General features: G+C 46.8%; 1 pseudogene across 1 annotated transcript; it reads right to left on the reverse strand.

Annotated features, from left to right (window-relative positions):
• Window positions 1-39,288: 39,288 nt before the first annotated feature.
• LOC310823977 (amyloid protein-binding protein 2-like) lies at window positions 39,289-101,229 on the reverse strand (annotated as a pseudogene). Its single transcript has 9 exons — window positions 101,178-101,229; window positions 91,403-91,526; window positions 44,291-44,459; window positions 42,449-42,538; window positions 41,082-41,149; window positions 40,848-40,953; window positions 40,473-40,597; window positions 39,855-39,940; window positions 39,289-39,575 (listed from the first exon to the last, which is right to left on the reverse strand). The product of its transcript is annotated as an amyloid protein-binding protein 2-like (transcript).
• Window positions 101,230-137,909: the final 36,680 nt, after the last annotated feature.

Below are 137,909 nucleotides of genomic sequence, written 5' to 3' on the forward strand. Positions count from 1 at the left end.
CTGACTGACAGATTGACTGAATGAATGGGTGGCTGACTGGGTGACTGGGTGACTGACTGACTGACAGATTGACTGGGTGACTGACTAGGTGACTGACTGGGTGACTGACTGACTGACTGGTTGACTGAGTGACTGCCTTACTGACTGACTGACTGGGTGACTGACTGACTTGCTGACTGGGTGACTGACTGACTGACTGACTGGCTGACTGGGTGACTGACTGACTGACTGACTGACTGACTGGCTGACTGGGTGACTGACTGACTGACTGGGTGACTGGCTGACTGGGTGACTGACTGACTGACTGACTGACAGATTGACTGGGTGACAGACTGACTGGGTGACTGACTAGGTTTCTGACTGACTGGGTTACAGACTGACTGACTGGTTGACTGAGTGACTGACTCACTGACTGACTGGGTGACTGACTGACTGGGTGACTGACTGACTGGCTGACTGGGTGACTGACTGACTGACTGGGTGACTGACTGACTGACTGACTGACTAGGTCACTGACTGACTGACTGACTGGCTTACAGACTGACTGACTGGGTTACAGACTGATTGACTGGGTTACTGGGTGACTGACTCACTGACTGCCTGGGTGACTGACTAGGTCACTGACTGACTGACTGGGTGACTGACTGACTGGGTGACTGACTGACTGGGTGATTGGTTGACTGACTGACTGGATGACTGAATGACTGGGTGACTGGGTGACTGACTGACCGGGTGACTGACTGGGTGACTGACTGACTGGGTAACTGACTGGGTGACTGACTGACTGACTGACTGGGTGATTGGGTGACTGACTGATTGACTGACTGGGTGACTGGGTGACGGGGTGACTGACTGACTGGGTGATTGGTTGACTGACTGACTGGTTGACTGACTGGGTGATGGGTGACTGACTGACTGACTGGGTGATTGGTTGACTGACTGACTGGGTGACTGACTGGGTGATGGGTGATTGACTAACTGACTCACTGGTTGACTGACTGACTTAATGGGTGACTGACTGACTGACTGACTGACTGGGGAACTGACTGACTGACTGACTGACTGGGTGACTGACTGACTGGGTGATTGGTTGACTGACTGACTGGGTGACTGACTGGGTGATTGACTGACTGGGTGACTGACTGACTGACTGACTGACTGGGTGACTGGGTGACTGACTGACTGACTCACTGGGTGACTGACTGACTGACTGGGTGACTGAATGACTGGGTGACTGACTGACTGACTTAATGGGTGACTGACTGACTGACTGACTGACTGGGGAACTGACTGACTGACTGACTGACTGACTGGGTTACAGACTGACTGACTGGTTGACTGAGTGACTGACTCACTGACTGACTGGGTGACTGACTAGGTCACTGACAGACTGACTGGGTGAATTACTGACTGACTGACTGACTGACTGGGTGACTGACTAACTGACTGGTTGACTGACTGGGTGATGGGTGACTGACTAACTGACTGACTGACTGGGTGATTGGGTGACTGACTGACTGACTGGTTGACTGACTGGGTGATGGGTGACTGACTAACTGACTGACTGACTGACTGATTGGGTGACTGACTGACTGCCTTCCTGACTGACTGGGTGACTGACTGACTGGCTGACTGGGTGACTGACTGACTGACTGGGTGATTGGTTGACTGAGTGACTGACTGACTGGGTGATTGGTTGACTGACTGACTGGGTGACTTTGTGACTTTGTGACTGACTGACTGACTGACTGGGTGACTGACTGACTGGGTGACTGACTGACTGTGTGACTGACTGACTGACTGGGTAACGGACTGGGTGACTGACTGGGTGAGTGACTGACTGGGTGATTGGTTGACTGACTGACTGACTGACTGGGTGATTGGTTGACTGACTGACTGGGTGACTGACTGACTGACTGGGTGATTGACTGACTGAATGACTGGGTGACTGACTGACTGACTGACTGTGTGACCGACTGACTGAATGACTGGGTGACTGACTGACTGGCTGACTGGGTGACTGACTGACTGACTGACTGACTGACTGGGTGACTGGCTGACTGGGTGACTGACTGACTGACTGACTGACTGGTTGACTGACTGACTGGATGACTGACTGACTGACTGGGCGACTGACTGACTGACTGACTGACTGACTGACTGACTGACTGACTGAATGAATGGGTGACTGACTGGCTGACTGGGTGACTGGGTGACTGACTGACTGACTGGATGACTGGATGACTGGGTGACTGACTGACTGACTGACTGACTGACAGATTGACTGGGTGACTGACTAGGTGACTGACTGGGTGACTGACTGACTGACTGGGTTACAGACTGACTGACTGGTTGACTGAGTGACTGACTCACTGACTGACTGGATGACTGACTAGGTCACTGACTGACTGACTGGGTGAATTACTGACTGACTGACTGACTGACTAAGTGACTGAGTGGATGACTTACTGGGTGACTGACTAACTGACTGACTGACTGGGTGACTGACTGACTGGGTGATTGGTTGACTGACTGACTGGGTGACTGACTGGGTGATTGACTGACTGGGTGACTGACTGACTGACTGACTGACTGGGTGACTGGGTGACTGACTGACTGACTCACTGGGTGACTGACTGACTGACTGGGTGACTGAATGACTGGGTGACTGACTGACTGACTGGCTGACTGGGTGACTGACTGACTGACTGACTGGGTGACTGGTTGACTGGGTGACTGACTTACTGACTGACTGACTGACAGATTGACTGGGTGACAGACTGACTGGGTGACTGACTAGGTTACTGACTGACTGACTGGTTGACTGAGTGACTGACTCACTGACTGACTGGGTGACTGACTGACTGGGTGACTGACTGACTGACTGACTGACTGACTGACTGGGTGACTGACTGACTGGGTGACTGACTGACTGCCTTACTGACTGACTGACTGGGTGACTGACTGACTGACTGGGTGACTGACTGACTGACTGACTGACTGGGTGACTGACTCACTGACTGACTGGGTGACTGACTGACTGACTGGCTGACTGGGTGACTGACTGACTGACTGGCTGACTGGGTGACTGACTGGGTGACTGACTGACTGACTGGCTGATTGACTGACTGGGTGACTGACTGACTGACTGACTGACTGACTGGGTGACTGGGTGACTGGGTGACTGACTGACTGACTCACTGGGTGACTGACTGACTGACTGGGTGACTGACTGACTCGGTGACTGACTGGGTGACTGACTGGGTGACTGACTGACTGACTCACTGGGTGACTGACTGACTGACTGGGTGATTGGTTGACTGACTGACTGGGTGACTGACTGACTGGGTGATTGGTTGACTGACTGACTGGGTGACTGACTGGGTGATGGGTGACTGACTGACAGATTGACTGGGTGACAGACTGACTGGGTGACTGACTAGGTTTCTGACTGACTGACTGGGTTACAGACTGACTGACTGGTTGACTGAGTGACTGACTCACTGACTGACTGGGTGACTGACTGACTGGGTGACTGACTGACTGGCTGACTGGGTGACTGACTGACTGACTGACTGACTTGGTCACTGACTGACTGACTGACTGGCTTACAGACTGACTGATTGGCTTAAAGACTGACTGACTGGGTTACAGACTGACTGACTGGGTTACTGGGTGACTGACTCACTGACTGCCTGGGTGACTGACTAGGTCACTGACTGACTGACTGGGTGACTGACTGACTGGGTGACTGACTGACTGGGTGATTGGTTGACTGACTGACTGGATGACTGAATGACTGGGTGACTGGGTGACTGACTGACCGGGTGACTGACTGGGTGACTGACTGACTGGGTAACTGACTGGGTGATTGGGTGACTGACTGATTGACTGACTGGGTGACTGGGTGACGGGGTGACGGGGTGACTGACTGACTGGGTGATTGGTTGACTGACTGACTGGTTGACTGACTGGGTGATGGGTGACTGACTGACTGACTGGGTGATTGGTTGACTGACTGACTGGGTGACTGACTGGGTGATGGGTGATTGACTAACTGACTGACTGGTTGACTGACTGACTTAATGGGTGACTGACTGACTGACTGACTGACTGGGGAACTGACTGACTGACTGACTGACTGGGTGATTGGTTGACTGACTGACTGACTGGTTGACTGACTGGGTGATGGGTGACTGACTAACTGACTGACTGGTTCACTGACTGACTGATTGGGTGACTGACTGACTGCCTTCCTGACTGACTGGGTGACTGACTGACTGGCTGACTGGGTGACTGACTGACTGACTGGGTGATTGGTTGACTGAGTGACTGACTGACTGACTGACTGGGTGACTGACTGACTGGGTGACTGACTGACTGTGTGACTGACTGACTGGGTAACGGACTGGGTGACTGACTGGGTGAGTGACTGACTGGGTGATTGGTTGACTGACTGACTGACTGACTGGGTGATTGGTTGACTGACTGACTGGGTGACTGACTGACTGACTGGGTGATTGACTGACTGAATGACTGGGTGACTGACTGACTGACTGACTGTGTGACCGACTGACTGAATGACTGGGTGACTGACTGACTGGCTGACTGGGTGACTGACTGACTGACTGACTGACTGACTGGGTGACTGGCTGACTGGGTGACTGACTGACTGACTGACTGACTGGGTGACTGACTGACTGGATGACTAGGTGACTGACTCATTGACTGACTGGGTGACTTACTGACTGAATGACTGGGTGACTTACTGACTGACTGACTGGGTGATTGGTTGACTGACTGACTGGATGACTGACTGGGCGACTGACTGACTGCCTGACTGACTGACTGACTGAATGAATGGGTGACTGACTGACTGACTGGGTTACAGACTGACTGACTGGTTGACTGAGTGACTGACTCACTGACTGACTGGGTGACTGACTAGGTCACTGACTGACTGACTGGGTGAATTACTGACTGACTGACTGACTGACTGGGTGACTGACTAACTGACTGACTGACTGGGTGATGGGTGACTGACTAACTGACTGACTGGTTCACTGACTGACTGACTGGATGACTGACTGACTGATTGGGTGACTGACTGACTGCCTTCCTGACTGACTGGGTGACTGACTGACTGGCTGACTGGGTGACTGACTGACTGACTGGGTGATTGGTTGACTGAGTGACTGACTGACTGGGTGATTGGTTGACTGACTGACTGGGTGACTTTGTGACTTTGTGACTGACTGACTGACTGACTGGGTGACTGACTGACTGGGTGACTGACTGACTGTGTGACTGACTGACTGGGTAACGGACTGGGTGACTGACTGGGTGAGTGACTGACTGGGTGATTGGTTGACTGACTGACTGACTGACTGGGTGATTGGTTGACTGACTGACTGGGTGACTGACTGACTGACTGGGTGATTGACTGACTGAATGACTGGGTGACTGACTGACTGACTGACTGTGTGACCGACTGACTGAATGACTGGGTGACTGACTGACTGGCTGACTGGGTGACTGACTGACTGACTGACTGGGTGACTGGCTGACTGACTGACTGACTGGGTGACTGACTGACTGGATGACTAGGTGACTGACTCATTGACTGACTGGGTGACTTACTGACTGAATGACTGGGTGACTTACTGACTGAGTGACTAAGTGACTGAGTGGATGACTGATTGGGTGACTGACTGACTGACTGATTGGGTGATTGACTGACTGGGTGACTGACTGACTGACTGACTGTGTGACCGACTGACTGAATGACTGGCTGGCTGACTGGGTGACTGACTGACTGACTGACTGACTGTCTGGGTGACTTACTGACTGACTGACTAAGTGACTGAGTGGATGACTGACTGGGTGACTGACTGACTGGGTGATTGGTTGACTGACTGACTGACTGTGTGACCGACTGACTGAATGACTGGGTGACTGACTGACTGGCTGACTGGGTGACTGACTGACTGACTGACTGACTGGGTGACTGGCTGACTGTGTGACTGACTGACTGACTGACTGACAGATTGACTGGGTGACTGACTGACTGGGTGACTGGGTGACTGACTAGGTGACTGATTGGGTGACTGACTGACTGACTGACAGATTGACTGGGTGACTGACTGACTGGGTGACTGACAAGGTGACTGATTGAGTGACTGACTGACTGACTGGGTTACAGACTGACTGACTGGTTGACTGAGTGACTGACTCACTGACTGACTGGGTGACTGACTAGGTCACTGACTGACTGACTGGGTGACTTACTGACTGACTGATTAAGTGACAGAGTGGATGACTGATTGGGTGACTGACTGACTGACTGACTTACTGGGTGACTGACTAACTGACCGACTGACTGGGTGATTGGGTGACTGACTAACTGATTGGATGACTGACTGACTGACTGGGTGATTGGGTGACTGACTGACTGACTGACTGGCTCACTAGGTGACTGACTGACTGACTGGGTGACAGACTGACTGGGTGATTGGTTGACTGACTGACTGGATGACTGACTGACTGGGTGACTGGGTGACTGACTGACTGGGTGATTGGTTGACTGACTGACTGGGTGATTGGTTGACTGACTGACTGGGTGACTGACTGTGTGACTGACTGACTGACTGTGTGACTGACAGACTGACTGACTGACTGACTGACTGACTGTGTGACTAACTGACTGCGTGACTGACTGGGTGACTGAATAATTGACAGACTGGGTTACTGACTGGGTGACTGACTGGGTAACTGACTGACTGACTGGGTGATTGGGTGACTGACTGACTGACTGGGTGACTGACTGACTGACTGACTGATTGACTGACTGGGCGACTGACTCACTGACTGACTGACTGGCTGACTGACTCACTGACTGGGTCACTGACTGACTGGGTGACTGACTGACTGGGTAACTGACTGACTGACCTGGTGATTGGGTGACTGACTGACTGGGTAACTGACTGACTGACTGCCTGACTGGGTCACTGACTGGGTCACTGACTGGGTCACTGACTGACTGAATGACTGGGTGACTGGGTTACAGACTGACTGACTGGGTGACTGACTCACTGACTGACTGGGTGACTGACTGACTGACTGACTGACTGGGTTACAGACTGACTGACTGGGTGACTGACTCACTGACTGACTGGGTGACTGATTAGGTGACTGACTGACTGGGTGACTGGGTGACTGACTGACTGGGTGATTGGTTGACTGACTGACTGGGTGACTGACTGACTGACTGTCTGACTGGGTAACTGACTATGTGACTGACTGACTGGGTGACTGACTGCGTGACTGACTGACTGACTGATTGACTGTGTGACTGACTGACTGGGTGACTGACTGACTGTCTGACTGGATGACTGTCTGACTGACTGGGTGACTGACTGACTGGGTGACTGACTGACTGACTGACTGACTGACTGGGTGACTAGGTGACTGGGTGACTGACTGGGTGACTGAATAATTGACAGACTGGGTGACTGACTGGGTGACTGACTGACTGACTGGGTGACTGGGTGACTGACTGACTGACTGGGTGATTGGGTGATTGGGTGACTGACTGACTGACTGGGTGATTGGGTGACTGACTGACTGACTGGGTGACTGACTGGATGAATGACTGACTGACTGACTGGGTGACTGACTGACTGACTGACTGACTGATTGACTGACTGGGCGACTGACTCACTGACTGACTGACTGGGTGACTGACTCACTGACTGGGTCACTGACTGACTGGGTGACTGACTGACTGGGTAACTGACTGACTGACCTGGTGATTGGGTGACTGACTGACTGGGTAACTGACGGGGTCACTGACTCACTGACTGACTGGGTGACTGACTGACTGACTGGGTTACAGACTGACTGACTGGATGACTGGGTGACTGACTCACTGACTGACTGGGTGACTGATTAGGTGACTGACTTACTGACTGACTGACTAAGTGACTGAGTGGATGACTGACTGACTGGGTGACTGACTGACTGGGTGATTGGTTGACTGACTGACTGGATGACTGAATGACTGGGTGACTGGGTGACTGACTGACTGGGTGACTGGGTGACTGACTGGGTGATTGACTGACTGACTGACTGACTGGGTGATTGACTGACTGAATGACTGGGTGACTGACTGGGTGACTGGCTGACTGGCTGACTGGGTGACTGACTAGGTGACTGATTGAGTGACTGACTGACTGACTGGGTTACAGACTGACTGACTGGTTGACTGGGTGACTGACTGACTGGGTGACTGACTAGGTGACTGATTGAGTGACTGACTGACTGACTGGGTTCCAGACTGACTGACTGGTTGACTGAGTGAATGACTCACTGACTGACTGGGTGACTGACTAGGTCACTGACTGATTGACTGGGTGACTTACTGACTGACTGACTAAGTGACTGAGTGGATGACTTACTGGGTGGCTGACTAACTGACTGACTGACTGGGTGATTGGGTGACTGACTGGGTGACTGACTGGGTGACTGACTAACTGACTGACTGACTGGGTGACTGACTGACTCACTGACTGCGTGACTGACTGACTGGGTGACTGACTGACTTTGTGACTGGGTGACTGACTGACTGACTCGGTGACTGACTGACTGACAGGGTGACTGGGTGACTGTCTGGGTGACTGACTCACTGCCTGGGTGACTGACTCACTGCCTGGGTGACTGACTGACTGACTGACTGACTGACTGGGTGACTGGGTGACTGACTAACTGACTGACTGTGTGACTGATTAACTGACTTTTTGACTGACTGACTGTGTAACTTACTGACTGTTTGACTGACTGTGTGGCCTGACTGACTGACTTGTAGACTGACTGACTGTGTGACTGATTAGGTGACTGACTGACTGACTGACTGACTGACTGACTGGGTGACTTACTGACTGACTGACTAACTGACTGACTGATTGTGTGACTGACTGACTGGCTGGCTGGCTGGCTGGCTGGCTGGGTTACAGACTGTGTGACTGACTGTGTGACTGTGTGACTGACTGACTGACTGTATGACTGACTGACTAACTGACTGACTGACTGAATGAATGATTGACTGCCTGACTAACCGACTGATTGTCTGACTGACTGTGTGACTGACTGACTGACTTGTTGACTGGCTGATTGACTGACTGTGTAACTTACTGACTGTTTGACTGACTGTGTGGCCTGACTGACTGACTTGTTGACTGACTGACTGACTGCCTGTGTGACTGACTGACTGTGTGACTGATTAGGTGACTGACTGACTGACTGACTGGGTGACTGACTGACTGACTCTGTGACTGACTGACTGACAGGATGACTGACTGACAGGGTGACTGGGTAACTGTCTGGGTGACTGACTCACTGCCTGGGTGACTGACTGACTGACTGGGTGACTGACTGACTGACTGACTGGGTGACTGACTAACTGACTGACTGTGTGACTAATTTCCTGACTGATTGACTGACTGACTGACTGACTGTGTGATTGACTGAATGACTGTGTTGTTGACTCTGTGACTGACTGTGTGGCCTGACTGACTGACTGTGTGGCCTGACTGACTGACTGGGTGACTGACTAGGTGACTGATTGGGTGACTGACTGACTGACTGGGTTACAGACTGACTGACAGGTTGACTGAGTGACTGACTCACTGACTGACTGGGTGACTGACTAGGTCACTGACTGACTGACTGTGTGACTTACTGACTGACTGACTAAGTGACTGAGTGGATGACTTACTGGGTGACTGACTAACTGACTGACTGACTGGGTGATTGGGTGACTGACTGACTGACTGACTGACTGGGTGACTGGGTGACTGACTAACTGACTGACTGGGTGACTGATTTACTGACTGATTGACTGACTGACTGACTGTGTGATTGACTGAATGACTGCGTTGTTGACTCTGTGACTGACTGTGTGGCCTGACTGACTGACTTGTTGACTGACTGACTGACTGACTGACTGACTGCCTGTGTGACTGACTGACTGTGTGACTGATTAGGTGACTGACTGACTGACTGACTGACTGACTGGCTTGCTGGCTGGCTGGGTTACAGACTGTGTGACTGACTCTGTGACTGTGTGACTGACTGACTGACTGTGTGACTGACTGACTGACTTGTTGACTGGCTGATTGACTGACTATGTAACTTACTGACTGTTTGACTGACTGTGTGGCCTGACTGACTGACTTGTTGACTGACTGACTGACTGCCTGTGTGACTGACAGACTGACTGATTGTCTCACTGACTGTGTTACTGACTGACTAACTGACTGACTGACTGACTTGTTGACTGGCTGATTGACTGACTGTGTAACTTACTGACTGTTTGACTGACTGGGTGATTGGTTGACTGACTGACTGGGTGACTGACTGACTGCCTGTGTGACTGACAGACTGACTGATTGTCTCACTGACTGTGTTACTGACTGACTAACTGACTGACTGACTGAATGATTGACTGCCTGGCTTACCGATTGATTGTCTGACTGACTGTGTGACTGACTGACTGTTTCACTGACTGTGTGGCCTGACTGACTGACTTGTTGACTGACTGACTGACTGACTGCCTGTGTGACTGACTGACTGGGTGACTGATTAGGTGACTGACTGACTGACTGACTGGGTGACTTACTGACTGACTGACTAACTGACTGACTGGGTGACTTACTGACTGACTGAGTGGATGACTGACTGGGTGACTGACTGACTGACTGACTTACTGGGTGATTGACTAACTGACTGACTGACTGGGTGATTGGGTGACTGACTGACTGACTGACTGACTGACTGACTGTGTGACTGACTGACTGGGTGACCGACTGACTGACTGACTGGGTGACTAGGTGACTGGGTGACTGAATAATTGACTGACTGGGTGACTGACTGGGTGACTGACTGACTGACTGACTGACTGACTGTGTGACTGACTGACTGAGTGATTGGTTGACTGACTGACTGACTGGATGACTGACTGACTGACTGGGTGACTGACTGACTGACTGGGTGACTGACTGACTGACTGACTGGGTGACTTGGTGACTGGGTGACTGACTGACTGACTGGGTGACTGGGTGACTGACTGGGTGACTCACTGGGTAACTGACTGACTGACTGGGTGATTGGGTGACTGACTGACTGAATGACTGGGTGATTGGGTGACTGACTGGATGACTGGGTGACTGACTGACTGACTGACTGACTGGGCGACTGACTCACTGACTGACTGACTGGGTGACTGACTGGGTGACTGACTCACTGACTGGGTCACTGACTGACTGGGTGACTGACTGACTGGGTAACTGACTGACTGACTGGGTGATTGGGTGACTGACTTAATGCCTGACTGGGTGACTGACTGACTGAATGACTGGGTGACTTACTGGGTGACTGAATAATTGACTGGGTGACTGACTGGGTGATTGGGTGACTGACTGACTGACTGACTGACTGGGTTACAGACTGACTGACTGGGTGACTGACTGACTGGATGACTGGGTGACTGGGTGACTGACTGACTGGGTGACTGACTGGGTGACTGACTGGGTGTCTGACTGGGTGACTGACTGACTGACTCGGTGACTGACTAACTGACTGGATGACTGACTGACAGGGTGACTGTCTGGGTGACTGACTCACTGCCTGTGTGACTGACTCACTGCCTGGGTGACTGACTGACTGACTGGGTGACTGACTAACTGACTGACTCACTGACTGGGTGACTGACTGACTGGGTGACTGGGTGACTGACTGACTGACTGACTGACTGGGTGACTGGGTGACTGACTAACCGACTCACTGGGTGACTGACTGGGTGACTGGTTGACTGACTGACTGACTGACTCGGTGACTGACCGACTGACTGGATGACTGACTGACAGGGTGACTGGGTGACTGTCTGGGTGACTGACTGACTGACTGGGTGACTGACTGACTGGGTGACTGATTGACTGACTGACTGACTGATTGACTGACTGTGTGATTGACTGAATGACTGTGTTGTAGACTCTGTGACTGACTGTGTGGCCTGACTGACTGACTGGGTGACTGACTGACTGGGTGACTGGGTGACTGACTGACTGGGTGACTGACTGGGTGACTGACTGGGTGTCTGACTGGGTGACTGACTGACTGACTGGATGACTGACTGACAGGGTGAGTGGGTGACTGACTGACTGGGTGACTGACTGATTGTGTAATTGGTTGACTGACTGACTGGATGACTGACTGACTGGGTGACTGACTGGGTGACTGACTGACTGGGTAACTGACTGGGTGACTGACTGACTGACTGACTGGGTGATTGACTGACTGAATGACTGTGTGACTGACTGACTGAATGACTGGGTGACTGACTGACTGACTGGCTGACTGGGTGACTGACTGACTGACTGACTGACTGACTGGCTGGGTGACTGGCTGACTGGGTGACTGACTGACTGACTGACTGACAGATTGACTGGGTGACTGACTGACTAGGTGACTGATTGGGTGACTGACTGACTGACTGGGTTACAGACTGACTGACTGGTTGACTGAGTGACTGACTCACTGACTGACTGGGTGACTGACTAGGTCACTGACTGACTGACTGGGTGACTGAGTGGATGACTTACTGGGTGACTGACTAACTGACTGACTGACTGGGTGAGTAGGGTGACTGACTGACTGGGTGACTGGTTGACTGACTGACTGACTGACTGACTGGGTGACTGACTGACTCACTGACTGGGTGACTGACTGGGTGTCTGACTGGGTGACTGACTGACTGACTGGATGACTGACTGACAGGGTGACTGGGTGACTGTCTGGGTGACTGACTCACTGCCTGGGTGACTGACTGACTGACTGGGTGACTGGCTGACTTGGTGACTGACTGACTGACTGACTGACAGATTGACTGGGTGACTGACTGACTGACTGACTGGGTGACTGACTAACTGACTGACTGGGTGACTAATTTACTGACTGATTGACTGACTGACTGACTGGGTTACAGACTGACTGACTGGTTGACTGAGTGACTGACTAGGTCACTGACTGACTGACTGGGTGACTGACTGACTGACTGACTAACTGACTGACTGACTGGGTGACCGACTGGGTGACTGACTGACTGGGTGACTGACTAACTGACTGACTGACTGACTGGGTGACTGACTGACTGGGTGACTGACTGACTTTGTGACTGGGTGACTGACTAACCGACTGACTGGGTGACTGACTGACTGACTGACTGACTGACTGGGTGACTGGGTGACTGGGTGACTGACTGACTGACTCGGTGACTGACTGACTGACAGGATGACTGACTGACAGGGTGACTGGGTGACTGTCTGGGTGACTGACTCACTGCCTGTGTGACTGACTCACTGCCTGGGTGACTGACTGACTGACTGACTGGGTGACTGACTGACTGACTGACTGGGTGACTGGGTGACTGACTAACTGACTGACTGTGTGACTGATTTACTGACTGACTGATTGACTGACTGACTGACTGTGTGATTGACTGAATGACTGTGTTGTTGACTCTGTGACTGACTGTGTGGCCTGACTGACTGACTTTTTGACTGGCTGACTGACTGACTGTGTAACTTACTGACTGTTTGACTGACTGTGTGACTGACTGACTGTGTGACTGATTAGGTGACTGACTGACTGACTGACTGGGTGACTGACTGACTGAATGACTGGGTGACTGACTGACTGACTGGCTGACTGGGTGACTGACTGACTGACTGGCTGGGTGACTGGCTGACTGGGTGACTGACTGACTGACTGACTGGGTGACTTACTGACTGACTGACTGACTAAGTGACTGAGTGGATGACTGACTGGGTGACTGACTGACTGACTGACTTACTGGGTTACAGACTGACTGACTGGTTGACTGAGTGACTGACTCACTGACTGACTGACTGGGTGAGTAGGGTGACTGACTGATTGACTGACTGGGTGACTGACTGTGTGACTGACTGACTCACTGGCTGGGTGACTGGTTGACTGACTGACTGTGTGACTGACTGACTGACTGACTGATTGTGTGTTTGACTGACTGACTGTGTGACTGACTGACTGTGACTGACTAATTGACTGACTGGGTGACTGACTGGGTGACTCACTGGGTAACTGACTGACTGACTGGGTGATTGGGTGACTGACTGACTGACTGACTGGGTGATTGGGGGACTGACTGACTGACTGACTGGGTGACTGACTGGATGACTGGATGAATGACTGACTGACTGACTGGATGACTGACTGACTGGGTAACTGACTGACTGACCTGGTGATTGGGTGACTGACTGACTGGGTAACTGACTGACTGACTGCCTGACTGGGTGACTGACTGGGTGACTGACTGACTGAATGACTGGGTGACTGACTGAGTGACTGAATAATTGACTGGGTGACTGACTGGGTGATTGGGTGACTGACTGACTGACTCACTGGGTTACAGACTGACTTACTGGGTGACTGACTAACTGACTGACTGACTGGGTGACTGACTGACTGGGTGACTGACTGATTGTGTAATTGGTTGACTGACTGACTGGATGGGTGACTGGGTGACTGACTGGGTGACTGACTGACTGGGTAATTGATTGGGTGACTGACTGACTGGGTGATTGACTGACTGAATGACTGGGTGACTGACTGACTGACAGATTGACTGGGTGACTGACTGACTTGGTGACTGATTGGGTGACTGACTGACTGACTGGGTTACAGACTGAATGACTGGTTGACTGAGTGACTGACTCACTGACTGACTGGGTGACTGACTAGGTCACTGACTGACTGACTGGGTGACTTACTGACTGACTGACTAAGTGACTGAGTGGATGACTTACTGGGTGACTGACTAAGTGACTGACTGACTGGGTGTGTAGGGTGACTGACTGGGTGACTGACTAACTGACTGACTGGGTGACTGGTTGACTGACTGACTGACTGACTGACTGACTGGGTGACTGACTGACTCACTGACTGGGTGACTGACTGGGTGTCTGACTGGGTGACTGACTGACTGACTCGGTGACTGACTGACTGACTGGATGACTGACTGACAGGGTGACTGGGTGACTGTCTGGGTGACTGACTGACTGACTGGGTGACTGACTGACTGGGTGACTGACTGACTGTGTAATTGGTTGACTGACTGACTGGATGACTGACTGACTGGGTGACTGGGTGACTGACTGGGTGACTGACTGACTGGGTAACTGACTGGGTGACTGACTGACTGGGTAACTGACTGGGTGACTGGGTGACTGACTGACTGACTGACTGACAGATTGACTGACTGACTGACTGACAGATTGACTGGGTGACTGACGGACTAGGTGACTGATTGGGTGACTGACTGACTGACTGGGTTACAGACTGACTCACTGACTGACTGGGTGACTGACTAGGTCACTGACTGACTGACTGGGTGACTTAATGACTGACTGACTAAGTGACTGAGTGGATGACTTACTGGGTGACTGGTTGACTGACTGACTGGGTGACTGACTGGGTGACTGACTGACTGACTGACTGGGTGACTGACTGGTTGACTGACTGACTGGGTGACTGACTGGGTGACTGACTGACTGACTGACTGGGTGACTGACTGGTTGACTGACTGACTGGGTGACTGACTGGGTGACTGACTGACTGACTCGGTGACTGACTGAATGACTGGATGACTGACTGGGTGACTGACTGACTGACTGACTCGGTGACTGACTGACTGACTGGATGACTGACTGACAGGGTGACTGGGTGACTGTCTGGGTGACTGACTCACTGCCTGGGTGACTGACTGACTGACTGGGTGACTGACTGACTGACTGACTGGGTGACTGACTGACTGACTGACTGGGTGACTGACTGGCTGGGTGACTGACTGACTGACTGACTGGGTGACTGGGTGACTGACTAACTGACTGACTGGGTGACTGATTTACTGACTGATTGACTGGCTGACTGTGTGATTGACTGAATGACTGTGTTGTTGACTCTGTGACTGACTGTGTGGCCTGACTGACTGACTGACTTACTGACTGTGTGACTGACTGCCTGTGTGACTTACTGACTGATTGTCTCACTGACTGTGTTACTGACTGACTAACTGACTGACTGACTGAATGATTGACTGCCTGGCTGACCGACTGATTGTCTGACTGACTGTGTGACTGACTGACTGACTGACTGACTGTGTAACTTACTGACTGTTTGACTGACTGTGTGGCCTGACTGACTGACTTGTTGACTGACTGACTGACTGACTGCCTGTGTGACTGACTGACTGTGTGACTGATTGTGTGACTGACTGACTGTGTGATTGACTGACTGACTGTGTTACTGACTGACTGCCTGTGTGACTGACCGATTGACTGACTGTGTGACAGACTGACTGATTGTCTCACTGACTGTGTTACTGACTGACTAACTGACTGACTGACTGAATGATTGACTGCCTGACTGACCGACTGATTGTCTGACTGACTGTGTGACTGACTGACTGACTTTTTGACTGACTGACTGACTGACTGTGTAACTTACTGACTGTTTGACTGACTGTGTGGCCTGACTGACTGACTTGTTGACTGACTGACTGACTGCCTGTCTGACTGACTGACTGTGTGACTGATTGTGTGACTGACTGACTGTGTGATTGACTGGCTGACTGTGTTACTGACTGACTGTGTGACTGACTGACTGTGACTGACTTTGTGACTGAATGACTGACTGCTTGACTGTGAGACTGACTGACTGACTCACTGTGACTGACTGTGTGACTGACTGGCTGACTGTGTTGTGGAATTCTAAGTTAAAATACTTTGAAATAAAATGCCATGACAACTGATGGCTTATTCAGAGACTTTTATTCCAAGTAACAAAAGCCGAGGTGGTTCGCGAAGCATCCCCCGTCAGCACACCATGTTTATACAATTTAAATTTAGGTTCCATCCCTCATATGCAAATCATTTACACTTCCTGGCTGTTCGCCACCAATATCATTCACCCGGTTCCTATACCTCGTCACGGCTTGGTTTCCCCTCCCATTTCAAAACACAGTTATCGGGTTGCTACAATATTTGTGGTGAGCCCATCGTTATTATCAAAAAGAATATCACATCATACTGATTGTTATTGTTCCTGTTAAAATATTTCTAGTACTTGGTACCCCCTGGCTCTGCTCCTTTCATGCACCAACTTCTTGTCACTCCCTCCATAAATCAGTACTCCCTCTATTCCTGAACCTGTTTTCTTTTAGAATATTTATAATTGGTTAATGTTACATCACCCTCTGTACTCCTTTTTACTGTTTGCTGTTATTATGCTCAGTTACCTACTTCCTCTTGGCTCTGCTCCTTTCATGCACCAACTTCTAAGTACCTCTTGATATCACTCCCTCCATAAATCAACATCTGGGTATCTCTTGATTTTACTCCCTCTCTCTATCAACCTGTTTTCTTATGGAACATTTATAATTGGTTTTCATAACTCACTTTTGGCCTTGTTATGTTCTCTCTTTATTTGCTATAGAAATTTACCATATATTCCCCCCTTTGGGACTTAATAGTCCCACACCATACACAAGTGATTAAAAGGATATACTAATGAATCATACAAGTGATTCAAAGCAATACATATATGAATAATATAAGTGAAAAATAATATATGAGTTACATCATTGTAATGATGATTTCTAATGTTGAAGAATGCAGTCACCAATGATGTAAATAAAATGGATACTCCGAATAAAAGTTGGATCAGGATAGTTTAATTCAGATCGATCTGGGCTCATATGGAAGATACATGGTCAATGCACATTTCCAAAAGAGAGCACCCATATTGGGGTCTCCCTCATATTTATACAGTCAGACAAACAACTCTCAGGAAGTCTCCAACATTCCACATATGGCCTGACGCCAGCAAGTCTGATGTTTCTAAGGGGCCCAGGGTAGTTTGTTCCACACCTGGCTATCTCATCAAAACAAAATCGGACATGATTTGTATCCCAGCCAAAATTCATCATAACAATCATCATCACAATAAACTCCAACTCATGGGAGCACGTCCCTTTTACAGGCAGGGGCGAAAAAACTGGACTCTGATCCAATATCAATCTGCCAGAAAAATTCCCCTGTGGCTCTCATACCATCCAGCCAACCTTGAGCTTTACAAGTTTGACTTGACTTTACAAGTCTGTAACTGAGCACCTGTCCCCATGAGCAACAACTTCCTTTATGCTTATATGGTTACACAATTGTTAATAAAAAAGTAAAATACTGCAAAACAAACATTGTTAATAAAAAGTAAAATACTGCAAAATAAACCAACCTGGAATGAGGCCTATACTTATCCACAATGATGGGATCATGTATCCCATCATTGTGTCCCTGAATCCATGACCTTCCCATTATTGTCTCTTTTACACACTTTCAATATAGACATTTTTTAAGTAATACAAACAATAGTTGTGACAAATGTGATGTAAGCATGCATTAGCCACTTTCTTGTACCAGCATCTTGCCCACTTGTTGCAGTGGTTATGTATTCACACAATTATAATATTCCCTTAACATGATGATACACTTAATTTTGCTTTCATGATTTTCAGCCTGGCTTTAGGAGCCATAGGTATTCTTTCTTCCCAAATCTTACATTCACCATTCCACATTGAAACAACACTCAGTTTTCCTGAGCATGTGTAAGACTCATGCCGTCCTCTAAAGTTCATTGGGTTTAGTGAGTTGCGAAAGTAGGCTGAAGCACAGCTAGAGTAATTTGTCCAACATTGCAGAACAACCTGCCCACGCTGAGGCCACCTAGTGTTGGTAGTTATACTTCTTCAATGTCCTCAATCCTTGTAAGGGCAAAAGTGTCACAAAAGCCAATTCCTGGGTTATATCCCAGAGGTCCATTAATGTCCCATTTGATACCATAAAACACATCACTGTCCGGTGAGCCGCAAATATTTCCAAGGGGGACATAGTCATCATATGGCCAGCCGGCAAGTGTATTCCAGGGGTTTTTCTTTTTTAATGAGTGGTACTCTCGAGTAGGTGTAGGTCACTGGGTCTCCTAGGGCTGATCCAATCTCCACTGAATCCTGTCATGCAAGAAACGTCATCATTTGGCCCACAGTTACTGATTTTAGTGCTTTGCTTATTCCCTCTAATTGTCCTGGTGATATTGCCTTTGACCCATGTGCTATTGTTCTTCCCAGATATTCCACCTGGGGTAAGCAATACTGCAGTTTTGTTTTTGACACCTTGTGTCCCCCTACTGCCAATGTTTGGTGAACTTTTATGGAGTCCTCATGACACTGTTCCAATGTGGGTGAGCAGATTAGCAAATCATCCACATATTGGATTACAGTGCTGTTTAGCTCCAGGTCTTCTAGATCAGCTTTTAACACCTGGTTGAATACATGAGGCGAATGTTTGAACCCTTGAGGTATTCTAGTATAAGTGGATTGTTTTCCTCTGTAGGTAAATGCAAACAGGTACCTACTTTCTTCTGCCAATGGTACACTGAAAAAGGCTGAGCATAAATCTATCACTGTATAGTTTTTGGACGTTGGAGGGCCATTTGCTGCCAATCTGCTGGCCAATCCTGTACCACATCATTTACTGCTCTTAGGTCATGTACCAATCTCGCTCTTAGGTCATGTACCAATCTCCATTTTGACTTGTCTGCTTTTAAAATTGGAAGAAGGGGGGTATTGCAAGACTCTTGCTGCGATCAATCCCTCTATTGTTTTGCTTATTCCTTCCTCAGCTTCAGGTTTCAAAGGGTACTGGGCTTTTCTGGGTAGCACACTGCCCTGTTTAGGGGTGATTGATTTTACTAAGCCCATATCTGTGTCATGTTTTGACTAGAGGCCTTCTGGAATCTGTTTTTCCATGTCATCTTGCAGCTGACTGTCGAATTTCTCTTTCACCTGAACTTGTTGTTTGATGGCTACCTACTGTGGTATTCCAATAATAGGCGTGGCACATAGTGTTTTTGAATTGAATGAATTCTTTATCTGCAGAATGTTTTATCAGGGGGTTGATTGTTTCTTTCCAATCACTTTTTGATGCCGTTTTCATCATTGGTCCCAAGTGTCTTGCTCTATACCCTTTGTTTACCATTAATGACACATGAGGAGCGGCGTTAGGTACATTATACCACTTCTGCATGAATCCTGATTCATCCACTTGCATAGCTGCTACCTGTTTTCCCACTATGATGTGTTGTGACATTATTGGGACAACCAGATTTTTAACTTTGCTCTTGCCAAATTTGTTCCCGGTGGGGGTCACAATTTGGATCAAACGGCATGGTGCAGTGATAGTCAAATCGTGGTTTTCGTGCATCAGGCAATTGGGCTTCAATAACCTTTCCCCATTTTAACCAAGTTTGCTCTACCTCACTGTTTATTTTCCCCAACCAAAAAACGTTTGCGCTCCCATTCATCAGTGACATTTGTGTCCTGATTGCTATGTTTTCTACATCTACATTCTGGGGAGCACCATATTTTTATCCCCAGTGTGCATAATGCATCCCTCCCCAGGAGATTCACGGGTGTTTGGTCAGAGATCAGTATGGGCAGGGTTGAGGCTCTGTCTCCTATTTTCAGACATCCTGGAGTTGTCATTGGAATTAGCTGCACTTGTCCAGGAATCCAACTGTTTTTACAAATTTCCCTGACAGGGGGAGGTGAGAGGCATATTTTGGACCTACACAAGTGTAGGTAGTTCCAGTGTCTATCATCATGGGTATGTCTCTATTTTCTATTTGAACCTGCAGCATTGGTTCTTGATCAGCTTCTGTGGTTAACACCGGAAACTGACCCTCCCATTTAGGATTCTCTGGGCACTCCTAGTAACTGTAATTTGGTCCCCTATAGGGATTGGCTGGTCCTTGCAGAGGCTGCTGCTGGTGCTGGCTATAACCCTGTTGTCTATTCTCCCTTGGCTACCATGGATTAGTTGTACACTGCCTTCGGGTGTGTCCTGGTTGTTGACATCCCTAGCACACGCCGGGTGGGCCTTGTGGGCCTTTCTTTTGGAACCCTCCTTAGGGTTTTTGTCTACCTCTCCATGGCTGAGACTGCTGGGGCTGCTGAGCATACACATTGATTACAGGTACGGAGGATTGCTCTTGTCCCTGAGGCTTCGGCACTGGAGGTGGTTCTGGTGCGGCCATGTGTGGAACTGGTTTCCCAGTTTCAGCGGACATTACCCCTTGTGTTTTCTTTTTGTTTCGTTCTGTGAGTTCCCCCAGCTGGAGCTGTGTTAGTTTTCTCTGGATCTCCTTTTCCTGATCTTTTTGTTTCAGTTCATCTGGGTCTGCTTCAGTTTCTTGTTTCCACTTCTTCAGTCGAGGTATGCGGCAGGGTTCTCGGTTTCTCCCAGTGGGTCTCCCTTCAGGGTCTTAGGATCCAGCTTTTGTGGACATTCTTCTCTCAGAGTTGCCCACATTGAGGGTCGGTGTCGATCAAATCCCATCCCATCGTGTGTGGCATCGTCCTTTGCCAGTCCCAGTCCACAAGCCTGGAGGATGTAGTCCATCTTTGTCACTCCCAGCACCTTGGCCAGCGGGGCCTTGAGGTCTCCTACTGCTAGCAGCTTCCCCATTGTAATAATCTAATCCATTTTCCTGCTCCCTCATGCACAGTTAGGTCCATATATTTGGACTCTGACACAATCTTTGTTATTTTAGCTGTTTACCAAAACATATTCAAGTTACAGTTATATTATGACTATGGGCTTAAAGTGCAGGGTATTCACATCCAAATCGGAGGAAGGGTTGAGGAATTACAGCTCTTTTATATGTAGCCCCCTCTTTTTCAAGGGACCAAAAGTAATTGGACAATTGACTCAAAAGCTGTTTCATGGACAGGTGTGGGCTATTCCTTTGTTATTTTTTTTACCAATTAAGCAGGTAAAAAGTCTGAGTTGATTCCAAGTGTGGCATTTGCATTTGGAAGCTGTTGCTGTGAACGCACAACATGCGGTCAAAGGAGCTCTCAATGCAAGTGAAACAGCCCATCCTTAGGCTGCAAAAACAAGAAAATCCATCAGAGACATAGCGGCAACATTAGGAGTGGCCAAATCAACAGTTTGGTACATTCTTTTTTTTTTTTTAAATATGTTTTTAGGGCATTTCTGCTTTATTGGGATAGAGACAGTAGAGATTGACAGGAAGGATAGGAGAGAGAGAGAGGAGGGATGACATGCAAGATAGGTCGAGGGTCGGAATCGAACCAGGAACCTTGCAATTACATGGTAAGCGCATTAGTGTGCTACGCCACTAAGCGCCCCCCAGTTTGGTACGTTCTGAGAAAAAAAGAACGCACTGGTGAGCTCGGGAACACAAAAAGGCCTGGACGTCCACTGAAGACAACAGTGGTGGATGATCGCAGGATCCTTCACATGGTAAAGAAAAAACCCTTCACAACATCCAGCCAAGTGAAGAACACTCTCCAGGAGGTAGGCATATCATTATCCAAGTCTACCATAAAGAGAAGACTTCACAAGAGCAAATACAGAGGGTTCACCACAAGGTGCAAACCATTCATAAGCCTCAAGAATAGAAAGGCCAGATTAGACTTTGCCAAAAAACATCTAAAAAAGCCAGCCCTGTTCTGGAACAGTATTCTTTGGATAGATGAAACTAACATCAACCTGTACCAGAATGAAGGGAATAAAAAAAGTATGGAGAAGGCTTGGAACTGCTCATGATCCGAAGCATACCACATCATCTATAAAACACGGTGGAGGCAGTGTGATGGCATGGGCATGCATGGCTTCCAATGGCACTGGGTCACTTGTGTTTATTGATGATGTGACAGAAGACAGAAGCAGCCGGATGAATTCTCAAGTGTTTAGGGATATACTGTCTGCTCAGATTCAGCAAAGTTGATTGGACGGCGCTTCATAGTACAGATGGACAATGATCCAAAACATACTGCGAAAGCAACCCAGGAGTTTTTTAAGGCAAAGAAGTGGAATATTCTGCAATGGCCGAGTCCATATGATCTCACCTGATCTCAACCCGATAGAGCATGCATTTCACTTGCTGAAGACAAAACTAAAGGCAGAAAGACCCACGAACAAACAACAACTGAAGACAGCTGCAGTAAAGGCCTGGCAAAGCATCACAAAGGAGGAAACCCAGCAGTTGGTGATGTCCATGGGTTCCAGACTTCAGGCAGTCATTGCCTGCAAAGGATTCTCAACAAAGTATTAAAAATGAACATTTTATTTCTGATTATGTTAATTTGTCCAATTACATTTGAGCCCCTGAAAATGGGGGACTGTGTATAAAAATGGTTGCAATTCCTAAACGTTTTATACAATATTTTTGTTCAACCCCTTGAATTAAAGCTGAAAGTCTGCACTTCAATTGCATCTTGATTGTTTCATTTCAAATCTATTGTGGTGGCGTACAGAGTCAAAATTATGAAAATTGTGTCACTGTCCAAATATTTCCAGACCTAACTGTATGTCAGGTAATCTGCTGATTTTCCCTTGCATGTCTTGCGCTCCCCAGGGCACATAGTGTCCTTGTGATTCTTTTACCAGGAAGGGGCACTGAAGTCTGTCTGGTTGATCCTCTAAGTCCTCTATCTTTTAACACTTGTGTTGTTTGTCCTTCTCCTTCCTCATATCCTGTCTCTCCACTACCCTGGCCACTATTTTTTTCGCTTATTACTCGGTTCGCTTCTGGTTCGGTTTATCTCCTGTATAATTCCTGTTTGTAACCTCTCCCTCAATTCTTCTGCTTCTTTCTCCTTCTAGGTCGTCCATATCTCCTGCCCCCACTGTTCCCCTTCATCAAACTCTGAGTCGTCTGAGTCGGTTGACCAGGCGATCTCTTCCCCATATCTGGGTGTGCTGTGTGGCTGTTTCCCTTTTCTGCGTTCTCCTTCCCTTTATTTATATTTACATTTATGGTATTTAGCAGACGCCTTTATCCAAAGCGACTTACAACAAATACATTTGTTTAAGTAAATGAATCATCTATCCATCAGTCGTCATATATTACGACTCAGTTGTGCCTAGGGTAATTGGGAAGTGCGTAACAGATTTGACCAACTGAAGGCAGGAATATTGAGCGCGTTGGTGTGAAATAAAGGAGACCAGACAAGGATGGAATGAACTCAAATAGTGGTATATTGTAAATAATAGGGGGGGGGGGGGGTGTACAGGCAGTGTACACACAATACAACGGACACACACAACACTAGCAGCCCACAGGCCAAGGGGACACGGATGTTGCCAAAGAAAAGAAAGTAACAAAAATCTAGGAGAGTTAGGAGAGGCTACTAGCTGACCCTGACTAAAAATCCACAACTCAAAATACTGCCTATCTGACGAACTAAACTACTCTAACCAAGGACATCAAAATGTACATGGTTGGCAACCACCCCTTTCCTAGTGTATCTAGACAATAGTTCCACCTACGTGTGAGAGTATAGAGGCCTGTCTTACCTGCCCCAGGGCTTGGACCATACACACAACTACTACACACACACAATCAAGGTAGGGGGGAAACAAGTGTCAGTGGGGCTAAGAACATCAAAGTGTCACAAATAGCATGAGCTCATGAAGAGAGCGACTGGCATGAAACTAAAATGGAGGGAGTTGATTGGGGCCGGACTGGGATGGCAGGTGATTAGGATGATTGGCAGCAGGTGCAGCAAATGGGAGTGGTGATGTCGCCCTATAAAGGAAGAGGGAAAACAGAACAGACAAACCTACGTGGAACATAACATCATAAGATAAAGTAATGAATGCTCGGACCAGGGGCCATAGGCAGTCACAATGCTAGAAGAAGGAAAAATTACTTTTTTATTTATTTATTTTATTAACAGGAGAGAAACTTGTACAGGGGGCTAGTGGGGGTGGAGAGGTCTTTAGGAGGGACCGTTAAGATGTAGCCTGAAGAGATGGGTCTTCAATCTACGGCGAAAGATTGGTAGTGACTCTGCAGTCATGACAGCAGTGGGAAGCTCGTTCCACCAGCGGGGCGCCTGGACAGTGAAAAGCTGTGACCGAGTAATGCGGTTGCTGCATCCACATAGAGGCGGCGGTGCCAGGCGGCCAGCTGAGGTGGAAGAGCGGAGTGATTGGGCAGGGGTTTGGGGGCTGACCATTGCTTGCAAGTAGGGATGAGCTGTTCCCTTTGCCGCCCGGTAGGCGAGCACCAGGGTCTTGAATCTGATGCGAGCTGCTACTGGGAGCCAGTGAAGGGTGCGGAGGAGGGGAGTGACATGGGAGAATTTGGGGAGATTGAACACCAGACGGGTGGCAACGTTCTGGATGAGCTGCAGAGGCCTGATGGTGGAGGCGGGGAGACCAGCCAAGAGTGCATTGCAGTAGTCAAGGCGATGCATCACAAGTGTTTGGACCAAAAGTTGTGGGTCTTCTCTGGTGAGGAATGGATGTATCCTTCTGATGTTGTAGAGGAAGAATCTACAGGAGCGTGCTGCGCTTTATCTGCGCTGACCAAGAACAGGATGGGTGACAGATTTATCAAATGTCCAAATGAAGCACTCATGATGAGTATTTGGTCAACAATTCTTTGCATGCACTAACTGCCTGAAGTCTGTGACCCATTGACCCCACAAGACGCTGGTTATCTTTTCTGGTGATGCTCTGCCAGGCCTGTACTGCAGCTATCTTCAGTTGTTTGTTTTGAGGACGTTTTGCCTTAGTCTCCTCTTCAGCAAATTAAATGCATGTTCAATAGGGTTTTCTTCAGAATTCATCCTGCTGCTGCTGTCAGCAGTTACATCATCAATGAAGATAAATGAGCCAGTTCCACTGGAAGCCATACATTCCCAAGCCATAACACCCCCATCCACTAGTGAAACCAAAGCTCGAAGCTTGCGTCGAACTCGCTGAGCAGTTTATTCGAAACATTGCCCCGATGCTTGTATCGCTTTGCCAGAAACACATCATCAACGATGCCTGAAGCTTCGTTTCGTCACACTACCACCTGATTGGTTTGATATTGGTTACGTTTGAGAATAAGAGGGAGGTGAAACCCTGCTCATTTCCAGGGTTGTTGTATAGGAGACAGACAGCTGTTGGAAGTTGTGTGCTTCTATTGTATTATATTATTCTATCCAGTGAAGGCATACGCAGTGTTGTTCCACACAAATGTTTTAAATCTTGGAAAGTCTGATAATTTATTTTTTTCACACATAAATAATAATTATACTCCAACGAACCAACTATTACAGTGCTGTCTCCGCACTATGGTGTGTGGGACGTCATCACCCCCGACACCACTGCCACAGCCAATGACCCCCCCGCTCCAGTGTCTTCATCAGTACGGCTCAGGTGAAGAGAGACCTGGGGAAACTCTGCACCAAGAAGGCTGCGGGCCCTGACGGTGTGAGCCCGAGGGTGCTCAAAGTCTGCGCGGACCAGCTGTGTGGAGTACTCCAGTACCTCTTTAACCTGAGCCTCAGTCTGGAAAAGGTCCCATGAATGTGGAAAACATCTTGCCTGGTACCGGTACCAAAAATGAACCCCAGTGTTCTGAATGACTATAGACCGGTCGCCTTAACATCCCACATCATGAAGACAATAGAAAGACTGGTGCTAGCACACGAGGCCCCTGGTGAAGACACCCTTCGACCCCCTGCAGTTTGCCTACCAGGCAGACATTGGTGTGGATGATGCCATCATCTACCTGCTACACAGAGCTCACTCCCATTTCGATAAGGCTGGCAGCACTGTGAGGGTCATGTTCTTTGACTTCTCCAGTGCATTTAACACCATTCAGCCCTTACTACTTGCGGATAAGCTGCTGAGGATGCAGGTGGACTCCCCCATTGTTTCCTGGATTATGAACTACCTGACCAACAGGACACAGTTTGTACGGCTGCAGGGATGTGAGGTGGTACTGGGTGGTGAGCAGCACTGGCGCCCCCCAGGGGACAGTTCTGGCTCCCTTCACCCTCTATACCTCGGCCATCAGGCACAACACAGATACTTGCCATCTGCAGGTATCTGTGGAGGTCAGGAGACCGAGTACAGAGGACTGGTGGACAGTTTTGTTGAGTGGTGTGAGCAGAACCACCTGCTACTCAACATTAGCAAGACAAAGGAGATGGTGGTGGACTTTAGGAGGACTAGGATCCCCCTGTCTCCTGTTTCCATCCTGGGAGAGGATGTGGAGGTGGTCCATAGCTATAAGTACCTGGGGGTGCACCTGGACAATAAACTGGACTGGACTGGTAACACAGATGTCCTGTACAAGAGGGGCCAGAGACGGCTTTATTTCCTGAGGAGGCTCAGGTCCTTTGGCGTGTACAGGACTCTGCTGAACATGTTCTACCAGTCAGTGGTGGCCAGCGCAGTGCTGTACGCGATGGTATGCTGGGGGGGCAACATCAAGGAAGGTGACACCAAGAGGCTGAACAAGCTTATTAGGAAAGCTGGTTCTGTTCTCGGTGTCCCTGGACACTGTGGAGGATGTGGCCAATAGGAGGATGAGGACCAAACTCCTGGCCATCATGGACAATCCCTCCCATCCCCTACATGACACTGTGGCAGAGCAGAGAAGCTCCTTTAGCAACAGATTACTACAACCACGCTGCACTAAGGAGCGCTCTAGGAGATCTTTCCTGCCTGCCGCAATAAGACTGTACAACTCCTCCTCTGGCTGGCTCGATCGGGGTGATCAGAGTCAGGTTGGGGGATGTTAAATCATACTGGACTGTTCTTACTCTATATAATGTTTCAGATGTCTATTTTGTTTTATTCTATTATTCTATTGTCACTCTATTTTGTTGTTGTTGTTTGTGATGTGAACTGCTGTAACGCCTTAATTTCCCCTCAGGGATCAATAAAGTATCTAAGTACCTATCTATCTATAATAATTTGGCTGCTCTAAATTATTTTGACCAGCAGGTGCCACTAGTGTACACTGTGTTGATCAAAGCCTGGAGTAATTAACCTATTTTCGATACAATTGGCTGGAAAGCTTCAATGCATCAGAAAGCTTTGTTTCCCATCACTACCATCCACCATAGTTCACAGATGAGGTGGTATGCTGTGGATATTGGGCAGTTCTATTTTTTTCCACACTTTGTTTTGCCACCACTCTGGTACATGTTAATCTTTGTCTCATCTGTCCACAATACCTTTTTTCCAGAACCCTGCAGGCTCTTTTTGGTACTTTTTGGCAAACCGTAACTTGGCCATCCTGTTTTTGTGGCTAACTAATGTTTTGCACCTTGCAGTGTAGCCTCTGCTGGTGTAGTCTTCTGTGAATGGTAGTCTGACATTCACGCTTACCTCCTAGAGAGTGTTCCTGATCTGTGGGACAGTTGTTTTGGGGGTTTTCTTCACCATTGTGAGCATTCTTCAGTCATCCACTGTGGAAGTCTTTCTTGGCCTACCAGGCCGTTTGCGATTTCTGAGCCCACCAGTGCTTTCTTTGCTTTTAACAATGTTCTGAACTGTTGATTTTGGTAAGTTTAAGGTTTTGGTTATGTTTCTGATTGATTTGGTCCTCATGTTGACAGACACTAATAGCAGACTCCAAAGGCAAACGTAAAGCTTAGAATCTATACTAGACATTGAGAGCTGTCTTATGACTGCACACATGATGTGATGGAAACACCTGTCATGCCAATTGTCCCATCACTTTTGGGTACTCTGAAATAGGGGGACTATGCATAAAAAAGTGTTTTTTATTTCTGAATGGTGAAACCAATATGTACACACATATCATCAAATAAAAGCTGAGAATCTCTACAACATAGTAATGGTTTGATTTCGAGCCAAAAGAAGATAAAATGCTTCACACTACTTATGCAGGGCACTGTATATATAATGGATAACAAAATCTAACACTTTTTACAAAAGAACATTGGACGTACTTTATTTTCCTTTAAGGAGGCACAGAGAACAATATCATATCTCCCATCATTATGGTTCATTCACTGCTGTGCTTGATCCATGTTTGTCGCTGGAGTCCTATATTGTCCTACATGTATGCAGTTAACTGTAGCTTTTTGAATTATGTACATTAATGAAACATTCCATTAAAGACATTACTGCAGTCTCTTGTATAAAACACTAAACCAGATTTGGTTGTTCACGTGTACATCTTAGAAACCTGGGTCAAATATACACTCACCGGCCACTTTATTAGGTACACCTGTTCAACTGCTCGTTAATGCAAATATCTAATCAGCCAATCACATGACAGCAACTCAATGCATTTAGGCATGTAGACATGGTCAAGACAACCTGCTGAAGTTCAAACCGAGCATTAGAATGGGGAAGAAAGGTGATTTAAGTGACTTTGAACGTGGCATGGTTGTTGGTGCCAGATGGGCTGATCTGAGTATTTCAGAAACTGCTGATCTACTGGGATTTTCATGCACAACCATCTCCAGGATTTACAGAGAATGGTCAGAAAAAGAGAAAATATCCAGTGAGTGGCAGTTCTCTGGGCGAAAATGCCTTGTTGATGCCAGAGGAGAATGGCCAGACTGGTTCGAGATGATAGAAAGGCAACAGTAACTCAAATAACCACTTGTTACAACCAAGGTATGCAGAAGACCATCTCTGAATGCACAACACGTTGAACCTTGAAGCAGATGGGCTACAGCAGCAGAAGACCACACCGGGTGCTACTCCTATCAGCTAAGAACAGAAAACTGAGGCTACAATTCACACGGGCTCACCAAAATTGGACAATAGAAGATTGGAAAAACGTTGCCTGGTCTGATGAGTCTCAATTTCTGCTGCAACATTCAGTTGGTTAGGTCAGAATTTGGCGTAAACAACATGAAAGCATGGATCTTGTATCAACGGTTCAGGCTGGTGGTGGTGGTGTAATGGTGAGAGGGATATTTTCTTGGCACACCTTGGGCCCCTTAGTACCAATTGAGCATAGTTTAAACGCCACAGCCTACCTGAGTATTGTTGCTGACCATGTCCATCCCTTTATGACCAGCTTCTGATGGCTACTTCCAGCAGGATAACGCGCCATGTCACAAAGCTCACATCATCTCTAACTGGTTTCTTGAACATGACAATGAGTTCACTGTACTCCAATGGCCTCCACAGTTACCAGATCTCAATCCAATAGAGCACCTTTGGGATGTGGTGGAACGGGAGATTTGCATCATGGATGTGTAGCCGACAAATCTGCAGCAACTGCGTGATGCTATCATGTCAATATGGACCAAAATCTCTGAGGAATGTTTCCAGCACCTTGTTGAATCTATGACACAAAGAATTAAGGCAGTTCTGAAGGCAAAAGGGGGTCCAACCCGGTACTAGCAAGGTGTACCTAATAAAGTGGCCGGTGAGTGTATTTGCAAAATACTTCAGGCCATACTATTATGGCCATTGCAAGACATTTACATTTACATTTATGGCATTTAGCAGACGCCTTCATCCAAAGCGACTTACAACAAATACATTTGTTTAAGTAAGTGAATCATCTATCCAACAGTCATCATAAGACAAAGTAATCAATAGAAGCCTTTTTTTTTTTTTTTATTAACAGGAGAGAGCTTGTACAGGGGGGTAGTGGGCGTGAAGAGGTCTCTAGGGTTGGGGTTAGGGTTAGTACAGGGGGGGTAGTGGGGGTGAAGAGGTCTTTAGGAGGGACTGTTAAGATGCAGCCTGAAGAGATGGGTTTTCAATCTACGGCGGAAGATCGGTAGTGACTCTGCAGTCCTGACAGTAGTGGGAAGCTCATTCCACCAGCGGGTGTAGTAGAATTTAAGTCATGGTATTTTGAAATAAAATACCGTTAACCAGAGCTGTTGATTCATCCAGAGACTTTATTCACAGAGAAAGAAGCCGGGTCAGGTTTGCAGAGTTGAACCCCTTCCACTTCCGTTACTTGTCCTTTTATAAACATCACACAGGTCAACGCCCTTCATTCAAATTCCTGTCTACTTACACCAATGATATTTAAGAACTACATTTCGTCATCCAGGGGCTACTCCCACCTGACGTGGCGTCGGTCAGTCTGTGGAGAGATCAATTGACCTAGGCTATTTACAAAAGCCATCTGTCCTGGCTGTTTACAACTGTGTTTATTACTCACCTATCCTGTTTCTGCAGCTTTGATCTATTGTACTCCATTGTGTTCATACCCTCTAGTCAGCCCTTGGTTTAACCTCACCCCTCCTTAATTGCACTCTTCAAACATTCTTAAGACCATCTGTTTTCTTGTGACCTTTTCCCCTAGGTGTGGGATTACAACCCTTATATGTCTTTTAATTTACCATATACTCCCCCCTTTGGGACTTAATAGTCCCACATCCTATATTAATAAGTTGTAAATGATATACTAATAAAACAGGTAAGTGATCTAAGACAACATACATACGCAAATCACAGAAGCAAACATAACATGTATGGCATCAACAGTATGACATTCTATTAGCTCTTGGGGACACGCCTCTTTTATAGGTGGGGGCGAAAAACCCAGCCTCATATTTAGGAAAATTCCCCCACGGTTCTCACCTTATCCAATCATCATTGAGCAACCACTTTACAGGTCTGCAAATGAGCAACTGTCCCCATGAGCAACAACTTCCTACACATTTAAATGACTACACAAATTGTTAATAAAAAGTAAAACAACACATCAACCTATAATGGGACTTTATCCTTTAGGGGACCATTCCCTGTCTCTGAACCATGGCCATCCCATTGTGCCTCTATGCATACATTCAACATGGTCATTCTATCAGTACTACACACAATAATTGTTACACATAACACCTTAAAACACATCAATTTCCATTCAAATTGTCAATATTCCCAAAGGGAATATAGTCCTTGTATGGCCAGGGTTTCGTCTTCCTTGATGATTGTGGCCATGTTCCTCCCATGTAGGTGTAGCTGTTAGCGCTTGCTAGTCCTGGCTGGGAGTCTAGACGATCTTGTCATCATCGGAGGTGACTCACTGCTGCCTCCCCAGTTGAGAACAGGATATAGGTCTAGGTGGCCTCCCATTCTGTTGAGTGCTATCGGAACTATCCCTCTGGGTACATTCATCTGCTGAATTGTGCTCTGTATAAAGAAGGATCTCAAAACAGGCATTATACAGTCATGAGAAAAAAATTAGGACACCCTATGAAAACCTTTGTCTTCTTCAACATATTCAAACATATGGACATTTGATATTCATTTGAACAATATTGAAAAATTGAGGTAATATAACTAAACAAATACAACTGAAACAAATTATTTAAAAAATGATTGGTAAAATGTAATTAATAGAAATGCAATCTTCTTGTGAGGACATTTAGTTCCACTTAAAATGCCTAAAATTATAATAAAGAGCACCACATCAGGTGCAAATGATTAGAACATCGTTACAGAGGATTTTGGAGGAGCCTGTCCTATTTAAGCCTCAGATATTTAGTTTGGTTTGCTCTTGATTGTTGAAGTGAGTTGCATCACCATGGCGAGATCAAAAGAGCTCTCTGAGGCCTTCAGAAGAAAAATTGTAGATGCATATGAGTCTGGGAAGGGATATAAAAAGATCTCCAAACTATTCGAAATTGGCCATTCCACTGTCCGGAAAATAATTTACAAGTGGAGAACATTTAAAACCACCACCAACATGGCCAGGTCAGGCCGCCCAAGCAAGTTCAGCCTAAGAGCTGACCGAAAGATGCTTAAAGAAGTCTCCAACAATCCCAGAATGTCATCACGAGACCTACAGGTATCTCTTGCCACAATTGATGTCAAAGTACATGCATCCACCATAAGAAAGAGACTGAACAAGTTTGCATTACATGGGAGGTGTGCAAGGAGGAAACCCCTGCTGTCAAAAAAAAACATCAGGGCAAGACTAAAGTTTGCCAGAGAACACCTAGAGAAAGACCAGAACTTCTGGAACAATGTGCTTTGGACAGATGAATCCAAAGTTGAACTATTTGGGCACAGTAAGAGTAGACATGTTTGGCACAAAACCAAGACAGCATTTGAGAACAAGAACCTCATACCAACTGTGAAGCATGGGGGTGGAAATGTCATGGTTTGGGGCTGCTTTTCTGCAGCAGGGCCTGGTCAGCTCACCATCATAGAATCCACTATGAATTTTGTATTGTATCAGAGGGTGCTTGAGGAAAATGTGAGACCATCTGTTCGAAAGTTGAAGCTGAAGCAGATGTGGACCATGCAACATGACAATGACCCAAAACATTCCAGTAAATCTACCAAGGAATGGCTCAAGAAAAATAAATTGAGAGTTCTGGAATGGTCAAGTCAAAGCCCGGATCTTAATCTTATTGAGATGCTGTGGATTGATTTGAAACTGGCTGTGCATGCAAGACACCCCTCGAACATCACACAGCTGAAAGAATTCTGCAAGGAGGAGTGGGAAAAACTTTCTCCCAATTGATGTCAGAGACCTGTAGACAGTTATAAGAAACGTCTAATTGAGGTTATTTCAGCCAAGGGGGGCAATACTAGCTATTAGGGCATAGGGTGTCCTAACTTTTTCCTCAGTAGGAATTGGCATTATTGTTAATTTTTCGTTAAATAAATGATTACAAAGTTACATTTTCATAGTTTTTTGTTCAATTACATCCCCTTTATCTATAGACATTGTTAGAAAGAAGATAACATATTGATATGTCCATATTTTTAAGAGAATAACTTAATATTTTGGGGGGTGTCCTAACTTTTTCTCATGACTGTACAACAAAATAACAGTCCTAACACTACAATCACTATCACAACCATTATTCCCATTTTCGCCAACATTCCTCCCCATGATCCTAGGATGTTGTCAAACCAATCTAATTTCCCAAAGTCTGTGCCCTCATTTCCTCTGTGCTCCTGTACGATCTCACCCATTCCTTCGTCTTCTTCTCTGGTTTGCCTGAGTTCTTGCCTCGGGACCCTGGTGCCGTGGTTCAAGTGGTACCAGGTTAGGCTACCTCGGACTTGTATTGCAGTGGGGGTGGCTCTCACTACCTCGTATGGTCCCTCTCTCCTTGGCTCGTTCCACTTCCTTCTGAAGACTTTGATGTACACCTGGTCTCCTGGAGTTCTCGGATTGGGCAGGGGTGTCTCCGGCTCCAGCTGCTTGTCTTTTTCCTGTGAACATATAACTTTGTGTATCTCAGTTAATCAATTAATATATTGTTTCAATTCTATCTGGCGTTGTTCAAGTGGTGGTCCTTTGTAAGGTCCTCTTATTGTTAGCACTGGCATGGGTCGACCCGTAAGCATTTCATGCGGTGTTAAATGCGTGTTTCTGTTAGTCTGCATGCGATAATTCATCAATGCAAGTGGCAAGGCATCTACCCAGTCAAGCTTTGTGCTTGCACATATCTTATTCAGCTTTGTTTTGAGGGTACCATTTATTCTTTCTACCATTCCTTGTGATTGTGAATGGTAGACACAACCCAATATTTGCTTTATTCTTAACTGCTGTATGACTTGTTTCACAGTTTTCTGAATAAATTCTGCACCGTTAACTGAGCTAATCTCATTAGGTATTCCCAATCTGGGTATCACTTCTCTTAAAAAAAAAAAAAAAACGAAATTGTACATGTATCTTTTCCCATTGACCTTTTTTATCATGTCTCCATAGTCCATTACCAAATGTTTAAATGCATTTTCTACCATTACCTGTAAATAGGGTGCCCAATACCCTTGGATTTGTATCTTTCTCACAACTTCACCCCTTGCGCAATGGTCAAAACCATGCGCACCAGTGATCAAAATCCCCAGTAGCACCGTAGGTGCCACTATAGTACCCTCATATGATCTCCACATTCCTGTAGAGTCCACCTTCGCCCCCCTTCGGAGCCACGTGGATTGCTCAAACGGCCCTGCCATCTGTTGCATGCGTATTATATCCTCTAACTGCGTCATTGGTTCTATTAATTGATTATCTGACTTTTTTTTCATCTGACCCTGTCGTTTAACCAATATGGCTACTTCCTGTGGTATATATCATTTTATGAATTCCTTGCCTGCAGAATGTTTTACCAATGGGTTACTTGTTTCTTTCCAATTACTTTTTAATGCGGTTCTCATCATTGGTCCCAAGTCTCTTGCTCTATACCCTTTATTTACCATTAATGACACATGAGGAGAGGCATTAGGTATATTATACCATTTTTGTACGAATTCTGATTCATCCATTTGCATAGCTGCTCCCTGTTTTCCCCCTATAATATATTGTGACATTAATGGGACAACCAGATTTTTGGTTTGCTCCTGCCAGATTTGTTCTTTAAGTCAAATCGTGGTCTTTTTGCATCTGGCAATTGGGCTTCAATAAATTCTCCCCATCTTAACCAATTTTGCTCTATTTCATAATTTATTTCCCCTAACCAGTAATCATTTGCGCTTGCAGTTATTGGTATTTCTTGTATCTTTATTGCCATATTATCTACATATACACCTTCTGGGGAACACCATATTTTCATCCCCAGCATGCATAATGCATCCCTCCCCAAGAGATTCACCGGTGACTGGTCAGAGGTCAGTATGGGCAGGGTTGTGGCTCTGTTTCCTGTCTTCTATTTGAACCTACAGCATTGGTTCTTAATCAGCTTCTGTGGTTAATACTGGAAGCTGACCCTCCCTTTTCGGATTCTCTGGGCATCCCTAGTAACCATAATATAGTCCCCTATATGGGTTGGCCGGTCCTTGTGGAGGCCTCTGCTGCTGCTGACCATAGCCCTGTTTACTATTCTCCCTCGATTTCGGATTAGTACAATCCCTTTGGAAATGTCCTGATGTTTGACATCTCCAGCACATGTCAGATGGACCTTTTGGGTTTGTTCTTTGGAACCGTCCTTGGGGTCTCTTTCTGCCCTTCCATGGCTTACACTGCTGGGGCTGCTGGATATACACCTGAACTACAGGTACGGTGGGTTGCTCTTGTCCCTGAGGTCTCAGCACTGGAAGTGGTTCTGGTGTGGCTCTGTATGGAACTGGTTTCTTGGTTTCGGCGCCCATTACGCCTTGTGCCTTCTTTTTGTGGATCGGGTGGTTTACTGTGTCGAATGCAGGTCCAGAAGAATGAGAACAGAGGAGAAGGGAGGAAGCTCGAGCGGAGTAGAGGGCCTCCGTGACAGCGAGGAGAGCAGTTTCAGTAGAGTGCCCAGCTTTAAAGTGGGATTGGTGAGGGTCAAGGAAGTTGTTCTGAAGGAGATAGTGAGACAGTTGGTTAGAGACAGCACGTTCAAGGGTTTTAGATAAAAAGGAGAGAAGGGATACCGGTCTGTAGTTATGGACAGCAGATGGGTCAAGAGTTGGTTTCTTGAGAAGAGGCTTGACTCTGGCTGTTTTGAAGGCAGCTGGGACAGATCCTGTGGATTGAGAGGAATTGATTAAGGTGGTAAGGAATGGAGGGAGGTCTTTGGAGATGGATTGGAGAAAGGGGAAGGGGATAGGATCGAGGGGGCAGGTGGTTGCCCACTTGGATGTGACCAGTTTTAGAACATCATCAGGGGAGAGGGGGTAGAAATCTGATAAACCAGAGACTGGGCATTGCACAGTGGGTTTGGGAGGAAAGGTAGCATTGTTGGTGAGCGGTAGAGGGAAGGAGCTGCTAATGTCATCAACCTTCTTTTCAAAGTAGGTGACAAAGTCATGGGCAGACAGAGAGGAGGGAGGAGGGGGAGGAGGTGAGTTGAGGAGTGAGGAAAATGTGGAGAACAGTTTCTGTCACGCCTGAGGGCTCTGTCTGGTGACTCTGGCTCCCCCTCTGGCCACACGGGTCAATCCCTCCCAATCAGCCGGGATTCTCCCTAATCCCCTTCACCTGTGTTGTCTGTCCCTGCTTACTATTTAACCTGTGTGTTCCCTCATGTCCCTGTCTGAGATTCTCCCTGTTGTTTTGTAAGTACCTGTCTGTTGACCTACCTTACCTGTTTCCCCCGTTCCTGTATTCCTCGTCCAGTTTATCTGCCGCTTGTGTAGAGAGTATTTCTATTACGGAGCGTTGTTCTCCTCCTCATTTTGTCCTTACTCCCAGTGTTTTGTTTGTTCCCGTGTCCCCATCCTTTATTATTAAATACACCTATAAGTACACTTCGCGCCTGTGTTCTGAGTATCTCTTCGCTTTTGGGTCCACCACACTGCCCCCACTCGTAACAAGTTTCCTTGGGTCAGAGGCAGAGGACTGAATTTTGGAATGGTTGTAAGAAACTTTAGCAGCTGATACAGATGAGGTGTAGTTGAGGAGGAGAGAGCGATAAGGTTCTAGGTCATCAGGGAGGCCAGTTTTTCTCCATTTCCTCTCAGCTGCCCGGAGCCCTATTTTACAAGCTTGCAGGGTTTCTGACAGCCAGGGAGTGCGTGGAGAGGATTGTGCCAGCCTTGAGGTCTGTGGACAGAGAGAGTCGAAGTGTGAGGAAAGAGTGGACAGGAGGGTGGAGGAGGCTGCATCAGTGGATAGAAGGGAGAAGGATTCAACAGAGGGTAGGGCAGATAAGACAGAGGAAGAGAGAGCGGTGAATGAGAGGGTACGCAGGTTGCGACGAGAGGATACAGTGGATAGAGACTGACTGGGAGGGGAAGGACTTGAGAGGAAGGGAGAAGGATACAAAATGATGATCAGAAACCGGAAGAGGGGTAACAGTGAGGTTTGAGGTATGGGAGGATCTGGTGAAGACAAGGTCGAGCTGATTGCCCGCCTTATGAGTCGGAAAAGAGTGGGACAGGGTAAGGCCGAAGGAGGAGAGAAGGTCAAGTGCTCCAGACAAGTGAAGCTTCTCCGACTGGATGTTGAAGTCACCCAGTAGTGTGAGCGGTGTGCCGTCCTCAGGGAAGAAGCTGAGAAGAACATCCACCTCATCTAAGAAGTGGCCAAGCTGACCTGGTGGACGATAGGTAACAACAATATGAAGTTTGACAGGGGAGGTGACAGAAACAGCATGGAATTTGAAGGTGGATATGGACAGGTGTGAAGGGGAAGGACATTATGTGACCACTTAGGCGAGATGAGGAGTCCTGTTCCTCCTCCTCGACCAGAGAGTCTAGGGCAGTGGTGCCCACACTTTTTCGGCTTGCGAGCTACTTTCAAAATGACCAGGTCAAAATGATCTACCTACATTAAAAAATGTTAAATATATATTGCGAAATATATACATGCGAATGCATGGGGACACGTGACCCGTAGAAGAGAAGCGATCTCAGACTGGCCGCATTGTACGTCAATCAAGTGGCGCACTCACACTGGCTCAATTGCCTCGTACCGTGCTGAAGCACAAATGTCCGTCGTAAAAAAAAAAAAAATTTAATGTCACGCGATCGACCCGTACTACTCTCGCGATCGACCGGTCGATCGTAATCGACGTATTGGGCACCCCTGGTCTAGGGGAATGAGAAAAGGAGTAGGCATCAGAGAGGGCTGCCGGAGTAGCTGTGTTATCCATTTACATTTTACATTTATGGCATTTAGCAGACGCCTTTATCCAAAGCGACTTACAACAATACAACTCCGGCTGCCGGAGTAGCTGTGTTTTCCGGTGTAATCCATGTCTCTGTGAGAGCAAGGAAGTGGAGGGACATGAAGCAGGCATAGGCTGAGACAGCCTCTGCTTTCTGGACCGCTGACTGGCAGTTCCAAAGTCCTCCGTGACAGTGAGGTCGTGGTCAGTTGAGCATGGTGGGTAGATTAGATTGGAAGGGTTGCGAGTGGTGGTGTAGCGTTGATGTGTCCCCCTGATGGATGAAATAACAGGAATGGGGAGGAAGCACATTGTGATATTTGCCGCTATAGAGATAGAGGGTTTGTGGGCAATACAAAATGTAGGTAGCACTCAATACACTCAGAGTAGTGAAAAAACAAGCAAGTAGAATAAAAATACTTCGTAGTTTGGCTTTCCTCGATGAACTCCACAGATTGACTCCTTCGTCTTTGTGTCAGGAGGCTGTCACAGAGGCTGTCGCTCTGTGATCGTCACAATATAAATACAGATTCTGTGATTGCTGATGACTAGCAGGGTAGCAGCCCCTCCCACCTGACGATCAGTTAACGACCAGACAGGTTTCACCACTCACTCAATCCCAAATCTATTAGTCGTGGTCCAAGGTGATCCTTGCAGGACAGTGTCAGGCCCTCCCACTGGAGATTGACAGCACTTCACAGCAATTGACTTCAAACAGCTGGCTTCCAATTGAAACTAGGTTCCTGAGATTAAGGCAAATACACAAGCTACCAACAGCACACTGACTTTAAACAAGATTAGACTAACTTACTTAGACTGGAGAACAGGCTTCACCACTCACTCAATCCCAAATGTGTTCCATTCTGCTTTACTGTGTTGTCTGCAACTCCCGCCCCCCTCCCCAGGAGTGCTTTAGTCAGTCTGACCTTAAACTTCCTCATGGACTGGTAGAGGCGTCCCAGGTTGCCGTAGTGCTTGGCCGTCTGGACGTTGAACTCTCCGAAGGCCTTCTTGGCCAGCTGCAGAGAGGAGAGATGCAGGTAGTGGGCTTCCTGCAGGAGGCGCTATTCAGTCTCCTTGTTGTGGCAGTCGATAGCAATCTCCTCCAGGATCAGAGCTGGGAGAGGGGGGGGGGTGATTCATGGTTAGGACACATGTTTGATATGCACACTGTATTCACGTGTACACACACAGACGTGTACACCCACACCAGTGGAGGCTGATGGAGGCAGAAATCGGAGGACGGGCTCATTGTAATGCATGGAATGAGGAATGGTATCAAACACACGTGTTTGTTGATTCCATTCTATGCACTACAGTGAGTGCGTCCTCTGATTTCTACCTCCACCAGTCTCCCCTGGCGCACACACAGACAGTAGTGGGGTGGAGTGTTCACCTTTGACCCTTTTAGAGGAAGCCAGCAGTAGATGGTCCTCTGGGAGAATGTGAGTTATGATGTCTATGGCACGGTCAGCATGGAACCTGACAACCAGACAAACCCCACAGAGGAGGATGCTTGGGTAAGAGTACAGTCACAGCAACACTCCTGAGAACATAAAGACGACAAACATTTCTGAGAAAACGCATATTTGAAAAAAAATATTTCGGCTGCACCTCCTCATGGAGGACAGCTGTGCTCAAACCAGGATAAATCACCCTCTTGTGTGTTATTGCTTGAAAATAAACTGCCTTAGAGGTTCGCCTTAAAGGGGCAATCTGGGATTCAAACCATAACAAAGCATTCTCTCCCTACCACTTTATTTGGTTAACAACTGAGGGTTAGGGCTGTAAAAATATAACCACTCTCAAATGCATACACGGAGCTATGGATGCAAGGACTGACCAATCATGAGATCAAAATGATAGTTTTAACTATGTTTTGAAGTGTTTGTTTACAAGCTATATATTTACAAGCTTATATTCCCTTTTAGGCATGCCAGAAGAAGACTATCTCCATCATGTACTTAGCAGGTCAGTCAGTCAGTTCAGGAATAGTCCAGAAGGGTGTACTCACAGAGCGTTGTCGAATTTCCCGGAGCTGTACTGGTGTACATACGAGGAGTAGGCTAGGTCCTGGTGTGCAGTCGCTACATGGATGTTCTGCCCCCCAAAGACAGACTGCCGGATATCCAGGGCCTTCTGAGGAGGAAGAGGAACATATGTTATGGAACATAGAATGGAACCAGGGAAGGCTGGTGGAGGTAGAAATCGGAGGACAGGTGCATTGTAATGCATGGAATGGAATGAGGAATGGCATTACATTACACATTTGTGAGATTATAATATGTTTGACAATGGACCGTGTAGGGATTGTATAATTTCAGCATGACACAAACCAATACAGTATAACTTTAGACAACGTATACATCGAGAACATGGAGGGACCCACCTGGTAAATGGCAACTGATTGGCAGATATTATCTACGTTCAATAAGTAAAACCCATAATCTAACAGTGTGTCCGAGTATTTGGGATGCTTGTGTCCAAAATGTTCCCTGAAATACAGAAGAGGTGCAATCATGAATGGAGAGATGAAGACCATTTAAATCGGTGGCGTTGATTGTGTAGCAAGGAGGAGGAGAAGAAGGAAAAGAAGAAGAAGAAGAGATAAACAGTGATTTACCTTGCCAGAAAGACTGCATGTTTGATCAGTTGTTCTGCCTTTCTGAACTCCCTCTTCACCACACAAGCCTGTGTTGACAGTCAAACAATGTCCAATGACTCACCATCGACTTTATTTACAATGCTTTGTCCTGTGCTCCTTGACACAACCAGACTGAACAATACTAGTCCAGGCTCCTCTCCATATCATGGGTCAGACACAGTACACTGTGGAATTGTACACCTTTTTCCCAAAGTTTTTCCTACCCTTCCTCCAAGACTTTGATTGCTGCTTTCATGATATTGTATGATATATTAGTTTTGACCATTTTTTTATTTTATCTTTTATTTTATGCACTTTGACATTATTCTTGTATAATGAAAAGTGCTTTATAAATGTAATATTATTATTATTATTATTATTATTATTATTATTATTATTATTGTATCGGCCTTACAAAGTTTCTTAAAATCCAAATTAAGGCCGTGGATCGAGTGAACAGGTGGTCCTTTTCAACCGCACTTCTGACACATTCTTTAGAAAATTATATCCATTTATTGCCACAAAAGATGAATCAAAATGACTTGATAATTCCAGCAATATTGTAAGGTAAACGAAAGTTAACTTAGATATTCCACAGATGATCAAAAGCTTGCAAAAGTGAGAAAAGTGGTCAAAAAATAGTTTGCAACCACCGTCACCTGACCCGACATTTGCGTTACCAATTCCCCTTCCACCCAAAGGCATACTAGTGACGTATATTCTTTACCGTAAAACTAAGAGTAAACAGTCATATACATTCAAAATCACTAAAGAATAATTATAGAATAACTAAAGAATAATATTCTTAAGGGCATGACTATGCATATTAATGTCAAAATATCAAAATGGCTACGACAATTATTATTAAAAGTGTGAACATGTTGCACCTCCCTACAGGGATTTAAAAGGGATAGTTCACCCAAATTACAGAATCACATATCTCAACTGACAATGACAAACTTAAATCAAGGAACCAAATACGTGATTTGGGTGAACTGTCCCTTTAATTCCATTCAAATCCATGTGTGTGTGGGGGGGTGCACTGTACTGTACTGTCCACACTGAATGGCAGGAAAGGAATAGGAGTGACACATTGTCCTTAAGCAAATATATCATTTCAATAACTTGTTAATAAGACACTTGGGGATGTGCACAGACCCATGTAAGGACAGGTGCCGCCCAGGAGGGTGAGTGGCAGGGCAAAGAGGCAGGGTTTTTTCCCCCCTTCGCGCCCCTTGTGCATGTCCCTGAAGACACTGCACTCTGCAAGGAATAAGATTTCAGTATAACATTCCTAAGACCTCATAACATCAAAACAACGTCTTAATGAGGTTGTCCACTGTACCCTTGGAGGCTTGTCTGAGGACATCCACCACCACCTTGACAGGCAGGCCCGGCGTGATCTCCTTCATAGCCTCAATACACCACCTGTAAGCCTAACAGACCGTGGGGAGAGAACCAACAACGTTACTAGACAGGAATCAGTCCTGCTAACTTCCTGTTGTAGCCCAAAACAATGGCTGACAACAGCACATTCCCAAATAAACAAACGATAGCTGGAATTCTGGGAAGAGTCCCACATTTTGTTATTCTTGTGCTGCAGGAATGCATATTGAACAGTGGAGGATGGTGGAGGTAGAGATCAGAGGACAGGCTCATTGTAATGCTTGGAACGGAATGAGGAATGGCATCAAACACGTGTTTGATACCATTCCTCATTCTGTTCTGAAGGACTCGAAGTGATCAATAATGAAGGATCAGATGGTGGATCTTCAGAGTACAATGATGATGTTTTTATTGATAAGACCGGCACAATAGCAGCAGACAAGACAGGTACCTGGGAGAACTGGCTGATCCAAAACTTTCCCCCAGGCACCCGTCTTGTCTGCTGCTTTTGTGCCTGTTTGGGAGTGGGACACACAGAGCTCTTCCTAGGTGAAATGAGTACACTTTTCCTTTGATTGATCACGTGCCAGGGCAACAGTGGTTGGACCTGTCAGCCCACAGGCGTAACGGGACTGGCCGGGCGGATCGGGGTGATCGAGGGTACCAAAGAGATTGGACCTGTCGACCCTCGGACGTACCAGGGTTGGCTGTGCGAGTGGAGATCGAGGGTACCAATAATGATTGGCCGGATTGGATTAAGGGATTAAGGGTTAAAATTGAGGGAGCCTGTGTATCCAGTAACCCAGAGGTGGTCAATTGAAGTGAGTAATAACAAGACGAGTTGTGTGTTTTGTGAATATTGATTGAAATAGGTGAGGGATCGTAATTGTAATTTGGCTTGCATAATCAACTTTAACTGTAATTCCAATTTGTCTTGGGAAAATTAGGGAACATTGAGTTACACTGTGAAGGTCTGTGTTCAGTAACATGCCAGGAAAGGGAGAGATGGGGAGGTCCAAGGGGGGAAATTAAGGGGTGCGGTCAGGCAAAGCTACCCCTGGTGAAGGTGTGTGTCGTGCCCTCACCCATATTCTGTGCGGAGGTGTTGTATGATTTCAAACTCAGGGAGGGTAACCTGGCAGGGGGTGTGGAAGACCAAGACCATGTGCTAGCCGGTGAAGACTCCCTTACCCTTACCCCCTGGACTTGGGCAACAGGGAACTCGACCTCTGTCTCGATGACGCTGTCGCTATCGAGAAGGGGGGACTGAAGGGTCGGAGAAAAGTGGTCATAGGTTAACTTAAGAGTGCCCCGGCAGCCATTCAAAGTAAATCAAGGCCCAGAATATAGAAGTGGGGCTTTAGTGATTCTGACTTTGGTGTACTATTGCTCTGTTTGACATATTTTGCTTCAAGAATGTAGTTAACTTTTGATAACAGAACACAGCTTCTTTGTCTGAGTGTGAAGTCATATGCAGGTGTCCAGCATTAATTAGAGAAGAGTTTACGCTAAATCTGATGTAGAACCAGGTATAACTGTGAATGCACAGGAGAATTATACTTTAAGAAATGCCTGACCCAGAACTTTCTCCCAGGCACCTGTCTTGTCTGCTGCTTTTGTGCCTGTTTTGTCTGCGCCTGTCGTCAATAAAAACATCATCTTGTCCTCTAAAGATCCACTGTCTGATCCTTCATGATTGATCAATTCAAGTCCTTCAGTTCCATCCCATACAATGAGCCTGCCCTCCCCATTTTCCATTCACCAGCCTCCACTGATGTTGAACCATTCTGTCCGATGCCTACCTCATCATCGTGGCTTTTGGCAAAGAGCAAGGCACACAGCTCCCCGTACGGCATGGCCTTGTTGGCCTGGTGGCCGTGTTTGGCTAGTTTGTCTATGTAAGACTGAGCCAGCTTGAAGGTCTCCTCTCCCAAGTGGTACCGGCAGTTGCCGTTCCGGACATGGAGCAACCTGTGGACACACCATCATAGAGAACATGAAAAACATCTTCAAGTTTAGCTTCGAATGGTTTCCGAAGATTCTGGGAGGCCGAACAATGACGTGGGTGACTTCAACATCCAGTCGGAGAAGCTTCACTCGTCTGGAGTACTTGACCTTCTCTCCTCCTTCGGCCTTACCCTGTCCCACTCTCCTCCCACTCATAAGGCAGGCAATCAGCTCGACCTTGTCTTCATCAGATCCTCCCATGCCTCAGTTGTTCCAGCTTCACAGACTGGGACATTTTTAAGACTGCTTCCAACAGCCTGGACGAATACACAGTCTGTGACGTCATACATCAGCTTCTGTGAGGACAGATGTATTCCAACACACACCAGGGTGAGTTACAACAATGACAAGCTCTGGTTCACAGCAAGACTGGAACAGCTTCGTTTGGAGAAAGAGAGGGCTTTCAGGAGTGGAGACAAGGAAAGGTTTAGACTGGCTAAGTACACGTTTGGCAAGGAGATTAAGGAGGCCAGACGACAGTACTCAAAGAAGCTGGAACAACTGTTAACACTGTGGAGTCATTCAGATTCCTGGGGACAATAATTTCACAGGACCTCAGGTGGGCGGAAAACATCACCTCCACCATCAAGAAGGCCCAGCAGAGGATGTTCTTCCTGCGGCAGCTGAAGAAATTCAACATGCCGCAGAAAGTGATGGTTGAGTTCTACACGGCCATCATTGAGTCCATCCTTAGCTCATCGATCACCATCTGGTTCGCTGCCTCCACTGCCAAGGACAAAGGCAGACTGCAGCAGACCATTCGGTCAGCCAAGAAGGTCATCGGCTGCAACCTGCCATCTCTCCTAGACCTGTTACACTCCAGGACCAGGAAGAGAGCAGGAAAGATCATCGCTGATCCTTCCCATCCTGGTCACCACCTCTTCCATAGACTTCCATCCAGCAAAAGGTTCTGGTCAATCAAGACCAAAACCTCACGCCACCTGAACAGTTTCTTCCCCATGGCAGTGGGGCTCACAAACAAGCTCCCTGCCTCTCACTGACTCTGGGACGTCCACCCCCCCCCTGTCACTCTCTCTCTCTCACACACACACACACACACACACACACACACACACTGCACTGACAGTGTAATTTATAATGATTTAAAATGATTCTAATTCATAGTGTACCCATACCCATTTCACAGCCTCTAGCCTCATTGCCACTTAGCCTCGCACAGCCTACAAAATGTATTGTATTATCAAAATGTATTGTATTTCTCCCCTTCTGACTCACAGGTGGCAACACGTGTCTCTGCGTGCCTTGCAGACATTTCTGCTTGGATGTCAGCCCACCACATCAAGCTCAACCTTAACAAGACTGAGCTGCTCTTTCTCCCGGGGAAAGCCTGCCCTCTCCAAGACTTCTCCATCACAGTAGAGAACTCTATCTTCCTCTACAAGATCAGAAGGATACGTCCAATCCTCACCAGAGAAGCAGCACAATTTCTGGTCCAAACACTTGTGATCTCTCACCTTGACTACTGCAATGCACTCTTGGCCGGTCTCCCCGCCTCCACCATCAGGCCTCTGCAACTCATCCAGAACGCTGCCGCCCGTCTGGTGTTCAATCTCCCCAAATTCTCCCATGTCACTCCCTCTCCTTCGCACCCTTCACTGGCTCCCGGTAGCAGCTTGCATCAGATTCAAGACCCTGGTGCTCACCTACCGGGCGGCAAAGGGAACAACCCCTCCCTACTTGCAAGCAATGGTCAGCCCCCAAACCCCTGCCCGATCACTCCACTCTTCCACCTCGGCTGGCCGCCTGGCACCGCCGCCTCTACGTGGATGCAGCAGCCGCGCTACTTGGTCATGGTTTTTCACTGTCCAGGCGCCCCGCTGGTAGAACAAGCTTCTGTCATGACTGCAGAGTCACTATCTATCTTCTGCCATAGATTGAAGACCCATCTCTTCAGGCTACATCTTAACTGTCCCTCCTGAAGACCTCTTCATCCCCACTACCCCCCTGTACAAGTTTCTCTCCTGTAAAAATACATAAATAAATAAACAAAAAGGAATTCTTCCTTCTTCTAACATTGTGACTGCCAACGGCCCCTGGTCCTACCATAGATTTATTTTTGTTATGATGACTGATGGACAGATGATTCACTGACTTAAACAAATGTATTTGTTGGAAGTCGCTTTGGATAATTCCTCTCTATCCACAGGATCTGTCCCAGCTGTCTTTAAGACAGCCAGAGTCAAGCCTCTTCTCAAGAAACCAACTCGACCCGTCTGCTGGACAGACCGGTATACCGTCTCTCCTTCTTATCCACCCTCTCAGAACTGGGCTTTGATCTCTTTGCTCGGTAATTTCATGGTTTCTCCTACCACTGCTACGCTGATGACACTCAACTCCCTCTTTCCCCCCCTCTGACTCACAGGTGGCGACACGTGTCTCTGCGTGTCTTGCAAACATTTCTGCTTGGATGTCAGCCCACCACTTCAAGCTCAACAAGACTGAGCTGCTCTTCCTCCCTGGGAAAGCCTGCCCTCTCCAAGACTTCTCCATCACAGTCAAGAACTCCACTGTGACCTCCTCCCAGACAGCCAAGAATCTTGGGGTGATCCATGACGACAACTTATCCTATGCGGCGAACATCACAGCGACAGCGCGCTCCTGTAGATTCTTCCTCTACAACATCCGAAGGATACATCCATTCCTCACGAGAGAAGCAGCCCGATCACTCTGTTCTTCCACCTCGGCTGGCCACCTGGCACCGCCCCCTCTACGAGGATACAGCGGTCGCGCTGATCAGTCACGTCTTTTCACTGTCTTAGCGCCCCGGTGCTGGAATGAGTTTCCCACTACTGTCAAGACTGCAGAGTCACTACCTATCTTCCGCCGTAGACTGAAGACCCATCTCTTCAGGCTACATCTGACTGTCCCTCCTAAAGACCTCTTCACCCCCCACTACAGTTCCTCTATGGTAAATGCAAAAAAATTGTGACTTGTTGTGAGTCGCTTTGGATAAAAGCGTCTGCTAAATGTAAAACATGTCAATGTAAATACAGACAGAGAGAAGGAGGGACAAAAAGACAGAGGGACAGAGAAAGAGGGACAGTGACAGAGACAGAGGAAGGGAGAGACAGAGGCAGACAGAGGGAGGGACAAACAGAGGGACAGAGAAAGAGGGACAGTGAGAGTGACAGACAGACAGAGGGAGAAAGGGAGAGACAGAGGCAGACAGAGGGAGGGACAAACAGAGGGACAGAGACATATACAGACAGAGGGACAGGCAGAGGGAGGGACAGGCAGAGGGAGGGACAGGCAGAGGGAGGGACAGAGAGAGGGACAGAGAAAGAGGGACAGTGAGAGTGACAGACAGACAGAGGGAGAAAGGGAGAGACAGAGGGATAGAGATAGACAGAGGGAGGGACAGACAGAGGGACAGAGGGAGAGGGGGGGACAGAGACGGAGGGAGGGAAGAAGGGACAGACAGAGGGGCAGAGACAGAGGGAGGGACAGACAGAGGGAAAGATAGACAGGGGGACAGAGACAGAGGGAGGGACAGACAGGGGGAGGGAGAGAAGAAGGGACAGACAGAGGGACAGAGACAGAGGGGGACAGACGGGGGGGGAAGAAGGGACAGAGACAGAAGGAGGAACAGACAGAGGGACAGAGAGATGGACAGACACAGACAGAGGGACAGACAGGGGGACAGAGACAGACAGAGGGACAGACAGAGAATGAGGAACAGTGAGAGTGACAGAGACAGATGGAGGGACAAAGACAGAGGGGCAGAGACAGAGGGAGGGACAGACAGAGGGACAGAGGGAGGGAGAGAAGAAGGGACAGACAGAGACAAGAGGGAGGGACAGAGACAAAGGGAGGGATAGAGAGAGGGAGGGACAGACAGGGGGAGAGACAGACAGGGGGGGGGAGAGAAGAAGGGACAGAGACAGAAGGAGGAACAGACAGAGGGAGAGAGAGAGATAGACAGAGGGACAGACACAGACAGGGGGACAGAGAGAGAGGGAGGGAGAGACAGACAGAGAAAGAGGGACAGTGAGAGTGACAGAGGGAGGGAGGTACAGACAGAGGGACAGAGAAACAGAGTGAGGGAGAGATGGACAGAGACAGTGGGACAGAGACAGTGGGACAGAGAGAGGGACAGACAGACCGAGGGACAGAAGAACGGACAGGCAGAGGGACAGAAACAGGGGGAGGGACAGAGGGAGAGAATAAGGGACAGAGGGAGGGACAGACACAGAGGGAGGGAGGGACAGGCAGAGGGACAGAAATAGGGGGAGGGACAGACACAGAGGGAGGGACAGACAGAGGGACAGACAGAGGGAGAGAGGGACAGACAGAGGGAGAGAGGGACAGAGCCAGAGGGAGGGACAGACAAAGGGAGGGACAGACAGGGGGATAGAGGAACAGACAGGGGGACAGAGACAGAGGGAAGGACAGACAGAGACAGAGGCAGACAGAGGAATAGATAGACAGGGGGACAGGGACAGAGGGAGGGACAGACAGAGACAGAGGAAGAGATAGATAGAGGGACAGAGCGACTCTAATACATTTGGGATTGAGTGAGTGGTGAAGCCTACTGTGACCTCCTCCCATACAGCCAAGAACCTTGGGGTGATCCTTGACAACCACTTATCCTTTGTGGCGAACATCACAGCAACAGCACGCTCCTGTAGATTCTTCCTCGAAAACATAAGAAGGATACGTCCATTCCTCACCAGAGAAGCAGCACAACTTTTGGTCCAAACACTTGTGATCTCTCGCCTTGACTACTGCAACGCACTCTTGGCCGGTCTCCCCGCCTCCACCATCAGACCTGTGCAGCTCATCCAGAAAGAAAATGGCTTGAGAAAATGGCGCCGCCGATGCCGGTCGCCATTGTGAGAGCTCCGCAGAGGATGTGCGTTTTTTTAGCTTGAATGTGTTTTCTAAATTCTCTCATTGTGAGAAACTCACTGGCACTGATATCCTACGACAAGGACACACTTCTACATATAAATTACAACTTAAGACCAAGTATTTTTGATAACTATTTCATCGACCCGGCGTGGCCGGCGGAGATCAGAAGGACCCCCCACGATAACAACAATGGGAGCGTGCCCAAAAAGAGGAGGAAACATCGGGGGAAGCGGGGAGGCATTCGGAACCGACTGAGAGCTCAGGCCCACCGTCCACCTCTGCCTAGCATACTTCTTGCTAATGTCCAGTCTCTGGAGAACAAGATGGATGATCTCAGGGCAAGGATTACTTTCCAGCGAGACGTAAGAGACTGTAACATCCTTTGTCTAACAGACACATGGCTTAGCTCGTTGGTACCGGACCGAGTCATCTGCCCTTCCGAGTCCTTCTCTGTTTTCCGGGCGGATAGAACGGAGGAGTCCGGCAAATCCAGGGGTGGTGGAGTTTGTTTCATGACCAACAACAACTGGTGTAACCCTATCAACGTAACGACGATTTCTCAGACCTGCTCGGCGGACCTGGAGCATCTGACCATCTCATGCCGCCCATTCTACCTTCCCCGGGAGTTCAGCTCAATTATCATCACAGCCGTCTACATTCCACCGCAGGCGAACACCGAGGCAGCGCTATCGACCCTACATGATACGCTGTGCCGGCATCAGGGGCAACCACCCTGAGGCGGCGATGGTAGTAACAGGTGATTTCAACAGGGCTAACCTTAAAAAAGTTATGCCTAACGTCCGCCAACACATCACGTGTGCCACCAGGGGAGACAGAACTTTGGACCACTGTTATACTCAGTTTAAGAATGGGTACAAAGCTGTTTCATGCCCTCCCTTTGGGAAATCAGACCACTCCGCCATCTTGTTGATGCCTGTTTACAAACAGAGGATCCTACAGGAAGCGGTCGTGAAGAGGGAGGGAAAGCGGTGGTCCGACCAATCAGAGGCCGTGTTACAAGACGCGCTGAGTGACGTCGACTGGGATATGTTTCAATCAAGTTCCAGCGATGTCAGCGAGTTTACAGAGACTGTCTTGGACTTCATCTCAACATTAGCCGACAACATTGTACCAACAAGAACGGTAAAGATCTACCCCAACCAGAAACCCTGGGTCGACAGTTTCATCCGCGCCGCTCTGAGAGCCCGCACCGCTGCTTACAACTCCGGCCTGGCATCCGGCAGCATGGAGGAGTATAAAGCGGAGTCCTACAAACTGCAGAGGGCGGTAAAAGCCGCCAAGAGGAGATATGCAGACAGAATGCAGGCACAGATGGAGAACAACGACACCAGGGGCCTATGGCAAGGACTACGGTCAATTACGGACTACCGGAACACACCCCCCTCAACCGGAAATGCAGGTGCCTCCCTAGCCGAAGACCTGAACTCTTTTTATGCACGGTTTGAGGCTGGCAACACCACCGCTAGCGCGCCGGCTAACAACAACAACGTCAGAGTGCTGGCTAGCGCGGCTGATGGGAGGCTTGCTCATCGCTGGGGCAGAGCAAGCACTCTCCGTGACGGAACACGACGTGAGGAGGGCTCTGCTGAAGGTGAATACTAGGAAAGCTGCTGGCCCGGATGGCATACCTGGGAGAGTACTGAAGACCTGTGCTAACCAGCTAGCTCCTATGTTCACTACCATATTCCTCCCTCCCTCCGACCCTGGATCCACTGCAGTTCGCATATAGACCGAACAGATCTACGGACGATGCAGTTTCCCAGGTCCTCCACACCACTCTCTCTCACCTTGACACTCAGAAGGGGGGCTATGTGAGAATGCTGTTTATAGACTACAGCTCAGCGTTTAATACCATAGTCCCCACCAGACTGGCTGATAAGATGATTGGTTTAGGACTGAACATTCCCCTGTGTGCCTGGATCCTGGACTTTCTGACAGCCAGGCCACAGGTGGTCAGGGTGGGTAGACACACCTCCAGCTCACTCATACTGAGCACAGGGTCCCCCCAGGGCTGCGTCCTTAGTCCCCTCCTCTACTCCCTGTACACCCACGACTGTGTGGCTAAGTCCAGCGAAAACTCCATCATTAAGTTTGCGGACGACACAGTCGTGGTGGGGCTGATCTCAGACAACAATGAGAAAGGCTACCTGGACATGGTGGCGGACCTGTCACTCTGGTGTCAGGAGAATAGCCTCATCCAGAATGTCTCCACACAAAAGAGCTGATTGTGGACTTCGGGAGAGCACAACAACTAAGGGCCTACACACCGCTGGACATCGGTGGGACTGCTGTGGACAGGGTGAGCAGTTTTAAATACCTGGGAGTCCACATCACAGAAGACCTGACCTGGACTACCCACATCAGTACACTGGTGGGAAAGGCAAGGCAACGCCTGTTCCATCTCAGGCAGCTGAGGAAATTCAAAGTCTCCCGGAGGATCCTTCAGTCCTTCTACTCTGGAGCTGTGGAGAGCATCCTGGCTGGCAACATCACCGTCTGGTACGGTAACAGCACGGCCCAGGACAGGCGAGCTCTGCAAAGGGTGGTACGCCTGGCAGAAAAGACCATGGGAGCTCCAACCCCCCCTCTCCATGTCCTGTACACCAGGAGGTGTAGGACCAGAGCCTATAGGATAATGAAGGACCCTCACCACCCGAAAAACAGACTGTTCCAGCTGCTGCGGTCAGGCAAACGCCTTCGCTGTCATGCAGCAAGAACAGAGAGACTAAGACTGAGTTTCTTCCCCCATGCCATCAGGATCGTCAACGATGACCCCACCAGTGCCCCCCTCAAGTCACTCACACACTCACTGACATCATAACACATATGCACACACATAATTATCCATTGCAGACTCATCCTCCACTGTAATTATCTGTACTGTCAATCTGTCATTGTCAATCGTACATTGCTTCACCGCTGTTTATACTGTTTATACTGTTCATACTTTTTAGTACTTCTATTTTATTTTATTCTATTTTAAAACGTATTGTTGCACTACTCTGTGGCACTGTCACTTTTGCATTTCACTGTATACTTGTATGCATGTGACAAATAAAGAATCTTGGAATCAGAACGCTGCCGCCCGTCTGGTATTCAATCTCCCTAAATTCTCCCATGTCACTCCCCTCCTCCGCACTCTTGTGATGGAAATCTTTCAGTGAACAACAATAAACGATGTTTGGTCTCAGTTGAGAGTTGTAATGCATATACAAAGTTTAAACAACGTTGTTTAAAGCTGGATCAGCATTCCTTCACCAACAGTGTGGATTCAGATACTGATGCTGTGGCTGAGGAGAGGACCGTCCTTAACTCCAATGCTTGTACGTCATAGGTCTAGGGGTAAACATATCTTGCACCCGTTTGCTGATAAAGAAGCTGGGAAAGAAGCGTAGGCGTTGTGAGCTACTATCTCAAACCTCAGCCTGCAGTTAGGAGTGTTCCAAGGTCACATAACATATTTGATACAAGAGAAGGAGCAGTCGGTTTTGGTTCTTCCTCAGTCACATAATTAAAAATAACAAAGTACATCGGGTCACAGAGAGGTCAATACATTTCATATATGACTTAAGCAAAATAGTACAAATATATTTTTTGCCATTACAATCCCCCCTTAGATCCTTTAAGGATCTCAAAGTATATTACAAAATGTATTCATTTGCATCCATAATTACCTTTCTGGAAAACAGTTTTCGGCAATCACTTCATAGTCGAACAAACAGAAAAACTTATCTCAGCGTTGGCTGTTTTTGTGAGTTGAAGAAACTCTATGTTGTAGCAAGCATTTTATACTGGGGTTGGCAAAAGGGATCACATTTTCTACTGTTCATTTATACTGTATCAGCGTCATCATAGTCATCATCATCGTCATGATAGGGAGGAATCCACTCAGGGGTGGGATACAGATCTGGATAAAGGTCAGGTGATGCGGTCATTTGTTCATATTGCTGGGGTATCTGGACGTATTGTCCCATCATGGATTTTATCATCGAGCTCATCATCACCTTTAAACAGGGAACAACACAACAGAACACCAGGAACACTATGCATAACACAGATAATATGGGAGTACATATTTTCCAGAGAGCGGCTTCCCACCCTCCCCGTTAGCCAGGCCCATAAGTTCCCTCTTTGGGTCTCATCGGTATCTCTACTGCGCTCCTCGTGAAGGTCATTTAGGTGGTCAACGACATGGGTCATGTTATCAGTGGCATGGGGGACGTAAGTACAACAACTGGTGCCCACTATATGACAGACCCCTCCCTGTGCTGCCAACATCATGTCCAGTGCCATTCTATTCTGTAACGCCAAGTTTCTAAGAGCTCTGATTTCGGGAGTCAAGGTCTCAAAACCCTTTTCCACCAATGCCGTGAGGTTTTCTAAATCTAGAGTAAGTGCGTCTATATTATGTGCATTGTTAACTGTTCCATAAAAGGGTATGAGACCCCCAAAGAACTTCTGTCCTGTTGAAATCCTCACTCGATCACGTTTCTGAACACGCAGTGGCTGATGGGGCACGTAATAATGTGGATAATTTACATGATACCTAGGCATTTTTCCGAGCATTCCTATCGCGGGGAGTAGGCGGGATAGGAAACATTTTCCACACCAGCCAGGCCCTTAGGGCCTGATATATGTTTTTACCACATACCCAAACATGCTGGGTGAGGCAACCAAACCTGTCGCCGTGGGGCATACTCACGAGAGGGTTATTGCTGACGTTACCTGTCGTGCTGTTAAGGAGAATCAGATGATTAGTTCGATTTAATTTTCCAAGATATGGGACTCCTACGTTATTCTTACAATTGGTGGTGGAACCGTTGTCTGCGTTTATCCCACATGTTACCTGTATTGTTAAATTACACTTTGACTGTCGCAAAGGCTTGCTGGTCTTATCACAACTTCGTTCAAAACATACGCCTGGAGGCATTCTGCCTGGTGGTGTGGTAAACACCGGCCTGTATACGTCCTCATTGGTTACGTCCTCGGACACGTTGACTAGTCTAGCAGTGCTGTGGGAAAAATTAGGGACAGACACATTAAGCCTGTTCAACTGGTTAGTCAAATTTTTTACCGTGTGGTTCTGGGTAAACGTCAGGGCTATCATTGCTCCCATTACCTCTGAGGCATTCAATGGATATGGCAAAAGGGGCATTGAAGAGGCAGTGCTATGTGGTAGTTGGGTACAATCGTAACAACTCGTGTTGGTTAGTCGTCTCGTTGATATGTACAGTGGGGGAAATAATTATTTGATCCCCTGCTGATTTTGTTAGTTTGCCCGATTACAAAGAAATGAGCGGTCTATAATTTTTATGGTACTTTTATTTTAACAAATAGAGACAGAATATCAACAAAGAAGTCCAGAAAAAACACATTATATAAAGTTATAAATTGATTTGCATTTGATCGAAGGAAATAAGTATTTGATCCCCTACAAACCAGCAAGAATTCTGGCTCATCCAGACCGGTTATATGCCCATGAGGCACACAGATTACTCCTGTCACTTTAAGAAAGTACTCCTAATCAGCATGTTATGGGTATAAAAGACACCTGTCAATAGAATCAATCTCTTCCATTCCAACCTCTCCACCACCATGGGCAAGACCAAAGAACATTCAAAGGACATCAGAGTAAGAGTTGTAGACCTGCACAAGGCTGGAATGGGCTACAAGACCATCAGCAAGAAGCTTGGTGAGAAGGAGACAACTGTTGGTGCAATTATTAGAAAATGGAAGAAATACAAAATAACCATCAATCGCCCTCGGCCTGGAGCTCCATGCAAGATCTTGCCTCGTGGGGTAAGGATGATCATGAGAAGGGTGATGGATCAGCCCAGAACTACACAGGAGGAGCTTGGTAATGATCTCAAGGCAGCTGGGACCACAGTCACCAAGAAAACCATTGGTAACACACTACACCGTAATGGATTGAAATCCTGCAGTGCCCGCAAGGTCCCCCTGCTCAAGAAGGCACATGTACAGGCCATCTGAAGTTTGCCAGTGAACATTTAAATGATTCAGAGAAGGCTTGGGAGAAGGTGATGTGGTCAGATGAGACCAAAATTGAACTCTTTGGCATAAATTCGACTCTTCGTGTTGTCAAGTTATCTAGGTGTTACAATCAGTTCAGCTCTGCCCAAACTTGAAAACGGCTTGCTCAACACATGAAGGATGCAAAGGGACAACTCAATTCCTTTCTGGTGTTTTATTTTTCTTCCAGATGATTTTGATGGCATTGGTAATATGTTGAAACAGTTTAATTGTTGAATAGAGTAGATGAAATGAATTCAATGACACAGGATTAGGGACTAAGAAATAGGGAATAGGTTGATAACCTTAAACAGAAAATAAACATGCATTACTTTACCTAATAAACAATGCATGACAAAGCAACAAAGCATGGCTTTGAATACAGTAAATGTTTAACCATCTCAATTCAACCTAGCACTTCAAGCAATTACTTCCACTGCTACATTATCTGCAGTCAGGAACTATTCAAAATAAAAGGAGTCACCACTCCAACTAGAATTAAACATGGAACTTGTGCTAAGCACTGAATGCAACATAATAAATCATTCCAAACATTTCATACCAGTTGCTTCTTTAGGGTTGAACAATGAGCTGTGTTTCTTGTTTGCAGGTTGAGGAATCCAAGCAAAAGGGTGGCAAAGCTAACTCCTAACATTTTATACCCATGCTTGTCTGGCAGGTGCGCAGGTCAAAGCAGTCCCTCCAGCAACGCTGGCTAAATTGTTAGGTCCACCCATGCATTTGGGTTATTCTGCCCTCTTCGGGCCTGGAGTTCTTTCCAAGAAAAGCTGCCGTTCCTCATTTTTAGTGTGTTCTGTCTTTTGACGCAACACCTCCCACTTGACCTCCTGGTTCTTGAACCCAAGGAGGTCACACAAACCTCTGTGTTGGGGCCGGTTCAATTTCAGTTGTCAGGTTTTCTTCTTCTTCAACAGGAAGTAAAACAATGATGCGTCTGACATCCCTATGAAGAACTGTAGCAGGTATTTTGGTTGAGTCGGGACTGGGTAGCTGGGAAAAGTTCTGACGCGCACATCTCTGACGATGCCCTTTTTGTCAATGTTGACACTGATGACTCTGGCAAGTCTATACTGACCCCTCCAGGCGTTTTGGTCAGCCAGCCAGACAACATCTCCAACAGCCACATTCCTATGTGTTGTGTGCCACTTACTCCTCACGAATAGATTGGGCCCAGCTAACTGACTCCATTTCCTCCAGAACCGGTCAACTTCTGTTTGGATAGCTCTCAATCTTTTGTATGGGTAGCTTTCAAAGTCAAAGCATCCAAGATCTCCTCTGGGTCCAGTCCGTCCAAGCAGAAGGGAATTTGGGCTGATGTATTCTAGGCAGTCCTCCCGGCTCTGAGTCCTGGCATCTATGGGCCTCTCATTGGCAAGGTTAGCAGCCGTGTAGAGGAATGTTTGAAACTCACTCCATGTGAAGAGTCCTTCTCCTCCCAGGTTGTGCAAGGCCCGCTTCACAGTGCGAACAGCTGCTTCTGCAGCTCCATTCCTGTGGGGGGAGTCTGCTGGGTGGATTTTCCAGCTCCATTCTGTTCCATGCTTGGAAGCTTTATTTTCAAGCTCAGATTTACTGAGTTGATCCAGGAAGAGGTAGAGCTCTTTGAGGGCCGGTCTGGCACCCACAAAGTTCTTTCCAGGATCTGACCACAGTTTCTTTGGATGCCCTCTCAGTGCTGTGAATCTTTGGTAGGCCAGTAGGAAGCCTTCAGTTGACTGGTCACTGACAATATCTGTGTGTATAGCTCTGGATGCCATGCAGCAGAAGACAATTCCCCACACCTTGAGCTTGACTTTCTTTCTCACCTCGTCCTTGACCTCATACGGTCCAAATAAGTCCACCGTTGTGTATTCAAATGGTCTGGCTGGTGTTATTTGCTCGGATGGAAGGTCACTCATGATCTGCTGGCACTTTCTGGCCCTGGCCTTTCTGCACACCACACAGTTGTCAACTCTCTTTTTAGCCAGCTTCCGGCCTTTTATCACCCAGGCTTTCTTCCTCATCCGGAGGAGTGTACCTGCTATTTCTTCATGGTTTGCACTGTGGGCCTCTTGAGCTAGGAGAGTGGATATCCATGCCTCATATGGTAGAATCGGTACAGCAGTCTCATCCTCATCAAAGCTCTGGAACCTTCCTCCACAAACTAATAGCCCAGTCTCTTCATCTCTGTAAATAGCGAGTCTGTTGAGAGTGGTGTCTTGAAAGATTATACCTTCTTGAGCTGCAAGGAACAGGTCTCTTAGTGCATCTTCACACTCCCCAACAGTGAGTACAGCTTGTTTGGCTCTGGACCTCCAGTTTGTTGAAAGAATTTCCTCCCACTTTGGTTTATCTGAGGCTGGATTCTTGGTCAACACCTCTTTCCATCTCGTTGTAGCTCTCCAAACCCAGGCAACGACTCGGATCAGCCTGGTCAGGCTGCTGAATTTCCTGATGTTAAACAGTTTTGTTACTGCAGAGCCGGCTGGTGGTCTTCGGATCTGAGTCTTAGATTCATCTGGGTTGTTTTGCCCATTTTGCTGTGCATCACTCTGACTTTCCCTTTGAACTCTCCCTTCAGGAAGTACATCACTATTGCTTCTCTTGGCCTGCGCTCTGGTCAGTGCTGCTGAGAAAGATTTCCTTTGAAGTTTGTCTATGCCTTCCTTGGCATACGCGGCGACTTCTTTGGCTGACTTCTGTGGCCACTCTTCCACAGGTTGCCGCAGGAACGCTGGCCCATTCTGCCACATGGACTCTTCCTGGAGGTCTTCCGGGGCTGCCCCTCTCGTTATGACGTCAGCACTGTTCAGGCCTCCCGGGATCCACCACCAGTCGTCGACGGAAGTGGATTTCTGGATCTCTCCAACTCTGTTCGCGAAGAAAGTTTGATATCCATAGCTGTCTCTCTGGATTGCTCCCAACACAGTTTGACTGTCCAGCAGATGGAGCCATCGTTCAATTTCCATTCGACTGTGCTTTTCAACATACTTTCTAAGTCGTGCTGCATAGACAGCACCGCAGATTTCAGCTTTCACTGGTTCTCCCTTTTGGTCCAATGGTGTGAGCTTTGCTTTGGACTCAACCAATCTGACTTGGATGCCTTGCTCGGTCCTCCATCTGAGGTATACTACAGCTCCATCGCTCTTGTCACTTCCATCAGAGAACGTTACTCCCCAAGGTTTTCCAATCCAGTTGACTGGTGTGAGGCTTCTGTGGAAGGTGATTTGGCCAAGACGTGTGTATTCCTCAAACAGTTGGATGGCTTCTTCTCTCAATTTTTCAGACAGAGGCTTGTCCCAAGTGTCTCGGGTCAGAGTTTTGCCTCCAGCTTCCTGAAATGCCTTTCTGACCAGAATGGCGCCCTTTTGTTTGGCAGGTGTGACAAGGCCTATTGGGTCATACAAGCTAGCTACTTGGCTTAGCAGTTCTCTTCTCGTCAGTGGGTTTGGAGTTTTCCCTCTCACCTCTTCATCAAGGAGATTTTGGCCAACTCTCATTTTCTTTTTCCTCTTTGAGAAATTGATTGAAGTCATGAGGTACAGCTTATCCTCTTTAACAAGGTATCCAACTCCAAGGGCTTTATTATCTCCTTCCCTCATTTGGTTTGGGAGAATGAGTACTGTGATTGACTCTGCCCCTTGTTCTCCTGGTACAATCTCCTGCCTCCCACTTTGGCCTGACCGGACCCAGGGCTTGAGGAAGAACCCGCCTGCCTTCAGGATCTCTTCAACCCCTTTGATGTTCTGGTCCAGCTCCTGCAAGTCATTATGGGAAGTCAGGATGTCATCGACATCCTCTTCAAGGATCCTACGTTCCTCCTCCAAGCAAGCGAACATGGGCAGTTTTGCTGTCTCTCTCATGGCCAGTTGCGCAATGCACCCTGCTGGTCGATCACCAATGTTGACTCTGGTGATGGCATACTTTTCAATCTCTCCCTCCTCAGTGTCTCTCCAGAGAAATCTGTGGAGGTGCATCTCCAGGTCTTCTAGCCACACAGAATTGTACATTTTCTTGATGTCGCCAAGGGCAGCATGGACGCCTCTCCTGAACCTGAGTAGTACTGCTCGGATGGGATTGAGGACATCAGGCCCTTTCAGCAGAAGGTCATTCATGCTGACCCCTTTAAACTTCTGACTGCTGTTCCATACCAGTCGCACAGGTGTTGTGAGAGAGTGCGGGTTTGGCGCCACCAAGTGGCTGACATACCATACTGGTCCTTTCCAGCTGGCAATGATCTCTTTGGTGAGTTTCTTTGCTGCTCTTCTCTCCACCATCTCATGGACTTGAGCTGCGTATGCTATTTTCCACTCTGGCTCTTTTCTGAGTTGCTTTTCTGTTCTCAAGAAGGTCGCTTCCACCCCACTCCTGTTGTTGGGAAGGGAACTTGGATCTTGAATCCAGGGGTACTTTGTGTCCCAGTGTGGTTCATCACTGTGAGCATCTGCTTTGATGTAGGTGAGGCCTTTCCTTATGATCTCCAGCTCTCTCTCCTCACTCAGTCATTTCCTTCCCTCCTGGTTGACAGTTGCCGCACCGGCATCCTCCACACCTTGGTTCGCAAGCTGCTCCAATGCTGTCCCATTTCCACCAATCCAAGAACTCTCTGTGAGCAACTGTGCCTTTGGTTTCAGCTATGAACTCTTGTGTTTTAGTTCTCTTGATACTTGACAGCGGTTGCTCTCATGGATCGAGCAAAGTGTGTTTCAGACCTGTGTGCGGCCATATCCACTTCTTCAAACAGATCTGGATGTGCTCCACCAACAGTCTTTCCGAGCGGGCCTTCCCATAAGACAAGGTCTCCAATCACCTTCACTCTTTGCGGAGCAAGTCTTCCTTCGCGGTGGCTTATCAGTAGCTCAATGCTCTCTGGTCTCCTCAGATCTCCTAGATTGACCTCTGGGAAGAACTTCTTGAGTTGCTCGGGTTTGATGACTCTGTGGATGTTGGCAATTTCATTCAAACCATAGCAGACAAGCTCATGAGCTCTTTCTGTGCCTATGGATGTCTTGACCCTCACTCTGAGTAGATATCTTCTGGTTTTAACCTTCATGGCCATTCCTCCGACTCCATGGACGACTAAAGTGATGTCTTCACTTCGAAGATTTAATCTCCTGGCAGCTCTGTGGGTGATGTAGTTTGTATCCGATGCCAAGTCAATCAGGGTCCCAATTTTTTGTCCTGCATTGGCAGTTACCTCAAGCAGCATTAGAATAACTGGCAATTCTTCTACTGCACCTGACTCAATCACTCCAAGCTGATTCTTCTCAACACAGTTTGTCTTCGCAGTGATGTTGGTGAACGCTTTCTTGAATTTTTCCGCCATCTCTGGGGAGAGCTTAGATACAAATTCCTCCTGCTCCTCTGTAAGCTTACGCCTTCTCACATTGGATTGCCTTCTTTCTGAGTCACTCCTCTTGAAGGCTCCCTTTAGGCAAAGAAAGAAATGGTGGTCTTTTTCACAGCCTCTGTTCCTGCACAGGTAAGTGTCTTTGCATTCATCATCTTCTCCATGACAGACCAAGCACCTCTTGCAGGCCCCCAGCTTTTCTACAGCATCCAACTTCTCCACAGGCTTCAGTTCTTTGAAACGCTTGCAAAAGAAGAGCTTTTCTCTATGCTTTTCATCTCCACAGACAACACAGCCGCCTTTCCTTGTGGACCGCGTGGACGCATATTTCCTCTCCATACAAGCATATTTCTTTTCTGGCTTTTCACTCACTCCCAGCTGCTCTAGTTTTTCAAGAATTTCCTCTTGTGTTTTCAGGAATTTAAGAAGGTTCTCAAAGTGATTGTCTGGCGTGACATTACTCCTCGGGTTAACCATGAAGACAAGCCAATCTCTCTTGATGTTGTCAGGTAACTTGCTTTCTATGGATCTGATCACTAGAGGGTTGTTGATGGCTCCTGTATTTCCAAGCTCTGTGAGGTCATCCAGGGCCTTCTCTATAGTTTGGATCATGTCGATAACTTTCCTAGGCTGATTTGCTCTTAAAGCAGGAATTTTCTCCAGATCCTCAATTATCTCCAAGGTGATTGTAGACTTGTTTCCATATCTGTTCCCAAGCACCCTGAACATGTCCTCTGCAGTATTATAAGTAGACAAACGGAGGTCTCTGCATATTCTCTCATCTACACTGTCAAGGAGCTGGATCTTCTTCACCTCGACTGAGCCTGTTGGTTCCCCCTGCTTTTGCAGACTCTCCCAGTCTCTTCTCCATCGATGGAAACTCCTTTTATACCCGCTGAACCTGGGTAGACAGATTGGTTTTATTCTCAGTGTCGGCTGTGGAGCTGGCACGGGCATCTCTGGCACTCTCTCTTTCTCTCGCCTCTTCTGCAATTCTTTGCGCTGTGAGAAATTCTGCCCTCCTTGCTTCAAGGTTGTTGCTGAATGCTTTCAGATCCTTCACTCTGCCTTCCAGACTTTCTTTTTCTGCTACTGGAATCCACATCTCCCACTCTGCTAGGCTTGTGATTGCATCTTGGACTTGTGTCTTCGCACCATCCCACCGTAGCTCATAGCCATCTCTATTTACAGCGGTAACAGGTATTAGAGCAACTCCATCACAGGCTGTTTCGGCTTCTTTGATTGCAGACTTCACCTCTTCTTCCCCGTATCTAGGCCATAGGTTGGACTGGATCATCTTCCTGACCTCATCCAATCGTGCTTCGCAATCTTGGAACGTCTTCTCAAGTTCAGTCTGCTGCTGCTTGTTCAGGTCAGCTTCTTCACCCTCATCGGTTTCAGCTTCAATGTCTGCCAGAAGGCCAGTCCTGTATTCGTCATTTGTCTCACTGACCTTCCTCGCGTCCGACATGAGCTTCTTGAACTCCTCTTGTAGTTCACTCTTAGTCATGTGCTTTGCGCCTCTGCTAAGGAAGTTTGCTTGCTTGGTAAAAGCGCTTTTAGCTAAAGTTCTTTCTTGCTTCAGCTCCTTCACTGTTTTCCCAAGAGCTTCCTCCGCCATTTTGAGATGTCAGTCAATCCTCCTCTCTGCGACGACAGCTTTCCTGACTTCAGGCCGTTAATCCTTTTGTCCTCACTGCCACGGTGGTTATCAACTGTCAAGTTATCTAGGTGTTACAATCAGTTCAGCTCTGCCCAAACTTGAAAACGGCTTGCTCAACACATGAAGGATGCAAAGGGACAACTCAATTCCTTTCTGGTGTTTTATTTTTCTTCCAGATGATTTTGATGGCATTGGTAATATGTTGAAACAGTTGAATTGTTGAATAGAGTAGATGAAATGAATTCAATGACACAGGATTAGGGACTAAGAAATAGGGAATAGGTTGATAACCTTAAAGATAAACAGAAAATAAACATGAATTACTTTACCTAATAAACAATGCATGACAAAGCAACAAAGCATGGCTTTGAATACAGTAAATGTTTAACCATCTCAATTCAACCTAGCACTTCAAGCAATTACTTCCACTGCTACATTATCTGCAGTCAGGAACTATTCAAAAATAAAAGGAGTCACCACTCCAACTAGAATTAAACATGGAACTTGTGCTAAGCACTGAATGCAACATAATAAATCATTCCAAACATTTCATACCAGTTGCTTCTTTAGGGTTGAACAATGAGCTGTGTTTCTTGTTTGCAGGTTGAGGAATCCAAGCAAAAGGGTGGCAAAGCTAACTCCTAACATTTTATACCCATGCTTGTCTGGCAGGTGCGCAGGTCAAAGCAGTCCCTCCAGCAACGCTGGCTAAATTGTTAGGTCCACCCATGCATTTGGGTTATTCTGCCCTCTTCGGGCCTGGAGTTCTTTCCAAGAAAAGCTGCCGTTCCTCATTTTTAGTGTGTTCTGTCTTTTGACGCAACAGTGTTTGGAGGGAGAGAAATGCTTAATGCTACAATCCCAAGAACACCATCCCCACCGTCAAACACGGAGGTGGAAACATTATGCTTTGGGGTTGTTTCTCTGCTAAGGGTACAGGACGACTTCACTGCATTGAGGGGCCAATGGACGGGGCCATGTACCGTAAGATCTTGGACGAGAACCTTCTTCCCTCAGCCAGAGCACTGAGGATGGGTCGTGGATGGGTCTTCCAGCATGACAATGACCCAAAACATACGGCCAAGGCAACAAAGGAGTGGCTCAAGAAGAAGCACACTAAGGTCATGGAGTGGCCTAGCTAGTCTCCAGACCTTAATCCTATAGAAAATTTGTGGAGGGAGCTGAAGCTTCGAGTTGCCAAGCAAAAGCCTTGAAACCTTCAGGATTTGGAGAGGATCTGTAAAGAGGAGTGGACCAAAATCCCTCCTGAGATGTGTGCAAACCTGGTGACCAACTACAAGAAACGTCTGACTTCTGTGCTTGCCAACAAGGGTTTCTCCACCAAGTACTAAGTCATGTTTTGCTTGGGGATCAAATACTTATTTCCTTCGATCAAATGCAAATTAATTTATAACTTTATATAATATGTTTTTCTGGACTTTTTTTTTTTATATTCTTTTTTTATATTTTTTTATATTTGTTAAAATAAAAGTACCATAAAAATTATAGACCGCTCATTTCTTTGTAATCGGGCAAACTAACAAAATCAGCAGGGGATCAAATAATTATTTCCCCCACTGTATATGGGTTGATACCACAGATTCTGAGTCTGATTGGACATAGATGTATTTAAAACACTTCGCCGAGATCTAGTTGTTTTACGGGCTTCTGGACCTGCTGTTGGGCTGACCGTGGAGGAGAGTGTCGAGCGGTTTTGTTTATCATTAGCATCACTACCATTTACGTCAGTTCTATGGTCTAGGAGCCACAATATAGGTCCTACTATCACACATGTCATTAATAGTAGGAAAAGAATGGTGCCCCTGGCACCACAAAAACCTGGGTGTCTGAATGGATGCAATGGTCTTTGTTGTTGTCACTTCATGTTGGTATTCAGGGTTTTTGATGATCTAGACTGTCCTTTGTTGCTGCAGGGAGTTCCCTACGGTTGGTGGATTGGCACTCCACTTGTTGGGACCAGGGCACGACCGATTGTCTCCCTGTCCTGTTGGTTTGAGGGTGTAGTTTTCTCTGCAGTTGGTGGATTGGCACTCCACTTGTTGGGACCAGGGCACAACCGATTGTCTCCCTGTCCTGTTGGCTTGAGAGCGTCGTTATTCTGGTCTGGCGTCCTCTGGTGTCGTCTTGATTCGTCTGCAGTGGTTGCAATGGATCCACGTAGCTCTCTCTGCAACTTTTACTGCGGTGTGGGTGGTCAGGAGCACTTGGAATGGTCCTTGCCAACGACGTGTAGCCGTCTCCTACCTGCTTGTGAATGTCTCTAAGGGTAGAAGAGAGGTTAGCACAGTATCTTAACATTTCATCTTCACATTGGTCTGTGGATGGGAGCTGTCTCTGGCGTGGTCCAATGCCTGTTTCTATTGGTCTCCCAAATAGAATTTCAAATGGGCTTAGCCCATATTTTGGTCTGACTCGTGCTCTCATTTGGAGGAGCACAATTGGGAGTGCCTTCATCCAGGTTAATCCTGTCTCAGCACAACATTTTGCCAATTTGTTTTTCAAGATTCCGTTCTGTCTTTCAACTGCTCTGCCACTGGCAGGGTGATACGCACAGCGTTGTCTCATATCAATGCCAAAGTATGTTCCCACCTCCCTTAATGTTGCATTCACGAAATGTGAGCCGTTATCACTAGAAATCTTTGTTGGAATACCCCATCTTGGTATGACCTCTCTTACCAGAGCCTTGGCAACTGCTGCTGCATCAGCTTTATTTGTTGGGAAGGCCTCTGTCCATTTTGAGAACATGTCACACATTACCAAACAATACTTTTTACTTTCGCTTGGGGTGAGTTCAATGAAGTCCATTTGGAGATGGTCAAATGGTCTGTCTGGAGGTGGGTGTGCTGCTTGCGGGGTGGAAACCCCTCTGCCAGGATTGTGAGCTGCACAAATTATACATGCTTCACAGAATTTTTGTGAGAATATTGCGAACCCTTTTGTGTACCAGTGTTGGTTAATGGATGCTAACATCCCCCCTTTTGACACGTGGTCTTGACCATGTGTCAATTTAGCAAACTGGGGAAACATATACTTAGGCAGACATGGTTTGTTGTCAGGACCATACCAGACACCCTCTGTTACCACACAGCCATTCTTCCTCCAGGTGGACTTTTCGTCTGGTAGAGCCTTCCTCTGGATTTCCTGTAAGTCAAGGAAGGGTGTGGCAGGTGTGCTGTCATTTAGGAGAGAGAAAGAAGAGTCATCATATGGTTTTTGGGCTGCAGCCTTTGCTTGTTTGTCAGCATGAGCGTTACCCAATGACACTTCATCAGTGTTCCGTGTGTGAGCTTCACATTTGACCACACCAATTGATAAGGGAAGCAGAACAGCATCAAGGAGAGCAGACACAAGTTTGTGATGAGCTATGGGTTTCCCTGTGGAGGTTAAGAACTGTCTATGTTTCCACAGGGCGCCAAAATCGTGTACTACGCCAAATGCGTATCTACTGTCTGTATAGATGTTGACAATATATTTTTTGCCATTACACTCTTCACTGGCTCCCGGTAGCAGCTCGCATCAGATTCAAGACCCTGGTGCTCGTCTTCCGGGCGTCAAAGGGAAGAGCCCCTCCCTACTTGCAAGCAATGGTCAGTCCCCAAACCCCTGCAAGATCACTCCGCTCTTCCACCTCGGCTGCCCGCCTGGCACCGCCGCCTCTACGTGGAGGCAGCAGCTGCACTACTCGGTCACGGCTTTTCACTGTCCTGGCGCCCCGTATGGTAAATTTCTATCGCAAATAAAGAGAGAACATTCCACATAGGACAGGACAAAGAGGCCAAAAGTGAGTTATGAAAAACAATTATAAATATTCCATGAGAAAACAGGTTAAGGGATAGAGGGAGTAATGATTTATGGAGGTACTGATAAGAGGGAGTGCCAAATGTCGGTACATGAAAGAGTCGGATCCAAGGGTACCAAGCACTAGAACCACAGTACTAATCAGTACCAAGGAATGTAATATGTAATTACATATGTAATATTCTTGTGATAATTACGATGAGCTCACCACTAATATTGTAGCAACCCGAGAACTATCTTTAGAAATGGGAGGGGAAACCAAGCCGTGACGAGGTATAGGAACCGGGTGAATGATATTGGTGGCGAGCAGCCAGGAAGTGTAAATGATTTGCATATGAGGGATGGAACCTAAATTTGAATTGTATAAACATGGTGTACTGAGAGAAAGAATGGAATTGCTTCGCAAACCAGTTCGGCTTTTGTTACTTGTAATCAAAGTCTCTGCATAAACCATCAGCTCTAGTCTTTGGCATTTTATTTCAAAGTATTTTAACTTGGAATTCCACCACACCCGATGGTGGAACAAGCTTCCCACTGCTGTCATGACTGCAGAGTCACTACCAATCTTCCGCCATAGATTGAAGACCCATCTCTTCAGACTACATCTTAACGGTCCCTCCTAAATACCTCTTCACCCCCACAGACAGACAGAGGGGCAGAGACAGACGGAGGGACAGACAGAGGGAGGGACAGACAGATGGACAGAGGGAGAGATTGAGGGACAGACAGGGGGACAGAGACAGAGGGAGTGACAGACAGAGGGGCAGAGAGAGACAGACAGGCAGAGGGAGGGACAGGCAGAGCGAGGAATAGAGGGACAGACAGGGGGATAGAGACAGAGGGAGGGACAGACAGATGGACAGAGGGACAGACAGATGGACAGACAGAGGGACAGAAACAGAGAGAGGGACAGAGAGACAGAGGGGCAGACAGGGGGACAGAGACAGAGGGAGGGGCAGACAGGGGGACAGAGAACAAAGGGAGGGGCAGACAGAGGGACAGAGAGACAGAGGGAGGGGCAGAGAGAGACAGACAGGCAGAGGAAGGGACAGACAGATGGACAGAGGATGAGATTGAGGGACAGACAGGGGGACAGAGACAGAGGGAGTGACAGACAGAGGGGCAGGCAGAGGGACAGACAGAGGGAGGGACAGAGGGAGAAATAGAGGGACAGACAGGAGGACAGAGAGAGACAGACAGGCAGAGGGAGGGACAGGCAGACAAGAGGGACAGAGACAGACGTAGGGACAGAGGGAGAAATAGAGGGGCAGACAGAGACAGAGGGAGGGACAGACCAATTATAAATGTTCCAGAAGAAAAAGGTTGATGTAGAGAGGGAGTAAAATCAAGCGATAACCAGATGTTGATTGATGGAGGGAATGATATCAAGAGGTACTTAGAAGTTGGTGAATGAAAGGATCAGAGCCGAGAGGAAGTAGATACCCATAGCATAAGAACAGGAAACAGTAATAAGGAGAACAGGGGGTGATGCAATATTAACCAATTATAAACATTCCATATAAGACAGGACAAAGAGACTAAAAGTGAGTTATGAAAACCAATAATAAATATTCCATGAGAAAACAGGTTAAGGGATAGAGGGAGTAATGATTTATGGAGGGAGTGATATCAGGAAGTGCCTAGAAGTTGGTCCATGAAAGGAGCAGATCCAGGGGTAACCAAGCACTAGAAATATGTTAACAGGAACAATACTAATCAGTACCAAGGATGATGTAATATTCTTTTTGATAATTACGATGAGCTCACCACCAATATTGTAGCAACCCGAGAACTAGCCGTGACGAGGTATAGGAACCAGGTGAATGATATTGGTGGCGAACAGCCAGGAAGTGTAAATAATTTGCACGAGGGATGGAACCTAAATTTGAATTGTATAAACATGGTGTATCGGGAGACAAACGGGAGATGCTTCGCGAACCACCTCGGCTTTTGTTACTGGTAATCGAAGTCTCTGAATAAACCTTCAGCTCTAGTCTTTGGCATTTTCTTTCAAAGTATTTTAACTTAGGTATTTTAACTTAACTTTTAACATATTCTTGGGGTCACAAACAGGATTGGAAAGAGACCCGGGCACGGTGGACGGTCGTCGAGGACGGACTGGACGAACTGCACAAATAGTGGCCACAAAATATTCCTGCTTTATTTTAGAAAATGTGTGTAGTTCGCTCTGGGTCTCCGGACTCGATGGTAGGACACGAGCACGAGTCTTACCAATTAAAAGAGGATTTGAACTTCCGGATTTGAACTAGAGCTGTTGGGGATTTCAGAAAATGTGCATGCACTAACTGTAAATAAGTCTTGGGGGTACCACCATAAAGCCCTAGATAGGGTCACATGTGAAAGTCCTGCGTATACCGCTGTATTATTAATCAATATAGGTCTGAACAGGTAGGCGAAATCCTATGGATACCGTTATATTGTATGTAATATAGGGCTGAATTGGCAGGCAGAAGTGTACAATATTACTATGTTGTGAAAGTGTACATTAATACTGTGTTGTGTAGGCGGAAGTGGATCAACATAGGTAGACGGAAGTGTATAAAATCGCTGTGTTGTGAAAATATATAAAATCGCTGTGTTTTGTTGTGAAAGTGTGATATCGTTGTGTTATGTGCGGAAGTGTAGCAACGGAAGGCTGAATAGGGAGACAGAAATCCTGTATAAAACTGCTTGTCTGGTGTTGAGGAAGATAATCAGAACCTAAGATAAGTAATGGGGACAAATGTCTAATTTAACAGAAAGACTGCAGACATTACATACAGAAGAACAAAGGGTAAACATTTTTTTAGATGAAGTGTCAACGTGACACGCGTCTCCCAGAGTACAAAATAATAAGAATATAGATTCAGGTGTTTTCGACATTGGTAGGAAACCATCGTTTTCTCTTAGAGGAAACATTTGATACATGTGTTAAAACATTCATCAAAATAAGAACACCAGACAGGAGAGACAACCATTGGGTAATTGGGATAAAAGCTGCAAGAGACACAGTGGAAATTGACTTGACATTTATATTGTGTAGTATATGCTGTGAGAAAGTAACTTTTTGACTTTGTAGAATCCCATGTCTAAGCTCAGATTGATTTATTTCACATTCTAAGGTACCACACACACACGCTCTAATACACTCTCATATCACATACACATACACACACACACACACACTTGTTAGTCTTACCCCATTATTACCACCCAGGGTGTTATACACCAAATGTGAACAGGATAGTTTTAAATGTTACGATCACCTTAAAAACAATTACAGTGTACAATACCAATAAATATGAGCTACAGAAATACCCGACTAATAGACAGAGTGAGATTCACTCACTGGGTAGAGATAAGGTTGGGGCAAGAGTTAATTTGGCAAGACATCAAAATAAAGGGAAGGATATTTAAAGAATATGAGAAGGGGATAAGACGGCAAGTAGTATTACCGCGCCCCACAGAATATTTTAAGGTACGCAAAGCAACACAGCTGAGAGAAGTACACTCCCTACATTTTTTAGATCAAATAATAAACTGGTTACTAGACAGTACGTGGGAAACAGATTTTGAGGAAAAAATACAACAAACAGAGGAAATAAAACTGTGTAATTGACCATTTGATAGGCAGAAAAGAACAGCAAATGAGATTGTTGTGCTATTCAATAAAAACAGAAACAGAGTACCAAATTCAACTGTGGGGAATATTCATTGAAGTAAAGATAAAGGAAATGTCCCTCACTTGAATATAAAACCACGGCCCAAATTAACAATAGTTGTCACAAGCAAAGGGATAAAAAGAAGAAGAGCACTGTCAACACCTTGCCCTATCATAGTGGTAACCACAATCACTCGGAGGTGGGTTAGGTAAATGTTCCAAGTTCCAAGAACAGGAACTAATAGAGCAAAAACTGTGGGGAATAACAAGGTGGATAAACCTAGCAGAAATACAAGAAAGGTTCCCAGAAATACCCTGGATAAGAATACTTAAAGCTGTGTGGAAAGTGAAACAATTGGACCAAATATTCCAACAACTCTGTGATTGGTGTGGAGGAACCGCAAGCTTCCCTATACACCAATTGCTTGGGATAGAGGAGGGCTTTGTGGCTATACTTCCAGGGGGTCAGATTGAAGACCCTAAATTGACCATTTGGGTAACGCCAAGGCGAGTAAGGTGGGAAATAGGAAAGTGGCAGGATATAATAAAAACCCAAGAGGGTCATACAGAGGTAGAAAGATTAGAGATTGATTGGGGAGGAAGAAAATACAAAGCAACGACCACAGTGGGAAAATGGAGAAAGGGACCACCATGACAACAGTGGACCTACTGGCGAGCAAGAACCCCCTTTTGAATAAAGACATTAAAAATATGTCTGAAAAATGGGAAAAACGAACTAGGAAACTTCCCACTAAATGGCCGAAGGAAGGGACATTTGACATTTGCACTGTGTAAGGAAATGGGGACACTGATAAAAAACCATAAACCTCGAAGCAATTCAAAAAAGAGACAGGAAAAAAAAGGAAGAGAGAAACAGACATATTGAAATTGTCCAAGACAGAAGGAGAAGCAAGGTTAAAATATGCTAAGGAAATAAGAAGAAGGTTGAAGAAGGATACAGGGAGAAGTGGAGGTAGGACCAGAGAAAAAGGAGGAAGAGAAGAAACGTAAGGCAAAAAGTGGAGCAGAAAAACCCATAGAACTTGACTGCTATGCAGGGATCAAAAAAGCCCTAAAACAGGTTGAGAAAGGCACATGGGAGTCAGAGTCAGAACGAAGAAAGGATGACAGACTGTTGCAGGAAGCAATAGACAAGGAGCTACAACGAATGAAGAAACAAAGAGAATGCAGAAAAGGGAAACAGCCACACAGCACACCCAGATATGAGGAAGAGATCGCCTGGTCAACCGACAACTCTTGAGTTTGATGAAGGAGAACAGTGGGGGCAGGAGATGTGGACGACCCAGAGGGAGAAAGAAGAAGAATTGAGGGAGAGGTTACAAACAGGAAGCCAGAAGCAAACAGGGTAATAAGCATAGTGGCCAGGGTAGTGGAGAGACAAGACATGAGGAAAGAGAAAGACAAACAACACAAGTGTTAAGAGATAGAGGAACGTTACATCAACCAGACAGACTCCAGTGCCCCATCCTGGTAAAAGGATCACAAGGACACTATGTGCCCTGGGGAAGGCAAGACATGCAAGGGATAATCAGCAGATTGCCTGACATACATGAGGGAGCAGGAAAATGGAAGAATTAGATTAGAATCTTTGAGGAAGAGACAATGGGGAAGCTGCTGGCGGTAGGAGACCTCAAGGCCCTGCTGGCCAAGGTGCTGGGAGTGACAAAGATGGAGTACATCCTCCAGGCCTGTGGACTGGGACCGGCAAAGGACGATGCCACATACGATGGGATGGGATTTGATCGACACCGACCCTCGATGTGGGCAACTGTAAGAGAAGAATATCAACAAAAGCTAAACCTAACCCTAAGACCCTGAAGGGAGACCCACTGGGAGAAACCGACAACCCTGCCACATACCTGCACAATCAACTGAAGAAGTGGAAACAAGAAACTGAAGCAGACCCAGAGGGAGACCCTCTGATGACAACTCTGTTCAGAACCGGAGTGGTGGAAGCCAGTTAGAGGATGTGGTGGGACTCACGTCAAAAACACACAAAGAGTTCTGTGATTATGTAATCCATGCGGTGGAAAAATACCGAAAGGATGAACTGAAACAAAAAGAACAGGAAAAGGAGATCCAGAGAAACACGAAGCAAAACAAAGCAAAAAGAAAACACAAGGGGTAATGTCCGCCGAACCTGGGAAACCAGTTCCATGGCCGCACCAGAACCACCTCCAGTGCCGAGGCCTCAGGGACAAGAGCAATCCTCCGTACCTGTAATCAATGTGTATGCTCAGCAGCCCCAGCAGTCTCAGCCATGGAGAGGCAGACAAAAACCCCAAGGAGGGTTCCAAAAGAAAGACCCACAAGGCCCACCCGGCGTATGCTGGGGATGTCAACAACCAGGACACACTAGGCAGTGTACAACTAATCCATGGAAGCCAAGGGAGAATAGACAACAGGGTTATAGCCAGCACCAGCAGCAGCCTCCGCAAGGACCAGCCAATCCCTATAGGGGACCAAATTACGGTTACTAGAGGTGCCCAGAGAATCCTAAATGGGAGGGTCAGTTTCCAGTGTTAACCACAGAAGCTGATCAAGAACCAATGCTGCAGGTTCAAATACAAAATAGAGACATACCCATGATGATAGACACTGGAGCGACCTACACTTGTGTAGGTCCAAACTATGCCTCTCACCTCCCCCTGTCAGGGAAATTTGTTAAAACAGTAGGATTCGCGGGACAAGTGCAGCTAATTCCAATGACAACTCCAGTATGTCTGAAAATAGGAGACAGAGCCTCAACCCTGCCCATACATTATGCACACTGGGGATAAAAATATGGTGCTCCCCAGAAGGTGTACAGTTAAGTGTATATATATTTGGACTCCGACACAATTTTTCTTATTTTAGCTGTTTAACAAAACATATTCAAGTTACAGTTATATAATTGTAACAAGGTTCGTAGACACAGAGGCGGACTCAATATTTCTGTTGAGGGGAAACCCCGTTTATTTTATGTTTGTCTGTCAGGACCTGGGTGACTTTTCAGTCCCCGCTTTCCAGCCGTCCCCTGAAAGCAGAGGCACACACATCTTAAACCATTTGTTAACGAGGCTTCATTCGCAACAGGTGTGCGACAAAGCCTCGTTTCCGCACCTTGGCCACGGTCCTGTAGCACCCTCTACACCCTCTAAAGTGCAGACTCTCAGCTTTAATTTCAAATTCCAAATTGGAGGAAGGGTTTAGGAATTACAGCTCTTTAATATGTAGCCCCCTCTTTTTCAAGGGACCAAAAGTAATTGGACAATTGACTCAAAAGCTGTTTCATGGACAGGTGTGGGCTATTCCTTCGCTATTTTTTTTATCAATTAAGCAGGTAAAAGGTCTGAGTTGATTCCAAGTGTGGCATTTGCATTTGGAAGCTGTTGCTGTGAACGCACAACATGCGGTCAAAGGAGCTCTCAATGCAAGTGAAAAAGGCCATCCTTATGCTGCACAAACAAAAAAATCCATCAGAGAGATAGCGGCAACATTAGGAGTGGCCAAATCAACAGTTTGATACATTCTGAGAGAAAAATAATGCACTGGTGAGCTCGGCAACACAAAAAGGCCTGAATGTCCACGGAAGACAACAGTGGTAGATGATCGCAGGATCGTTGGTGGTAAACATGGTAAAGAAAAACCCCTTCACAACATCTAGCCTAGTGAAGAACACTCTCCAGGAGGTAGGCATATCATTATCCAAGTCTACCATAAAAAGAAGACTTCACGAGAGCAAATACAGAGGGTTCACCACAAGGTGCAAACCATTCATAAGCCTCAAGAATAGAAACGCCAGATTAGACTTTGCCAAAAAACATCTAAAAAAGCCAGCCCAGTTCTGGAACAGCATTCTTTGGACAGATGAAACTAACATCAACCTGTACCAGTATGATGGGAAGAAAAAAGTATGGAGAAGGCTTGGAATGGCTCATGGTCCGAAGCATACCACATCATCAATAAAACACGGTGGAGGCATTGTGATGGCATGGGCATGCATGGCTTCCAATGGCACTGGGTCACTAGTGTTGATTGATGATGTGACAGAAGACAGAAGCAGCGGGTGAATTCTGAAGTGTTTAGGGATATACTGTCTGCTCAGATTCAGCAAAGTTGATTGGACGGCACTTCACAGTACAGATGGACAATGACCCAAAATATACTGCGGAAGCAACCCAGGAGTTTTTTAAGGCAAAGAAGTGGAATATTCTGCAATGGCTGAGTCAATCACCTGATCTCAACCTGATCGAGCATGCATTTCACTTGCTGAAGACAAAACTAAAGGCAGAAAGACCCACAAACAAACAACATTTGAAGACAGCTGCAGTAAAGGCCTGGCAAAGCATCACAAAGGAGGAAACCCAGCATTTGGTGATGTCCATGGGTTCCAGACTTCAGGCAGTCAAGGATTCTCGACAAAGTATTAAAAATGAACATTTTATTTATGATTGTTAATTTGTCCAATCACATTTGAGCCCCTGAAAATAGGGGACTGTATGTACTGTATAAAAATGGTTGCAATTCCTCAACGTTTCATACAATATTTTTGTTCAACCCCTTGAATTAAAGCTGAAAGTCTGCACTTCAATTGCATCTCAGTTGTTTCATTTCAAATCCATTGTGGTGGCGTACAGAGCCAAAATTATGAAAATTGTGTCACTGTCCAAATATTTCCGGACCTAACTGTATATGTAGAAAAAACAGCAATCAGGACACAAATGTCACTGATGAATGGGAGCGCAAACGTTTATTGGTTGGGGAAAATAAACAGTGAGGTAGAGCAAACTTGGTTAAAATGGGGAAAGGTTATTGAAGCCCAATTGCCTGATGCACGAAAACCACGATTTGACTATCACTGCACCATGCAGTTTGATCCAAATTGTGACCCCCACCGGGAACAAATTTGGCAAGAGCAAAGTTAAAAATCTGGTTGTCCCAATAATGTCACAACACATCATAGTGGGAAAACAGGGAGCAGCTATGCAAGTGGATGAATCAGGATTCATGCAGAAGTGGTATAATGTACCTAACGCCGCTCCTCATGTGACATTAATGGTAAACAAAGGGTATAGAGCAAGAGACTTGGGACCAATGATGAAAATTGCATCAAAAAGTGATTGAAAAGAAACAAACAACCCCCTGATGAAACATTCTGCAGATAAAGAATTAATAGAAATACTATGTGCCATGCCTATGAATGGAATACCACAGGAGGTAGCCATACCGATCAAACAACAAGTGCAGGTGAAAGAGAAATTAGACAACCAGCTGCGAGATGACATGGAAAAACAGATTCCAGAAAACCTCTGGTCAAAACATGACACTGATGCGGGCTTAGTAAAATCAGCATGCCCTATAAAAATAACTCTTAAACAGGGCAGAAAAGCCCAGTACCCTATGAAACCTGAAGCTGAGGAAGCAATAAGCAAAACAAAAGAGGGATTGATAACAGCAGGAGTCTTAGAAAGAACAAACAGCCCGTGCAATACCCCCCTTCTTCCAATTTTAAAAGCAGACAAGTCAAAATGGAGATTGGTACATGACCTAAGAGCAGTAAATGATGTGGTACAGGATTGGCCAGCAGACGTACCAAATCCTCACACACTGTTAACAAATGTCCCTCCAACGGCCAAATACTATACAATGATAGATTTATGCTCAGCCTTTTTCAGTGTACCATTGGCAGAAGAAAGTATGTTTGCATTTACCTACAGAGGAAAACAATACACTTATGCTAGAATACCTCAAGGGTTCAAACATTCGCCTCATGTATTCAACCAGGTGTTAAAAGCTGATCTAGAAGACCTGGAGCTAAACAGCACTGTAATCCAATATGTGGATGATTTGCTAATCTGCTCACCCACATTGGAACGGTGTCATGAGGACTCCATAAAAGTTCTCCAAACATTGGCAGTAGGGGGACACAAGGTTTCAAAAACAAAACTGCAGTATTGCTTACCCCAGGTCTAATATCTGGGAAGAACAATAGCACATGGGTCAAAGGCAATATCACCAGGACAATTAGAGGGAATAAGCAAAGCACCAAAACCAGTAACTGTGGGCCAAATGATGACGTTTCTTGGAATGACAGGATTCAGTGGAGATTGTATAGAGGACTATGCGATAAAAACAGCAGCCCAGAGGGAGCTGATGAAAACAGCCAGTCAGCAGAACTTAAAAGCCCCTTTGACATGGACAAAAGATGCAACAATAGCATTCAAGACGTTGAAAAAGGAAATGCAACGGACGCCAGCATTGGCTGTGCCCGACGATGACAAACCATTCCTGTTAGAAGAAATGGGTATGCCTCAGTAGTACTAGCACAGGACACATGCAGTGGTAGGAAAAAATAAGCCCTAGCCTACTATACCACCAAATTAGACAGTGTGGCTCAAGGGTACCCGCCATGCTTTCAGGGAGTGGCGGCCATGCACTATGCCTATGAGAAGGCCTCGACAGTCACAATGGGCTACCCAATAACAATATACACACATCACAAGACAGTGAAACTGTGAGAGCAGGGAAGGTTTGTTCTGATGCAGGCTAGGAACCTGTCATATTTGTCGTTATTAACAAACCCACTATCAAGAGATGTAGCACAGTCAATCCGGCTGAACTAATACCATTGGCAGATGGAGGGGAAGAACATGATTGTATAGCACACTCGCTAACATTCACCAGGTTAAGACCAGACTTAGAATCAACACCCTTACTGAAAGCAGAAGAGACATATTTTGTAGATGGTTCATGTTATAAAGATCACCTTGGGAATCATGCAGCGTATGGCATAGTTAGACAAATAGGGTAGTCATTCCAAGAAGAAAAGATAGACCAGTTGTCAACAACCATGCTCTGCCCAATTGGCAGAACTAAAAGCACTGACGGAAGCCTGTAGATAGGGAAAAGGCAAATCAGTGAATATTTATACTGACTCAGCGTATGCGTATGGAGTCTGTCATCTGTTTGGAGCAGTATGGAAACAGAGAGGGTTTTTGAAAAGTGATGGATCACCCATACAACATTTTGACCAAATCAAAGAATTAATGTTGGCCATGATGAAACCAAAGCGATTAGCCATCATTAAATGCCAGGCACACCGGAAAGGCAATAATTACATTATCCAGGGAAACCATGCTGCTGATGAAGCAGCAAATCGAGCATTAAAATGTGCAGTGGCTGTATTGGCCCTAATGGTATTGGTAGAACCAATAACACCCTTAGGGCACATACCGGTTCCAGATGGGCTATTCAAACATTTAGTAATGGACTATGTAGACATGATAAAAAAGGTAAATGGGAAAAGATACACACTTGTTGTCATAGATATATTCAGCAGATGGGTAGAAGCAACTCCATCAGCAAACTTAGGGGCAGGAACAGTGGTCAAATTTCTAAAAAGAGAAGTAATACCCAGATTTGGAATACCTAATGAGATTAGCTCAGATAACGGTGCAGCATTTATTCAGAAAACTGTGAAACAAGTCATACAACAGTTAAGAATAAAACAAAATCTGGGCTGTGTCTATGGTAAATTTAAAGACAATATAAGGGTTGTGATCCCACACCTAGGGGAAAAGGTCACAAGGACACCAGAGGGTCCTGGAACATCTCAGAGGGGTGAGATCAGATAAGTGGGGGTTGACTAGAGGGTATGGATGCTTTGAAGTAAAATGGTACACAGCTGTATAAACAGGATCGAGTGATCTAGGGACAGGATGGATGGGTGATAAACACAGTTGTAAACAGCCAAGACAAAAGGGCTTTAGAAAGTAGCCTAGGTCAATTGATCTCTCCAGTAGACTGACCGGCGCCAAGCCAAAGGGGGCGTAGCCCCGGGATGACGAAATGTAGTTCTTGAATATTATTGGTGTATGTAAACAGGAAGGAAACGTTTGTTGAATGAAGGGTGTTGACCTATGTGAAGTCTATAAAAAGACAGGTAACGGAAGTGAAAAGTGTGTTCAACTTTGCAAACCTGACACGGCTTCGTTCTCTGTGAATAAAGTCTCTGAATGAATCAACAGCTCTGGTTAACGGTATGTTATTTCAAAATACCATTATTTAAATTCTACTACATGTCTACCATCCGCACTGACAAGGGAGGGTAGAAAGAATAAATGGAACCCTCAAAACAAAGCTGAATAAGATATGTGCCAGCACAAAGCTTAACTGGGTAATGCCCTGCCACTTGCATTAATGAGCTACCGCATGCAAGCTAACAGAAACACGCACTTAACACCGCATGAAATGCTTACAGGTCGACCCATGCCAGTGCCAACACTAAGAGGACCTTACAAAGGACCCCCACTGGAACAACTCCAGATGAAACTAAAGCAATATATGAAACAATTAACTGAGATACACAAAGTTATATATTCACAGGAGAAAGACAAGCAGCCCGAGCCGGAGCCACCCTTTCCCAATCAAATAACACCAGGGGACCAGGTGTACATCAGGGTCTTCCGGAGGAAGTGGAACGAGCCAAGGAGAGAGAGGGACCTTACGAGGTAGTTCGAGCCACCCCCACTGTAATACAGGTCAGAGGGAGTCTAACCTGGTACCACCTGAACCACTGCACCAGGGTCCCGAGGCAAACACTCAGGCAGACCAGGTACGAGGATGAAGGAACGGGTGAGATCGCACAAGAGGACCTGGAATATGAAGAAGCAGGTACAAAGGCTGTACCAGGGCCGGAAACCCAGCCCTCAGCCGAACAGGAGGGGCAGTCGAGCCCGGGGGGATCCCAGGGAAGGGACTAGTGCTATACATAGTAGTAGTACTTACAGTGGGGGAAATAATTATTTGATCCCCTGCTGATTTTGTTAGTTTGCCCGATTACAAAGAAATGAGCGGTCTATAATTTTTATGGTACTTTTATTTTAACAAATAGAGACAGAATATCAACAAAGAAGTCCAGAAAAAACATATTATATAAAGTTATAAATTAATTTGCATTTGATCGAAGGAAATAAGTATTTGATCCCCAAGCAAAACATGACTTAGTACTTGGTGGAGAAACCCTTGCTGGCAAGCACAGAAGTCAGACGTTTCTTATAGTTGGTCACCAGGTTTGCACACATCTCAGGAGGGATTTTGGTCCACTCCTCTTTACAGATCCTCTCCAAATCCTGAAGGTTTCAAGGCTTTTGCTTGGCAACTCAAAGCTTCAGCTCCCTCCACAAATGTTCTATAGGATTAAGGTCTGGAGACTAGCTAGGCCACTCCATGACCTTAGTGTGCTTCTTCTTGAGCCACTCCTTTGTTGCCTTGGCTGTATGTTTTGGGTCATTGTCATGCCGGAAGACCCATCCACGACCCATCCTCAGTGCTCTGGCTGAGGGAAGGAGGTTCTCGTCCAAGATCTTATGGTACATGGCCCCGTCCATTGGCCCCTCAATGCAGTGAAGTCGTCCTGTACCCTTAGCAGAGAAACAACCCCAAAGCATAATGTTTCCACCTCCATGTTTGACGGTGGGGATGGTGTTCTTGGGATTGTAGCATTCAGCATTTCTCTCCCTCCAAACACGAAGAGTCGAATTTATGCCAAAGAGTTCAATTTTGGTCTCATCTGACCACATCACCTTCTCCCAAGCCTTCTCTGAATCATTTAGGTGTTCATTGGCAAACTTCAGATGGGCCTGTACATGTCCCTTCTTGAGCAGGGGGACCTTGCGGGCACTGCAGGATTTCAATCCGTTACGGTGTAGTGTGTTACCAATGGTTTTCTTGGTGACTGTGGTCCCAGCTGCCTTGAGATCATTACCAAGCTCCTCCCGTGTAGTTCTGGGCTGATCCCTCACCCTTCTCATGATCATCCTTACCCCACGAGGCAAGATCTTGCATGGAGCTCCAGGCCGAGGGCGATTGATGGTTATTTTGTATTTCTTCCATTTTCTAATAATTGCACCAAGAGTTGTCTCCTCACCAAGCTTCTTGCTGATGGTCTTGTAGCCCATTCCAGCCTTGTGCAGGTCTACAACTCTTACCCTGATGTCCTTTGAATGTTCTTTGGTCTTGCCCATGGTGGTGGAGAGGTTGGAATGGAAGAGATTGATTCTATTGACAGGTGTCTTTTATACCCATAACAAGCAGAGATTAGGAGTACTTTTCCTAAAGTGACAGGACTAATCTGTGTGCCTCATGGGCATATAACCGGTCTGTATGAGCCAGAATTCTTGCTGGTTTGTAGGGGATCAAATACTTATTTCCTTCGATCAAATGCAAATTAATTTATAACTTTATATAATGTGTTTTTTCTGGACTTCTTTGTTGATATTCTGTCTCTATTTGTTAAACTAAAAGTACCATAAAAATTATAGACCGCTAATTTCTTTGTAATCGGGCAAACTAACAAAATCAGCAGGGGATGAAATAATTATTTCCCCCACTGTATCTATTTGCTGTCCCAAGTGGAACAGGCCCTGCCGCGAGAATTGACTCAGGAAGTGGAGGAAACACAGATGACAGGCAATCAGATCCAGAGCAGGAAGGATACTTCTCTACTATCGACTTTAGGACCCAACGTAGGGAACCAGACACAGATCGTCCCTAGTCAGGAGACACTACGACTAGAAAACATCCCTGTAAGAAAGAAAAATAGGGTAGTGCTTGTCCCCCGGGAAAGTGCCTTTATTAGAAGCAGAGAAACCACCAGAAAGGGTAGAAATGCTGAATCTGACAACAAAAATCTGAAAAATGGCCAACACATACATTAATACAAAAATAGAACACGACAGAGCAGACAAGGAAAATCCATTATGGGAGCAGGATAGGCAAAATGACTGGTACAAATGGGTAGAGTTTACAGCCCAGTCAGTAACAGAAGGACATTGCCTCATGTGTAGTGCATCACCACTCAAAAAGCTACGAGTTGTACCTAACGCACACACATACCAGGCTTGTGCACAGTTTAATCAAAAGATCTGTCAACTAGAAGAATCAGAACGTTTGTATCTTAAGCAACGCCAGATATCATCGATTTTATGATCAGACTTTTAGAGACCAATGCAGAAAGATAGATGTCAGAATCAGAATCGGGGTGGGGGGGGTCGGAGAGAGGCAGGGGGCTTGGTTGTGAGCCCCACTGCCATGGGGAAAAAATTGTTCTGGTGGCGCGATGTTTTAGTCTTGATTGACCAGAACCTTTTGCCGGATGGGAGTCTCTGGAAGAGGTGGTGACCAGAATGGGAAGGATTAGCTATGATCTTTCCTGCTCTCTTACTGGTCCTGGAGTGGAACAGGTCCAGGAGAGATGGCAGGTTGCAGCCGATGACCTTCTCGGCTGACCGAATGATCCGCTGCAATCTGCCTTTCTCCTTGGCAGTGGAGGCAGCAAACCAGACGGTGATTGATGAGCTGAGGATGGACTCAATGATGGCCGTGTAGAACCATCACTTTCGGCATGTTGAATTTCTTCAGCTGCTGCAGGAAGAACATCCTCTGCTGGGCCTTGATGGTGGAGGTGATGTTCTCCGCCCACCTGAGGTCCTTTGAAATTATTGTCCCCAGGAATCTGAATGACTCCACAATGTTAACTGGGGAGTCACACATGATGAGGGGGGCGGTTGGGGCTGGGCTTCTCCTGAAGTCTACTACCATCTCTACAGTTTTTAGGGTGTTCAGCTCCAAGTAGTTCTGGCTGCACCAGGAAGCCAGGCTGTCAACTTCCTCTCTGTAGGCGGCCTCATCAACGTTGGAGATTAATCCAATGAGGGTAGTGTCATCCGCGAACTTCAGGAGTTTGACAGAAGGGTGGCTAGAGATGCAGCTGTTGGTGTAGAGGGAGAAGAGTAGAGGAGAGAGCGCACAGCCTTGTGGGGCTCCGGTGCTGATGGTCCGGGGCTCCGAGACAAGCTTGCCCAGCGGTAACCTGCTGCTTCCTGTCTGTCAGGAAGTCAGTGATCCACCTGCAGGTGGGCTCAGGCACGCTCAGCTGGGATAGCTTGTCCTGGAGGAGAGCTGGGGCGATAGTGTTAAATGCAGAGCTGAAGTCCACAAACAGGATCCTGGCGTAGGTGCCGGGGGAGTCCAGGTGCTGTAGGATGAAGTGAAGTCCCATGTTGACTGCGTCGTCTCCAGACCTGTTGGCTCTATAGGCAAACTGCAGTGGGTCAAGGAGGGGGTTGGTGATGGCCTTGAGGTGGGTGAGCACGAGGCGCTCAAAGGTCTTCATTACCACAGAGGTCAGGGCGACTGGTCTGTAGTCATTAAGGCCTGTGATCCTCTGCTTTTTGGGAACTGGGATGATGGTGGATGTTTTGAAGCAGGCAGGTACCATGCATTCAGCCAATGAGGTGTTAAAGATGTCCGTAAACACTGGAGACAGCTGGTCTGCACAGTGCTTCAGTGTGGAGGGGGAGACAGCATCTGGTCCAGCTGCCTTGCGGGGGTTCTGTTTCTTTAACAGTTTGTTAACGTCTCTCTCCTGGATGGAGAGAGGTGCGACGGGGGGGAGGGGGCTGTAGACTTTAGTGTCTCTGTCCAGGCTGGGAAGGAGAGGTGTGATAGCTGTGGGGGAGGGTTGGTTTTGTGGGTCAGAGTCAGGGCTGCTCCATTGTCTGTCGAATCTACAGTAGCAGTCGTTCAGGTCATTTGCAAGTCTGAGGTCTTCCATAGAGTGGGGGGATTTGGTTTTGCAGTCTGTGATCACTCGAAGGCCTTTCCAGACTGACGAGGAGTCGCTGGCTGCAAACTGTTGTTCTAGCTTCTTTGAGTACTGTCGTCTGGCCTCCTTAATCTCCTTGCCAAACGTGTACTTAGCCAGTCTAAACCTTTCCTTGACTCCACTCCTGAAAGCCCTCTCCTTCTCCAAACGAAGCTGTTTGAGTCTTGCTGTGAACCAGGGCTTGTCATTGTTGTACCTCACCGTGGTGCGTGTTGGAATACATCTGTCCTCACAGAAGCTGATGTATGATGTCACAGACTCTGTGTATTCGTCCAGGCTGTTAGAAGCAGTCCTAAAAATGTCCCAGTCTGTGGTGTCAAGGCAGTCACACAGATTCTCCACTGCTTCTCTGCTGCTCCAATTCTTTGATGTCCGCACAGCAGGTATAGAAAGTTTTAGTTTCTGCCTGTATGCCGGGATCAGATGAATAAGAGTGTGGGTCTGATAGTCCCAGAGCCGCGCAGGGAACTGCGTGATAAGCTCTGCTGATGGTCCTGTAACAGTGATCCAAAATCTTCTCCTCCCTGGTCGGGCATTTGATTAACTGTTTATATTTAGGGAGTTTGTGAGTTAAGTTGCCCTTGTTAAAGTCCCCAAGGACAATAACTGGGGAATATGTGTTCGCTCTCCTTCTCTCCACTACTAATATTTGGTCGGCGAGTTGACGTTGAGCCACTTTCACATCAGCTTGCGGGGGGATGTAAACTCCAGCCAATATAAAAGAAGTGAATTCACGTGGAGAGTAAAACGGTCTGCAGGTGATGAAAAATGATTCCAGGTCAGGAAAACAAGTTTGCAAAATCACTTTCACGTCGTTGCACCAGCGTTGATTTATATAGAAACAAATCCGTCCTCCTTTCGCCTTGCGAGTAGAAATGGGGTCGCGATCCGCCCGTAACAGCTGAAAGCCGGGCAGCTGTACAGCGGAGTCCGGTGTAGATTCCATCAGCCACTGATTCCATCAGTGAAACACAAAACAGAAGAGAGGGAAAAGTCTCTATTTGTCCTGATAAGAAGACGCAATTCGTCCATTTTTTTGCACAGTACGCGGACATTTGAGAGTATTCCCGGAAGAGGCGAGCGTAATCCTCTCTCCCTGAAGCCAAGGGACAGAGCACCTTTGACCAGAATGTCCAGAAAATCCACAGATGAGGCGAGAAAGTTGGGACATAAATCAGATGGTGTTGAGTCCCTGATGTTAAGCATCTCGTCCCTGTCTCCCCAGGAATTCAGGCCCTGTACAGCAGCCCCCGACCAACCATCTGATAACAGATGCTGACTGGTCCTATGTAGGTTGGTGTCGATTAGACTCACTCCGCTGTTAACGGTCTACATCCCATAGTTCCTCCCATATCTTCCTCTACCCACCTCAGCTGCACTGAAAAATCATCCCAAATAAAAACTGTACACAGAAGTGGGTAATCTCTATGGTTAACGACCGCTCTAATCTGATATGAGTGCCAGTTGGTGTGGTTGCGGATAAAGGGTTTATCGGTAAGGATAATTTACCCAAAGGAGGTAATAAGGGGCCAGATATAACCCTTCAGATCCTAAGATGTATTATGCACAGTAGTCTATAATATTTTATGTTACCAGGAGGAGGTAAAAAGGCTTATGAGGGATGGTATGACTAAAAAAAAAAAAAATAATAATAATAATAATAATAAAAATTGAGAAAACTGTTCCTTTAAATGCAGGTTAAATTCTTTAATGATGGCTTAAAACATTGCAGCATTACAGGCAGAGTGATTAAATGGTAAAATGCTAGTATTCAAAAAAACTATAAAAATTAGAAAATAATAAAACCTATCAGTCTGTCCCTACTCTGTCTGTGAAATTTAGAGAAGTCCCAGTTTCACTTGGCCCGAGCGTAGCCGGTTCCTCTTTCCGCCATATCTGTTGTTGTACAAACAAAGGTCCGCCAAGGTCCTCCGTTGTACTCGAGTGGCGAGTTCTGAAGTCAGAATTTAATCAGAGTGTGAGCTCCGGTCATGGAGAACTGCTCGGGAGCTAGAGTATGAAATCTCCAGTATCCACTCCGGGGTAGTCTTCAACACACTCAGTCCTGCTCCGGGCCTCCAGGTGTTACGCTCTGCAGCGGGGAATGACCGTTGTACTGCTCCAGGGAGCTCTTTTTATAATCTTGCAATGGAGCTTTTTGTTACCCCCACCCTTTCTTATCTAGTTCATTTTGTCAGGCATAGAATTCGATCTAGTTCTCAGTCAAGCATAGAATTTGATCTAGTTCATTACATCACCCTGAGTTCGCACCCATGCTTAGTCATGGGCATAAGGGCACCTGTTGTTATGTCTACTAGACATACTTATCACTCTCCTGCTCAAACTGGACTCAAGGACACTTTTTATTGTGGACTTCTGCAACCTGACCCATTACATCCCGCAGATCCTACACTATCAACCCTTCTTGTGCCATACTAATCTAGGCATTTCTCAAAGTTAACATTTAGTACATATGGTATACAATCAACATTAGCACACACGATTAGCCTACTTCAGTAATCATCCCTGAGTAAGAATTATACAGTCAAACATTAGTATGGTGGCCTACTTCAGTAATCATTTCTGAGTAAGAATTATACAGTCAAACATTAATGCATTTGGTTGCCTACTTCAGTATCAGTTAAACCGTTATCACTACGAGGTCCAACCAGATATATTGACCCAGAGTCATACACTACCCTTATAATTTCTCTTATCCAGTTTTCCCTTTCCACATATTTGAACTCATTTATCATTAATCAGTTACACACATTTGAATCAACTTATCATTAATCAGTTACACACATTTGAATCAACTTATCATTAATTAGTGGTTACACACTTTTGAATCAACTTATCATTAATCAGTGGTTACACACTTTTGAATCAACTTATCATTAATTAGTGGTTACACACTTTTGAATCAACTTATCATTAATCAGTTACACACATTTGAATCAACTTATCATCAATCAGTGGTTACACATCAAACAGGGTCATTCCATAGAGAAAATCAAGGAAGGACACTTCTCCTCCATAGGCCATTCCTGGTGGGGAATCTAACTGTAAATCCTCTGTGTCTAGAGTAATAATTGGCATCGGGTCATACCTCTGTATCTCTATGTCATGGGCTAAATCGAAGCTGAAGACTGTTTCAGGAGCCTCCTCGGGGGTCCACAGTCCCATCAGGTTTGGCAGGACAGGATCTTCAGGAACCTCAGCCATTGGCTCCAGTATGATCAATTCTGTTTTTGTGAGCGGCGAGTATGGGGACTGAGGTGAGCAGGGAGAGCTGAGGGCCTCGTCCAATACCACCCAGTCAGGCGGTATCTCTATCTCTGGCTCCGATGGGCCCTGTGATACTTTTGGTGGTGGTGGCATGACCTCCTTCCTCTCATGCACCCTTCTGCCCCCTGTGGGCCTCTGCACACTGTACTTTGCCATTTTGCTAGGGGTTTGTGTAGTGTCAGGCCTAGGTCTGTTGGCCTCAGTCTTGGTGTCTTCAGAGGCCTTCTGTCCACAGGGGGTATAGATTAACCCCGTTGTCGTCTCAGACGTGTCCTCTTCCTCCTTTATTAATGCTCTCTTTGTCTTTGAAGTCCCCTTTGTTAAAACTTTTTTAGTTGTCATTTTTGTAGTTGCTGCTCTGTCAGAAGTGGTCCTGGTAGTTGAAGCTTTTTCATTTGTGGTTTTCTTAGCTGATGCTCTGTCAGAAGTGGTCCTGTTAGTTGATGGTTTGTCAGTTGTGACTTGGTAACCTTGGGTGTGGTGTTTAGGCCGGGAAAAGGCCATACTAATCTCGCCCTCGGCGACATCCCTCGTGAAAATAAACTTAGTGGAATCACAATTAACGGAATTAAAGACAAAAAACAAACAAAGAAGTGCGCACCAACACACCATGGCAGCCGTATGAGGCGCCATCTTGTTCATCTGTCCAATTGATTGTAGTGCTGGGACTAATGTTTTGTTGTATAACGCCACTCGAGATCTTTCTTTGTACAGAGTACAGTTAAGCAAATGAGTGTGACAGCAGGGACAGCGCCGATAGCAGTCAACAGAGTTGGACAACAACCAGACCTATACCCTGTCCCTGACTGGGAGGAGGAAGGCAGTGAGTCTTCTGCCCCCTCAGACGACGACAGGATCATCCAGATTCCCAGCAATGACTCTCGAGCTTCCGACAGTTCTTGGACCATGAAAGACGAATTAAAAACCTGTTTGACCCAGTGACCTACACCTACTCGAGAGTACCACTGCTCCATTCATTAAAAAAGAAAACCCCTGAAATAAACATTGCCGGCTGGCCATATGTCCCCCTTGGAAATATTTGCAACTCACCGGACAGTGATGTGTTTTATGGTATCAAATGGGACATTATGGAACCTCTGGGATATAACCCAGAAATTGGCTTTTGTGACACTTTTGCCCTTACAAGGATTGAGGACATTGAAAAAATATAACTACCAACACTAGGTGGCCTCAGCGTGGGCCGGACGGACTACAAACTGCAGAGGCAGGTTGTTCTGCAATGTTGGACAAATTACTCTAGCTGTGCTTCAGCCTACTTTCGCAACTCACTAAACCCAAAGAACTTTAGAGGACGGCATGAGTCTTACACATGCTCAGGAAAACTGAGTGTTGTTTCAATGTGGAATGGTGAATGTAAGATTTGGGAAGAAAGAATACCTATGGCTCTTAAAGCCAGGCTGAAAATTATGAAAGCAAAATTCAGTGTATTATCATGTTAAAGAAATATTATGATTGTGTGAATACATAACCACCGCAACAGGTGGGCAAAATGCTGATAGAAGAAAGTGGCTAATGCATGCTTACATCACATTTGTAACAACTATTGTTTGTATGACTGATAAAATGTCTATATTGAAAGTGTGTAAAAGAGACAACAATGGGAAGGTCATAGATTCAGGGACACAACGGATGATCCCTTATAATGGATAAGTATAGGCCTCATTACAGGTTGCTTTATTTTGCAGTATTTTACTTTTTATTAACAATTGTGTAACCATATAAGTATGAAGGAAGTTGTTGCTCATGGGGACGGGTACTCAGAAGTGGCTGCTCAAGGTTGGCTGGATGGTATGAGAGCTGCAGGGGAATTTTCCTGGCAGATTGATATTGGATAAGAGTCCAGGTTTTTCGCCCCTGCCTGTAAAAGGGACGTGTCCCCAGGAGTTGAAGTGGCTCTCATGAGGACCGCCCCAGGAAAGGAAGACCAAGAGTTACCTCTGCTGCAGAGGATAAGTTCATTAGAGTTACCAGCATCAGAAACCGCAAATTAGCAGCACCTCAGATTAGAGCCCACATAAATGCTTCACAGAGTTCAAGTAGCAGACACATCTCAATATCAACTGTTCAGAGGAGACTGTGTGAATCAGGTCTTCATGGTCAAATTGCTGCAAAGAAGCCACTACTGAGGAAGAACAACAAGAAGAAGAGAATTGCTTGGGCCAAGAAACACAAGGAATAGACATTAGACCAGTGGAAATCTGTACTTTGGTCTGATGAGTCCAAATTTGAGATTTTTGGTTCCACCTGCCGTGTCTTTGAGACGCAGAAAAGGTGAGCGGATGGTTTCTACATGTGTGGTTCCCACTGTGAAGCATGGAGGAGGAGGTGTGATGTTGTGGGGGTGCTTTGCTGGTGACACTGTTGGTGATTTTATCAAAATTCAAGGCACACTTAACCAGCATGGCTACCACAGTATTCTGCAGCGACATGCAATCCCATCTGGTTTGCGCTTAGTGGGACCATCATTTGTTTTTCAACAGGACAATGACCCCAAACACACCTCCAGGCTATGTAAGGGCTGTTTGACCAAGAAGGAGAGTGATGGAGTGCTGCGTCAGATGACCTGGCCTCCACAATCACCCGACCTAAACCCAATTGAGATGGTTTGGGATGAGTTGGACCGCAGAGTGAAGGCAAAGCAGCCAACAAGTGCTCAGCACCTCTGGGAACTCCTTCAAGACTGTCGCAAAACCATTCCAGGTGAATGGTACCTCATGAAGCTGATTGAGAGAATGCCAAGAGTGTGCAAAGCTGTCATCAAAGCAAAAGGTGGCTACTTTGAAGAATCTAAAATATAAAACATATTCTGGTTTGTTTAACACTGTTTTGTTTACTACAAAATTCCATATGTGTTCCTTCATAGTTTTTATGTCTTCAATATTAATCTACAATGTATAAAATAATAAAAAATAAAGAAAAACCATTGAATGAGAAGGTGTGTCCAAACTTTTGACTGGTACTGTATATATATATATATATATATATATATATATATATATATATTGCTTTGAATCACTTGTATGATTTATTAGTATATCATTTTAATCACTTGTGGATGGTGTGGGACTATTAAGTCCCAAAGGGGGGAATATATGATACATTTCTATTGCAAATAAAGAGAGAACATTCCACATAGGACAGGACAAAGGGGCCAAAACTGAGTTATGAAAACCAAATATAAATGTCCATAAAAAAGGTTGATGTAGAGAGGGAGTCAAATCAGGAGATAACCAGATGTTGATTTATGGAGGGAATGATATCAAGAGGTACTTAGAAGGTGGTGCATGAAAGGATCAGAGCCTAGAGGAAGTAGATACCCAGAGCATAAAAACAGGAAACAGTAATAAGGAGAACAGGGGGTGATGTAATATTAACCAATTATAAACATTCCATATAAGACAGGACAAAGAGGCCAAAAGTGAGTTATGAAAACCAATAATAAATATTCCATGAGAAAACAGGTTAAGGGATAGAGGGAGTAATGCTTTATGGAGGGAGTGATATCAGGAAGTGCCTAGAAGTCGGTCCATGAAAGAAGCAGATCCAGGGGTACCAAGCACTAGAAATATGTTAACAGGAACAGTACTAATCAGTACCAAGGATGATGTAATATTCTTTTTGATAATTACGATGAGCTCACCACCAATATTGTAGCAACCCGAGAACTATCTTTAGAAATGGGAGGGGAAACCAAGCCGTGACGAGGTATAGGAACCGGGTGAATGATATTGGTGGCGAACAGCCAGGAAGTGTAAATGATTTGATTATGAGGGATGGAACCTACATTTGAATTGTATAAACATGGTGTACTGGGAGACAAACGAGAGATGCTTCGCGAACCACCTCGGCTTTTTGAAGTCTCTGAATAAACCTTCAGCTCTAGTCTTTGGCATTTTATTTCAAAGTATTTTAGGGACAGACAGAAGGACGGAGACAGAGGGCGGGACAGACAGTGGGACAGAGACAGAGGGAGGGACAGAGACAGAGGGAGGGACAGACAGAGGGACAGAGACAGAAAGAAGGACAGACATAGGGGCAGAGGGAGGGACAGACAGAAGGGGGGGCAGACAGAGGGAGGGACAGACAGAGGGAGGGGCAGACAGACGGAGAGACAGACAGAGGGACAAAGAGGGGGACAGAGGTAGAGGGAGGGAGAGATAGAGGGACAGACAGGGGGACAGAGATAGAGGGAGGGGCAGACAGACGGAGAGACAGACAGAGGGAGAGATAGAGGGACAGACAGGGGGACAGAGACAGAGGGAGGGGCAGAGAGAGGGACAGAGACAGAGGCAGGGACAGACAGAGGGACAAAGACAGAGGGAGGGGCAGACAGAGGGACAAAGAGACAGAGGGAGGGGCAGACAGACGGAGAGACAGACAGAGGGACAGAGACAGAGGGAGGGACAGAGGGAGAGATAGAGGGACAGACAGGGGGACAGAGGGAGGGGCAGACAGACGGAGAGATAGACAGAGGGAGGGACAGACATATGGACAGAGGGAGAGATAGAGGGACAGACAGTGGGACAGAGACAGAGGGAGGGACAGAGGGAGGGAGGGACAGAGACAGAGGGAGAGACAGAGGGACAGACAGACGGAGAGACAGAGGGGCAGAGAGAGGGACAGAGGGAGAGATAAAGGGACAGACAGGGGGACAGAGACAGAGGGAGGGGCAGACATATGGAGAGACAGACAGAGGGACAGAGGGAGGGGCAGACAGACGGAGAGACAGAGAGAGGGACAGAGGCAGAGGGCGGGACAGACAGTGGGACAGAGACAGAGGGACAGTGACAGAGGGACAAAGACAGAGGGAGAGACAGAGAGAGGGAGGGACAGAGACAGAGGGCGGGACAGACAGTGGGACAAAGACAAAGGGAGGGACAGACAGAGGGACAGAGACAGAGGGAGGGACAGAGAGACAGAGGGAGGGACAGACCGACAGAGGGCCAGAGAGAGGGACAGAGGGAGAAATAGAGGGACAGACAGGGGGACAGAGACAGAGGGAGGGGCAGTCAGATGGAGAGACAGACAGAGGGAGGGACAGACAGGGGGACAGAGGGAGGGGCAGACAGATGGAGAGACAGAGGGGCAGAGAGAGGGACAAAGACAGAGGGACAGAGACAGAGGGAGGGACAGAGAGAGGTAGGGACAGACAGAGGGACAGAGGGACAGAGACAGAAGGAGGGACAGAGACAGAAGGAGGGATAGACCGACGGAGAGACAGAGGGCCAGAGAGAGGGACAGAGGGAGGGACAGGCAGAGGGACAGAGACAGAGTGAAGGACAGAGGGGCAGAGAGAGACAGACAGGCAGAGGGAGGGACAGAGAGACAGAGAGAGATGGACAAAGACAGAGAGAGGGACAGAGAGAGGTAGGGACAGACAGAGGGACAGAGACAGAAGGAGGGACAGAGACAGAAGGAGGGACAGACCGACGGAGAGACAGAGGGCCAGAGAGAGGGACAGAGAGAGGGGCAGACAGACAGAGAGACAAACAGAGGGACAGAGAGGACTGACCTGGCACAGCCCTCCACGGCGCGGTACCAGTGCATGACATCGTCGTGTAGTGTGCAAAGCTGCAGGCATGACAGGAACACCTTCTCTGCATCGCCATACCAACCTGCGTCAGACAGGAAGCCACCTTGTGGAGCAAAAGAGCATTGACAGCGCTCTTTGGCTCTGATAGGTTAGGGCTTCATCTCATTCCCAGAATGTAAGCTATAGAAAGCCTTATCTTTGCCTTTATCAAATCACATCAAAGTTTATTTATCATATGCACAGGATACAGATGTACATGGTACAATGAAACGCTTGTCGGCATCTCTCAACACTGCAGTGTAAATAAAAGGATAGGAATAAAAGAGAATAATAACAAACACAATAGGGCACAGTAAAGTACTAATAAGGCAGTAAAATACTAAATACAATCAACAATAATAAGTCAGTCAATATAAGTATCAATATGGTAGAATATATACAGATAAATAGTATAAAAAAAACAGGCCAGCATCCTTGACAAGTGGTGTCAAGCAAGTTTATTTTATTTTAATGTGGATACAGTACGACCAAAGAACTATGTATCTGCACTCTCCTGGTTTGCATCCTACCTGGCCGATCGCTCTTACCAGGTGACCAGGAGCCATCACCACTGGGGTCCCCCAGAGCTCTGTCCTAGGGCCCTTACTGTTCTCCCTCCATAACAAATCCCTTGGCTTGGTAATTTCCTCACATGGTTTCTCCTACCACTGCTACACAGATGACACTCTACTCTTTCTCTCTTTCCCTCCTTCTGACTCACAGGTGGCAACAAGTACGTGCGTGTCTTGCAGACATTTCTGCTTGGATGTCAGCCCACCACCTTAAGCTCAACCTTAACAAGACTGAGCTGCTCTTCCTCCCAGGGAAAGCCTGCCCTCTCTAAGACTTCTCCATCACAGTAGAGAACTCTACTGTGACCTCCTCCCATACAGCCAAGAACCTTGGGGTGATCCTTGACAACCACTTATCCTGTGTGGCGAACATCACAGCGACAGCACACTCCTGTAGATTCTTCCGCACCGTTCACTGGCTCCCGGTAGCAGCTCGCATCAGATTCAAGACCCTGGTGCTCGCCTACCGGGCAGGAAAGGGAACAGCCCCTCCCTACTTGCAAGCAATGGTCAGCCCCCAAACCCCTGCCCGATCACTCCGCTCTTCCACCTCGGCTGGTCGCCTGGCACCGCCGCCTCTACATGGATGCAGCAGCCGCGCTACTCGGTCACGGCTTTTCACTGTCCTGGCGCCCCGCTGGTGGAACGAGCTTCCCACTGCTGTCATGACTGCAGAGTCACTACCTATCTTCCGCCGTAGATTGAAGACCCATCTCTTCAGGCTACATCTTAACGGTCTCTCCTGATTCACTTACTTAAACAAATGTATTTGTTGTAAGTCGATTTGGATAAAGGCGTCTGCTAAATGCCATGAATGTAAATGGGGGCAGGTAAGTAAGTTCAGCATGCTAGCTAGAACCCTCAATTTTGATTCTAGTTAGTGATGGGATGATTGATACCAGACCTCCTATGCAGTTTTCAAAGCACTATTGTACCACACAATGTACCAATGTTTGTATCGAAATAACAATACCACGTGATTGATGACGTTCAAAGCTTCGTTTGGTCACGTGCTTTTTCAAACCGTGTGTCGAAAAAGCAAGATCCCACTGATTTAGCCTTGGTGCCAGTGCTTTCTTCGACGCTGAAGTGCTTTGAAATGCCGACATCTTATTGTCAATTTAAATACTAACATTTTCAAGCCATGGGTGATAGCTCATCAGGTAGTGTCAGATGTCAATTGTAACTAGACACTGGTGTTGGCTGGAGATCGAATCCCGGTGATGTTTGGCATGTGATCTTCTTTGAAACCACAATCTTCCCATTGTTGTTGAAATAATTGTGTTGTTCTGTGTAGCTTATGATACTATTTTGTCTTCAGCATCCTAAATAATACCAATTATGCACAATTTTAGAAAATAAAATTTACCTGGAAGGAAAAGGTGAGGTAGGTTGTGGGACGCGAATCCCACAAGTACATTTAAATAAGCATACCTCATGTCTTTCCACTGCTCCACAATGATTTGGTAGATGTGGTGGAGAAAAAAGTATATGTAAATATGAAATATTTATTCCTGACCAGTAGGTGTCAGATGCGCATTGTGTTAAAAGCTCAGAGTAACGAAACGTTTTTCGGCACAATTTGGTGAAAGCCCCAAACGGTTCAGAAAGCCTCGGTTGCCCATCACTAACTCTAGTAGTAGTAGCAGCGAAGAGAAGAGGCGACACTAAGTAGTTACCGCTACCTAGTAGCAGATATTTATGTAGAAAACGTCAAAAACTTTGTCTGACAACTTTTTAGCTAGTATACTGTAACTAGCCATACAGACAGCCAGCTACGTGTCTATCCACAAGAAGCCAACACAACAGCTGAGGAAGCTAGCCTATGTCTTGACAGTAAGCTACTGACTGTCAGTGATAGTGTCAGACAGTAAACTTCGACTAAAAAAACACGGTGTCCTTACCTTATAGTACACATCAAACTGTATATTTTCAGGAAGGGAGCGAATGTCTCTTCGTGATCGACTGTAATTGTCCACCACTGCTGAAATAGCAGTGTTGTACAATGGTTCTGGGATCCATTCTAGCTCCACCGCAGTCATATTGTTTTGGTTCTCCAAATCCTGGAACAGCCCCCCTCCAACTCACACTACCGTCGCTAGCTACCTTTCCGAGGTCCAAAAATACTTTCTCTGAAACTCCTCATACACCCTTCACTTCTTGCTCAGAAATCACAAAGACAACAACCCCTTGCTTCCATGTTTCTCCCTCATTTCTCCCTTTGCAACCCAGATCCCTCCGTCTGTGATCTGTGTTCTCTGAGCTCCAATAGTGGAACTCCGCCCATCTACTTCCGGTCAATGTTCATTTTATGTTAAATGAGGATTTCTTCAAAATAAGAGCGTCCAAATTAAACTTTATTTTGCATTTAAACATGGTAAATAGGGGTCAAGGAACCACAAAAAAATATGCTAATCATCTTAACAAATATATATCAAACATAATCATACAATATTTGGTATAGTATTGCCCCAGAAGGATTTGTAATTATTCTTCTACCTCAGAGTACCCAATCTAGACTTCCAGAATGCATATCAATCAGGTGAGTTTGAATCTAGAGTGATGTCATTGCAAATGTTGCTGGCTATTTACTGCGGCTATACGCCTCAGAGTACCCAATCTAGACTGTGTAGGACACATATAATGGACTGTACAGAGCTATTTTTCAATACTTCTCTGGTACCACTCTACTCCTCAACACTTCCAGTGATGCAAAGGAGTTTGTTTGGAACAGAATGTGTAGGTTGTCTTTGTGTTCTCAACATGCAGAACTAAGGTGGTGAAAATTGGTTACTTTGAGGTGTATGGCTGGAGTAAATAGCCAGCAACATATGCAATGACATCGCTCTAGATTCAAACTCACCTCATGCATTCTAGAAGTGTTGAGGAGTAGAGTGGTACCAGAGAAGTATTGAAATCCTTGAAAAATAATTGTGTACAGTCAATTATGTGTTCTACACAGTTCATGTAATTGGCATGTGTAAAATGACATGTAATTCCACCAACATGTACATTTTAAAGCTCAAAATTACTTTTTCACAATTGTATATACTTTTTGTTGAGTAAATTGTGTTTATTGCAGCAAAAATAAGGTAAAATATTGTGATGCCATCACTTTCCATTCATATTTTCAACTCAAGACCTGTTTACCACCCACACTGGACCCCTTCCAATTCGCCTACCGTCAGAACAGGAGTACAGAGGATGCCATCTCAACGGCACTTCACTCCGCCCTGTCCCACCTTGACAATAGCAACACCTATGTGAGAATGCTGTTCATTGACTTCAGTTCAGCATTCAACACCATCATCCCCTCCAAACTGATCACCAAACTCAGTGAATTGGGCATCAATACCCCTGCAACTGGATTCTGGACTTCCTAACCAACAGGCCGCAGTCTGTTAGGCTACATAACCACACCTCCTCAACCCTCACCCTGAACACTGGCGTTCCACAAGGCTGTGTGCTGAGCCCCCTCCTTTACTCCCTCTTCACCTACGACTGCACACCTGTACATGGCTCAAACACCATTGTTAAGTTTGCAGACGACACAACAGTGATTGGTCTCATCAGCAACAACGATGAGACGGCCTACAGGGAGGAGGTCCAGCACCTAACAGTGTGGTGCACCAACAACAACCTGGCTCTTAACACCAGGAAGACCAAAGAGCTCATTGTGGACTTCAGGAAGTCAAAAGCTGGCACACACACCCCCATCCTCATCAACGGGACTGAGGTGGAGCGAGTCACCAGCTTCAAGTTTCTGGGTGTCCACATCTCTGAGGACCTCTCCTGGACCCTCAACACCTCCACCCTGATAAAGAAGGCTCACCAGCGTCTCTTCTTCCTGAGGAGACTAAAGAAGGTCCATCTGTCTCCTCAGATCCTGGTGAACTTCTACCGCTGCACCATCGAGAGCATCCTCACCAACTGTGTCACAGTATGGTATGGCAACTGCTCTGCCTCTGACCGGAAAGCACTGCAGAGGGTGGTGAAAACTGCCCAACGCATCACCGGTTCCTCACTCCCCTCCATTGAGGCTGTCCAGGGCAAGCGATGCTTGCGTAAGGCACGCAGCATCGTCAAGGACATTTCTCACCCCAATCATAGACTGTTCACCCCACTCCCCTCCGGGAGGCGATACAGGTCTCTCCGCCCCCGAACCAGCAGGTTCAGAGGAAGCTTCTTCCCTGCGGCTGTCACCCTACTGAACTCCAACTCTGCACCTAGGTGACAACCTACCAACCCCTTCACCCCCCCCCCCCCCCCGGACAATTGTACTACTCTTACCCTATAGTATTCCTATAAACTGTACATACTGTATCATCTTGTATACACTGCTCTTATACTATATACTACTGCTCTTCTGTACATATCTGTCTATACTGTTCATAATGCACATACCCTTATTTTTTTTTACTAATCTTATAATCCTACTGTTAATACACTGCACATATCTGTACATACTGTACATATCTGTTTATACTGTTCATAATGCATACTGTTAGCAGTGCTGATGCAGTGGACCCAAGTGCGGAGAAATACTCAGACAAAAAGGCGAAAGGACAAGACGTTTACTTTAATTGGGATGATCGGGGCACGATATACAAACAAACACTGGGGGGAAAAAGGTAAAAATAAAAGTGGAGAAAACTAAGCTCCGATAACTAAGGTACTCACCTCACAAGTGGCATAACGTAGAACTTAGGAAATTGCGAACACGGAATACAGCAACGGGGTAAACAACTGGAAATACAGGACCGACTGGTAGGGTATACACGAACAAAACAGGGAGAATCTCTGACAAGGACATGGGGAAACACACAGGCTATAAATAACAAACAGGGGACAGAACACACAGGTGAAACGAATACTGGTAGATTAGGAGGGCACTGGCCCCGTACCGCCAGAGGAGGGCGCCAGAGTCACCAGACAGCAACCTCAGGTGTGACAGCATTCCATATTTATTCTGCTTATTTACTCTGCTTTAATGTTACTGTTAATACATATATACTGCTTATACTGCACTGCTTATACAGCTCATATGCTGCTTATACTGTTCATACTGCATTCTATATTTATTCTGCTTATAATGTTACTGTTAATACATATACTGCTTATACTGCACTACTTATACTGCTCATGTACTGCACTACCTGTATATATTGTTCATGTCGTAGAATTTAAGTAATGGTATTTTGAAATAACATACCGTTAACCGGAGCTGTTGATTCATTCAAAGACTTTATTCACAGAGAAAGAAGCCGTGTCAGGTTTGCAAAGTTGAACACCTTTCCACTTCCGTTACCTGTCTTTTTATAAACATCACACAAGTCAACGCCCTCCATTCAACAAACTTCTAATTCCTGTCTACATACACCAATAACATTCAAGAACCACATTTCGTCATGCACGAAGATACTCCTACCTGGCTTGGCGTCGGTCAGTCTACTGAGAGATCAATTGACCGAGGCTGTTTTCTAAAGCCTTTTGTCCTGGCTGTTTTACAACTGTGTTTATTACTCATCTATCCTGTTTCTGCAGCTTTGATCCATTGTACTTCATTGTGTTCCTACCCTCTGGTCAGCCCTTGGTTTAACCTCACCCCTCCTTAATTGCACTCTTCAAACATTCTTAAGACCATCTGTTTTCTTGTGACCTTTTCCCCTAGGTGTGGGATTACAACCCTTATATGTCTTTTAATTTACCATATACTCCCCCCTTTGGGACTTAATAGTCCCACATCCTATATTAATAAGTTGTAAATGATATACTAATAAAACATGTAAGTGATCTAAGACAACATACAGAAGCAAATCACAGAAGCAAACATAACATGTATGGCATCAACAGTATGACAGTCTATTAGCTATTGGGGACACGCCTCCTTTAAAGGTGGGGGCGAAAAACCCAGCCTCATACTTAGGAAAATTCCCCCACGGTTCTCACCTTATCCAATCATCATTGAGCAACCACTTTACAGGTCTGCAAATGAGCACCCGTCCCCATGAGCAACTTCCAACACATTTAAATGACTACACAAATTGTTAATAAAAAGTAAAACAACACATCAACCTATAATGGGACCTATATGTCCAACACAGGGGAACATTCCTTGTCCCTTAACCATGGCCCTCCCATTGTGCCTCTATGCATACATTTAACATGGTCATTCTATCAGTACTACACACAATAATTGCTACACAACACCTTAAAACACATCAATGTCCATTCAAATTGTCAATATTCCCAAAGGGAATATAGTCCTTGTATGGCCAGGGTTTCGTCCTACTTGATGATTGTAGCCATGTTCCTCCCAAGTAGGTGTAGCTGTTAGCGCTTGCTAGTCCTGGCTGGGAGTCTAGACGATCTCGTCATCCTCGGATGAGGGGGCAGAAGACTCACTGCTGCCTCCCCAGTTGAGAACAGGATATAGGTCTAGGTGGCCTCCCATTTTGTTGAGTGCCATCGGAGCTATCCCTCTGGTTACACTCATCTGCTTAATTGTGCTCTGTAAAAAAGGATCTCAAAACAGGCATTATACAACAAAATAACAGTCCTAACACTACAATCACTATCACAACCATTATTCCCATTTTCGCCAACATTCCTCCCCATGATCCTAGGATGTTGTCAAACCAGTCTAATTTCCCAAAGTCTGTGCCCTCATTTCCTCTGTGCTCCTGTACGATCTCACCCATTCCTTCGTCTTCTTCTCTGGTTTGCCTGAGTTCTTGCCTCGGGACACCTGGTCTCCTGGAGTTCTGGGATTGGGCAGGGGTGTCTCCGGCTCCGGCTGCTTGTCTTTTTCCTGTGAACATATAACTTTGTGTATCTCTGTTAATTGTTTCATATATTGTTTCAATTCCATCTGGGGTTGTTCAAGTGGTGGTCCTTTATAAGGTCCTCTTATTGTTAGCACTGGCATGGGTCGACCCGTAAGCATTTCATGCGGGTGTTAAATGCGTGTTTCTGTTAGTCTGCATGCGATAATTCATTAATGCAAGTGGCAAGGCATTTACCCAGTTAAGCTTTGTGCTGGCACATATCTTATTCAGCTTTGTTTTGAGGGTACCATTTATTCTTTCTACCATTCCTTGTGATTGTGGATGGGAGACACAACCCAATCTTTGCTTTATTCTTAACTGCTGTATGACTTGTTTCACAGTTTTCTGAATAAATTCTGCACCGTTATCTGAGCTAATCTCATTAGTTATTCCAAATCTGTGTATTATTTCTCTTGTTAGAAATGTAACCACTGTTCCTGCTTCTACCCATCTGCTGAATCTATCTATGACAACAAGCATGTATCTATTCCCATTGACCTTTCTATCATGTCTCCATAGTCCATTACCAAATGTTTAAATGCATTTTCTACCATTGCCTGTAAATAGGGTGCCCAATACCCTTGGATTTTTATCTTTCTCACAACTTCCCCCCTTGCGCAATGGTCAAAACCATGCGCACCAGTGATCAAAATCCCCAGTAGCACTGTAGGTGCTACTATAGTACCCTCATGCGATCTCCACAATCCTGTAGAGTCCACCTTCGCCCCCCTTCGGAGCCACATGAATTGCTCAAACGGCCCTGCCATCTGTTGCAAGCGTATTATATCCTCTAGCTGCGTTATTGGTTCTATTAATTGATTATCTGACTTTTTTTTCATCTGAACCTGTTGTTTAACCAATATGGCTACTTCCTGTGGTATATATTATCTTTATTCTTTATGAATTCCCTGCCTGCAGAATGTTTTATCAATGGGTTACTTGTTTCTTTCCAATTACTTTTTAATGCGGTTCTCATCATTGGTCCCAAGTCTCTTGCTCTATACCCTTTATTTACCATTAATGACACATGAGGAGAGGCATTAGGTATATTATACCATTTTTGTACGAATTCTGATTCATCTATTTGCATAGCTGCTCCCTGTTTTCCCCCTATAATATATTGTGACATTAATGGGACAACCAGATTTTTGGTTTGCTCCCGTCAGATTTGTTCTTGGCAGGAGTTGCAATTTGGGTCAAACTGCACAGTGCAGTGACAGTCAAATCGTGGCATCCTTGCATCTGGCAATTGGGCTTCAATATATTTTCTCCATTTTAACCAATTTTGACCCTTCCTTGGGGTCTCTTTCTGCCCTTCCATGGCTTAAACTGCTGGGGCTGCTGGGTATACACCTGAACTACAAGTACGGTGGGTTGCTCTTGTCCCTGAGGTCTCAGCACTGGAAGTGGTTCTGGTGTAGCTCTGTATGGAACTGGTTTCCCGGTTTCGGCGTCCATTACGCCTTGTACCTTCTTTTTGTTTCGTTCTGTGAGTTCCCTCAGCTGGAGCTGTGTTAACTTTCTCTGGTCCTCCTTTTCTTGCTCCTTTAGCCTTGACTCATCTTTCCGGTATTTTTCCACTGCATGGACCAGATGATCACAGAATTCCATCCTCTAACCTGCTTTTCACCGGAGGGGACATGGCATCTATCACTGCGGTTCTGAACAGAGTTGTCATCAGTGGGTCTCCCTCTGGGTCTACTTCAGTCTCCAGTTTCCACTTCTTCAATTGCTGGTGCAGGTATGTGGCAGGATTCTCAGTCTCTCCCAGTGGGTCTGCCTTCAGGGTCTTAATATCCAGCCTCTGTGGATATTCTTCTCTCAGGGTTGTCCACATCTCATTTCTGGTCTGGTCAAATGACATCCCATCGGCTCTGGTATTGCCCTTTGCTCCTTCCAGTCCACAGCTTATGAGAATGTCTTCCATCTTTGCCACCCCCAGTACCTTGGCCAACAGGGCTTTGAGGTCTCCCACCGCCAGCAGTTTCCCTGCAGTCTCTTCCTCAAAGCTTCTAATCCATTTACCTGCTCCATCATGTATGTCAGGTAATCTGTTAACTATTCCCTGCATGTCCTGCATACCCCAGGGCACAGTGTCCTTGATTTCCTTTTATCAGGATGGGGCAATGATATCTATCTGGGCGACCTATCTATCCCCTATCCCTCAACTCTCGCTCTGTTGTTCTGTATTCTTCCTTATGTCTTCTCCTAGTATTTTCTTCCCAGTCATTAAATATTTCATCTATTGTTTTTGCTTGGTCTATCTCCCTCTGGCTTATCCCAGACCTCCTCTCCTCCTGTTTCTCGTCACCGGACCTCGGGTCATCTCTTGGGTCATCTTTGGGTTCCCAGGCGGTTGCCCCCTCATCTCTGGGTGTGCTGTATAGCTGTTTCTCTGTTCGGCGTGCGCTTGGTTTAGTCCTCTTCTCTTGTCTTGACTCTGACCTCCACCCGCCTTTGTCTACCTGGTTTTGGGTTTCTTTTAGTTCTGCATAACAATCAAGCTCGAGGGGGCGTTTTGATCCCCTTCTCACTTCACTTTCCTTCTCTTCTTTTAACATTGCTTCCCCTTCTGTTTTGAACAGTTTCAACATGTCCATTTCTCTCTTTCTTTTCTCCTGTCTCTTTTTTGAATTTACTCGAGGTTTGGGGTTTCTTATCAGTGTTCCCATTTCCTTACACACTGCAACATCAAATGTCCCTTCCTTAGGCCACTTAGTATAATTCTTACTGGTTCGTTTTTCCCATTTTTCTCTTTTATTTGATTATTTAAAAGAGGGTTTTTATTCTCTAATATTTCTACTGGAGTTACCATGGTAATCCCTTTCTCCATTTTTCCTTTTGCAGTAATTATTTTTAGGGTTATTGTAAAATGTCTTAATTTTCACTCTTTTCTGTAATTTTGTCAAAAGAAAACAATATTGTATTATTGGTTATCTAGGATATCACTGTAAAATGAAAGAGATATGTTAGGCAACCACTTTGGAATCAGCTTGAGATATCCTAATCACAATTGGTGTCTTACACCCTGGGAATCAAATATAGGTATAACCAACAACTGTATTTGCATGTACAGTGGGGGAAATAATTATTTGATCCCCTGCTGATTGTTAGTTTGCCCGTTTACAAAGAAATGAGCGGTCTATAATTTTGATGGTACTTTTATTTCAACAAATAGAGACAGAATATCAACAAAGAAGTCCAGAAAAAACACATTATATAAAGTTAGAAATTCATTTGCATTTGATCGAAGGAAATAAGTATTTGATCCCCTACAAACCAGCAAGAATTCTGGCTCATACAGACCGGTTTTATGCCCATGACGCACACAGATTACTCCTGTCACTTTAAGAAAGTACTCCTAATCTCTGCTTGTTATGGGTATAAAAGACACCTGTCAATAGAATCAATCTCTTCCATTCCAACCTCTCCACCACCATGGGCAAGACCAAAGAACATTCAAAGGACATCAGGGTAAGAGTTGTAGACCTGCACAAGGCTGGAATGGGCTACAAGACCATCAGCAAGAAGCTTGGTGAAAAGGAGACAACTGTTGGTGCAATAATTAGAAAATGGAAGAAATACAAAATAAGAATCAATCGCCCTCGGCCTGGAGATCCATGCAAGATCTCGCCTCATGGGGTAAGGATGATCATGAGAAGGGTGAGGGATCAGCCCAGAACTACACGGGAGGAGCTTGGTAATGATATTAAGGCAGCTGGGACCACAGTCACCAAGAAAACCATTGGTAACACACTACACCGTAACGGATTGAAATCCTGCAGTGCCCGCAAGGTCCCCCTGCTCAAGAAGGCACATGTACAGGCCCATCTGAAGTTTGCCAATGAACATTTAAATGATTCAGAGAAGGCTTGGGAGAAGGTGATGTGGTCAGATGAGACCAAAATTGAACACTTTGGCATAAATTCGACTCTTCGTGTTTGGAGGGAGAGAAATGCTGAATGCTACAATCCCAAGAACACCATCCCCACCGTCAAACACGGAGGTGGAAACATTATGCTTTGGGGTTGTTTCTCTGCTAAGGGTACAGGACGACTTCACTGCATTGAGGGGCCAATGGACGGGGCCATGTACCGTAAGATCTTGGACGAGAACCTCCTTCCCTCAGCCAGAGCACTGAGGATGAGTCGTGGATGGGTCTTCCTGCATGACAATGACCCAAAACATACGGCCAAGGCAACAAAGGAGTGGCTCAAGAAGAAGCACTCTAAGGTCATGGAGTGGCCTAGCTAGTCTCCAGACCTTAATCCTATAGAAAATTTGTGGAGGGAGCTGAAGCTTCGAGTTGCCAAGCAAAAGCCTTGAAACCTTCAGGATTTGGAGAGGATCTGTAAAGAGGAGTGGACCAAAATCCCTCCTGAGATGTGTGCAAACCTGGTGACCAACTACAAGAAACGTCTGACTTCTGTGCTTGCCAACAAGGGTTTCTCCACCAAGTCATGTTTTGCTTGGGGATCAAATACTTATTTCCTTCGATCAAATGCAAATTAATTTATAACTGGACTTTTTTTTTTTATATTCTGTGTCTATTTGTTAAAATAAAAGTACCATAAAAATTATAGACCGCTCATTTCTTTGTAATCGGGCAAACTAACAAAATCAGCAGGGGATCAAATAATTATTTCCCCCACTGTATGTATGTGTGCTTGAGAATGTAGTTGTATGTATGACAATGTATGAATGAGTGTGTGTCTATATTAGTATAATTATGTGTATGTGTCTGTGTGTGAGTGTGTAATGTATGTATGAGTGTAGTATGAGATGTGTGTGTGTGTCTGTGTAAGTGTAATGTATGTATGAGTGTAGTATGAGATGTGTGTGTGTGTCTATGTGTAAGTATGATGTGTGTATGAGTGTATAAGATGTGTGTGTGGGTGTGTGTGTCTATGTGTGTGAGTGTGAATGAGGGGGAGGGGTATGTGTGTGTAGAGTGGGTGTGAATGTAGGGTGTGGGTATGTTCCTAGAATGTGAATTAAATCAGTGTGAGCTTCGACAGGAATCTCTTCAATTAAGAATCACTTTCACTCAGCATATAGTTATATAATAAAATATTCTTATTTTATCTTATTTATTTATTTCATTATTTATTCATTCATTCATCCTAATCCTAACTGCTGTGGAGTCTATTGTTATAATACGCACTCAACCCACTCAGTTAGTTCCCTCCCCCTTTTACAACAATACCGCCCAACTCGAATGACGTTTCAAGATGGCGGTCTTCCCGTTTTTACTTTAACGTCTCTCCACTTTATTTCAACTGTCTCTCACAATTCTTACTCCGACTCCCCAAAGGGTTGTCTCTATTCCTACTTTTGATTATTTGGCTTTTACAAGAAGTATCTTACGTTTCCTTTAAGAGGCACTTTCTTCCAATTCCGTATACACAGATATACTATATATATATCACACTGTATTCTCATTATTCTGTACTCTGGGAGGCCTAAAAAGTTCACACATTAACCCGTTCTCTTTACTCTTTATTCTTCTATTCCTAATTTCTATAATATGTCTAATTGGTTAGACTTTTGTCTTCTCTCTTATGTTATATACTAACTGTAGTCCTCAATTCCCGAACAGTGTTTATACAGAATATCTCTCTCAACATAAGCCAGCACAACGAAATATCACTCTCTCAACACAACACAGCGCTTTTCACAAACACTCACAACATAGCAATTTTTACAAACATTTTCACAACTCAACACAGCAATTGTACAAATATTATCACCACACGACACTGCGTCCTTACACTAAAACTACAAGCGGCACTTCGGCCATCTACGTCCGTTACGTCACAATACTAATATACCCCGCAATATTTCACTACAACTACAGGCGGCAGTTTTCTTTTAAAACACAGCGCTAACAAGCGCTTCTGTCCTCTACGTCCGCCTACTTAATACTTCTATCCAACACTTCAACAATGTATCCGATACACTTCCTCAACACGAACACAGAATTTAGTCGCTTAGCTTCGGCCTATACTATCAACTTTCTGTCAATACACCTCCTCAACATGACAGCTAACCTTTCTGTCAATACACCTCCTCAACATGACAGTTAAACTTATTTACAGTACGAACAGTTAGTGCATGCACATTTTCTGAAATCCTCAACAGCTCTAGTTCAAATCCTAAATTTGGTTTCTTTATTGGTAAGACTCATGCTAGTTTCTTACCGTAGAGGCCGGAAATCCAGAACGATTTATACACATTTTCTATACTAAAAGCAGGAATTCTGCTTACCTTATTTTGAGCTCATTAATTTATATAAATCGTCCGGTCCCCTCCTCTACGATAGTTCACGATGCGAGCCTTATTTATGCAATCCTGTTCGTGACGCCAATTATGTCGTAGAATTTAAGTAATGGTATTTTGAAATAACATACCGTTAACCGGAGCTGTTGATTCATTCAAAGACTTTATTCACAGAGAAAGAAGCCGTGTCAGGTTTGCAAAGTTGAACACCTTTCCACTTCCGTTACCTGTCTTTTTATAAACATCACACAAGTCAACGCCCTTCATTCAACAAACTTCTAATTCCTGTCTACATACACCAATAACATTCAAGAACTACATTTCATCATCCAGGAAGATACTCCTACCTGGTTTGGCGTCGGTCAGTCTACTGAGAGATCAATTGACCTAGGCTGTTTTCTGAAGCCTTTTGTCCTGGCTGTTTTACAACTGTGTTTATTACTCATCTATCCTGTCCTTAGATCACTCTATCCTGTTTCTGCAGCTTTGATCCATTGTGTTCCTACCCTCTGGTCAGCCCTTGGTTTCAAGATTCAAGATTCAAGATTCAAGATATTTATTAGTCATATGCACAGTAAACAGACAGTTACACCACACAATGAAAATCTTACTTTGCTAGTCCCCCCTAACACAACAGACTAAACTAAAGAAAAAAAAACTAGTTCCATATATACATATACAAATTCTATATTGCACCTGGTGGATCACAGTTATAAAGTTATAAAGTGCGCTTATGCATTGTTGCAAATTGCATGAGGTATTTAGTGCAAACAGTAGTAGTGCAAACAGTAGTGAAGTCACAGCAGCAGTCAGAATGTCTGTCGAGTTCACAGTTGATCAGTCAAGTCAAGTAATGCAAGTGATGTGGGGGGGTGGAAGGGGGAGGGCTTTGTGAGGTAGCTTGTTCACAAGCCTGATGGCCTGTGGATAGAAACTGTTTGTCAGTCTGGTGGTCCTAGATTTCAGACTCCTGTAGCGCCTGCCTGATGGTAGGAGAGTGAAGAGTCTGTGCTGGGGGTGTGTACAGTCCCTGATGATGTTGTGTGTTCTCCTGGTGACCCTGGTGTTGTAAATGTCCTGAAGTGAGGGGAAGGCTGCTCCTGAGATATACTGTGCAGTTTTTATCACACGCTGGAGTGCCTTCCTGTCCTGGGCTGTACAGTTTCCATACCAGACTGTGATGGAACTGGTAAGGGTGCTCTCAACTGTACATCTATAGAAGTTGCTGAGAACTTTGGATGGCATGCCAAATTTCTTCAGCCTTCTTAAGAAGTACAGTCGCTGCTGGGATTTCTTAATGTTCTGTTGTGCATTGTGAGACCAGGTAAGATCCTCGCTGATGTAGGTTCCGAGGAATTTGAAGGTTTTCACCCTATCCACCTCTGTCTCATCTATATGCAGTGGTGTGTGCTGCACACTCTTCTTTCGTGGATCAATAATCATCTCCTTGGTCTTGTCTGCGTTCAGGGAGAGATTATTGTCCTGACACCAGGCCACCAGATCCGCCACCTCTCTTCTGTATGCCGCCTCAGCCCCCCCGGTGATCAGTCCAATGACTGTCGTATCATCCGCAAACTTGATGATGCTGGTGTTATCCTGGGAGGCCACGCAGTCATATGTGAAGAGGGTGTACAGCAGGGGGCTCAGCACGCAGCCCTGGGGGGTCCCTGTGCTTGTGGTTCTTGTGCCTGATGTGCGGTTGCCTACTCTGACTGACTGGGGTCTGTCTGATAGGAAGTCCAGCACCCAGTTACAGAGAGCAGGTGTCAGTCCAAGAGTGAGGAGTTTTGCACAGAGTTTGTGTGGGATAACCGTGTTAAATGCTGAACTGTAGTCAATAAAGAGTAGTCTTACATATGTGTCCTTTCCCTCTAAGTGTGTGAGGGTGGTGTGGATGACGGCGTTGACTGCATCGTCGGTGGACCGGTTCTGACGGTACGCAAACTGTAGAGGGTCTAAGGTGTTTGGGATGGTCCTCTTGATGTGCGTCATGACTATCCTCTCAAAGCACTTCATCACTATTGGGGTGAGTGCGACGGGTCGATAGTCATTCAGGCAGGTCACGGTGTTTTTCTTTGGTAGGGGCACGATGGTGGTTGTCTTGAAGCAGGTGGGCACCAAAGCTTGTGCTAGTGACATGTTATAAATATCAGCCAGCACCTCAGCCAGCTCTGATGAGCAGACCCTGAGGGCACGCCCGGAGATGTTGTCTGGGCCAGCTGCCTTCCGTGGGTTTATTCTCCTCAGAGCCGTACACACCTCTGCTGATGTCACAGTGAGTGATGAGTCCTGTGTGTGCTCCGTGGTCGAAATCCCTCTCTGTTGGTTGGTGTTGAGGGTATCGAAGCGTGCATAGAACTCGTTCAGCTCATCTGGCAGTGTGAGTTGGCTGGTTGTGGCCCCCCTGCTCCTCTGCCGGTAGCCTGTGATGTGTTGCAGGCCTTGCCACATGCGTCGGGAATCTGCGGTGGAATAGCACCCGGTTTAACCTCACCCCTCCTTAATTGCACTCTTCAAATATTCTTAAAACCATCTGTTTTCTTGTGATCTTTTCCCCTAGGTGTGGGATTACAACCCGTATATGTCTTTAAATTTACCATATTCACACTGCACTTTTCTGCTTTTTTTGCACTTCTGGTTAGACGCTAACTGCATTTCGTTGTCTTTGTACTTGTACTCTGCACAATGACAAAGTTGAATCTAATCTAATCTTAAAGCCGCGAAACCGGAGGTCTTAATGGCGCTAGCTCGAGTTTATTGGAGCTCAGAGAACACAGATCCGTGTTCTCTGAGCTCCAAGAGTGGAACTCCGCCCATCTACTTCCGGTCAATGTAAATATATGTAAGTAAGGATTTCTTTAAAATAAGAGCACCCAAGTTCAACTTTATTTTGCATTTAAACATGGTAAATAGGGGTCAAGGAACCACAAAAAAATATCGTAATCATCTTAATAATTTGTGCTTATTTCAGCAAAAATAAGATAACATTTTGTGATACCATCACTTTCCGTTTATGTTTTAACTCGCTCTTTTATTTTGAAGCCGCGAAAACTGAAGTCTTAATGGAGCTATCTGGAGCTTTTTGGAGCTCAGAGAACACAGATCAACACATCCAAGAAATACACAAAAGTTTCAATAGAGCACCTTTAGAGGCTGTGGCATCTGACTCTGTATACTTAACTATTATATTTCTAGTATACTTGAGTTTAAATATACTAAAGGATATCAATTGATATTAAAATGACCCAGCTTAAATTGTACAAAAGTTGTATTTAATATACTAATTATGTAGGTTTTAAGCATATTAAGTGTACTTGAAATATGTTACATTTATGTTACATACCCCTCTTAATTAATATTTAAGTACACTTATCTTAAGATTATCTGAAATGTACTTTCAACACACTTAGAATGTAATTTTAGTCATATTCAAAGCGTCTGTGAAATAGTATGAAGTATATTATAATTGAATTACAATATCAAAATAAATAATTAATAATGTGTCACTAGCATATTTCTGTGTATGCTAAAAGTATACTTAAATTAGATAGAAAACACATTGTATATTTTAATATTATTTTTTAATATTCAACCTTTATTAATGCATTAAGTCCCATTGAGGTTGAGGGGGACATGACATGTAACCGCCGAGGGCGAGATTAGTATGGCCTTTTCCCGGCCTAAACACCATTCCCAACGTTACCCAGTTAAGCACAGCAGGAATGGCCTATGGAGGAGAAGTGTCCTTCCTTGATTTGATCTATGAAATGACCCAGTTTGATGTGTAACTGATTGATGACAAGTTGAATCAAAAGTGTATAAACACTAATTGATGACAAGTTGATTCAAATGTGTGTAACTGATTAATGATAAGTTGATTCAAAAGTGTGTAACTGATAAGTTGATTCAAATGTGTGTAACTGATTAATGATAAGTTGATTCAAAAGTGTGTAACTGATAAGTTGATTCAAATGTGTGTAACCGATTAATGATAAGTTGAGTCAAATATATATAATTGGTTAATGATAAATGAGTTCAAATATGTGCAAAAGGCAAAACTTAACAAAAGAAATTATAAAGGTAGTGTATGACTCCAGGTCAACATATCTAGTTGGACCTAGTGGTGATAACGGTTTAACTGATACTGAAGTAGGCAACCAAATGTATTAATGTTTGACTGTATAATTCCTACTCAGAGATGATTGCTGAAGTAGGCCATCATACTAATGTTTTACTGTATAATTCATGTGTGCTAATGATAATTGTATACCATATGTACTAAATGTTAACTTTGAGAAAGGCCTAGATTATTATGTTACGAAAATAGAATAGAATTGCAGAAGTCCACAATAAGAAGTGGCCTTGAGTCCAGTTTGAGCAGGAGAGTGATAAGTATGTCTAGTAGACATAACAACAGGTGCCCTTAGGCCCATGACTAAGGATGAATGCGAATTCAGGGTGATGTAATGAATTAGATAGAATTCTATGCTTGACTGAGAACTAGATCGAATTCAATGCCTGACGTAATGAATTATATAGAATTCTATGCTTGACTGAGAACTAGATCGAATTCAATGCCTGACGTAATGAATTCGATAAGAAAGGGTGGGGGTAAAGGAAAGCCCCATTGCAAACTATAAAAAGAGCTCCCTGGAGCAGTACAACGGACTTTCCCCGCTGCGGAGCGTAACACCTGAAGGACCGGAGCAGGACCGAGTGTGTTGAAAACCAAATACTCTAGCAGATTCTCCTTGTCCGGAGCTCACACTCTGATTGAATTCTGACTGTCGGCCTCGCCACACTAGTACAACGGAGGACCTTGGCGGACCTTTTGTTTGTATAACAACAGCTCTGGCGGATAGAGGAACCGGCTATGCTCGACGGGGTGAAACTGGGACTTCTCTAAATTTCATAGGCAGAGTAGGGACAGACTGATAGGTTTTATTATTTTCAAATTTTTATCATTTTTGAATACTAGCATTTTACCATTTAATCACTCTGCCTGTAATGCTGCAATGTTTTAAGCCATCATTAAAGAATTTAACCTGCATTTAAAGGAACAGTTTTCACAATTTTAATTCTTAATATATATATATATATATATTTTTTTTTTTTATTATTTCTTATTTTTATATTTTTAGTCATTCCATCCCTCATAAGCCTTTTCACCTCCTCCTGGTAACATAAAATATTATAGATTGCTGTGCATAATACATCTTAGGATCTGAAGGGTTATATCTGACCTCTTATTACCTCCTTTGGGTGAATTATCCTTACCGATAAACCCTTTATCCGCAACCACACCAACTGGCACTCATATCAGATTAGAGCGGTCGTTAACCATAGAGACTACCCACTTCGGTGTACAGTTTTTAGGTTTGGGGAGATTTTTCAGTTCAGCTGAGGTGGGTAGAGGAAGATATGGGAGGAACTATGGGATGTAGACCGTTAACAGCGGAGTGAATCTAATCGACACCAACCTACATAGGACCAGTCAGCATCTGACAGGGTAAGACCCCTCAGGCTGAGGATCCATAACCAGTTATCTGATGGTTGGTCGGGGGTTCTGTACTGAGCCTAAATTCCCGGGAGACATTTTTCCCATAGTTTATTCCCACAAAAATAACAGTTTCACGTTGGGCGCCAAAAATGTCTCCCGGGAATTTACATCTGTCCTTCTCTGCGCCAGTCCTCGGGCGTGACTCGTCTGATAGCCCTCTTCTCCTTCATTACCAACCCTGAGCGGCCGCAGCCATCCAGGCTGGTGATACTGTAGGGCAGATCAGTGTTTCTTCGTCCCCTCTCACAGGGGATTTCTCTCATTATCTGTATGGCTGGCACCTCTGTGTCTAGGAATACCTCCTCGATTAGTTTACCCCATGTGATTAGCTCCCAGGGACCCTCCCATCCTCCTTCACAGGCTTTTTCTCCCAGGTGGTCGGGCAAGGTCTCCTCTCGCGAAGCCTTGGGGTCAGCGGGATCACGATAAACCCTGAATGTTAGCGGGGTCTGGCTGGTGGACATCGGAGGAGTGTGAACCCTCACGCTCCCTTCTGTGTATGGCCAGCATCCTTTTAATCCTATTTTCCATCTGTTAGTTAGACCCCCCTCCGGGTCGAGTAGGTTGCAGAGGCCAGGATCAAGCTCCGGGGCTGTTGGCTCCTCTTGGCCCCCTGACCACAGTGCTCCCACTCTCTCTGGTGTCGGGCTGGGGAGCTCGTAGGCTGTCAAGTCTGGAGGGGTTAGAGACAGCAGGGGGTCCACGAATTTTCTCACCTACCACCCCTCGGCTTCAGCCACGTCAGTCATCTGCCCTGTTTGAATCCCAAGTTGACAACACGCACACCTGCTCAGTGTGGCTCCATCCCATTGGCACCTGCACTTTTCATGTGACATGAATCCGTTCTTAGCTAATTTCAATAGGTTGAGGGCTCGGCCTGCTCTGAGCCCTCTTGCATCTCTCCTGGTAACAACCACCCCCTTCACCGTGGCCACACGGACCCAGGGTGGTAGACTCTGTACATTTGTGGCCATATTTTGGGATCCTGGTTTTATCCAACTAAAGAATTGGTTTCCACTGCGCCACTCCCTGGACCCCCGTACTCTGTAATAACACTGAGTTATTGTCGAGTATCTGTACTACTATGTCTGACTTCTCGTATTTTGCTTTTACTGCAGCATCGGTTGGATGGTATCTTGCTTTTATCCAGACCCTCTGTCCCACCTTGAATGGTACTTTTGGCTTGGGCTCTGGTTTATCTGCTGGGGTGCCTCTTCCTATATCCTCTGACCGGAATGGTCGTCGGTTTAATTCTTCTGCTGGGGAGGGTCGGCCTTCTCGACATCTGTCATTCAGCGCCTCTCCCAGCTCCAGTGTTTTCGTGCTTCATTCTTTTATCCGTCCTTAACTCTTTAGGCACCCCCAGAATTCCAAATGTCTGATCCAACATTCCCACCACACTGCTGCTGTTAGCCTTTCTAACTGCTTTCACTATCACATATCCTGACATCGAATCCACGAGTACTAGGAGATATTTCTCCCCCTTTTTTCCTGTTCACCCCCATGGGCCCGGTCACGTGCATGCGAACGGCTCCCCATGGGATGATGCTCTTGATTGTCTGTCCTGCCACTCCTGCCCTCTCCGGCCTGCGCTATATTGACCACATACATCACATCTTTTGAGGACTTCCCGGACATGGCGCTCAGGGATCCACAGGTGCAGTTTCTCCAATTCTTCGCGTGTGGGTACCAGGCCTGCATGGCCCACATTTTCATGCACAGCCTGCACTACCTCCTCCACGCTTTCCAGTGGGACCACCTTGCCCTTAGGTGATTTCTCCCACTTCCCACTGCCGACCATTATGACTCTGCTGAGTTGCACGTAGCGATCCACTTCTGCGTGTCCTCGCCAGTGCTCTCCTTGTGTTGTGTGCGCTCGCTGGTGCACTATTTCCATTGTTAGTTTTAGCTTCACTTCGGCTATCTTTTTCCATAGGTCTCAGTGAGCCACTTCTTTGCCTTTAGCTCCCTCGAAACCGTTCTCCTTCCCATATGTCCAGATCCTCCTTCAGAGCTTGTGCACAATAGTAGCCTTTTTATTTTTCTCTGTTCACTCTTCGTATGGTTCCCCACAAGTTCCCCACATAGGTGCCTAGGGGCCCCCTTGGTTTCCCCTCCATGGTTTCCTCCCAGTACCCTCAGTGCGCTACTACTGGGGCAGTTGGTGGTTCCTTTTGTAGGGCCTTAGGCTTAGCCCCCAGTTTTCCCCATGGGGATGGGTTCACCTCCTTCCCTGCTCCTCCTCTTCTTCTACGAAGGGTCTCACATAGGTGGGTTCCCCCTCCAGGTCTCCTCCCAGTACCCTCAGTGCGCTACTACTGGGGCAGTTGGTGGTGGGTCTTCCCCCTCCATTATGATAGCTTGTGTCTTTGTGCAGCTCTCCTTGACTATGGCAGGTGACGGGTCTTCAGGCCAAAATTCTTGTCAGATCCGTCTCTCACTTCTGTATTCGTCCAGGCTGGTGCTGGTAGATGGACTTCTTTTCAAGCTCGTCTCTCACTTCTGTATTCGTTTCTTCCTCCTCAGGTCCTTCCTGATTTGGAATCTTTTGCCCCTCTGGGATGATTGATAGTCGGCAGCGGGTAGACCTGGAGTCCTCGGTCGATCTTCAATCCTTCAGGTCCCCTCCAGGTCCGATCAGTCTTGGTCTTTTCTTCAACCTCGACTTCAACCTCAACCTCCCCAGGTTGTCTCTGGTTCTGATACTTCTTTGGGGTTATTTTCTTCGGGGCAAGAGGAGCCTTGGTCACGAATGCTTTCCTCCCAACACCCTTTGTCCTAGTCTGCTGCTCCCCCTTCCCAGTGCTCCTGGGCCGGCCGTGGAGGTTTGTGGGCTGTCTTCGCTCGCAATGTCGTCTTTCCAACACCAGCGCCTACTTCTCTCTTCCTCCCCCGGGTTTGCTGCAGAGCCTGTTTCTCAGACCCCAGCTGTCTTCGCTCGCAATGTCGTCCTTCCAACACCAGCGGCGCCTTCTTTTCTCTTCCTCCCCCGGGTCGACGTTCCTCAGGACTGGTCCCCCGAGGTCCCCAATGAGTTCTTCCTCACTGGCTCCTGAGTTCCCCAGCCCCACGTTGGGCGCCAAAAATGTCTCCCGGGAATTTAGGCTCAGTACAGAACCCCCGACCAACCATCAGATAACTGGTTATGGATCCTCAGCCTGAGGGGTCTTACCCTGTCAGATGCTGACTGGTCCTATGTAGGTTGGTGTCGATTAGATTCACTCCGCTGTTAACGGTCTACATCCCATAGTTCCTCCCATATCTTCCTCTACCCACCTCAGCTGAACTGAAAAATCTCCCCAAACCTAAAAACTGTACACCGAAGTGGGTAGTCTCTATGGTTAACGACCGCTCTAATCTGATATGAGTGCCAGTTGGTGTGGTTGCGGATAAAGGGTTTATCGGTAAGGATAATTCACCCAAAGGAGGTAATAAGAGGTCAGATATAACCCTTCAGATCCTAAGATGTATTATGCACAGCAATCTATAATATTTTATGTTACCAGGAGGAGGTGAAAAGGCTTATGAGGGATGGAATGACTAAAAATATAAAAATAAGAAATAATAAAAAAAATATATATATATATATATATATATTAAGAATTAAAATTGTGAAAACTGTTCCTTTAAATGCAGGTTAAATTCTTTAATGATGGCTTAAAACATTGCAGCATTACAGGCAGAGTGATTAAATGGTAAAATGCTAGTATTCAAAAATGATAAAAATTTGAAAATAATAAAACCTATCAGTCTGTCCCTACTCTGCCTATGAAATTTAGAGAAGTCCCAGTTTCACCCCGTCGAGCATAGCCGGTTCCTCTATCCGCCAGAGCTGTTGTTATACAAACAAAAGGTCCGCCAAGGTCCTCCGTTGTACTAGTGTGGCAAGGCCGACAGTCAGAATTCAATCAGAGTGTGAGCTCCGGACAAGGAGAATCTGCTAGAGTATTCGGTTTTCAACACACTCGGTCCTGCTCCGGTCCTTCAGGTGTTACGCTCCGCAGCGGGGAAAGTCCGTTGTACTGCTCCAGGGAGCTCTTTTTATAGTTTGCAATGGGGCTTTCCTTTACCCCCACCCTTTCTTATCTAATTCATTACGTCAGGCATTGAATTCGATCTAGTTCTCAGTCAAGCATAGAATTCTATCTAATTCATTACATCACCCTGAATTCGCATTCATGCTTAGTCATGGGCCTAAGGGCACCTGTTGTTATGTCTACTAGACATACTTATCACTCTCCTGCTCAAACTGGACTCAAGGCCACTTCTTATTGTGGACCTCTGCAATTCTATTCTATTTTCGTAACATAATAATCTAGGCCTTTCTCAAAGTTAACATTTAGTACATATGGTATACAATTATCATTAGCACACATGAATTATACAGTAAAACATTAGTATGATGGCCTACTTCAGCAATCATCTCTGAGTAGGAATTATACAGTCAAACATTAATACATTTGGTTGCCTACTTCAGTATCAGTTAAACCGTTATCACCACTAGGTCCAACTAGATATGTTGACCTGGAGTCATACACTACCTTTATAATTTCTTTTGTTAAGTTTTGCCTTTTGCACATATTTGAACTCATTTATCATTAACCAATTATATATATTTGACTCAACTTATCATTAATCGGTTACACACATTTGAATCAACTTATCAGTTACACACATTTGAATCAACTTATCAGTTACACACTTTTGAATCAACTTATCATTAATCAGTTACACACATTTGAATCAACTTATCAGTTACACACTTTTGAATCAACTTATCATTAATCAGTTACACACATTTGAATCAACTTGTCATCAATTAGTGTTTATACACTTTTGATTCAACTTGTCATCAATCAGTTACACATCAAACTGGGTCATTTCATAGATCAAATCAAGGAAGGACACTTCTCCTCCATAGGCCATTCCTGCTGTGCTTAACTGGGTAACGTTGGGAATGGTGTTTAGGCCGGGAAAAGGCCATACTAATCTCGCCCTCGGCGACAAACTCTGTAACTCTTGCAGTAGGTCAACTGCCAAGCAAGGAGGACCATAAGCTTCTGACTTGTATATAGTGCATACCTTATCTTGGTCTAATTATGGTCCTAATAAAAGGCCAGTCAAGACCTTTCCACTTTTTGGCCCTGAAAAACTCCCTAGTTGCTATGGCAGTATGTTGTGGTCATTGTCTTACTGTATGATAAAGCGCTATCCAATACATTTGGAGGCATGTTTCTGTACACTTCATTAATTAAGTTAATACATTTAGTGGCAGCTTTACACTCACCGGCCACTTTATTAGGTACACCTGTTCAACTGCTGGATATCTAATCAGCCAATCACATGGCAGCAACTCAATGCATTTAGGAATGTAGACATGGTCAAGACGACCTGCTGAAGTTCAAAGCAACTATGAAACTTGTGTGTGGTTTTCTCTTTGGTCTTGCATCAAACTTATGCCAGCATGTGGTGGCCCTCTTGCATACATTCGCGACAGGAAGCGCACCACCTACGCACCTCTGCCCGAATTCCCGGCCAATAAAATCGAGCCATTATACAGTTTAGTGTCTTATCATAACCTAAATGGCCCACCATGGGGTTGAAATGAGCGGCCTGGAAGACCATTTCCCGGCGGCTACGGGGAACCAACAATTGGGTTACTTCCTCCTGACTATGTGAGTCACAACTTACTTGGTATAACCTGTCGCTGATAATCGCAAAATAGGGGTGTGCGCGCACTGTGTCTGGCCGTACCAAAGTCCATCAATCGCTATCACTTGGTCATAGGCCGATCGTAGGGTCTCGTCACGAGACTGCTCGAGGGGGAATTTACCTAGCAGTGGATAGTTCGGCGGGGAAATCTCGGGTTGAGACCCCCCCGCTGGCTCCGGCTCCTCTGCAGTGTCGCGAGGCACCGCCTCAGCACAGAGCACATTACACGCCTCACACCTCCCTCTCTGTCGTGCACGTAGCCCGCTTTACCGCTTGAGGAAACCCCTCCCAATCTACACCCAGAATAAGGGGATGCGTGAGGCGCGGGCTAACCGCCGCCTGTACACTATGCTTTTTTCCCTCAAAATGAATCTCGATAGTGACCACAGGATATTCGTGAATGTCCCCATGCACACACTTCACCAACACCCTCGATGCCTTTAACAATGCCCCCGGTCGAACCAGGCGCTCCCGCGGCGGAAGGGAGAGATGGTCCTCCGCCAATGTAACGACGGCCACGAGATCCTGGGGCCGGTGGTACTGGACCCAGGCGGCGGTCCGGGCCGGGAGCCCCGTGAGGAACTGCTCCAACACCACCCGGTCCCCGACCTCCTCCGCCGAGCTGTTCCCTGGGTCCAGCCACCGCCACGCGCTGTCCCGCAGCCGCTGGGCGTAGGCAAAGGGCCGGCTCCCCTCCTCCATCGTCAGGGCCCGGAACCGGCGACGGTGTTCCTCCGGGGTGAGGCCCAAGCGGTCTCGAATCGCCCGGGCTAGGGAGGGATAATCCTGCTGGGCGGCCGTTGGCAGGCTGTGGGCAGCGAGCTGGGGCAGCAGATGGTCGCCGTCCGGCCACCCCGAGATCCTCGCCGTCCCCTCGAACACCGCCAGGAACGCCTCCGGGTCGTCCAGGTCTCCCATTTTCTGGAGGTGGACCTTGGGGGGACCTTGTGTCGACCCGGGCGCCGGTCCCGCTTTGATGGCCCCGACGAGCTCCCGGAGGAGGGCACGGTCCTCAGTCCTCGCCGTCGCCATCTCTCCCATCGCGGACTGCTGCTCCTGCTGGAGGTGGGCCTGCTGCTCCAGTACAAGGGCCATCCTTTCGATGGCCGCGCTTAACGCCTCCATTTTCCTCTTTTTCGTCCGCCTTCACTCTGTGACCCACGTTGGGCGCCACTGTAATACGATCTGTGACACAGAGGCGGACTCGAGGTTGCTGTGTGGGAAAATCCCGTTTATTTTATAAGTGTCTGTCAGGACTTTTCAGTCCCCGCTTTCCAGCCCTCCTCCTCCAAAGCAGAGGCACACACATCTTAAACCATTTCGTCAACGAGGCTTCATTCGCAACAAAGCCTCGTTTTCGTAAACCCCGGCCACGGTCCTGTAGCTTCCTCTACAGGCCGAACGCTGCATGTCCCCCCACAGTGTACCAAACACGAAAGGTAGCTTAATAAGCCTTCATAATCAGCTACAAACAGTAGAAACGACAGTGTAACAGGTAACCAGTGTAGGGAGGCTAAAATTGGGGTGACGTGGTCTCTTTCCCTTGTTCTGATTAAAAGCCTAGCTGCTGCATTTTGGACTATCTGTAAGCGTGAGAGGGTCTTTTACTGAGGGAAGAATAGAGGGAGTTGCAATAATCTAAACAAGATGAATGCATGGATGACTTTTTCTTGATCAGCAAATGATAAAACATAACTGTAAAACTGTTTTGATTTGTTTCTTGAAATTGAGGTCAGCATGAACATTAACCCCTAGGTTTCGAGCTGAAGATTTGCCTTTGGCAGAGAGACAGCCAAGAGCTAGGAGGGCCAAATATGACTACCTCTGTAATGACTAGTTCTTGGACAGAGAACTCAATAGCACGACCCAGACACAGGCTTGATCCAAAAGAATAGTATTAACTAGAAAAAGGTTCAGTACACGGGGGGGCAGTCAATCGGTAGCGCATATCCAGAATGTTGAAGCCAAAACAGAGAATGGTACACAGGTAATCAAATCCGAGATCCAGATCCAGGCAGATAGTCCAAAAGGGAGAAGGCAAAAAGGCGAAGTAAAAAAGAACACTAAAATATCAATAACCATGAAAAAACAAAAACAAACTATACACTAGGGAGATTGCTGGGATGTATTGACACAGAGGCACAATAAACAAACTGGCAACGAAACAGCGGCACACACAGACTATATACACAGGGAATGATGGTAAGGAACAGGTGAAATCAATCGAGGCGGGGCAGACAATCACACAAGCGGGAAAACACAGAAGGGCGGATAACGAAGTGACAGAAATGAAAAACAACGTGAGTAAAACAGGAAATAAATGAATAACAAAAACAAAGACAACCAACATGTAATGCACAGGACACAGAATATGTCACCAGCCAAACTACAGACACTTCACTGCAATGTGCAAACCGCTAGTTATCCTCAAAAAGGATGGTCAGGTTACAGTTTGCTAAAAAGTACCTAAAAAACCTGCAGAGGTCTGGAAAAAGGTATTGTGGACAGATAAGATTGATATGATCATTTACCAGAGTGATTGCAAGTTTGGAGTAAAAAGGATCTGCCTCAAGATTTACAGCATACCACCTCATCTGTGAAATATGGTGCTAGGTTTGGGCATGTACACTCACCGGCCACTTTATTAGGTACACCTGTTCAACTGCTCGGTAACACAAATATCTAATCAGCCAATCACATGGCAGCAACTCAATGCATTTAGGCATGTAGACATGGTCAAGACGACCTGCTGAAGTTCAAACCGAGCATCAGAATGGGGAAGAAAGGTGATTTAAGTGACTTTGAACGTGGCATGGTTGTTGGTGCCAGATGGGCTGGTCTGAGTATTTCAGAAACTGCTGATCTACTGGGATTTTCACGCACAACCATCTCTAGGGTTTACAGAGAATGGTCCGAAAAAGAGGAAATATCCAGCCAGAGGTCAGAGGAGAATGGCCAGACTGGTTCGAGATGATAGAAAGGCAACAGTAACTCAAATAACCACTCGTTACAACCAAGGTATGCAGAAGACCATCTCTGAACGCACAACATGTCGAACCTTGAAGCAGATGGGCTACAGCAGCAGAAGACCACACTGGGTGCCACTCATGTTAGCTAAGAACAGGAAACTGAGGCTACAATTCGCACGGGCTCACCAAAATTGGACAATAGAAGATTGGAAATACGTTGCCTGGTCTGATGAGTCTCGATTTCTGCTGCGAAATTTGGCGTAAACAACATGAAAGCATGGATCCATCCTGCCTTGTATCAACGGTTCAGGCTGGTGGTGGTGGTGTAATGGTGTGGGGGATATTTTCTTGGCACACTTTGGGCCCCTTAGTGCCAATTGAGCATTGTTTAAACGCCACAGCCTACCTCAGTATTGTTGCTGACCATGTCCATCCCTTTATGACCACAGTGTACCCATCTTCTGATGGCTACTTCCAGCAGGATAACGTGCCATGTCACACATCTCAAACTGGTTTCTTGAACATGACAATGAGTTCACTGTACTCCAATGGCCTCCACAGTCACCAGATCTCATTCCAATAGAGCACCTTTGGGAAGTGGTGGAACGGGAGATTCGCATCATGGATGTGCAGCCGACAAATCTGCAGCAACTGTGTGATGCTATCATGTCAATATGGACCAAAATCTCTGAGGAATGTTTCCAGCACCTTGTTGAATCTATGCCACAAAGAATTAAGGCAGTTCTGAAGGCAAAAGGAGGTCCAACCCGGTACTAGCAAGGTGTGCCTAATAAAGTGGCCGGTGAGTGTACATTTTTCAGTACAGATGATCCCAGCGGGAATCAAACCCACAACCTACGTGTTGTTAGCACCATGCTCTACCAACTGAGCCACAGAGGCCCCATTAGGGCCCCTAGACTCTGGAACTGTAGGAATGGTCCGGACACAGAGGTAGTGGTCTGGGAATCAACCCGTTTATTGTTCAGTCTGCAGTGAGTAATATGTTTCCAGCTCCGCGACTTTTCAGTCTGCGTGTCTTCAGCCCTCCGTTCTTCACCACCACTCTCCTACTGAAAAGCAGAGGCAGACACATCTTACGCCATTTGGTAACGAGGCTTCATTCGCAACAGGTGTGCGACAAAACCTCGCTCCCGCACCCTGGCCACGGTCCTGTAGCACCCTCTACAGGCCGAACGCTGCATGTCCCCCCACATACCCCCACCGCCCGACACAGGCCAGGGATACGACGGCCGACAGCCTACTCTCCCCCCCCCTGCACGGGAGAGGAAGTCTGCCACGACCATCTGCACCCCCGGTCTGTGCACGACCGAAAAGGCAATTTGCGGCTCAGGTACAGCACCGGCTGGTCAGCCCCCTCCACCTGCTGGGTCAGCACTGCTCCCAGGCCTCTATCCGACGAGTCCGTCTGTAGGGAGAAAGGGAGGTTAAAATCAGGCGCATACAGGACCGTTTCTCCACAAAGAGCGCCCTTAAGGGCCTCGAACGACCCCTGGCACTGGCCCGACCATTGGACCGGATCCGGGGCACCCTTCCGGGTGAGGTCCGTCAAGGGACTGGCCAGCTCTAAAAATCCCGGCACAAACTGCCGGTAATAGCCAGGAAGGCCCTCACCTCCTTCTTCGTCTTGGGCCGCGGAGAGGCGGCGATGGCCGCAGTCTTTTCAATCTGCGGCCGCACCTCCCCTCGACCCAAGTGGTACCCCAGATACCGGATCTCCCTCCGCCCGATCACGCACTTCTTCGGGTTGGCCGTCAGCCCAGCCTGCCTCAGGGACCGCAGGACAACAGCCACACTCTGCACATGCTGCGCCCAGGTGTCACTGTGAATGACAATGTCATCCAGGTAGGCCGCAGCATAGGCAGAGTGCGGCCGCAGAATGCGGTCCATGAGGCGCTGAAAAGTGGCTGGGGCTCCGAACAACCCGAAAGGGAGCACCGTGAACTGGTATAGCCCGAGCGGAGTGGAGAATGCAGTCTTCTCCCGGGATACCGGCGAGAGTGGAATCTGCCAGTATCCCTTCGTGCAATCCAATGTCATGAAATATTTGGCCGTGCCAAGCCGGTCCAAGAGCTCGTCAATCCGGGGCATCAGGTAGGCATCGAATTTGGAGACCGCATTAACCCTTCTATAGCCCACACAGAACCGTATAGCCCCATCCGGCTTGTTAACAAGCACGATGGGGCTACACCAGTCACTGCGGGACTCCTCGACCACACCCAGCTCCAGCATGGCTTCCAATTCCCTGCACGTGTCTCATTTGTGTACCGGTAACCTATAGGGACGCGTGCGCACCGTTAAACCCGGCTGCGTTTCTATATGGTGGTCGATAAGCGTAGTCCGACCGGGCAGGGGAGAGAACATGTCAGAGAACTTAGCTTGCAAATCTGCAACGTCCGTGGCCTGGCTAGCAGAGAGATGGTTATCAATACCGACCGGAGTGCTAACTTTTGATTTTGGGACTTCCGGTCCAAACTCATCTCTCTCTGGAATTATTGTAGCCAGAGCAACAGTGACCACGTCGTTCAATTTTTTTAGGAGATTTACGTGATACACCTGCAAGCTATCCCCCCGGTCCGAGCGTACTACCTCATAATCCACATCCCCCATGCGACGTGTGACCACAAACAGCCCTTGCCACTTCGCGAGTAATTTCGTGCTGGAGGTGGGTAACAGTACGAGCACCTTGTCTCCCAGTGTAAATTCTCGCAGGTTAGTTCCCCTGTCGTATAGGCGCTTTTGACGCTCCTGGGCTTGCTGCAAATGCTCGCGTGAAATAACCCCTAGGGCGTGGAGCTTTGTGCGCAAGTCCAGGACGTATTGAATCTCACTTTTACCCTTCCTCCCAATTTTCTTTAAGAAGGTCGAGGCTTACGCCCGTAGAGCAATTCAAACGGGGAAAACCCGGTGGAAGCTTGGGGGACTTCCCGTACTGCAAACAGTAGGGGATCTAGCCATTTATGCCAATTCCGACTATCCTCGTGTACAAACTTCCGGATCATTGATTTCAAGGTCCGATTGAACCTCTCACAAAGGCCATCAGTGGCCGGGTGGTAAACACTGGTTCGAACCGCCTTGATATTCAACAACCCGTAAAGTTCTTTGAGGGTGCGTGACATAAAATTAGTGCCCTGGTCGGTGAGAATCTCTTTCGGGATTCCCACGCGGGAGATTACTTGAAACAATGCCTGCACTACACTCCTGGCAGAAATATTGCGCAGCGGTATTGCCTCGGGGTATCGGTTTGCGTAATCTATCAAGACCAACACAAATCGATATCCCTGTGTACACCGATCAAATGGCCCGATAATATCCATGGCAATGCGGTCGAATGGGTTCTCGACCAATGGTAAGGGCCGCAAGGGGGCCCGTGGAATGGCTGGGGGATTTACCAACTGACATTCGCGACAACAAGCGCACCACCTACACACCTCTGCCCGAATTCCCGGCCAATAAAATCGAGCCATTATACGGTTTAGTGTCTTATCATAACCTAAACGGCCCGCCATGGGGTTGAAATGAGCCGCCTGGAAGACCATTTCCCGGCTGGCTACGGGGAACCAACAACTGGGTTACTTCCTCCTGACTATGTGAGTCACGACTTACTCTGTATAACCTGTCGCTGATAATCGCAAAATAGGGGTGGGCGCGTACTGTGTCTGGCCGTACCAAAGTACCATCAATTGCTATCACTTGGTCATAGGCCGATCGTAGGATCTCGTCACGAGACTGCTCGAGGGGGAAGTCGCCTAGCAGCGGATAGTTCGGTGGGGAAATCTCGGGTTGAGACCCCCCCCGCCGGCTCCGGCTCCTCGGCAGTGTCGCGAGGCGCCGCCTCAGCGCAGAGCACATTACACGCCTCACACCTCCCTCTCTGTCGTGCATGCACCCCGGTAGCCCGCTTTACCGCTTGAGGAAACCCCTCCCAATCTACACCCAGAATCAGGGAATGCGTGAGGCGCGGGCTAACCGCCGCATGTACACTATGTTTTTTTCCCTCATAATGAATTTCGATAGCGACCACAGGATATTCGTGGATGTCCCCATGCACACACTTCACCCTCGATGCCTTTAACAATGCCCCCGGTCGAACCAGGCGCTCCTGGATCATGGACTGCATGCAGCCCGAATCCAAGAACGCCTGGTGCATATCATGCTGTATCCTTACCAGAACACGATATGCCGCTCCTGGTCCGGGGGGAGGGCCCGGTATGTCGCCGATGCGGACGACCTGCCCCACCTCCATCACTGGGCACTCGGCCTGAACATGGCCCGGCCGTCCGCCAACACACCCCCCCTGTCGCTCGGGGTGCTTCCTGCGGGGCCAGGGCTGGCTCTCGATGTGCGCGCCCCTGCCATCTCGTCCTCGGAGCGGGCGCCGGCCTCTCTCCTTCCGGTCCCTCGGCTCCTCACGGGGCCGGGGTTGGTCGTCGTGGCTCCCGCGGTGGGAGGGAGAGATGGTCCTCTGCCAAGCCTACGGCGGCCACGAGATCCTGGGGTCGGTGGTACTGGCGCCCCAGGCGGCGGTTCGGGCCGGGAGCCCCGTGAGGAACTGTTCTAACACCACCCGGTCCCCGACCTCCTCCGCCAAGCTGTTTCTCGGGTCCAGCCACCGCCACGCGCTGTCCCGCAGCCGCTGGGCGTAGGCAAAGGGCCGGCTCCCCTCCTCCATCGTCAGGGCCCAGAACCGGCGATGGTGTTCCTCCGGTGTGAGGCCCAGGCGGTCTCGAATTGCCCGTGCCAGGGACGGGTAGTCCCGTTGGGCGGCCGCTGGTAGGCTGTGGGCAGCAGATGGTACGCCCACTCGCCGTCCGGCCACCCCGAGATCCTCGCCGTCCCCTCAAACACCGCCAGGAACGCCTCCGGGTCGTCCAGGTCCCCCATTTTCTGGAGGTGGATCTTGGGAGGACCTTGTGCCGACCCGGCCGCCGGCCCTGCCTCGATGGCCCCGGCGAGGTCCCGGAGGAGGGCACGGTCCTCAGCCCTCGCCGCTGTCATCTCTCCCACCGCGGCCTGCTGGTTCTGCTGCAGGAGGGCCTGCTGTTCTAGGATCAGCGTCATCCTCGCAATGGCCGTAGTCAGCGTCTCCATGCCTCTGCCCCACGTTGGGCGCCAATGTAGCAATGTCCATGACACACAGAGGCAGACGCAGTGTTGGAATGAGGGAATTGTCTGTTTATTTTTCAGTTCGCTATGGACTTTTCAGTCGTTGGCTTTCCAGCCTTTCCTCTTCTCTTCTCTTTTCAGACGTTTTCTCCTGCTCCGCCGTTTCAAGCCCACCTCCTGAAAGCAGAGGCACACACATCTTAAACCATTTCGTCAACGAGGCTTCATTCGCAACAGGTGCGCAACGAAGCCTCGCTTTCGTAAACCCCGGCCACGGTCCTGTAGCTCCCTCTACAGGCCGAATGCTGCCTGTCCCCCCACAATCATTCTCCTCTGCATTCACAGTTATACCTGGTTCTACGGCAGATTTAGCGTTTCTTAGGTTGATTTTGATTCCTTCCATATCATATTAGAACACCGTAACAGGTTTTGGGTTTAAAATCAACAGTGAGCTGTTTCCAAAACCCCCCACTCTATGGATGACCTCAGACTTGCAAATGACCTGAACGACTTCTACTGTAGATTTGACAGACAATGGAGCAGCCCTGACTCTGACCCACAAAACCAACCCTCCCCCACAGCTATCACACCTCTTCTTCCCAGCCTGGACAGAGACACTAACCTCTACAGTCCCCTCCCCCCTGTCGCACCTCTCTCCATCCAGGAACAACAAACTCCATCCGTCAACAAACTGTTAAAGAAACAGAACCCCCGCAAGGCAGCTGGACCAGATGCTGTCTCCCCCTCCACACTGAAACACTGTGCAGACCAGCTGTCTCCAGTGTTTACGGACATCTTTAACACTTCACTGGTTGAATGCATGGTACCTGCCAGCTTCAAAACATCCACCATCATCCCAGTTCCCAAAAAGCAGAGGATCACAGGCCTTAATGACTACAGACCAGTCGCCCTGACCTCTGTGGTAATGAAGACCTTTGAGCGCCTCGTGCTCACCCACCTCAAGGCCATCACCAACCCCCTCCTTGACCCACTGCAGTTTGCCTATAGAGCCAACAGGTCTGTAGACGACGCAGTCAACATGGGACTTCACTTCATCTTCCAGTATCTAGACTCCCCCGGCACCTACGCCAGGATCCTGTTTGTGGACTTCAGCTCAGCATTGTCCTCCAGGACAAGTTATCCCAGCTGAGCGTGCCTGAGCCCACCTGCAGGTGGATCACTGACTTTCTGACAGACAGGAAGCAGCAGGTACAGCTGGGCAAGCTTGTCTCGGAGCCCCGGACCATCAGCACCGAAGCCCCACAAGGCTGTGTGCTCTCTCCTCTACTCTTCTCCCTCTACACCAACAGCTGCACCTCTAGCCACCCTTCTGTCAAACTCCTGAAGTTCGCGGATGACACAACCCTCATTGGATTAATCTCCAACGGTGATGAGGCTGCCTACAGAGAGGAAGTTGACAGCCTAACTTCCTGGTGCAGCTAGAACTACTTGGAGCTGAACGCCCTAAAAACTGTAGAGATGGTAGTAGACTTCAGGAGAAGCCCAGCCCGAACCACCCCCCTCATCATGTGTGACTCCCCAGTCAACATTGTGGAGTCATTCAGATTCCTGGGGACAATAATTTCAAAGGACCTCAGGTGGGCGGAGAACATCACCTCCACCATCAAGAAGGCCCAGCAGAGGATGTTCTTCCTGCGGCAGCTGAAGAAATTCAACATGCCGCAGAAAGTGATGGTTGAGTTCTACACGGCCATCATTGAGTCCATCCTCAGCTCATCAATCACCGTCTGGTTCGCTGCTTCCACTGCCAAGGACAAAGGCAGATTGCAGCGGATCATTCGGTCAGCCGAGAAGGTCATCAGCTGCAACCTGCCATCTCTCCTGGACCTGTTCCACTCCAGGACCAGCAGGACCAATCATCGCTGATCCTTCCCATTCTGGTCACAACCTCTTCCAGAGACTTCCGGCAAATGGTTCCGGTCAATCAAGACTAAAACCTTGCGCCACCTGAACAGTTTCTTCCCCATGGCAGTGGGGCCACAACCAAGCCCCCTGCCTCTCACCCCCCCCCCCAACCCTGTCACACAAACAATGCACTGACAGTGTAATTTATAATTATTTAAAATTATTCTAATTTATAGTGTACATGCCCCACAACCATTTCACAGCCTCATTTCATTGCCATTTAGTCTCACACAGCCTACAAGATGTAAAAATAAAACAAAAATGGAAACCACATTTCATATCCTACCAATACATATATACTGTATAAATACATACATAAATATATTTAACATTTACATTAACATTAATATTTAACAGCCATAAATTTGAAAAGGGAGATATTGAGGGGAGGGGAGGGGGTAGTGTGTGTTTTTAGCTTGGTGCTGCTGCTCTTTTTTGTAAATTTGTTATTGCTATTTTGTTAATACTTTGCTATTTTGTAAATTTCTTGTCAATATTTGCTCTTTGTTTTTTATGTCCATACACCAACCTCACCAAGTCAATTTCCTGTATGTGCAAATATACTTGGCCAAATGATTCTGATACATCAATTCCTTGCAGGGTATGAAGTCACATGCAGAGGTGAAACCTTGACCAAATAATGAGCTACTTCTTCACCTCGTCTTATCTTGTCCTGTGCCAGGCTCTGCGGACCACAAACTCTATGGATCCCACAAGATAACATTAAGGAGTAGAACTCCTAACTACATAGTTGAAGCAAAATATGTTGAACAGAGTAATAGTATTCAAATACACCAAAGTCAGAATCACTAAAGCCCCGCTTCTATATTCTAGGCCTTTATGTGTTGCTGCGGAGGCACACCAGCTGATCAATCGGCGTTCAACATTTCACAAAACAACAATACTAAAATACATTTCTCCCTGGCCTTCACTGGTAATTCAGCCTTCACTGCGTTGCTGTCTGATGGGCCTTGGTGGTTAAATTGCATTGAGTAAGTCTCTGCTCTCTCGTTGCTGTTTGTTCTGCTGGCGAGAATTGTGTTTTCGAAGTGTTTTCTGACTGTGGGTCCTAATTCTGGCTGGTTTCAAGTCTGTGGTCGGGCTCTGGCTTGCTGAGTATACCGTCCGTTGTGGTTTTTATGAACGGTGTGATTCTTGGTGGTCTTTACATCATCTACATGGACATTTCTATTTTTCTACTCTTGACTTCTGGATATGACTGTACTGGATATCTGCACACATCTTAATACTGGAACATGCCTCCTTTTAATTATCCTTCAGTGGACATTGAGGAGGCTTCTGCAGAAGAGCAACTCGAGGACATGGTTACTTTAAAATGTGGCTTGTGTCAAATGTTTTGAGTATCAATGAAGGGAGACTGCTGCTTAGAGTCAGAGGAACCTTTTGTGTGTAAAGGATCATCGAACTACAGGCAGACATCCTCCACTTCACAGAGGAGGTGAAAGTGAGAGACGATTGTATCATTGCTGAGACCAGCTGAGACAGCATGCCTTGCTGTACTAGACCGGTCCCCAAACCAGGCAAGTATCGCTCCCCAGGTTTTCCCCCATTGAGGATGGCCTGGTGGAGCTGTCAAACTGCTTTGACCTTCTAGAACATGATGCTTCCTCTCCCACCCAGACAACAGTGGTCCTGGCCCCAGCAGCATCCTCAACTCCTACCGGTGCCACCAAGCCTCCCAGGAGTCTGATGCTTCACTCCGGCCCCCCAGTTGCACTGTCCTCCCGGAAGTGGCTACCCCTCCTCCCATCCAGCCAACAGCTGTTCCATCACCCACTGCCCCACCCCTGAAGTCACCCACATCTGCCCAGAGGCCTCCAGTGAGCACATCTCTCACTGCCCCCCCCTTCTAGGATAGTAGTTGGCAGCTCTATGGTGCGGGATGTCGTGGTCGGAGAAAGCAAAACTTTCTGCTATCCGGGAGCATGTGTCCAGGACACAAACCAGATGCTTCCCTCAGTCCTGGAACGTACCCTGGCAAAAACTGCTGTGGTTCATGTTGGGTCAAACGACATCAAATTAGCCTGTTCGGAGAAACTGAAAACTGACTTTTTATACAGTTCTCCACCCTGAAAGACTACAGCCAGTGATCTCTGGTTCACTACCCCCCCCCCGCTACACTCAGGTGACATGAGGTTCAGCAGGCTACGGCGGTAGGTACATCGGTGGCAGGTACATCGGTGGCTGAAAGCATTCTGTAACACCGAGGATATTCCACTTGTAGACAATTTTGACCTGTTTTGGGAGAGACATTTTTTAAACGTGAAGGAGTACACCCAAACAGAAGAGGAGCAGAGATCCTATCTAAGAATATGGAGAAGGTGTTAAATGGTGAGGGGGGGATGCTAGTCCCTAGCCCAGTTAAGGTAACTTTAGGTTATTTACATAACCCCGGTTCTCTGAGTAATATGAGTGAGATGTCTCACTATGGGATGCACGCCTGCTGCAGCCCTCAGAAGCATTAATCTCATTACGCCAATCCTGATTGGCTGGTAAACGTGTGCGTCCGCCTCAGGTAGTCCCACCTACCATAAATAGCGCAGGCGGACGGCACCACGTCATTCAAGATAAGCACCTCTTCTCACTCGCCCAAGCAAGAAGGGCTGTCTGGTGAGACATCTCACTCATATTACTCAGAGAACCGGGGTTATGTAAATAACCTAAAGTTCTCTTTCATAATATTTCGTTCGATGTCTCACTATGGGATATGGTAGCTCCCGTATTGCCAGACAAGCTTATCAAGCGTCCACCAACCCGCAGGGAAAAATACTCTGTTCTAATCAGGACAGCAAAACCGCGCGTGCCACGCACGGAGCGGAGACGTCCAGCATATAGAAACGGACAAAAGTGAGAGGCGAGGACCAACTCGCTGCAGCACAGATGTCCTGAACAGAAACTCCCCTGAACAAGGCCCAGGATGTGGCCAAGCCCCGAGTCGAGTGCGCTCGCAGGCCCACAGGTGGCTGCAAACCCTGACTCGTATAGGCCAAAGCAATCGCCTCCACCACCCAGTGGGATAGGCGCTGCTTTGTGATAGGTTTCCCCTTATGAGGATTAGCCCAGGAGACGAACAGCTGATCGCTCCTCCTGAAACCCTCCGTCTTACCCATGTAAGTGCGCACCGCACGGACTGGACACAACGCATGTGGCCGCTGCTCTCCCGGTGAGGCAGCGAAGGCCACGAGGTCAATAGGAGAACACAAGCCCACCACCTTAGGCACAAAGGCCGGGTTGGGCTTCAAAATCATCCTCACATCCCCCGGGAAGAGCTGAGCGCATGACGGATGCACCGAAAGCGCATGGATGTCACTAACCCGTTTAGCTGAAGCCAGGGCCAGTAACAACACTGTCTTGAGAGACACGTATTTCAAGTCTGCTCCCTCCAGTGGCTCAAAAGGAGGGCCTTTAAGCCCCTCCAGAACCACAGCCAGATCCCATGGTGGTACCAGTGGTCTGGACACGGGGAGAAGCCTGCGCGCTCCCTTCATGAAACGGCAAACCAGCGGGTGCTGGCTCACAGTTTGCTTCCCAAACCCCACGTGACAGGCGGCGATAGCTGCCAAGTACACTTTAACCGTGGAGAAGGCTTTTCGTTTGTCAATCAGGTCCTGCAAGAATGACAATATCACTCCTACTGGACACTGAAAGGGAATGTGGCCGTTTCCGTGGCACCAACCCTCAAACACTCTCCACTTACAGTCATACAGAGACCTAGTGGAGGAGGCTCGAGCACTTTGTATAGTGGAAATCACACGTTGTGAGAGTCCCACAGCTGACAGATTGAGCCACTCAGGGGCCAAGCCCACAGCGCCATGCGTTCTGGGTGCGGGTGGAAAACCGTCCCTCCCCCCTGCGATAGCAGGTCCCTGCGCAGCGGGAGCTGCCAGGGCTGAGCGCGCAGCAACCGATATATCTCCGCCAGCCAATGCATCGCAGGCCAATGCGGAGCTATCAAAACCAGTGCATGGCCGTGCTCTCTCACTCTGGACAGAGTGGGGGGTATCAAGGCCAGTGGAGGGAACGCGTAAAGAAGCTCGTGCGGCCAGGCGTGCGCTAGTGCGTCTACGCCGAGGGGAGCGTTCGTGCTGCGCAGAGAGTAAAACAGCATATGCAACTGACGGGAGCGCAACCCGCCCTGGCGGTTGATGTACGCCACCGTCGTCGTATTGTCCGTCCTCACCAGGACATGATGACCCATGAGAGACGGAAGGAAACGTTTCAGGGAGAGGAACACCGCTGAAAGTTCCAGAAAATTTATGTGAGACCGCTGGAGATCCACACTCCAGCGGCCCCTCACAGACCGGCCCTCGTGAATTCCGCCCCAACCTGTCAGGCTGGCGTCCGTAGTGACCACCTTCCTGGACAGGACGGCGCCCATGGGCACCCCGTGTGTCAGAAAGGACGGGGCTCGCCAGTGGCGCAGCGCCCTGACGCACCCCGGTGTGACCAGCACTCTCCGTGCGCCATGACGCACGGGATCCAGCCCGCATGAGGCCACCCAAAGCTGGAATTCCCTCATGTGGAGGCGACCGAGATGGACTACGAGGATGGCAGACGCCATCAACCCGAGTAACCGAAGACACAATCTGAATTGAACAGATTTGCCTGGATGAAAAAGCGCGAGACATGCCCTGAAAGTTTTCACTCGTTCCGCCGAGAGGCGCGCTGTGAAAGTCACCGAGTCCAGAGACAATCCCAGAAAGATTATGTCCCGTGCCGGGGACAGCATGCTCTTTTCCGCGTTTATCACGAAACCCAGATCGAATAGGTGTTGTATGAGAATACGCGTGTGCGCCCTGGCCTCCTGCTCCGACTGTGCCAACAGCAGCCAGTCGTCCAGATATGTGGCCAAGCGGATGCCCTGCCGTCTCAGCGGGGCTATTGCCGCTTCCGTGCACCGCACAAACACCCTCGGGCTTAAAGACAGACCGAAAGGGAGCACGCGGTACTCGTAACAGATCCCCTGGAAAGCGAATCTCAGATACTTTCTGTGGGGAGGATAGATCGGGACGTGGAAATACGCGTCTTTCAGATCGACAGAAGTGAACCAATCGTTCTGTCGCACAAGGCGCAGCAGGGATGCATGTGTTAGCATCCTGAACTTGTATTTCCTGAGAAATTTGTTCAGAGCACGTAGATCCAGGATAGGGCGAATCCCGCTCCCCCCTCGTTTGGGAACCAGAAAATACCTGGAGTAAAAACCGCTCTGACACTGTGCGGGAGGAACGACACAAATTGCTCCTTTGTTTAACAGTGAGAGGATTTCCTCCTGTAAAACGCGAGCTGACTCTCCCTGAGCCTGGGAGTGTATTATACCGGCGAATCGCGGAGGGACAGCGGCGAACTGCAGCCTGTATCCCTCGAGATCGTCTGTAACACCCAGGGTGAAGCTGCGAGCGCAGCCCATCTCTCGCGTCTGAGGGAGAGAGTGGACACACACTGCAGTCTCTCCACCATGAGAGGCTCCAGCCGCGGTGCGGTGGCGCCCTCTCTTGGTAGAATAGTGACACTGCGCCCAGGCAGCGCTGCGTGCGTCTGCCCAGGAGGACAGCGCAGCGGCGGGGCCCTCACAACCCCCGCCTCGGGGAAGGCTGCGGCCTTCCGCCGATGCGGGACAGCGGGTGTCGCCACCGCGCTGCTTATTTTGATAATTTTGGCTTTTTTTATTAGCTGCGCCCTCGGCACTCGGCCTGGATGCGGCAGCGGGACACATTTTCTTTTCTTTATGAAAACGTGTGTGTGTGTGCGTGCTTGTGGACATGAGAGAGGGGCAACTGCTGAACCCTCTGCTGTCAAATGTCCATCTCTCCCAGCTCGCTCTGGCACGGTCCGTGGCAGCTGGGAGATGGGGGCGTGGGGGGCCCCTGCTCGCACGCTCGAAAGCCGAACAGGTGAAGCCGGAGAACGGGGAACATCCAGCTGAATCACCGGTGGAGAGAGGGGCGATCAGACCGCTCTCCTCTTCTTCCTGGGCTGGTAGGCGGCAGCCTGCGCGGGCTGTGCCGGCGGAGCTGCAGCCGAGGCCGGGGGTTTCTTGGACCAGCCGGCCCGACCGGGCTGAGCGGGTGGGGCGGGCTGGGGCTTCGGCGGTTTAGGAATCTTAAACCGCGAGCCTTGGGAAGCAGCCTGTGCGAAGGTTTTGCGCTGCGCAGGCGGAGAGGGAGCCGGGGGCTTCCGGGGGAGGCAGAGCTGGAGAGCTTCGTCCTCCTTCTTTTTGAAATGAGAAATGGGCTTGGACGACTACATTTAAATGCCAGAAGCCTAATAGATAAAATGGACTTCATCAACACATGGGCTCAACAGGCAAACCCAGACATTTTTGTGATCTCTGAAACATGGCTAAATTTGTCAGCGCCTGACAATGATATGTCCTAAAATGACTATTCCACATTTAGGACAGACAGAGAAGGGAGACGTGGAGGGTTGGCTATTTTTGTAAAAAACTGTTTTACTGCATCTGTTCTGCTGTCCTCCACTGTACCAAATCAATATGAATGTTTGTCCTAAGTGTGTGTTTTGAAAATAATTTTAAGTTGTCTGTGATAGGATGGTGTATCGCCCACCATCTGCTCATCATAGTACCCTTGATAATTTAACTGCACTTCTATCCTCCTATTTACATTCTGAAGGAGTAATAATAGGTGATTTTAATCGAGACTGGTTGTCTCCAATCTCAGATAAAATCTTTCCCCTATCACAGCTGCATACCTGACCCCGATTTGGCTCTAGAACATTTCTTTTCTATATTTACATCTCTGGCAGACAAACATGCCCCCTTTAAACGCCTTAGAATTAAGAATAGATCTAATCCTTGGTATTCCACAGAACTCTCAGATCTCCTTTTGTTGAGAAACCAGGCCTGGGCCGAAGCTAGAAAAACAGACTCAGACAACTGAGAAACAGATGTACCTCATCAATGAAGAAAGCTAAATCAAGCTACTGCCATCTCGGATTCTGCTGGTGATCCTACAAAATTTGGGAAAACAATGAATGCCCTGAAGCATGGAAATTCCTCTTCATCCCTATCTCAAGAAGTTTTGTCAGACTCTGGCCCCATTACAGAGAAAATGTAGATAAGTAATGCCTTTAACCAGCATTTTATCTCAGCAGGCTTTTTTTTTGGAGAGAAATGGTGGTTTGGCTGACCTTGGTCACGCTCCCATCTCCCAGCCCCCAGTTGGCTCGATGAGTGATCAGTCAACTACTAGTGAATCTTTGTTTTCATTTCAACCATTTTCTACTTGTGATGTACTCGATGCCCTGCTTAAAATTGTTGTAAAACAAATTTTTTATCGGGCTGATCTGCTTGATCCAGGCCTATTGCAGGTTTCGGCCCCGCTGATTGCCGAGTCATTGGGCCTCATGCAGGAAGCGATATACGAATTTCCTCTTAGTCGATTTGTTCTTATTTTGTTAGTACCCATTGATTTCTGGGATTCACCAATGTTTTCTTATTTTTGCTCTTCTCTTAGGTAAGAGAACATTTTACGAGTGGTCGAGAGCACTCTTACCAAGATAAGAAAAAAACATCTTGTTCTCAGTCCACAAATTGTTTGTCCAAACATAAGTTTTAAATTTGAGGAACAAAAAAAACCTGCATGAATGTCATATAATCAAATTTAGATTATCATATGTTTTAGAGTAATTATAATGATTGGATTATTCAATGTGTGGGCTAAAGAAATACTATTGGTCCATTAATCCCAATTAAGACTATGAAAACCCTTGGATGATATTGCGTGCGTTCAGCTTCTGAATGGCTTACATACTGCTCTTAGATGCTTTGGCCATCCAGGCCTTATGCAGAGAACGCGTTTTTAGAGATTGCACAGATCTATTTGATGAGACGGATGAATGGCTGCTGAGCCGTTTCAGATTGCCAAGAGCACTGCTTTTAGATTTGTGCAACACTCTGGAGCCTCAATTTAGGCGAAACACACACCGGTCAAATTCTGTGCCTCCACACCTGCCCTTATGTAGTGTTTAGGGGGCGTTACCTATGCTAATAACAAACAATCGGCCACACGCTTCCAATGTATGATCAAGTGGGATTCATTATTCAGCACACCTGGGTAAGAGCAGATTTGGATGGTTAAGAATGTTTGGTGCTTGTGGAGTTGACTTCTCTTATTTTTTCTCTTAACAGAAAATTAAGAGAAAATATGAGAGACATTTAAGAGAATGTTGCTGCATGAGGCCCATTGACACATATTTTTAATCTGACTGTTATCTCACGTACTATCCCCAAGGTTTGGAAGGCAGCCCATGTGCTCCCTCTCCATAAATGTGGTGACCCCTCTGACCTAGATAAATACCGCCCAATATCCAAGCTATCTTGCCTTTCCAAAGTATTAGAGTCCCTGGTCAACTCCCAGCGAAGAACCTTTTTATCTTCGCATTCTATTCTAAATGTGCACCAATCCAAAGACCTGGTCATAGCACAGTCTCAGTGGCTACACTTGTCTTAAATGATGTGTTAAATTGCCTAGATCCGAAAAAAACATTGTGCTACCTTATTTATAGATCTCTCCAAGGCATTCGATATCGTCGACCACTCATTCAGAGGTTGTCTGAAATAGGCCTGGATCAGGCTTCATGTAGATGGTTTGAAAATTATTTAATGGACAGAACACAGTGGGCTGGTTTCACAGACAAGGCTTAAGCCTAGTCCTAGACAAAAAAGCATCCTCAGTGGCAATTTGCCATTGAAAGTGTGAATTAGTCCAGGACTAGTCTTAAGACTTGTCTGTGAAACTGGCCCAATGTGTCTTAACTGATGGTGTTAAATCAGGTTTTCTGGACATAACAAAGGGTGTTCCACAAGGATCAATTCTTGGTCTGGTTCTTTTTACATCAACAATATTGGATAATCTGGAAATAATTGTAACCTGCATCTACACTCACTGAACACTTTATTAGGAACACCTGTACACCTTCTCATGGTGGAGGTGGTGTAATGGTATGGGGAATGTTTTCTTGGCACACTTTGGGCCCGTTAATACCAATCAATCATCGCTTGATTGCCACAGCCTATTTGAGTTTTGTTGCTGACCATGTGCATCCCTTCGTGGCCACAATTTACTCATCTTCTAATGGCTACTTCCAGCATGATAATGCACCATGTCACAAAGCAAAAGTCGTCTCAAACTGGTTTCATGAACATGAGTTCAGTGTTCTTCAGTGGCCTTCCCAGTCACCGGATCTGAATCCAATAGAACACCTTTGGGATGTGGTAGGAGATTCACAGCTTGAAAGTGCACCTGGAAAATCTGCAGGAATTGCGTGATGCAATCATGTCGTCATGGACCAGAATCTCAAAGGAATGTTTCCAACATCTTGTGGAATAAATGCCACGAAGAATTTAGACTGTTTTGAGAGCAAAGGGAGGCCCTACCCAGTATTAGTATAGTGTTCCTAATAAAGTGTTGGGTGAGTGTATATGCCGATGACACTGTTGTATATGCTATTGCCCCCACGACTGACCAGGCTCTTTCTGAGCTACATATGTGTATGTATGAATATGTGTGTGTGTGTGTATGTATGAATGAATGAATGAATATTTACACTATGTGGCCAAAAGTACATTTGGACTTGAGTGAAGTCTGTCTCTAGACTAAGTAAATTAATTTAACCTTGTTTAACTCAGTGTGTTGCTGTTAGTTGTTGTTGTTAGTTGAAGCTATCCTGCCTGAAGCCGAGGGAGCTTGTTACTGTTGAGAATAGACTGTGCTTGAAGCCTAGACTGTGCTACTTAAGTGGCTGGCAGCTCCTGACTACAACAAAGTACATTTGGACTTGAGCGGTGAAGTCTGTACCCAGACTAGCTGGTCGTTAACTGATCGTTAGGTGGGAGGGGCTGCAACCCTGCTAGGTCATCAGCAATTACAGAATCTGTACTTCTTTCCTGACTGTCAAACAGAGACAGCCTCTTGACACGAAGACGCCTGACACAAAGACGAAGGAGTCAATCTGTGGAGTCCATCGAGGAAGGCCTGAGAGGAAAGACTACTAAGTATTATTTTGAGTGTATTTTAGCGCTACCTACATGTTGTATTGCCAACAAACCCTCTCTCTCTCTATACCTGTAACTGCCAATGTGCTATCTCCCCATTCCTGTTATTTCATCCCTCAGGAGGACACAGACGCCATACCCTCCCTCGCAACCCATCTAATCTAGTCTACCCACTATGCTCAACTGGCCACAACCTCGCTGTTCCGGGAGGACATTGGAACTGCCAGTCAGCGGTCCAGAAAGCAGAGGCTATCTCAGCCTATGCCTGCTTCATGTCCCTCCACTTCCTGGCTCTCACAGAGACATGGATTACACCGGAAAACGCAGCTACTCCGGCAGCCCTCTCTGATGCCTACTCCTTTTCTCATTCCCCTAGACTCTCTGGTCGAGGGGGTGGCACAGGGCTCCTCGTCTCACCTAAGTGGTCACATAATGTACTTCCCCTGTCACACCTGTCCATATCCACCTTCCAATTCCATGCTGTTTCTGTCACCTTCCCTGTCAAACTTGGTGACTTCTTAGAAGAGATGGATGTCCTTCTCGGCTTCTTCCCTGAGGACAGCACACCGCTCACACTACTGCGTGACTTCAACATCCAGTCAGAAGTTTCACTTGTCTGGACTACTTGACCTTCTCTCCTCATTCGACCTTACCCTTTCCCACTCTCCTCCGACTCATTAGGCGGGCAATCAGCTCGACCTCGTCTACACCAGATCCTCCCATACCTCCAACCTTACTGTTACCCCTCTTCTAGTTTCTTTTGTATCCTCCTCCTTTCCCCTCAAATCCACCCCCTCCCAGTCAGACTCTACCCACACAATATACACTCGTCGCAACCTGCGTACCCTCTCACTCACCGCTCTCTTCCTCTGTCTTATCCTCCCGACCCTCTGTTGAAACCTTCTCCCTTCGATCTACTGATGCAGCCTCCTCCACGCTCATGTCCACTCTTTCCTCATCCTTTGACTCTCTCTGTCCACTGACCTCAAGGCCAGCATGATCCTCTCCACGCGTTGTAGAATAGGGCTCCGGGCAGCTGAGAGGAAATGTAAAAACCGGCCTCCCTGATGACCTAAAACCTTATTTCTCTCTCCTCCTCAACTACACCTCCTCTGCATCAGCTGCTAAAGTTTTTTACCACCATTCCAAAATTCACACCTCTGCCTCTGACCCAAGGAAACTATTCTCCACATTTTCCTCACTCCTCAACCCACCTCGCCTCGCCTTCGCCTTGACTGTCCCTCCTAAAGACCTCTTCACCCCCCACTATCCCTCTGTGCAGTTCCTCTACTGTTAATAATAATAATAATAAAAAATATATATAATAATAATCCTTCCTTCTTCTAGCATTGTGACTGCCAATGGCACCTGGTCCTAGCATAGATTTTTGCTTATGATGATTGATGTATAGATGATTCACTTACTTTAGACAAATGTACTTGTTG

The sequence above is a fragment of the Argentina silus genome (genome assembly GCF_951799395.1).
Source record: "Argentina silus genome assembly, chromosome: Y".
Taxonomy (NCBI): domain Eukaryota; kingdom Metazoa; phylum Chordata; class Actinopteri; order Argentiniformes; family Argentinidae; genus Argentina; species Argentina silus.